Source organism: Lytechinus variegatus, chromosome 19 (assembly GCF_018143015.1).
Source record: "Lytechinus variegatus isolate NC3 chromosome 19, Lvar_3.0, whole genome shotgun sequence".
Taxonomy (NCBI): Eukaryota; Metazoa; Echinodermata; class Echinoidea; order Temnopleuroida; family Toxopneustidae; genus Lytechinus; species Lytechinus variegatus.
This window is the reverse complement of record NC_054758.1, coordinates 15232758-15376936: the sequence shown is the minus strand read 5'-3', so window position 1 is coordinate 15376936 and position 144179 is coordinate 15232758. Positions and strand designations below refer to the sequence as shown.

Genomic DNA, 144179 nt, shown 5'->3' with positions numbered 1-144179 from the left:
AGTGACGAATTGAATAATATTTGCACGATCCCGATCTTGATTTAGAACTTTGAACAAGAAGATTTTCATTCCAGATATTAGAACAAAATAATGCTACGAGTCTTGACTAAAAAATCAGGTCGAAGACCAACGGTAGGGTGTGAAATGGCTTTTAGACACTTCGGCCTCAGAAAGATTTCGTTAATTGAATACAAAAGGAATAAGATCAAAGGAATAAATCTTATGAAAATCAATAAAACGACATTTTCTCGACGTTAGAGAGAGGAAAAGTAATCTCTGAGGAATCTCCATAATTATTACGCTTGCTCTCTTCGCTCAAAATGGGGGAGTTTGACTGTCCTTGATCAAAACTTAAAATCACCTCACATAATTACAAGGTTTGGCTCTATTTCACCACTGCTCCCACCCCTCAAATCTGCAATGATATTCAACCCTTTTGGGGATCATACCAGCCCCCATCCTACCATTCTGCGATCACCCCCCCCCCTCAACAAAAAAGGGCTCATAAATTGACACAGAATCTACAATACCACACACTGGCAGCGATGTCGAAATATTTTGAGGTTCGTCGGGGGGGGGGGGGGCGGGGGACAATCCTCTCCAAGAAGCTGCTGTTGTATAAAACATATAAAGGGGGAAGGGGCACGTATCCCCCAGATCCTCCCTCATAGTTCCACATTACTATACATGATGATAACGAATCTTGTAACAATACACGGCAACAATCAGTGACATTTCCGGATGAACTTTTTATTTTATTCCCAGGTCCTGAGAGAGAGTTGATGGATGACTTCCGTTTTGGCACGCACCATTTTATTTTTGACAGCTTTTGCAAGAAAATGACGGCTTGTTTAGCTAGTGGCGTAGCTCAGGTACATGTCATCCACTTCCGGCCCGCCCCACCCCCCCCCCCGAAAAAGGGAAAAGGATGGGAAGGGAGAATATAAAAAAAATGAGACGATAAGATAAGAGATATTTCGTTTTCTTCTTATATAATACTCCAGACACAATCATAATTCACCTAGATACTTTATAGGAGGGGCACTTACGGAAATGACATATTTTTACAAAATAAATGACTGCCTTTCTATTTATTTCTTTTATCTTGTTCATTATTAAAAAAAAAACTATTTTTTTGTAATTAGAGTTTTGAAATTCTGCAATACCGTGCGCATGTTACCGTTTGTTTTAGATCTTTAAAAGAATTTTTAAGGGATGGAGATATAGCAAATTCATTTAAAATCAGATGAAACAAAATAATAAGACATAGGTTGGTATTGGTACAATGCATTATATCATCTTAAAATATATATATTTTTTTTCAATTCAATTCTTTTATTTCATTTCCATTCAAAATATAATACAAAGTAATATAAAACAATACAAATCAAATACAATTTTACAGAAGGGCATTCTTACTTCGTAAAAAAACAACAGTATAATTATATAGAGCATAAATGGAAATGGAAATGAAAATGAGGGGGGTCCACTAAAAAGCAAAGCTTGTAAAATTGTGGATCCCCTTGGAAAAAAAAAATTATAGTCGACTTACTATATGCGTACATGCATGTATTACAGGAAAGAAAAAAAGAAATCATATTGACGGAAACATAATTACTGAACAAATGCAAAGCTTCAAAAAGTAAAATATAAAGTGATCGGAATCCCATCCCAATTTTTTAATCCCCCATACCAACATGCGTGGCACTAATGTTCCAAGTAAATTATTTGAATTATGCTAAAGTCACATTTATCGTAGAAGGTTACACTTCGTAATTCCGAAGGTTCTTTATTCCGAAGGTTCGTAATTCCAAAGGTTCTTTATATTCCGAAGGTTCGTAATTCCGTCACACGTAAATTGCCTATACCTCGATGTTCATTAATCCGAAAATGTAAAAGGGTTCGTTAATCCGAACATTTGTGACGTTATTCCGAAGGCTCGATAATCCCAAAATGAAATAAGGTTCGATGTTCCGAATGTTCTTTAATGCGAAAACGAAATAAGGTTCGTTGTTCCGAAGGTTCGTTAGTCCGAAAACAAAATAAGGTTCGTTAATCATTTCGTTTTCGGACTAACGAACCTTACCAACCTCATTTCGTTTTCGGACTTACGAACCTTCGGGATTACGAACCTTCGGGATTACGAACCTCATTTCGTTTTCGGACTAACGAACCTGCAGAATTACGAACCTTTGGAAATACGAACCTTCGGAATAACGAACCTTTGGAATATCCGACCCTTCGGAATAACGAAGCTCCGAATGTATGCGATCGGAAAAGACAATATGACATAAAAGCACACATCAAACTTCATTATTTAAAAAAAGAAAATCCATCGCACACTGTATGCGATTTGTTGCGATCCGAATGTAAAAAAAAGAAATGTAATAACATTATTTTGATATGAACATTCCAACCAATAAAATATTTGCGATCAGGATTCAAAATTGTGGAAGAAATACACACTAAAATCGAAATTCAGTCTATATAGTTTGGGTCTCGCTGTAGGATTAATAGAAAATTAAATTCCCAATCGTAGGGACGTCATTATCGCCTTCGAATTGAACATTTACTCCGACCACTGACAGGTCTTGCCGTAAAAGCAAATTTATGATTTCATTACAATGATTATGCCGAACTTCAAATAAAATTATTTCACTTCTTGGAACTTTCATACTAAATGGAAAGTTAAACTTTTTTTAAGAAATTGCGTGGCATCGCGTCGCATATAGTGCGCAGGGCTTAAGACCTTTTTAATGTTAACCGGTGTAGAAATTGAGTGAGAATCATCTTCACACACGTGACCTACACGTGACGGTCTTAACAACGGGGAAAGCATCTTCGAGAAAATCCATCAATTTCACAACCTCAGATCCTCTTCCCAGACAAAGAGACAATTAGCATAACTCTTCTCGCCCTCATGACTCAAACGTCTGTACCTTGGAGCACCTCGATGTCACCCTCTTCCCTTTATTTGCATTTCTGACGACGAAATTGTTCAAGCCCCTCGTAATTCCCTATTTTAGCCCGACCCCCCCCCCCCTCGAAAAGCCTTGATATCTTGTCCAATTCATCATTCGGGCAATCTTGCACTCCCTGAGCATGCTTATAGAGGAAAAGGTGCAAAAATATACACCTCCAGGAACGGTACTATATCCTCAACGCCGGGTGAAAATTGCATGTATAAGGTGCCAAGTTGCACCAAAGAGGGGGGGGGGGGGGTGCTAGTGTACTGTTGCACTGGAAGGGTGCAAAATTAAACTTAATTCCAAGTGTGTATGGAAGAGAAGAAGGGGGAGAAATAAGAGGAGGGGGGAGGAGGAAGAGTAGTAGAAGGAAAATTGGAAAGAGGAAAGGAAAGATGAAAAAGAAAGACTTGCTCCTGAATGAATGAGAAAACAAACATCGGTTATCATCGTTATAAAATGTTATATGGTTTACGTGGTATACATGCCTTTACACGTATTCCATGAAAACTAACTATGATTCGCTGATATGGGTAAAACCCGCTAAAATAGTGAACACTCTTACTTTCTGTTTTGAGAAACTGCTGAGAATTCATAATGCCAAGGTATAATCTGACCAATTATATAGGAAACATTTTACGTCTAAATTACATGACGTAAGTTACGGTGATAGGCGACAGAAATTACTCTCGGTTTTTTTTAATTGGTGATTGGTGGGGATTTATTTACCTGATTGCTAAAAAGGCATGAATGCTTGTAAGCAAGCAACCAGAGGACCGACGGCTTAAGGTCCTCTCCGAAGGACCTCTGGTAATGAGGATTAATGCCTTACCAAAGGGCACTAGCGCACCAAGAGGGAATCGAACCCTGATCACCGGAATACGGATCCCCCGCTCTACCGACTGAGCTATCGCGCCTCCACAATTCTATCTTTCATTATTATTAATAAAGAGAGAGGATGAGAGGGGATTCGAAGTCTCAACCTCACGATCATGAGTCCACTGCTCTAACCACTGCACCACTTGACCCTCTTGAGATTATAAAGGTCCAACGATGTAAATTTGCAGACAGCAATTTGAATAGCCGTCGCCCTCCTTCAACATCGGTCTGCACGTCACATTTTCGATGAAAAGATGGAGTGGGCTTCGTGGTTGAACTCGAGGTCGAGCTCATGACTTGGAAATCACGAAACGGGATATGATTTTAGATTGTGGATGCCAGCTCAAGGCTTTTATCTCCCAGACAGTTGTATTGATTCGAGGGTTTGCCTTACCAACCGTGACACACTTCTTGACGTGACCGATGTTGTACAGTCACATTTATTACACGGGATGCAAATCGATCGCTGGTATGCCAATTGACCTAACGTAATAGCTTTGCTCGGTCAGGAGTCGGTTTTGTTGGTGTAACTAGGGCTTGAATACCGAAGTAGTCTGATTAACTAGAGAGTTCTCTTGGGGACAGAAAGTATGAATTGAACACTATTGAATATTATCAAATAAGGGGGATTTATTTATTTTACAGACACTGTTTATCATTAATTTGACTTGGAAAAAAAATCTTAGCTGCAAGGTTCTAATATTGTCACCAGTGTCTGTAAAAAGATTGTAAAAATGAAGCCCTTAAGAAATAATGCTATTTGTCAAGTAAAAGTAAAGTGAACGGAATAGGACGGTATGGATGGATATGATGTGATCTTAAGTGAACACAGCTCCTGTTGTTTACATCATAATGAAATGTTCATGATTGTGTCCAAATCAATTTGTCGTAAACGGTTCTGAATGGCAATACAAATAAATATCATTTTCGTAAAATGCAATAACAGCATTTGCCGATTAAACGCACGTCTGTAATTTCCACGCTCTTGAAGTGCTTAGGTTTTTAAAACGAAGTACCTTCATGGGATGCAATCCCGACCGGGATGAAAATGGATGGAGGGGAGCAGGTATCCATAGCAACGCCGTTCCGAGCATCACTCTTGATTATGGATGACAACAGGGAGAGCCCTAAACACCGGCCTACTTCAATTTATGGTTTGCTTGCATATGCCATGTCACATCGCTGAAAGTTTAACCAAGGAGATGTCACCTCGATATCTCCTTGGTTTAACGATAGACTGACAATTCGTTCATCTACTGCCAACTCGTCCACACACCGTATTTTCGTTTAGTCTAATGCCATTCCGTCCATCAACATTTCGTCTAACAGTCATTTTGGTCCAATAACCATAATTTTGGTCCAATCATCATTTTGTGGAATCACCAGTTCGTCTATGACCATTTTGTCTCATAACCAGTTGGTCAAATATCCATTATATTTTCACTCTATTCTCCAATTGAAACTTAGTTCAATTAAACCAAATGGTATATGGACTAAATGGATATTGGACGAACTGGTTATTAGACGAAATGGTGAGTGGACGAAATGGCAATTTGACCATGTAGATAGTGGACGAAATGATGGTAGACCAATATGATAGCAGACGAGTTGGCAGTTGGACGAATTGGCGTTAGACTAACTGAAAATAAACTGCTGAAACTGATCAACTCCATGCAGGGAGCGTTTTATCGATATTTTCATCCGACAAGTTGTCAGATCTGACATCTTTCCATGATTTTGATTGAGAGGCACTGTTCCTATGGTAACTGTCGGATAAAATGGGACTTGTCGGATAATCCGACAAGTCCTTTCATGATACGCCCCCCTCCTGATCACCAAATCTTCAGCTATATGATTACACCTAAACCGAATTCCCCCGAATGAATTCGGCCGATTCTTTCCGAATACGGCCTGATTCGGATGGTTTCGGTGGGTTCGATTGTTCCCGAATCCCTCCCGAATTTTCTCGAATTCGCAGAGGGAGAACAGAATACTCCCGAAACCACCCATTACGTGTAATCGGATGAATTCGCAGCTGATTCGGTTCCGGTGTAACCCTATAGCTTTACGTTACATGTATTACCAATGACGTAAGGATCGGTCGGTTAGGAGTCGCTCCCATTGGTGTGACTGTCGCGATGAGCTGCGCACGAAGGGCGGGAAATTGGCAAGCTCGCTATGTAATGTCTATTACGTTCTTGAAGGTTGCGATCCATCAAACATAGATTGGAATATAATGATTTCCCAGTGACTACATGATGCAACATAATTTAGGCGGGGGCTGGGTTTTGGATTGGATGGTGTACCTTCATTAAAAAAAGTCGAGTGAGGCGAATGAGTCGAAAACAACATTTTAGTCATAAAGAACCAAATTTGGCAACTGGGATTTGGCATAGATTTGACATGTAAAACCAGCGGGCGTTTCATGAAAGGACTTGTCGGACGTTTTATCCGACAAGTCCCATTTTATCCGACAGTTACCATAGGAACAGTGCCTCTCAGCCAATCAAAATCATGGAAAGATGTCAGATCTGACAACTTGTCGGATGAAACGCTCCCCCAGCAGGACACCGTTAAAGTTACCATTATTTGCCATCCAATTGGTAACAACGCTGATCAACAGCCAATCAAAATCAAGGATTTCATGCAAGTTACCATTGCATGGCAAAGTTACCATAATGTTAACCTTTATGCAACGGACCAACGGGGCTCTGATTGGTAAAATATTCAAGGAAACATGTGCTGAAATATGATGCTGTCGGAAATACAATAAATGATTTTCCCCCTGGCTTTTGTCTGAAAGATTAATTAGCTGCACATCCAACTAGTAATGATATCGTTACTGTAAAGGTCAAGTTACTCTTACATATTGATTCTTAACATGAAAATCAAACAAGCACATGCACACGCTGACCAAAATCATAGAAAATTGTAGCGAAATGATCCGAGAGTTACGGATTTAAACGTATTTTCACAAAACGGTAAATGGGTAAAAACTTAATAACGAATGCACAAGCTCCCATGTCCCGCCAACCCCCCCCCCTCTCTCTCTTTCTCCCCCTCTCCCACCCCTCACCCTCTCTCAATTGGACACAAAATGCATATAAATAATAATAATGCCCCTTGTGACTTTGGGGCCTGCAAATAACTATGCACTCATTATTTGAGCACATTTCGCCGTGAGCAAAATCCAGCGAATGTATGGAGGAAATTATCCAAAAATATCCTTTAGGCATTTAAAAACATTTTATACAGGACAGACGCAGGTGTCGCCATTTTCCCCCTTATTTCCAGACAATATAAAATGATACCAGCGACGCTGCCGGAAAATTACTCTACATTGTAGTCGCTGCAAGGAATGATTTAAAAACCGCAATAATTTTAATAAAGGGGCCGTTCACATCTGAATCTTTTAGCCAGCGTATTCCGACATACGTATAGACTTTGGCAAATCCAATTTCTCGATTTAAAGATTTATCTTTAGTTAACAATTTAAATGGTTTTTCATACCTAACTTGGTTCCAAAAGAAACTTATCAAACTTAATAAGTTTGGCTTTCTTTGAAAGAAAGACCAGTGGACTGAGATTGGATTAAACCAAATGGTCATTATTTTGCTTGACTGCTATTGAGTCCATTCCTGCATTATGCTTCTTTGACCTCAATAAGTGCGTTTAAAATGTTAATTTTAACTTGCTGTAACTTCTTACTAATACTGAGGCAATCAATTAAACATCCCGATGGTCATATCGTAAACTTCAATATTCCCATTTTCATTGGTCTTTCTGTTTGCAATTTTCTGACTTTGGATTTCGGAACAATTGATTTTAGGGGCTACAACCTCTTTTTGATTAAACCAATCTCTTAATTACTGACACGTGCTTAGTAACGATTACTGAAGCTAGCCTGTGTCAAAATTTTGTTCATTTGGATCGAGTGGAATTTGTACAGTGCGCTTGTGAAGTTTGATAAGTGTCTTTAAGAACCATGCAGTTTGTAGTGGATTTGAATTCTTGATAATTTGTGTTGTAATACCTCGTCCCCCGACTGTCGTGCGATCCGCTAACGCCACGATTTCCCCTTCGTAGCTGATCGCGATTTTTTGTTTTTAAATACATACTTCCCATTGTCATGATATGCGCTACTATTGAAACGGTGATCTTACTCGTGGAGTAATCGTAATGACCGCATCAGATAGTTCGTATCAGATCATTCGGGGCAATCGTATTGATCTGAAAAAAAAGTTTTGAATGGTTCAAACACTTTCGCGATCAGATTCGCGAAAGGACAATCATGGCGTTCGTAAACGAATCGCACGACAGTGGGGAGTATTATAACCATTCAACCTTTTTCTTGTACGATCAATACTTATGCCACGATGATCTGATACGACCACTATGATTACTCCAAGAGTGAGACCACCGTTTCAATCATGGCATGAATTGTGACAGAGTGAACTAGATATTAAAAAAGGAAAATTTCTTGATTATCTAGAATTTGTTGCTTGGTAAGAAACAAAAAATGGGATTTAAGGGGAAAATGGCTGGTAATACGTACAGTATACATCGGAATGGGATAGCTAAAATGTCGAGGTGTGACAAGGCCTTAGGGTGAAACAAAAATTAAAAAAAAAATGAAATAGGGAATGTGCTTCTTTTGATGTCATGGATGTGGAGGTTTGAAAGAAAATCCCCTCGAAACATAATTATGGTAAACTGGGGCTTTGAGTACAGGTCGTCGACTTTTGGAATCGCGTGAGTCGTTGATATAATGACGCTTAATAGCACATACTTCTGACTTACATGATAATAATTTATATTTCTATAAAAATACTAGAATGTGTATGGAATGATTTATAATCTATTTAAGCGAATAACAACAACGGGTGAATGAATAATGACCGATTAAAATATGGTTTCAAATAGATTACATTTCACGCGATCTTCATTCTTTTGTAGTGTGCACACCATCCTACAAATATTATGAACTGGTTTGCTTACCCCCCCCCCCCCCTCTTCTCCCCAGGGCCCTGGGAACGAATTCTTGATGGGGCGCTGGTTAAGTTTGAAACTGATAAGGAGGTTTTCACTACAAAAATGAAGGTGATTTCGGTTAAATTTCTGGTATTTAACATACCTACCTGATTTCCAGGGGGATGCTGCCAGGGGGATGAATTACACACGCACCCCCTCGCTTCCCAGGGCCATGCCCCACCCCCCCCCCCCGACAAACACGGAGTGGTGGACCAGGGGGGGGGGCGTATTAAAAAGAGTTGCGATTGATCCGATCAATCACAACTATGGATGGCCAGCAAATAATTATATTGTACGTTTCTTCAAAATATTTTCTAGATATGATATTCATACATTCACTGTTTTCTTGACAAATTATTCAGTATGCTTCTCTTTGGACAAAGGACATTGTGCAAACTTCCTGTAGAAAAAAAATGACACTGATGGATTTCCATAGAGTTACGATTGATTGGATCAATCGTAAGTCTTTGTAGGACGGACCCTTGAATATGTACATTACATTATAGTTTGAAACCAAAAGGTTTTATTTCAAATCCCTGTAATTAAGAGTGCGAATTTAAGTCGACTCCCCACACCTATTTGAAAAGGCATGGACTCAGTGGCGTAGGTTCACCAGGTGTGTGTGGGGGGGGGGGTTGAGGGTAGCATTTTGTCGATTTTGTTGTCTTACAAGTTGTCAGATGTGAAAACTTGCCAGGCTTGATTTTGATTGGGTGGGAAGCGCATCTACTACAGTTACCGTCGGATAAAACTTCCGACAAGTCCGCTTCTCACCACAGAGGTTAAATTTGCGCCCCTTCCAAAGCCCGACGCACCCATCGAACACTTTGGACATCAGCATCTTCAATGATTATTCATAACAGTAAATTGCCAATATTTGTCTTCCCTATTTCAACTTTCTTCCATTTCCTCCTGTTTGTATCCCTAATATTTGTTCGTTGTTGCCTGTGCCCCCCGATACCAATCCGCATTGAAGCAGTAAGGAAGGAATGGTATGTGGACATTTTGAAAGGAACAGAAGTTGGATACCAAAGTTCTTTAGGAGGACAAAGTTTCATGTACTTTGCTCTATACCTCGCATTCTAACTCCTCATTCCTCATTCCATCATGTCAATGAAGACTTCCAACAATGCTAGATGAGGGATTTACCGAACCTTGCGGGCAATTTCAATTCTAGATGAGCTCTGAGCACCTAACCCCAGCATACTTGTTCTGTTTGGTACATGGATCGACCGGAGGCGGTGCATGGGGGAACCCCCCCCCCCCAACTCTTCAAAGAAACACATGAAATATCTGAGTTTGAGTCAACATACATCAATGAATTTCAGTAGAGGTGCTGTAGCTCAGTGGGTAAGTCTCCGGATTTTGAACCACCAGGTCCGGGATTCGAATCCACTGTAGAACTCCGTCATTTGGCAAGGCTTTTATCTAACATTTGCCACTCTCGACCAAGGTGTAGTACATGGGTACCCGCGGTAGAAAGGAATATCTTGAACGTGATGAATGCTGGGGCGCAGGATAAGGGCTGCTTTGGTAAAACCAGGGGGCCGTTTCATAGAACTGTTCGTAAGTTAACAGCGACTTTAAGAACTGGTGAACCTTTCTTACGCGCTTAACAATCGCCAATGAATACATACCATTTACCACAAGAAAGGATCACCAGTCGTTCTTAAAGTCGCTCTCAACTTACGAACATTTTTATGAAACACCCACCCGGGTAATAGCAAAGTATGCAGTGCTTAGAAATATCATATTAGGCGCTCTACAACATCAATGTTGCATATTATCGATAAATATTCGGCCCTCCCCCGCCCCCTTCAAAATTCCCAAATCTTACAGATACGCCCCTGATTGTCCGCTCTCTCGCTGCACGCTGCCCTATCCCCACATAATTCATTATATTCTTCATTTGCCTCCGGTCTCAGTACATTGAACTAGGATATGTTTCTTCGTGGCTTTTCTCTTTGCTTGTCTGAAAGATTATTTTACAAATTCCACCTCTGCGGGATATTTGTCTTGTATTGTGGGGGTGTAGAATGCGATGTGGGTGTCTGAAGTGCGTTGACTCGATTCCGCAACGGTACGAAGGAGTCAAAAGGGCTTTCTTGAATACCGTTTCGATTCTGCTCTTCAAATACCTGATATGATCTATGGATGTCATAAAAGGCCCCAAACAGATAGTAAAAAAAAAGTACAATTGAAAATTACTTTAAAGGGTATACGAGCCAGCTGCCTATATAAGCAGTACCCCACCTCAAATCCTGAACTAATCACACCTGACCTGGTTCATTACCCACAATGCAACATTGCCAGCAGTACAGTCTTGTAATGATGGACCAACTTGAATGAAAAAACACGGATTAAATAAACAATACATTCATTTCGCAATAACAATGTTAAGAAATAACAAAACAGCAACCTCTCAACTCAAAATAAAGGCAAACAAATATTTGCTAGTTCTTTCTCAAAAGGTATGAGACTAGCCGTTTTTAGCACATACTAGACAACACACGACGTTGGCAACTTCGCTCTTCTTTATGAAAATACTTGCGTATGTCAACATAGGGGGGGGGGCAACACGGAGCAACATAGGGGGGGGGGCAACACGGAGCAAGAGGACCCGAGCACGGGACGTCATTTTTTTGTCAACGAAATGATATGGGTATAGCCCGTTTGTATTAAAATTAGACTTGGCACTCTCTTTTAATAGTTCAAATCCTTTAAATTCCACATGATTTTGTACTCCTTTTCTTTATAGTGCCCCCCTCTCTTATTTCTTTTAAATTTATTGAAGGGGAACAATAATGATGGTCATATTCGACAGAAATGAGCACTGGTAATTATGGGTCTTTTACATTCGTCAATAGGTTTGTGGTTTATTTTGAACAAGACACCTACAAAACATATTTCTTATTTCACTCGTTCGATGATCTCATTCGTAATGAATCAACAAACATAAAAAAAATAATACAACATGATTAGATGATTAATATTCCTATGAACAAAGTATAGGCCTTTCATGTAAAATAGTCTGAGTTTCCACTCGTTTCCTGCGCTCGCTCGTATGTGGTTCGTGATATCGAAAGCATTGGAGACACGTTATTTTTGTCTGAGTTTGACAAGTTAGGTGACCAAATGCACATGATACTTCGAATTCAGTAGGAATCATAATTATGTTTCATATTTGGACAACGAAAATCATACAACAAACAAGAGTGTTTATATTTCTTCTCTCGCTCGCTCAGTTCGCTTGTGATGTTGAAATCGGGGTAGTTTGGGGGGGGGGGAGAAACGACTTGCCCAAATTAGGTGTTTAAATATTAAAGTTCTCAAATATCGCCTGTAGATATACCGTGCATGCTGATCGATTTTTTTCAACCTTTCGGTTCATATACAGCCCCCCTTCCCTTATTTATTCTTTTTTTTTTACACTGCGCCCGAATTCAATCAAATTTTCATGTGTTTCAACCATGCAACAATCCATACGTTGTATCGCGCCGACGAGCTACACAGCCAATGATTTAATGAACTCAATGAACTACATATTACTCGTCTGCTTCTGTATAATGTTATCAAATCAGAGACAATCAATCATCTATTATCATTCTGTAGAAGCAATTAAACGCCTGAAATGTTTCATCCGCATGCAGGAATCGGATATAAACTGATAAATGCAATCAGAGCTAAATACATAACCTACAGGAAATCATTGTCTGGTTATGCCTGTCATGCAGGCCTATTATTTGTGAGTTAACACAATATTGGTAGGCCTACTGCATCTGTCTGTCACTGCAACCATACTCACATTCCTTTAAAACAAATATAATTTTCTACCATACAAAGATTATGTACCTCTTTGATTTTTTATCTGCCCGGAGAATACTCTATTTCATTCTATTTCATCACCTATGCTCAATGGCATATGATTTATTGAAGCTAAATCAATACATTACGTTTTTATCCAATCCCACGTCTGTTTCTTGCCACTTAAATGCTTGGCAGGCATAACATTATAAACCGATCTCATTTGGTCGATTTGCTAACATTGAATTTATGAATTATGATAACCCGAGTTGGGAAAGGACATTCCGCCAGCCTTTCGGACATAAGTCATGAGCAACCACATGTTTGGCAGATTTCGAAAGTAATCTTTTATCTATAGTGACGTAGCTTCCACATTCAAAATAAGTATTGTACCCCTTTCTCTGGGGAAAGTTAGGCAAAGGTGATTCCCTTAAAAAAACAAAATAACTATTTTATTTGTACATTTTCAGAGAATTTTGTACAAAAGGGAAGAAACAAGACTTCAGAGATTAATATGCTGCTTTCTGTAATTGCGACCCCCCCCCCCCGGTGCAAAATTGAATAGGATGGAATATGCTACCCCCCCCCCCCAAAAAAAAAAGGTGAAAAAAAACATTATTTAGCCTACTTGGCATTCTCCTGTGTTTATAAAGTGAGAAAGGAGAGAGGAGAGTGCAAGAAAGAGAGATAAGGAGAGAGAGAGAGAGAGAAAAAGAGAGAGAGGTGGTTTGAAAGGAAGGAGGGACTCGGGGGAGAGAGAAAGGGGGAGAGGCGGCTACAGAACCCCTCCCCATACTCTACTTTTAGTGGTAAACTGCCGATTCGTCTATTGCCAACTCGTCCACTCATCACATGGTTTACCTTAATGTAATGCCATTCCATCCATCAACATTTCGTCTAACTTCCATTTGGTCCAATAATCACTTCGTCGACGACATTTTGTCTTATAATAACCATTAAGTCCCATTTTTTTCATGCTTTTCGCCCAATTAACACTACGTAAAATTAGACCAATGGTATATGGACTAAATGGCGATTGGACCAATAGGTTATTATATAGCCGAAATGGTGATTGGACGAAATTAGACCATGTGGATAGTGGACGAACTGATGGTAGACCAAATGATAATAGACGAGTTGGATATTGGACGAATCGGCATTGGACCAATCGGAAATAAACCCTTTTAGTAACAATGTATAAAAACCTCCATATTCGGTTATATTTAGGCATGCATGTTCAGCCCCCTTCCCCATTTTCAAAATCTTTCCACGGCCCCTCGTAAAGAGGGGTGGGGTGGCTGGAGATTGTCTTACGCGAACAAACACGAGGCCCCTCGATTATCAGTTCAATTGGCCAGGGCCTGAATAAATGAATGCGATTACCGAATCAATTATCATTAGGTTACTTGAGTGCTAACCACAATCTGGGCATAGTCAGCTTTGAACATCTAATAAATCTTGTAGTATAATAAATAAATAAATCAATCAATGAAAATAAATAAACAAATAAATAATTGAAGAACTAACAAAATAAATAAGTAAATAAATAAATAAATAGAATTATCAAATGAATGAATGAATGGATTGATGGTGCATAAACGATTGAATATATATACAAATGCATAAATAAATAAATACAGAAACAAATAAAGCAAAAAATTGAATTTTTATTTACCGTTCGAATCGACATTCCGATGGAGCTGCGTTGCCACGAAGTATTCCAGCTTTCTGACGAATTTCCCAAGGTTGTGCCATCCCTCGACGAAGTCCTTGAAATTCGGGGGCGGGTCGACCTTCTCGTAGAAATTGAGCACGACCGCGTAATTGTTATTTCCCGACATGATATCGTTTTGAAATTATTGTCTGAGCTGAGTGGTTTGAATGAGATTTAATAGAAAGAGGTGGACGACGTTCGCGGAGACGAAAAGGTTGTCCGAAGGCCGAGTGGGTTCGAAAGGTTTGACGTCGAATGTCTTGACTCCGGCTGAGAAATCGAAATCGAAGGAGTGTGTTCAATTTGTCATGCAACATTGATCACTCCGCATCAGAAATGCCTCAAGACCCCCTGCGACGGAAAAGTGTTTCCTGACAAGCTGAAACGGGAATGTCGTCTGCTCCGCCAGCGGTTCCGCGCGAAATGACACGCTGATGAAAAATCGAGAAATTAACATTTCGGGAACATTATTTCGTGCGCCGCGGGGCTGTCTGCTGCATGCGCTCGTTCGGCAAACTTCGCCCGAGATTCCGAGTGGAGATGACAGATCGAATTTGAATTGTATTGCCTCTCCCCTTTTAACCATAGCTCCATGTTTTAACCAAGCAGGAACATCGGGCATGGTATCTGCCCATAGTACTATGATGATGATGATGATGATAATAATAATACTAATAATAACAATAATAATAATAATAATAATAATAATAATAATAACTATGATGATAAGAATAATAATAGTAATAATTATTATTATAATAACAATGATAATAATAATAATAATTTAATGCTTAATAGATAAATATATAAATATAATAAATATAACAAAATATAAAAAATAAAAATATGAATAAATAAACAGGTAAATAAAATACAAATTACATAAAAATAAACATTGAACTGATCCATACACTGTTAACATAACGATCAAATTGAACGCAAAAGACATTACTTTAAATAAAATAAAATACCTAAGTCATTAACAAAAGGAAAACTACAAATGGGGATAAGCAGACGCAAGAAAAATTAAACATACTGATTTCACGACTTTATTTCATAATACATGTACATCAGTCTTTCGCTTCGGTCTCGTGCTAACATTGAAGTACATATAGACTTTGGTTTTGCTTGGGGAGAGAATAGATAAAATGCTCGGGAACCAAAAACTGAGCAAGAAAGCGTAGTTACGAATATTTTTCACGAATATGGTTGTTTCCGTTTTGTCTTTTTCCATTTTCGAGTTGAAAAATCTACCGGTAACTATAGATTGATTTCGGAGTGTGGAAATTTGCAATTAAAAGTGTGTTTTTCACAAATTTTGGTTTTAGGTCTTCATGACTTTGAACCCCCCACCCCCGAAAATTATATCATGCGTGTGACCTCGTATATATTTACAACAATAAGTAAGTTAATGAAATAAAAACAGAACTTTTGAGGTCACAGATGCATGTTTCCAATTACTTATTCATGATTACTTACACTGCACTGCATGAGTATTGTGTAATGGCATTAACAGGGTTGTTTAAATTGCGTAATGCGATAATTGAGGAAGCACCGTTGACAAGTAGGTATTCCGTTCAAGGCGTACTTTGCCATTACGTAACAAAAGTTTCAGCGAACCCCCCCCCAAAAAAAAAATCATCTAGTGAACAAACTAATGCCATTAAGACGTCTCTTCGGGAGGAAAGAAATAAAATGATCTCTAAATGCAAGACTTCCAAGGTCGCAGAAGTATATGTAACATGTCATGAGTTAATTATAGGCTGCAGAGCACGAGTTGTATATTATTATCATTGAAAACTGTGACAATTGCGTAATGTGATCACTGTGAGGAAGTCTGGTCTTCCGCTGAACCCATGTGAGACGTACATTGGCATTACGCAACTAGGCAATTATCAAGCGCCGCCGAAATATATTTCAACCATGTATTTTGTATTAGGATTATAGGGAAAGAGGAGAAGGGGTGGGGGCTGTTTGACAATGAGGTTAGCAGGGGACGACTGCCCCTGTTATTTTTAAGAAGGAATAAAACAGAAGCGGGAGAGGAAAATGGGAATTAAAGAGGGAGAAAAATGAAGAAGAGGAGATAATGAAAAGGAGATGTATGCGCCATTTTTTTATACCCCTAAATTCAATTGAGAAGATATCACGGCATCTTTAGATCATCTTACCCCCCCCAAAAAAAAAAATTAATAATGATAAATAAACAAAATCAAATCCACCGTCGTAAACCACCACCACCATTCTTTATATCTTCATCACAAACATCATTACCGCCTCCACCATCATTCATCATCAACACAACCACCACTACCCCCACCATCACCATCATCACCATTATCATCACCTTGATCAACATCAATACCACAATCATCACAAAGTTCCAACATTATCACCATCTCCATCATCAACATCCTCATCTACTTCCCCATCAACACCACAACATTCATCATTTTATTATCATTACAACCAACGCCATTATCACCACTATCATCAAAATCATCACGATATCATCATCTTCATCATCATCAACACCATCATCATCATCATCATCATCATCAACATCATCATCACCATCATCATCACCATCATCATCATCATCATCATCATCATCATCACCATCATCATCACCATAATCTTCATCATTTGCTATTTACTATCAATATTTAATGATATTGAAAATATCGCTGCACCAAAAGTCACATTTCAAAGCACATTCTATTTCCAATAATCAGTAAACTACTGAAATATTATTCTCTGAGCTAACAAACACATGTACATGAATTTCAAATAAGAACATCAATAGTTTTCAATATTTTATCCAAACAATCGATAATCTTTTTTATTCAACATATTATTTTAGTTCGCTGTGACCCCTTAATTTTTTTTACAATTCTTTTTTTTTTTTGGGGGGGGATGGGATTTCTTATGAGACAGGAATACCTTATCAAACCGTATTCCAAGCCTATGAATTGAACAAAACGTTGTAAGATCAAAAATAACCTAATTTATAACCATGTACGGCTGACTTGTGTTTAATCCTTTCAATTGTGTTTAAATGCAATTCCCTGTAAAACAGGCCTCTTCATTATACCAAAAAGAGAGGATAAAGCTGGCTTCTATATGGGTAGCTCGAGCCCTCTTTGAAGAGCTCTAAAAAGATGAAATAACAAACTTTCAAAACAAAACGAATGAATGGTATTCCATATCAAAACATGGGCAATACAAATGAATACAAAAATGTAAGGATATGTATTGCATAGCAACTTTAAAAAATAAGTCCCTGAAGGTTTTCAAATAATAATACTCATCAGAGAGGCTTTATTAGGCAAGTAGCATGTACCTTTGGATAATTTTGACTTTTTCAAAGGTAAAAAGTTTGGGTATACTTATTAAAATGTCCGGGCAATATGATTTGTATGATTTGTTATGTGATTTGTTATGTAAGACAGTAATGTATGTTAGCATCCACTTCAAAGACACTATTTAGAACATTTAAAATCTATTGAAAAGGTCTGTCGAATCACAATGGACAGATTAGAGGTCATTGTCAACAGTTGCTAGACCGAGAGAGCGTGTCGTCTTAAAATTCAAACTGGACAAAAAATTGCTAATACGTCATTTATCCAGGACCCCAAGCTGGTTTTATTCACAGATTTTCAACAGAGGCTGCTTTGTAATGAAAGGTTTTTAACAAAACATTCTAATTTATAGAAGGTATCTGTGAGGTGGTTGCTAAAATGCCCTAAGGATGTAAAAACCATGTTATGAGAAAAACGGTCTTCATTTCAAATCCATGACTGGTAAAAAATACTTAACTTATGACTTATCATCACTTGTTAGGATAAATGAAAGCCTGGGGTGGTATGCCAGAAAACTGTCATAAATTTTGTAATTTCTGCCCAAGAGGTGACATCGCTTTGATTGCCACAAATCCGTATTCTGAAGATTGTCTTTTCTCTGTCATATCTCTCTAAGTTCCCGCCCACCTTTTCACAGACAAGCAAATTAAAATCACTGGTAGTTTCGAGTGGGTGCCCTTCTAAACGATAAGACCACGGAAATGTGGGTTGCATCATCAATACATTAAATTTAAACCAACTTCGACGAAAAAAAATGACACCCCCCCCCTCTGAATACATAGTCTGTCATACAGTGATGCTAAAAAATAAGTGAACCCACCAGAAAATGAACATATTTTAAGTGTTAAGTTCCACCATGTTTTAGATTCTTAATTGTGAATTCAGGTGATAAAATATGACATTCAATAAAGTTTTTTTTCTCTGGGCTCGCCGAACATTGCACTGTTGTCTGCATTTAACAGTCGACATGAAAGGAGTGCATTTTCTGGTGGGGTTCACGATCTTTTAGCACCGCTGTATCTCTGAGATAGGATAAAATATTGAGAAAAGTTCAGATTACCAACCTTTATCATGCTTGCAATTGCTGATTGGTCAACACCACTTCATTTACTTTCAATCTCATCCCACATAGTCTAACATACAAAACTTGGTCTACTAACCATTTGGTCTAATTGCCACTTAGCCCACTCACCATTTTAATTTCAAGTTACATGTAGGCTACAAACAGTTGGTCTGATATCACTTGGTCTTATACCCTTTTCATAAACCTATCCCCCAATTAGCCGCCTAAGAGTAATGCGGATAATTCAATAAAAATTGCGTTCACAAACTCCGAAAATAAGCCGCATTATTTTTACGAGCGCCCGTCCTGAAAAAGGCGGATAATCGTCATGACAATTGGACACGCCCCCTCTGATGTGGTTGTGTTGACCGCACCATGGCAATTATCCGCATTATTTGGAAATGCGTTCATAAACTCAAAATCTTGTCCCGATGCTGCTATTATGCGGATAATAGCAGCATCAAAATAATGCGGATAACTCTTGTCCTCCTCCAATTTTACGACCAAATTATGCTGCTATTAGCCGCATAATTGGGTTTATGAAAGGGGTATAACATCACTTAGTCTACATGGTAGAACTGTTAGTGAACCTAATTTTCCTTTGACAAAGTAAAACAATAGTATGCATATGAAATGGAAATTATAATACACCAATTGGAAATAAGACTAAATGAGGAAAAGACTAAGTGGTTATCAGATTTATTGTAGACTTTTTTTTTAGTGTAGACAAAGTGAAAATTAGACAAAACTGGTTTAGCCCATGCAGTATAAGACTATCTACTGAGTAGACCACCAACTTATAGACTTATTTATCAAGTAACAAGATTTCACTTCTCTAAACCACTCCTTGAATCGTTACACTGGCTTCCCATACGACATCATATAGTTTTTAAGTTACTTTTGTTAGTTTTTAAGTCTCTCAATAAGCAGGCACCTTTATATCTGCGTGATTGTTTGACCCTATACACCCCTCGCAGGAATGTACGAGCCTCCAGTGACCCATTCCGTCTCACATATAAAATCACTAAGAAACTGGCTGGAGATAGGACTTTTACCATAACCGCTTCAAAATATTGGAATCGCTTACCTTTTACTCTTAGACAATCACCATCTGTTGCTTCATTCAAAAAGGGACTTAAAACCTTTCTCTTTTCCAATCCAGATTTTTAGGATTGTAAGTTTTCATTTGTATAGTTGTAACAATCTCTTTTTTCTTCTTGTAAGCGCTTTGGGCCATTCTGGGAAAAGCGCAGTATATAAATAATAATAAAAAGACTGTGCACAGCCAATTTTTCAATTAGGATCTACTTACAAAGGGAGTATCAACACCAATATTATACATAAATCAGAACACATTGTCCAATTTGTACCTATGACTTGAGACTTGGCCATCCACTAAATGTTAAAACCTGACTGAACAATGGAACACAATATGAAATTTCATTGTAGTAGCCTCTGGATCGTTCAGACGTTAGGATTCAGACCATTCATCCAAGGAGTTTTAAGAGATGGAGAATTTGGAGAACCATCCAACACTTTCCCTTTAAAGCCACTTTGATGCCACAAGGATAAAAGATGTTAAAACATGCTCTTCACTGGATTTTTTTTTTGCAGATTGTAGACAAAAGATTCCAACCTAACTACAGACATACGGGTCACTCAGGCGGGGTCAGATATAATAGGAAATATGCTTTTGTAATGATAATTACTTTTCGCTGCCACTGGTTGGATACTCTGAGCAAACATATGGCTAATTTTTACGAGGGAAAGCAAAAATGAATGTTGCAATATTTATTGAAATATGGCCGCATGTGGGCCCAACTGTGACAGATAACATTGCAAATATACATGTTCCCTGAAACAAATCTTAATTTTTTGTAATGTGGAAGTGTGGAGAAATTTGTAAAGTGTTGATTCAAAATTGTCAAATTCTGAGGGGTTTTCACATTTAGAAACTGTAATCATACAATAATATGCCCAATTTCAGGGCATCATAAGGCTTTGGGATAGTCATGTGTTTAATATCCACACTTTGTGATCAAATGAAATAAGAAATATTCACACTTACCTACTTTCAACACAAATTACTTTTCAGTTTTCCCATGAAAGTGGCGGCATTACAAGTTGTCACCAAAGGCTACAACGCACCTGTGTATTTTTTAAAAACTTCTTTAGAAATTGAAAGCTACATGAATTAATTTGTGTTTCATTGTCATCCCATCTTTTTAACCTCCATGGTTCATCAATTAGAAAATTATTGTGGCGATATTTGTTGTTCAACACCCTTGCTCTCGTTCGGTTGCTGGCACGCTGTACCTGCTTTTTCTGAGGACAGTTTGATCATGACATTTTCCAAGCCCCTACTCAAAAAGTGGTATTTTCAAGAGCAGAGTTAGGAGTAGATAATGCATGTATCTGCTGGGGTACATCTTTCCCCCATTCAGTCACATATATGCAGAAAATAAATTTCATGGAATGTACAGAAGAATAGATAATTAGATTTTACTACAGTATTTGAATGAAGAAAAGTCTTTCAAGCTTCTCTCTTGCAGATCGATCTCTGAAGAGCAGAGGGGGTGACAGCAATTGTTGTATTTGCCTTGCTTGGGGCATAGCTTTCTGTATTTATGTAATCACATTGTTGTGCCAGACATGCAAAACATTAGGTTAAACTCACAGAATATACCTTAATATTTCAATAAATATGTTTTATAAGAAAATACAAGGGATTAAGATGACAGTCTATACCCCCTCATGTCAACTGAGTTTTCCAAGCTTACCCCGCGTGGACCGATCTCAACAGAGCAAAGGGGGTGACAATTATTGCATCTGCCCTCTTAAGGGCATAGAATTTTTTACATTCCCTTTCAGTCTCCTGCAAGCAGAAGATCAGGGGCCCGTTGCAAAAAGAGTTGCAATCAATATCAAGCGCATCTCACAAAATCATGCGCAACTTGATTTTCAACCAATCAACAGTGCGCATTTGGGACTTGCATTTGATGTTTTGACTTGTGTTTAAATGCAACTCTTTCTGCAACGGACCACTGATCCTCTTTCACGGAATGTGGAAAAGAATAGACCTTACTATATCAATAAATAAGAATACTTTCATCAGAAATAGCAGAGATTGTGATGACTGTCTATCCTCCGTCATGGTCACCTGCGTTTTCCAAGCTTCTCTTGTGGGGACCGATCACGTAAGAGCAGAAGGGGTGACAACAATTAATGGATCTACTTTCTTGGGGGCATAGCATTTTTTTGCAGAATCTTTTACAGAATGTACCACAAGGTGGATCATTAGATCTTACTACAGTACATGCACTTGGATGAATAAAAGTCTTTGTCTTTCACCCCTCAATCTATCATGTTTTCCAAGTTTCTCTCACATGGACAGAGGGGGTGTTAGGTTATTCTGTCTGCCTTCTTACGGCATAGCCTCCTTAACATCCCCTCTCAGTCTTGTGCATGCAGATGAATGGATCATTCAAATGGAATGTACAGAAATACAGATCTTACTTTAAGGAATAATAGTCTTTCAACAAAAAGAAACTGCAATGACTGTCAATCACCCCTCATGTCACCTGCGTTTCCCAAGCTTCTCCCGTGCAGACCGATCCCTGAAGAGCAGAGGGGGTGAGAGCGGTTGTTGTATCTGTCTCCTCGATGAGGTAGCGTTGGTCCTCTTTCCCCTCCCTCTCTGGCCCCTCCCCAAGGGGGTGGTGTGCTCCTGGGGGGTGTGGATCGGCATCCATGGTATAGGGTTGCAGTAGCCGGGAACGGCATAGCTCGTCTTGTCTTGGTAACCTATGTATAATAATAATAAAAATAGGCATTTATATAGCGCCATCTATCTAGAAATATTCTATTCTGAGGCACGTTGTTATTATTACCCCAGCTATAGCTTAAGCTGCCTTTCAGTGCTCGTGCATTTCAAGGAATTAATAATGCCAGGTACCCATTCACCTCACCTGGGTTGAGTGAAGCACAATGTGGATAAATTTCTTGCTGAAGAAAATTACCCCATGGATGGGATTCGAACCCACAACCCTCTGTTTTAAAGTCAGAAGACTAATCCACTGGGCCACTATGCTATTGTATACAATGTATACAAAAAAAAAACAAATACATGTAAAAAGAAAACATAACAAGTGGAATGCCTCTGGCCGTCTCACCTGCATCACGCGGTTCAATATAGCAGCAGTGCTGACTTTGAATACTACTCTAACTCGCACAAGATGTTCAGTGATACATGGTTACTCTTATGTCCACTTTTTATGAACTAGACCAATAAACTTATAGAGATATGATGGTTATTCAACAAAAAACCCCAACATGGCCAAAGTTCATTGACCTTACATGACCTTTGACCTTGATCATGTGACCTGAAACTCGAACAGGATGTTCAGTGATACTTGATTACTCTTATGTACAAGTTTCATGAATCAGATCCATAAACTTTCAAAGTTATGATGGTAATTCAACAGATACACCCAATTCGGCCAAAGTTCATTGACCTTTGACCTTGGTCATGTGACCTGAAACGCGCACAGGATGTTCAGTGATACTTGATTACTCTAATGTCCAAGTTTAATGAACTAGACCAATAAACCTTCAAAGTTATGATGGTAATTCAACAGATAACCCCGATTCGGCCAAAGTTCATTGACCCTAAATGACCTTTGACCTTAATCATGAGACCTGAAACTTGCACAAAATTTTCAGTGATGCTTGATTACTATTATGTCCAAGTTTCATGAATCAGATCCATAAACTTTTAAAGTTATGATGGGAATTCATCAGATATCCCCAATTCGGCCAAAGTTCATTGACCCTAAATGACCTTTGACCTTAGTCATGTGACGTGAAACTCATGCAGGATGTTCAGTGATACTTGATTAACCTTATGTCTAAGTTTCATGAACTAGGTCCATATATTTTCTAAGTTATGATGACATTTCAAAAACTTAACCTCAGGTTAAGATTTCGATGTTGATTCCTCCAACATGGTCAAAGTTCATTGACCCTAAATGACCTTTGACCTTGGTCATGTGACATGAAACTCTAATAGGATGTTCAGTAATACTTGATTAACCATATGGCCAAGTTTTATTAACTAGGTCCATATACTTTCTAAGTTATGACGTCATTTCAAAAACTTAACCTCAGGTTAAGATTTGATGTTGACGCCGCCGCTGTCGGAAAAGCGGCGCCTACATGTATTAGTCTGGTCAGTTAGCGAAATTATGTGGACACGGTGGACAAAAGCGTGATTTTTTCTCCAGACCTTTGTTTATGTATAAGAATTAAGAATGGGGTATGCTCCAAAAAATCTGGCTGCAGGAACAGTGAAAAAATGGGTGAAAATGTCAGAATTTATGAGTTCAGATTTGTCTGATATATAGACTAGCGCTAGTGCAAAATTCAATAGCAGTGCATTATTTTGCATTGGATTAGTTCTTGAATTCAGACCCTTTTTGAACAGATCTTCTGTTTGTCCTTGCATCTCAATGCACCAAATATCTGAATGAAGATGCTAACCAAGCCGAAGGGTGACGGTGGAGGGGGTTGAATGTTGGTGTGTATGTACATATTTTGGTCTTGGGGTAAAGGTGTGCAAGACACATTTTTTGCATGTGTTAGAAATTGTGTTGCCATGGTAACAGTGTATTATTGCAAAAATAAGGTAAAAATCTTGCAGTTAGAACCACTTCCTCTGTTTTTAACCGATTCTCATGAAATTTGGCACACACATTGGCCTTGAGGTGAAGATGTCTAAGACACACTTTTGTGTGTCTTTCAGAAATCTTGTTGCCATGGTAACAACATATTATATGGTGAAAATTGGGAAAAAAAATTACAATTCAAACTGCTTCATCAGTTTTCAATCAATTCTCATGAAATTTGGCACACACATTGGTATTGAAGTAAAGATGTACTAGGCACTTTTTGTGTGTGTTTCAGAAACTGTGGTCATGGTAACAAAATATCATATGGCAAAATTTAGGTAAAAAACTTGTTATTTGAACTACTTCATCAGTTTTGAACCAATTCTCGTGAAATTTGGCTCACACATTGGCCTTTGGGGTAAATATGTGCAAGAACCCTTTTTTTGCATTTGTCAGAGAGTGCATTACCAGGGTAGCCACATATGATAGCCAGAAATGTAGGAAAACTTATTGTGGATCAAACTTCTTCCCCTGTTTTTAGTCAGTGCTCATAAAAATTGGAAGAAATATTCATCTTAGGGTAAAGATTCATATTAAATTCTAAATGTCTTCTCTGCATTAAAATATGGGGGTATTAATCACCTTCATTAATATTTCTGGGTTTGGGGGAAGGGGCAGGATTAGTCCTTTAAATCTGACATCAAAGAAGGTTAAAGGCAGTGGCCATTAGAAACATAAAAATGATAAACACTCTTAAAAAATGCATCCCTTATGGGCATATAGGCTGGAGGTACACTGGGTGAATATGAAACCTTCCGCTGAAGCAGAGGAGTTCCAACACTGGCAAGCAAAACAAAATGTGTACCCCTTCTACTTTCAACAGCTGATTTTCCAAACCTTAGTTCCACCTCCCCAAGATGTGCACCTCTCCCCATACCACTTTTAGTTCTACTTCCCCATGCTCAAACCAGTCTACACTTGTCCCTTAGGGGTCAATGCATTTTTAAAGCTAGACATTACTCTTTTTTTGAGGGGGGTCTTTAGAAAATGACCTCATAAAAATTACAGTTAAAGGATTATGACTAAGAACTTAACCCCCCTGAAAAAATAGGGGGCTGATATACTTTTTTAGCAGAAAATCCCCCCCCCCCTTCAAAGGTAAGAAGAGTCCTTTGCACTTCAGACCATTCATTTGAAGTTTAATGCATTATGATTTGATAAAAAAAATGTTTACAGTACCCAATTAACCATTGTTTATTTATATTCTCCTACTCAGTCTTTTATTCATATTCATATTCCGTTCCTACTCTTTCTTTTTAACTTTCACATCACTCTTGATTTTGAGCTTCACCATGCCATCTCCTTCTGTTTCCTGTCTCTCTCTAAGTATATTTTTTCTGACATATTTTAAAGTGTACCTTTAATCATGCAACTAATTATAGAAATATAAATATATACAAAAATCTCTGCACTTGTTTTAGAAATTCACTTGCAAATCCATGACCATGACTCAGTAACATACCATATCAAAAATATACCTATGTGCACAATAGATTTTAGCCTTATATTTTCTTTCATTTATTTTTTTTCAGTATATTTCTGTGACAGCCCCTGCTTCATGCTTCAAATAAAACATTGATTAATTGGACACCGGAAACATTTTTTTTTCAAAGCAGAATGTTTGAGGCTTTAAATTAATATGCTGAAGTGTAAAGGATTCCCCCTTCTTTTTTTTTTTTGGGGGGGGGTTAAGTTCCTAGTCGTTATAATTTCCTTTTACTCTTTATGTGGCAATTTTCTAAAGCCCCCCCCCCCAAATAAAAAAATGTAAGGGGTGTTTTTTTTAAGAGTGTTTAAGTTCCTCATGGTCATGGCCTTTAACCTTCTATATTTTTTATGTTGTCAGTTTTTAAGGACCTTCTCCGCCCCCCAAAAAGCCTATAAATATCATTGAAGGTGATTAATACCCTGCGCTATTATATGACGTTATAAAGGGGAATCAAACCCAAATAAACACTTGTTTTAGAGGAAAATGAAAAATCAGACAAGTTTATAGGTCAAAGTTTGAACAATATCGGACAAACCATAACAAAGTTGTGAACATATTAAAGTTATAAACATTGGTAATCACTATACCCATGAAGACTTCAAATTGACCGCATATGTGATGTCATAGTGATGTAAGAAGGCAAGGACCACTCTTCCATGTACTGGAATAATTAATTAGCTAAAATTTCTTTTTTTTCAAAAGTTTTACTTCAAATTATATCTTTCATGACGACATAAAACATACTACCGGGTTTATATTACGGCCCCAATGGAATAGGGATTTAGGAGAAAACCAAAAATCCTGATAACTAAGTACTAGTCTTATGGGAAAGTTGTCCTTGCGGCCTCACCCCTTGTCATAATTTACTTACCCAGTTGCCAATTTGAATTCTACATACTAGTAGCCTTAGGGATCTTAATTTTAAAGCAGCCATAACTTTATTTTGCTTGTCCGATTTCTTTAAAACTTTCACCATTCTTATTTTTCTCCTTTTCCATGCACACAACATTATGACCAAGGCTTGATTCCCTTTTAATACTGAATATGAATCTTTACCCAAAATGAATATTTGTGTCAACTTTTATGAGCACAGGCTGAAAACTGAGAAGTAGACTGATCCACAATGAGTTTTCCCCCTATTTCTGGCTAAATGTGGTTACCAAGGCAATGCAGTCTCTGACAAAAGGTTCTTGCACATTTTTACCTCAAGGCCAATGTGTGAGCCATAATTATTTCATGAGAATTGGTTCAAAACAACAACAAAAAAAACTGATGAAGTAGTTCAAATTGCAAGGTTTTTACCTAAATTTTGCCATATAATATGTTGTTCCCATGGCAACACAATTTTGGAAACACACACAAAAAGTGCCTTGTACATCTTTACTTCAATACCAATGTGTGTGCCAAATTTCATGAAAATTGATTGAAAACTGATGAAACAGTTTGAATTGTAAGGTTTTTTCCCCAATTTTCACCAGATAATATGTTGTTACCATGGCAACAAGATTTCTGAAAGACACACAAATATAAGTCTTGGACATCTTCACCTCAAGATCAATGTGTGTGCCAAATGGCCAAATTTCATGAGAATCGGATGAAACAGAGGAAGTAGTTCCAACTGCAAGATTTTTACCTTATTTTTGCAATGATACACTGTTACCATGGCAACACAATTTCCAACACATGCAAAAAATGTGTCTTGCACATCTTTCCCCCAAGACCAAAATATGTACATACACACCAACATTCAACCCCCTCCACCATCACCCTTCGGCTTGGTTAGCATCTTCATTCAGATATTTGGTGCATTGAGATGCGAGGACAAACAGAAGATCTGTTCAAAAAGGGTTTGAATTCAAGAACTAATCCAATGCAAAATAATGCACTGCTATTGAATTTTGCACTAGCGCTAGTCTATATATCAGACAAATCTGAACTCATAAATTCTGATATTTTCACCCATTTTTTCACTGTTCCTGCAGCCAGATTTTTTGGAGCATACCCCATTCTTAATTCTTATACATAAACAAAGGTCTGGAGAAAAAATCATGCTTTTGTCCACCGTGTCCACAAGTAGGGCATTTTTGACGCTAACAGACCAGACTATATAGTCTCACTTTGCTTCGCAGGTGAGACAAAAACTGACAACTACAGTAAATAACTACAAGGCAGTATCACAAAATATGTATGCCTGACCCTATGACCAATCTGAAATAATTTGTTCCGTTCTCAGGTCTATATACATTAAATATAAAAAAATAAAAAGATCAGTGCCAATTGCATTATTTAATTTTTGGCATTATGAAATACATCATCTTGTTCTGTTAAATAAAGGTCAAATTTACTTCAGCTTGTTTTGTAAACAAATTTTTGGCATTACTCCTATGTGTTTAAGATCGCTTTTTCGATCTGTAATCAAATCATAAGTCAGATAAAAATGGAACCATTGGGATTCGAACCTGCCGTTTACTGCTTTCCGCGCAGCGACAATTGAAGCCTCTTTAGCTTTATTTTTAGATCTACGCTTTTTAAAAACTCAAGCTTTTAGCTCATCAAGATGCCGATCATGGAAAATGTGAATGAAATTTGTTTGGCCCCCCTTCCCCCTAATGACAAAAACAGTATCTGCCCCTGAGAGGCCCTACATAGCCCATACAAATGGTATTATGGGGCCTATTTCTCTGCACAGGAAACTGGGCAAATTCAGCATAGGAATTACATGAGGTCGACGGGCGATTTTGTCCTCATGACAGCCAAGCCCAAATCACCTCTAAAAGTTCCCCTACAATACATGCACGCTTTGGGGCGTCCATTCTTTCTAAAGTCGCCCCCAAGATGCGTCACAAACAATATTCAAGATTAAAGAAAATCATCATTCTATCTAGATGTACGGCAGAATAATGATCTTGGCTTTGACTGCATGACTGCTTGTTGCCTCTAAATAATAGCCCTTAAAATGAGAGAAATAGCCCCAAAATTCTGCGATCGGCATAAAGAGGGGAAAAAAAGGTAGCCCCTAAAAAATAAAAATAATTTCCTTCCCTGCCCGCAATACTTTGCTGGATAATGGCACACATACATTTTCACAGTAGGCCGATTCCATATGTGTCATACAGGATATTTCGGCAACAGTTTCTTGTCTCTTAGCTGAATGCTTGAGCAATAAATTTTTTTTTGTCAATGATAAAGTAAAAGTGGGTAGTCATGTGAAAAACTGATAACCAATTGAAAATATTTGATAATGGGTTTATTTACACAAAATAAAGGTGAAACTGTTGTGTGTTGTACGGGACCCAGAATGTCCCGTGCGACTACACAACATTTTCACCTCTAATTCACCAACGACGACATATTTTTGTTGGTTGTAATTTTTTTTACATTACTATCCAGTCGTACTTTATTATTACTGCAAAACAAACTTAAGTTCCTCATTTCTTTTGACAGCATGTTGAAAAATGTTGTGAAAATGGCTGATTTTTCGAGCATGGAATCGCCCCATACTTTAATACACATGTGTACGTGCATATGGGCTCCTCATGATTAGGATCGATGCTATGGGAATTTAAAGGTCAAGTCCACCTCAGAAAAATGTTGATTTGAATCAATAGAGAAAAAATCAGACAAACACAATGCTGAAAATTTCATCAATGTAAAATAAGAAAGTTATGACATTTCAAAGTTTCGCTTATTTTCAACAAAATAGTTATATGAACGAGCCAGTTACATGTACATCCAAATGAGAGAGTCAATGATGTCACTCACTATTTCTTTTGTTTTTTATTGTTTGAATTATACAATTTTTCAATTTTTACGAATTTGACGATTAGGACCTCCTTGCCTGAAGCACAATATGTTAAAATAATGGAATTCCACGTGTTCAGGGAGGAATGAAACTTCATTTCACATGACAATGATGAGAAAATAAAAATATTTCATATTTCATATAATAAAATACAAAAGAAATAGTGAGTGAGTGATGTCATCAACTCTCATTTGGATGTAACTGGCTCGTTCATATAACTATTTTGTTGAAAATAAGCGAAACTTTAAAATGCCATAACTTTCTTATTTTACATCCGATTTTGATGAAATTTTCAGTGTTATACTTGTTGAATTTTTATTTTATTTTAATACAAATAGCGAATAGGCATGAGTGCGATGGTGCGAGATTTCGCATGAGGTGAAAGAAAGATGCTCTATTCAACGAGGCGTTGGCCGAGTTGAATAGAGCGTTTCTTTCACCGAATGCGAAATCTCGCACCATTGCATGAATAAGAATATTCGCTATTTGTGTTGTACAACGCCTCGGAATCCAGCGATAATATGGAAAAAAAAAAGAGTTTTTCCCTCCAGTAATCTACGAAAAGGGAGCAAAAATATTGAAAGCGAAAAGCAAAATCCCACAAGCGCACATGATCTTGGACAGCAGTGCGCATTTAGCCAACGGGCTGTACGCGCATTGTCATCTTATTCAATGAAATCGCATTGTGACGTCACCTCCTAAAGCCGTGCAATGGTACATTTTGGATGGTACGTCTTGTGTGCAACGGTATGAATGTGTGACATTCAGCCTCCCATTTGATCGCGTACAACAAGCTAAGTAGGCGTTGTACAATACCTTTGATGCAGCCTCGTGGGTAGGCAAAGGGGCTAGCTAGGGGGAGTGGCCTCGTCTTGGCTTCCTCTTTCCACTTCAAGTACGCATCCTCCGCCTCTTCTTTCCTCTTCCTCTCCGCTTCTTCCTTCGCTTGACGTTCTTCCTTCTCCTTCTTCACCCTCATCTCCTTTTCTGCTTTCTTCTGGCTACTCCACGCTGCATAGTTCTCCTTGCAAGTAAAGGGAAGATAATGAGGTTACACGGGCCTAATTACAACTGGCAGGCAAAAGATATTCATTCGAGCCAGCCCATTCTCGATTTTTACATTTGATATTGCTGATTGACAAAAATAAATGAATATGATTGACAATCTAGCGCTGATTATAGGGAGGGTACCTCGTGAACTTCCCTTTTCCAAGTTGGAAAGATATATCACCACTTAGGAACGATTTTTTACTGGCGGAAGAATTAGGGCCATTTTACTCTCTTAAGTGATGAATTTGATCCTGTCAGATGTAGTCTTCATAAATGCTGATTCCTTTTAAAATGAGCCGGTCGAGGTACCCTTTTCTGGTCAGATATTGAATGTCAGACGTATATCCTGTCCACTGGTATTAAACATTAAACTCTTGAATTTTCTCCTTATTTTTAATGATATTTTTAAATGCCACTTTAACACACGAGTCTATGGGAAATGAATGAGGCCTGTGATACCATGAGATACAAGATAATAAAATTAGCTGTAAAATAGAGTTGCAGTGTATTGTGGGTAATAAAGCAAGTGTCAGACTTGCCACACAACTCCATGCAGGATCTGAAGCCAAAGCATACACACATTGTGCTGCACTCAACCCCGGTGAGGTGAACACTCTAGCACCGATATGGCGGCTCAGCTACATCCGGGTTAATAATATGATACCAAATGATTAGAGCAGTAACTCTATGATAAAATTATGGGAAGTCCAAAATCTAACATTGTTTATATTGTACATTTCTTATGTTTACTATTTTGTTTCCTTTTTGCTTTTACAATGATGAAAAATACTTCAAAATACTTCAGTTATCATTCCCAGACAAATTTGGTGTCATATGAGTTAATAAATTGGATGTGAACTGTTTATAGGGATACATGCCCCAATTGGCTCTCCATAGTTAAACCGCAACTTTAAACCAAGGTCTAATTTAAACCTGACTTCAGAATACTGGCCTATGAGTATAGTAGCTGCGCTATATAAATGGTCCATATAATTATTCTCATTATCATCATATATATACAAATGGTACCTTTGCTTTCTCTTGTAGTCTTCTTTTCTCTTCTGCCTCGAGTTGTCTCTTCGTCTCTTCCAGCCTCTGGTTTGCTCTTTTGGATTCCTGTTCTTTCGCCGTCCGCTCCTCGATCCACATATTGACCTTGACCCTGATGACCTTTGCTTTCTCCGCCTTTATCTTTTTCTCTTCAGCCAGTTTTAGCTGCTTCTCCCTCTCTAGCCTAGCCTACAGAGAAAAAGATGAAATTAAGGAGAAAAAGAGAAAGAGAGACATGTAATTCACAAATGAACTGCAATATAGAAGACTTGTTGAAACAACTATTCCGACAATCTGCTCGGTGACTTTCACCTTGATGAACTTTGCTTTCTCAGAATTCTTCATCTCTTAAACTGATTTACCTACTATTCTCTCTACCTTGGCCTACATGTATGGATAAGAGAGAAAGAATGAAATTGGAGAAAATCAGATAGAGTCATATCATTTCAGAATAAACTACTATATTATCAATCAAGATTTAATGAATTTCTGGGAGCGTTTCATAAACATTTTTGTACAAGTTGTCAGGGGCCTGTTGCAGAAGTTTTGAGTTGCGTTTGATCGCAACTCTTTCTGCAACGGGCCAAGATCTGACAATTTTCCTTAATTCTGATTGGCTGAGAAGCACTGTAACTATGGAAACTGTCGGATAAAATGGGGCTTGTCGGGTAAAACGTCTGACATGTCCTTTTGAGAAACGCTCACCAGTCTCTTAACCCCCCTCTCCTCAATCCATATGTATACTTTGACCTCAACAGTCTTTGGTTTCAAACCTTTCCTCTTCTGGATGTAAGCATGTGGTGTGTGTTTGCATGTGTGTAGAATATTCATTTGCAGTAAAAAAAACACAGAAATTATAAACAAGTAATTTGTGAATGGAACTGTCGTTCAAATTCCATTTTCATTCCCCCATTTGTTTCTATCATTCAAAGCTCTTAAAAACTTTAATCAAAGTAAAAAATGGCAAAACAACAGAAATTTTTACATTTTGTAACTCAAGCCCCTCATGTTCTTTTACCGAGGCTTTAATAGGATATACAAAAAAAGCTTTGGCCATTTTTAATTTAATGATGCATTCCGAGCGCATGGAAGAATGTAATGATTAACCTGTAGAACTAAAAGAGAGATCTACGTATAAATGAAAAGTGTAGTGCTGAAATGGTGGTTTCATTCGCAAAATTGAAAGGAAAACAGTGTGATCATGCCTAGTGTTGAGAACACTGAAGTTGACCAATCTTTCAGGATGGATGCGTAGGAGTGACATTAAAAATGAGGGCAGAATTTGCACACAAGTATGTGTACATGTACACCTGTGCACATAGGGCGTACAACCCAATAGCGCGCGTTCACAAAATCCATGTGCATGCAGAAGATGTACCGCTAGTACTGCGGCGGATGATGGTATCAATTCGCCCATTGCTAACCACTTGCTGAGAAACAAAGCATGTGTACTGTTCATCTTGGCTCAAGATGCTCAGCCGAGCAAGGAGTTTCACTCACTTGCGCATGCTCGAAAGAAGCCTTGTGTTATTTCAATTGCTTTGCTTCAATTTACGGATGGTACTATGCCTAAATTGTTACTTTGACAGCCGATCACAGCTTGCCATTTTATAGCATCCATTGTCTCTTTGGGTTCTATTAAATATTGTCTTGTTCTAGCGTTCTAGTCATTCATGCGATTCTGCTCCTATGGTTGCATGTCGAAAAGCTTCACTATGTCCGTTTTCAAGGCTATTTTACATGCACAGTTGTATTATGAGTCATAATGAAACACACAATATCCCTTTATCATCGCCATCACTCACCTTTTCTTTAAGTCTTTTCCTTTCCTCCTTGGTTTTCTCGATCAGCCATTTCTCCCAGGGGCTCAACTGCGGTCCTCTGCCCGATGTTGACTGCGACGTCGAACGAGAGTCACTACTCCTGGGCAATGAGTAGCTGGACGATTTGCTGTAGGTGTCTGTCTGGGACTTTGAGCGAGATGTTGATGGGGACCTCGATCGTGACCTTGAAGTTGATGGCTTTGATTGCCTACTTGAGGAATGTGAGCTGCAAGAACAAGAAAGACATTCAAAAATGTCACACCATTCACTAATAAATTCATGGGGAGCAGTCAAATGCCCCCCCCCCATGGCATTGGCCCTATGTACATGTCCCTACTTGTTCTGGGCCCCGTCTTACAAAGAGTTGCGATTGATCCGATCAATCGCAACTATGGACGGCCAGCAACATCAGCAAGTATTATGGATGTTTGTTCAAAATATTTTCTAGCTATGATGTATATTCATGCATTCAATGTTTTCTTTAAAAATTCACTGTGCTTAAGTTAACTGTGCTTCACTTGTTTACAAAGGACATTGTGCAAATTTCCTGTAGAAAAATAATATAACACTGATGATTTTCCATAGTTACGAGTTATGATTGATTGGATCAATCGTAACTCTCTGTAAGACGGGCCCCTGATGTACCTTTTTCTCCTCTCCCCATCTCTCCATCTTGCTGACTATTATGCATCCTTTTTTATTAAATGGTTAATGGCATGTACTCTACGGTAGTTAAACATTGCACGCATTGTAAACTTTATATGCTGTAGGTATACACAATTCTAAGTGGGGTGTCTGTAATTATCAAATATGAATAATAAGCATTTTTTACATTGTTTACACAAGTTTGATAACTAATCATATCCTTATATGGCCTGTGGCATATTAATTTTATGCCTTTGTTTGCAATTTCCCTTTTGAAAAAGGTTATATTCTTGAAAACAATTCTTATCTGGTGATCTTCTTGATAGTTCTATTCACAAGTACATTCGGTTTTGAAATTAGTTTTGTTACTTATTGTGAAGGAGAGAATGTTCCTTTGTGTTCAGGGAATAGTTTCCTTGGTATCGCATTGCAATTTGTTCCATATTTAAAAACAATTGCTTTGCAAAAAGTCTTTATATAGCAGATTTTTTACATACTGTTCATAACATACATAGCTACTTATTAAAAGTTTTTCTTTTATGACCCAAAATCCTAGTCCACCCGTCCATCCATATTTTATTGTTAAAAAAAGACATGAAATTAAATACTCTGAAAATTAGTATTGCCCAATTGATTGTGGGCCCAGCAGCCACTGTGCAACGCCAGATCGACGAGGCTCTATCCCTTTAATCGTTGAACGCCAAACAGGGTAACAGCAACTTCCATCTTTTAACCTTTTTTGGTCTGACGCGGCCGGGGTTTGAACCCCCTAGCTCCCGGTTGTGAGACAGGTGCTCTACCAACTGAGCCAAAGCAGGTATTAGTAAAATCATTCAAATTATTCCCTGTTGCTTAAATCAAACAATCTAGGAATAAAAATTTTGTTTTGTTAAATTCAGTTGATATCTAAAAACTATTTTCCTTGAATATACTTGAATCTTGATTTTTTTTTTTAAATCATTATACTTTGCTGTTTTTATTTTTTTATTTTATTTTATATTTTCAATATTTTTTTATTCATTTTTTTGTTTAAACCAACACATAACCGTGACAAATGTCATATACAACAATTTATTTCAGACTCTCAAAATTCAATAAATTGACCTACCATATCTGTCTTTAATTGGATAAATGACTAATTCCTGATTTGACCCAATCTGCATTTTTTCTTAAAGTATTAATTTGATAACCTTGTTTTTCTTTTGTTTCTCCATTCATATTACGATGAAGGTTGATTTATATAGAAGTATTGTAAATACAACTACATGTTTGAATTTATTGCTATTTTGTGTTATTCCATGTAGTCACCAGACACCAGCAAATGTGGGGAACTTCTCGACAGAATTTTCAATTGTTTTAGGTGATCCCCAGGCATTGGCTGGTGCTCAATTTTACATTTCTTTTGTAATGTTTCTATTGCTGTCATGTTTTCTTGCCTGGAAATGAAATAAATAAATAAGTTACCTTGACTTGGTGGGTAAAGATGAATAAGAATCAGATGCCCTGTCATCATCATCCTCCTCAGACTGGTTCCTCAACTCATCTTCTGGCAGGTCCTTGATGCTGCTGTGGGATAGGATGGAGAGAAGGGAACGCGTTGATTCACCGGTCTCGTCTAAAGACAGGGATGGGGATGCACTCCCGACCCGGTGATCTCCCCGACCAGCTGAACTTTGACCCCTGGCGACCTTGGGGGTCGAGTGAGGCCTCTGATGGATGTTGTCCCCCATGGTAGTTTTCATCTGCCAAACTGAATAGATTTCAAGAAACAAAAAAATTACATGGCATTGATATGTGTTCAACATGTAGATCTAATAGATCACATGTGACCTGCCACCCAAAACCACCCATAAGTCGCCAGGTAAGGTTCTCTGTAAATAGCCAAAATAGTGATTTACATGTACTAGTAGTCTCCAAAATCCCAAATTAAAAAAATAGCCTATCTGAAAGAGCAATTCTCCTTCATACTGTGAAAATATGAAGTTGAATAAAACAAAAGATACAAGAGTTTCTTGGACACTACTTTTTCGGACTGCATGGCAGTTTAATTATGCACAGTATGCATTCTCATCCCGGGGGGGCCACTTCCATTCACAAGTGGATACCATGCGCGACCATGGGGTCTCGAAAAGCACCCTAAACACGTAATTTCCATATTCTGAAAATGCACCACTTAACAAGTATTGGCGTGTGAAACCCTACCCTTAACAAGAATTGGAAACAAAACGATATACTCTTGGCAAATATTCCCTGAAATGAACCCCTAAACAAGTACAGGAATCAGTGTTGTAGTCAAGGCTCAAACCTCCAAGGCCAAGGCTTTAATACCCAAGGCCAAGGCTTCAATAACCAAGGCTGAGGCCAAGGCATGGAAACCCAAGGCCAAGGCCAAGGCCTGAAAACCTCAAGGCCAAGGCCAAGGCATTTCAATTGTACAATATATGGAAAAAAAATTAGACAATGCTTAGGCGGCATACATGACACACAGGACCAAATGTATAAAAGGTGTGAGCGAGCAAAATTTTTTACCCTTGTACATTTAAAACAAAAACAATTTCATGATAGATCATGTAGATTTAGACATAAAATTAAAATAAACATATAGTTACATATGTACAATTCATTATTGTTCTAGGCGATTCACATTGCAATAATTATTATTACCAAGGTGATCTGATCCTGGCATGCCCATTCTCAACATGTCTTTCTCCTCTACCTGGGACAGGGGAGGCAGAATGTATTTTTTTTTGGGGGGGGAGGTCAAAGCAAAAAATGCACTTACAGTATAAGTCAAAATGAGAATTTTGGTGCAGTTCAGCAAAGCTTTTTTAAGTGATTTATAATTGATAAGACAGATATTTTGATTTAGGCTTTAATTTCCCGCTATAGAAAGCGTAGCGAGCAAGTGGTTTTGAAAAAAAAAATCAATTTTGAAGTTGTAAAACTCAATTTTGGGTCAATTATGGTGCCAATCACTGTTAAAAGGGCATCCTTGCGAGATGTTGTAATAAGAAATGAAATTTAAATATTTTGAGCTGTTTTTGTAATCATGAAAAGGTGTGCATCTTACTAAACAAATTAACGCGAGCACAAAACACAAGCAGAAATTTTTACTGACCAGAAAAGGAAGCTGTTCTGGACTGCATTTAGTGACTCATAAATAGGATACATAACTCACCAATCAAATAATGCAAGCGCAAAGCGCGAGCTCAAAAATTTGTATTATTCCGATCTAAAAACTAGACATTCTAAGCATTTTTTTGTGTAAATTGAATGCGAACCTTACTTAACAATAATTTATGCAAGCACAATCCAAAATTTGTTGATTTTGAAACCTAAAATTTTGCTCTGTATGCCATGCTTGGCCCCTCAAAATTTTTGGCTCATCATGCCATTGATGCCATAGCCCATTTGGAAATGACGAAATTGAAGTTTGTGTTCAAGTTTACCGAATCTTTTCAGAATATCATTAAGACTTAAAACATTCTTGTTGGTCAAAGAAAATAATACAAGGAAAACCTAATGGAATAGAAATCAACCTTGTTATCATTCTTTAGAGTAAGCTATTTTTAAAGTATGAAAATTGTTGTCAAAATTGCAGTCAGAACTGTCAGAATTATTCCTGTCATAAAATCACTATAATCAGTGGCGTACCCTGGGTCACGGCATTGGGGGGCACCAGCAAAAACTTGGAATTGCCTAGTGAGCGCGCAAAGCGCGCCCAGTTGCCAGGTATACTGACCTAATAGAGATATTTTTATAAGGACAGTGCCAATAAACGGACATGTATCTCACTAGTCAAATAATGCGAGCGCGAAGCGCGAGCTTAAAATTTTTGAAATTCAAACCTAAAAAGGGACATTACATACAATCAATCTTTTGTAATCATGATACGTACCTGTCTCGTTAAATAATGCGAGCGCGAAGCGCGAACTGAAATTTTTGTAAATATTGACCCCAAACAGGAAGATTTTAAGGACTATATTTTAGGAATCTTTCATCTATTAAGATTATACACATCTCACCATAGTCATCTAATGGGAGTGCCAATAAGCGCTTGCTGATTTTGTTAGAATTACATCTAAACATGCACATAAAGCACTTGTAATCATGATTAACAATTAACATACCCATCTCACTAATCAAATCTTGCGAGCGTGAAGCGCGAGCTGAAAATTTAGGAAATTCAGACCTAAAGAGGGGCATTTTAAGGCTTGTTTGTAGGAATTCAAGAAGGACTTACATAGTTCACTAACCAAATGATGCGAGCGCAAAGCGCGAGCTGAAAATTTTTGATATTCAGATCAGAAAACAGAAAAAGGAACATTTTAAGGACTGATTCTAGGAATTGATGGAGAGCAGACATCTTTCACCAATCCACTACTGCGAACGTAAGCACGGACAGGAAATGTTTTATATTAAGACCTTAAAATGGGACAATCACTTAAAGTATTCATGAAAAAGAAGCATACTATTGTACATGTAAAAGAATAACTCAAAGTGCGAGGAAATATATTTGGTAGTTTGGTGTATATTGACTTGAAAACGGGAGGTTTTAGTATAACAGGATTATATATCTCGGTAAACAGACAATGGGAGCACCAGGAACAATGAAGACATATGCCCTGAGCAAATTATGTTTCATTTATATGAAAAAAAATGTTTCTTATGTAATGTAACATAACATAATTATAACATTATAATGAACATTGTCTTCTTTCCCACTACGTTTCTCTTCCTTTCTCCCTCTTTTCCTCCTTTTTTTTAGTCAGCTGATGGGGGGGGGGGCACGTGCCCCCATGCCCCCTGTAGTTAAGCCACTGACTATAATCCTAATCATAATTATTATCATTATTATTGATATTGTCATTATCCTTATTAGTCATGATTACGTCATATTACCAATAAATAATATTAATTTTCATCACTTCTCTTTGTTACATAATTATGTGATGATAATTGCAATTGATGGCACTGCTAAGTACACTTACTGCTTCTGCTGACTGGTAGTATTTAGTGTCATTAGATGTACAGAACAATTGAAACATTTATAATTACTTGTATAAAACAAATGAAAGTACAAAATACAAAATGCCTTGAAAAAGCCTTGAAAATGCCTTGAAAATGCCTTGAAATTTCAAGGCTCAAAATCCTCAAGGCCAAGGCCAAGGCCCTCTCAAGGCCAAGGCCTGAATGTTCAAGGCCAAGGCTTTGAAAAAATAGGCCTTAAGGCGCCTTAAGGCCAAGGCCGAGCATCAAGGCACTACAACACTGACAGGAATGTTTTATTGTTACGGGTCCTTCGGTCGTCGGCTTTACCTTATTTGGTTTAGTACGACCCCATCTTCTACACCTCGCGCAAATCGGACTCTAAACACGAAGTGTTGGGGCAAAAAAGACATCCTTTATAAAACATTTGAATTTTCTTTTATCATCCCCGCAAATTCGACCCTAAACACGTAATTTTCCTAGCGAAATAGATACCCTTTTTTCATTATTTTTGTGTTTTTGACACCCTTATCACGTTACGTACGTAACGTGCCCTATCGTGAAAAAGACATCCTTTTTACGTGTTTTTTTGGTCGCGCATGGTATCCACTCGTCAATGTAAGTGGCCCCTCCGGGATTCTCATGCTTAAGTGAACCTCAAACCTTGTTTTCTCCTTATTTTTGAAGCTCTTGCTGAATTTCCTCTGCGTTTAATCAAGTACTTGTCAAGGCTATTGTTGGTCAATTTCAACATATTATTAGATCTTACATGTAGGCCTATATCATTTTAAAGCTTAGGAAATGAATTTTCAATCTAAATAAAAATCTCAATATTCATATTTAGTAAACTTATTGTTGGTTTGGGGGTGGAGGTCACATGTACCGTACTGTAGGTTGGCCTGGGACTTAAGTGTATTTTTGTCCTTGGGTACACATGGCAATTTTTGGGCAGGTACCCAAAAATCATGGTGCATGAAATATGACTGGGGGAAAAACCCCATAGGTGACGTCATCCAGCCACTGCGACGCATGCCAATTTATGAATGAAAATATAGTAAGCATGTGCAATGCAAGCCTCTCATGCATGCCCTACGCATTATTTCTTGCGTTATATCTGACAAATAAAATAAATAAACTTGATTTTTCACATGCAGCCTCTCATATTTTCCTTTTTAGTCTCATACAATCAGACACGTTGATTTTCGTTTACTCCATTCAAACCCCTATTTTTACATTAACAAACAACATTTAAAGCATATTTATTTGCAAAATTATCACTTTAGATGAGTATTCTATAAAAAATCAGAATATTGAAATACTATAATGCAAAAATTAATTAACAACAAATTATTTGATCTCCCTATTGGTATAATAGAAATGAATGATTTTATGAAGAGTTGTCATTTCGAAATTAAACCTCTATAAAAGGTTCAGGTAACGATGAAGACCAGGGTGACCAGACGTCCCATATTTCCCGGGATCGTCCCGTATTTTGCTCCTTTGTCTTGGCGTCCTGACAAACCTTCCCGGAACGCCGATTTGTCCCGTATTTCAGAATGTTGAACAAAATATAGTCAATACATTTAAAAGTGACAAATTTTCATCAAACAACCAAAATAATTATGACGAAGCAGATACTATAAAATCGAGAACTGTAAACTTTTTTGAAGTTCTGCGGTAATTTTCTGAACTTAATGCATTGCAAAAAAAACTGGCCTTCTGCCTGTGTGTGACAGGCTACTACATAGCAAGGCATGTAGGATCGGTGCAGATTCTCAATGGCGCAAACAATCTCACATGATGAACAGTTTTTCCACCAAAATATTCACAAAATCGGCGAGAAATATTCATAATCATATTATGGATTATCAGATTACTGATTTGGAGATGTAATCAGAACAAGTTTATTGAGTTTTCATAACTATATAAATCTAGTAGTTGTTTCAACTTCCGTTTTTAGTCTTGTGACCTGTGCGAACTTATATAATGGGATGGGAGAGATGCCTGTGTATGATGCCGCAATGTTTCCTCTGATTAATAAGTTTGACAATGATTAATTCTTTCCTCCCTCTCTTTCATTATTTTATCTTTTCTTCTACATAATTCCCTTATTTCTTTCCCTCCCTTCCCCCCTTTTGTGTTTTTCTTCGTTCTTTCTTTGTTCTTTTAAAGAATGAAGGAAACATTTTTCTTTCCTTCATTCTTTCTTTCCTCCTTTTATCTTACTTTTTCCTTTCCCTCCTTTATTTTTTTTCTTTCACACATTAAGTTTCCTTTCTTTATTCATTTCAAAGAATGACGGAAATCTTTTTTCTATCTTTTATTACTTTTTCATCCTTTTATTCTAACTTTCTTTTAATTTTTTATTTTTTCCCCTGTTCACTTTCCCCTTTATTTTTTTCTTTCTTCTCTTTTCTTTCTTTTCTTCATTCTTTCATCTCTTCCAATTCTTTATATATTTTTTTCATTTTCCCCTTTATTTTATTCTCAATTCATCTCTTTTCTTTCGTCTATTCTTTCTCTCTTTCATTCTTTCGTTCACCCTCCCTTCCAATTCTTTATATTTTTCGCAAGTCTAACATTGTAGCCTTCTTTGTTGATCTACTTTTGTTGCGACCATCCACTCTTGCAGCGTGCTTTGTTGATTGTCCCGTATTTCTTTTTGTGAAATCTGGTCACCCTGCCCTGATGAAGACTAAATTTTTTATGATGCTATCGATATATCATTATTAAACAATGTCGCAGACAAAAATCAATCTTCCTATCTCGGAGGAATGGTCCTAGGAGTCGGCTACTAGGACGTTTCTACGTATCGCTCATCTCGTCGTGCAACGTCGAGCTCCGGCCTGCGAAGCGGGCAGGAGCTCCCTGGCCTGGCCCTGGGTTACCGAGATCGAGAATCGTCAACCGGCCGGCCGGTGCATCACTGTAGCCTAAACGAGTAACTAAAGAGTTTTATAGATCTAGAGCAGTAGTAAACAGTCAAGCAATACACATTCCATGATTCTCATGGCCATTCTCCTCATCATCATCTTCCATTCAATTACAAAAATTGAAAATACATGTCTTACCATAGCGTTCAGGAAATTTAAAAGAGTCTTTGACTGTGAGGATCTTTTCTTTTGAATTCGCGGGCGCCGATCGCGACTGGATTCGTTACAAACATGTTTAGAGCCGACACGGCTGCCCAACCACGAATCGACCCAATCCAACTGACAAATCGACCGGCTAGACAGACAGAAAGAAAGAAAGACAGAAAGGCAGAAAGAAAGAAAGGCAGAAAGGCAGAAAGAAAGAAAGAAAGAAAGAAAGAAAGAAAGAAAGAAAGGAAGGATGGATTTCAAGGAAGGAAGGAATGAAGAAAGAAAGAAATAAAAAAAGTAAAGAAAAAGAAAGAAAGGAAGGGAGGAAAGCACACGTACACCATAGAGTTAAATACGTACTAAACTCTATGACGTACACTTACCTATATCATACGACTATGTCAAAAGAAATATGTAGGCCTATCTACGTTACTGCACACACAGAGCGAGCGCGAAGCGCGAGCTTATTTTTTTATATTCAGACGTTAAAAAGGAACATTATTTTAAGTACATTTTTGTAATCATGATAAAAAGGCCCTACCTGTTTCACTAAACAAACAATGCGAGTGCGAAGCGTGAGCTAAAATTTTGTATATATAGTGACCCCCAAACAGGAACATTTTAAGGATTTTTTTTAAAGGAATTCATAAAGAGCACACATATCTCACTTTAGTCATCAAATGCGAGCGCCAAGCGTGTGCTGATTTTTTTATAGTATTACACTTACACCCAAACGCATGTAGCGCTTTTGTAGTCATTGTAATCATAAGCACGATACGTATCTCACAGGCTCACTAATCAAAATGTGAGCGCAAAGTACGAGCCAGTTTTTATTTTTTTTTATTTATTTTTTTTGGGGGGCATCCAGATTTAGAGAGGGGCAAGAAACTTGCAATCAATAAATGGCAAGCCTATTTTCAGTCCCTAAATCAGTCATATCTCTTGCAATTAATTGTGAATTCATTACTAATTGCTAATCTGCTCCTTGAAACAAGGAGTGTAATCTGATTTGACACAGCTAAAATGGATCTATTGATTTTGAAATTGCAACAGAATATTTGCGATTGATTGCAAATATTTTCTTAGTTGCAACACCCTTTTAGGCTTGTTTAAAGAAATTCATTCAGACCAAACGTATTTCACTAACCAAATCAAAGCGAGCGCTAAGCGCGTTCTGAAAATTTTGCTATATATGTTCAGACCAGACAAATGACATTTAAAAGTTTTTTTTTTAAAGTTCATGAAGTGCAGATAATACCAATCCACTGATGCGAACGTAAGCACGGATTGGAAATGTTTTATATTCAGACCTTAAAAGGGAATAGTCACTTTAAATAGCCATGAAAAAGGAGGATATGTCACAACAAATAATAATAATATTAACAGCATGAAGAGCGAGGAAATAACTATATTTGGTGTGTATTGACTTAAAACGAAATGTTTTAGTACCAATGATGTTCCCGTTGAACAGGATTATTTATGTCAATAAACAGACAATGCAAGCAACAGAAATAGTGAACACTTACGCCCTAAGCAAATTATTTTTCATAGTTATTTTCTACAATGTTTCAAACTCATCAATCTCTTCTGGTTTCAAGAAAGATTACTCTACTCTCAAATTTCCACTTTCTCGCCTATCCATTTCTTTTCTTCTTCTATCCACTGTTTCTATAACACACCACATTGTGTACCACATCAGCGATTATTTTTTGAACTTGTGAAAAAGAGATTTATGTAATAAAATATGATATATATAATCTAACATAAGATAATATACAATAACATTTATTTCTTTATTTATTTGGACAATATATACTACCTTATGATTTGTTTTCTCTACTGTATGGGTATAGAGTTACTATTTGCATGCAGGAGAATGACAATATTATTTCATTCAGTATAAATCGTGTTTATTATAGGCTATTGTTTTGTGTTTTGCATATTGCATCAAAAGAGAGAATAGGTATTCGCCTGCATTATAGGTGATCAAGGAAATTTATAGTCAGTAAAATAAAAAAATGTACTTTTCAAGTCGAGCGCAATGTAATACGACAACAAATTCAAATTTTCTAAACTATGATATATTTCAGTGTCGATAACGTAAAATCATTTGGAGTTCAACACCCAACCATTTAAAAAAAAATCCCCCACTGAAATTCTCGGATTTCAATTCACATTACAAAATTCCTGTGTAGATTCTTAATTAAAATTGAGAATTATATAAGTCCTGGTATATAACTAAGAATTATACAACACCTTATTATTTTACTGAGTTAAAACAAAAACTTGATATCTTTTTAGAAAATATGGAAATATACCTAGTCAATTTGTAAATAAAGTGTTGCAAAACAGTATTAAAACATGCTTATGAAACCATTACGGGTAACTCATTTTAAGGGCCTGTGCTCTTTCGAAGACGGTGAATAGGGCGGAATATCACTTTACTTGAGAACGCCAAAACAAACAATATTAATGCTTTGAAGTCCGTTGCGTAATTAAAAAAAAATCACTTAGGATTATGCCTCAAGTCGTTGTTGCGGCTGGGTTATATTCATTCATAGACTCTTCTACGATTGAATATTGTATTGTTTTAATCAACAAGATACAGTTATATGCGAAAATCACTATGTTTGCACAATTGCACACGTGCAACCACGTGCAATCTTACACACACACACACACAACCTATAGGCACGCACCATAGAGATGTATACTAATATATCTCTATGGCACGCACATACACTCCGATTACGCAACAACAAGCATGTGTGATATGAGATGTGCGTTTGTGGGATGAGGGCAGGGTATGTGTGTGTGGGGGGTGCATGTGGCTGAGATCTCCACTTATCCTCGCGATTGATTACCAAGCAATTACTATAAATAAATCGAAATGTCAGCCTCATTTTTTTTCCAAAGAGCTGTTTTCGTCATCAAGAGCGAGCCGCGCCAAATCTTTCTCTGTATATTCGAGCTTGTAATTTACAATATCATTGATATTATTATTTTTCGGAGAAGTCTCTCTTTGAAAATCAATTTATCTGAGATGTTTCTTACAACGCTCATATTTAGCTAGGTGATAGACTGATCTTTACTACAGATTTTTATATCAAAGGCCTCGTATACTTCCGATTTGTGATAGCAAAAGATAAACGATTAAAATTGATAATTACTATCCAGCTCGACGACGACGACGGTTGATAATGGTTTATTGCTAGATAATTCTGGAACTTTTACCCTTCTTTCGTTCACATGGTTCTTCCAACATAAGCAACATGGTGACGCCTGTGTATTCAAGATAATCCTAGCACGACAAGCCATTTTTCTTTACCTGGGGTTTAAAATAAACCCTGAAAGAACTCGGTGATATAAGCGGCTTCGCAGATGGGAGTTGAACTCGTGTCTCTATGATTTAAATACCGATTAGGTCAAAACCTGCACATCACGAAGCTTCCGACCACACTAACAAAAGAACACCGAATTTATTTTGTTTGTTCCTTCAGTCTGCTAGCACTAAAAAACTTTTTAAAGATCATGGCTGGAACTCGCAACATCTCAAATTCATCATTTTTAATCATGAAGGCGTCGCCATGGTCATCTTCTCCGTCATCATCATCACCGTCGTCATCTATGACAACGCTTGTTTCTGTCGATATAGTTTTAGATATCATCACCTGTTTAGTGACTTTTACCACAATGCTGTGTATATTGATGAACAAGAAACTGCGAAAATCGACAAACATTATACCATTCAACATCGTTCTTTGCGACTTTGTTGTAGTGTTTACACAAAGCATCTATCTAACGGTAAGTGAAATACGTATGAACACGATGAATATAATATTTATGTGTAGTATCATATTCATGGTATTTCGTCAACACTTTCCTGGCCATGAAATCAGTCTTGAAAATGGCAGGACGCACTGCTATCTCAATCGGTCATTGGGCTTGTTCGAAAGATTGATAAAAGCTTGTCAATTCTATTATTTATTGTTTGTGGTATGTAGACAAGAATTGGAAGTTGATCACCACACGCTTTCTGGTTTCCGCGGGTGATAAACAGTAAAATAGTTTAGTGTTTACCAAGTCATGGGACGGAATCTTCAAAGTATTGACAAGTAGACTTGTAAAAATGTATGTCGACCATGCCGAGATAGTTGACTTTAGAACACTGTAAAAAGTTGTATGAAGACATGGCGAGAAACGATGACTTGCCAAGTTGACCTATCCCGCTATTACAACTTCATAAAAATCAAATTGGCAAAATAAAATCGCTAGGAAGATTATTACTCTTTCTTTTTGGGAAGATATATATCTCACCACGTCGACGTTTATTTATTTATGAGTCGGCAAGGTAAGATGAATTATATCGCCATGTCGACATAACAAGTGAAGTAATCGACAAGGCGAGATAATGCATTTCGCCGTTTCGATGAGTAACTGTCTTTATAAAAGTCGACTTCGGAAGATAATGTATCTCTCATGTCGACATTTTTTTATAAGTTGACTCGGCAAGGTAACTAATATCTCCTCATATCGACATGCCCAATGAATCAAAATGGCACGAAGAAATCTCGTCACCTCAAGTAGATGATGTCAACTTAGAGCTTCCGTTCACACAGGCAAATTTTATAATGAATAAATTTGGATCAATAATTGTTATCATGATAATTTTCCATTTGGGTTTTTTTCTTTCGTCTGTCTCCGTACAGCCAGTGACCAGTCCCGCCGCTTCCGTCGTAGTGCACACTGCGGACTTCGCATCTGTACTGAGCATTCTACTTGCAGCCGTACACCAGTTCACTACCATCCGGTTGGACCCGTTCGGCGCCCGCGGCCTCGTCACTACACCCCGCATTATCGCCGCTTGCATCATCAGCTGGGCCTTGTTCATACCCGCGGGGATTTTCTTCCTAAGACTTCAAAATTTCGCGGTTTTCTACGCTGCCTTAGCCTCCACCGAGATGGCCCTCCTTCTGATCACCGGCCTCTTCTATGCTTTCGTCTATTTCACAATCTCAAGTGGTCCTGCTAGTATGGGCTTCTCGGTACAGAGAAAACTCGAGAATAGAAGAGTATTTCTCACTATTTCTCTGATTTACGTTTCGAATTTATTTTTCAGAATCTTATATAGACTTTTATATGCCCTGGCAGGGTTGTTGCCATCGATTGATTATTTTCTTATTGCGAACATCATCTTCGACGTAGGAATGATGTCGAACTCTTTAGTATATTGGTGGCGCCTGAAGGAGTTTAGATCTGTAGTATTTAAGTGTAGGAAAAACAAAGTAACTGATGTGCATGTTTGAAGCATATGTAGACTTATTGAGCCTTGAAAAGAAAGGTTAGTTTGCCTAGTCATCTGACACATGTGGAGCGTTGTGGCCCAGTGGATTAGTCTTCTGACTTTGAAACAGAGGGTCGTGGGTTCGAATCCATGCAGCCGTTGCGTAATTTCCTTCAGCAAGAAATTTATCCACATTGTGCTGCACTCAACCCAGGTGAGGTGAATGGGTACCCGGTAGGATTACTTCCTTGAATGCATGAGCGCTGAAAGGCAGCTCGAGCTAAAGCCGGGCTAATAGCAATAATAACATCGCGCCTCGGACATGTCGGAATAGGATATTTCTAGACAGATGGCGCTGTATAAATGCCTATTATTATTGTTGTTGTTGTTATTATTATCATTCATATAGCAATGTCTTTAAAATTGATTTCATTTTCCTTAGCATGAAAACAAGAACAATTTCCAAAGTTATAAGTCCATGATCAAAAAGTTTTGATATATCCCTGCTGAAATGAACAGTGTGTGTCTCACAACGTTCAAATGCTAAAATTTATCAGTGTCGATAATTTCAAAATGTGGACAGGATGAAAGTGTTCACAGTATGTTCGCATAGTGTACAATATGCATAGAATGTGATCCACGCTCAAAATGTTCATATTCATCAATGTGATACTGGGGAAACCTCGACAGGAGTGTTCACAAAGTGTTCACGTACTAAAATGTGAAAATGTGACCCACGCTGTTTATATTTTTGACATAAACATATTCGTGTCACCTTAAAGTGACATATATTTCACCTCCGATGACGCAATGCACAATTATCACAGATGAATGAAAAGTGAATAAAAGAGGACCAGTTATAAAACCTTGTGGTACTCTACATTTCAGGGGCTGGTGATGAGATATTTGACATTGAAGGTTGTCACACTAGCTGTCGTAGCAAATTATCGACCCAAAATTTTCCTATTTTTCTTTAACTGATGTGAGTAAAGGTATTCCATGTTCCAGGTTATAAGTGCTTAAGTTCTAATTCTAAAATAAGCCAAATACGCCGTTTTTTTTTTTTTTTTTTTTTTTTTTTTTTTTTTTTTAAAACAAGTGCACACCTAGTTACCAATTATGCATATAGCATTTCCATTTATTTGAAAGCAGGATAAAAGAGCATTGTCGATTAAATGCCTTGCTCAAGGGCATAGGTGCCGCGGCCGGGATCGAACTCTGGACTTTCCATGTATAGCCAGGCGCCTTAGACCACTCGGCCACGGCACCTCCACTTACGCCGTTTTTAATCGATAACACGAGCAATTGCACAACTGTGCCATGCTGAAGATGTGCAGTATTTTTGAAACTTTATTAAACATGAAAACGAGATTTCTTTGCGGTAATCAGTATTGTAATAACCCTATTTATGTTGGAGACATCGAAAGTTTAAATGCGTTCATTTAGTTTGTAAGAACACTTGAGATTACAGAAGCTATACATAATAAACAGCAATTTACAAAAATACCCCTTTGTCAACGAAAGAAATATTTCTTAGTATATTATCAATTACAGAGAAACAATCATTGCCTTTCCATAGGCTTGGTGATGACAATTTCTTCGAGTTACATCGACCTACTAACGATGCCTCTCTTACCTCTACTAATTTATAAGACAATCTTATCAGAGATAGCATGAACTCTTCATCTGTAAACTTAGAGTTTGATTTTGATTTCGATGACCCAGCCCAACGAGGAATTACTAATTACATAACCGTCAGTCAGTTTTCCAGTGTCTTGAAATAATTTAAATCAAATACATTTTCCTTCACCTAAATATCAGAAGTTTGAATCGACATTTTGATGAACTTCTTTCACTTATAGATATGCCCATGTCAAACCCACTTTCTCTAATCGGCCTTACGGAAACTTGGTTAAATCACGATTTAAACCACCCATTTCATATAAAGGATTATGATTTCATTAATGAAAATAGAAAAAATAAAGTAGGTGGTGGTGTTGCTCTTTACGTTCGCAAATCACTTAATTATACTATTTTGAATGAAATTTCGGTTTGCAACAACATTATTGAATCACTCTTCATTGAAATTTTGATTCCTGGAAATAAGAATATCATCGCCGGTGTTATTTATAGATCCCCTTGCTCTAGTACTCAAGAATTTTTACAATATTTTTCAGATTTATTAAGAGATATAAATTTTGACAGTAAAGATTTTTTTCTGATGGGAGATTTTAATATAGACTTATTGAACCATGAACTGAACAATGTTTCTCAAGAATTTCTTGAGTTGATTTTATCGGCCTTTTGTCTGCCACTCGTTTCCAAACCAACGCGCGTTTCAAATACATCTGCTACTTTAATCGATAATATATTTTCAAATGTAATTCCACATCCTGATTCTTATATAATAATTTCGGACATCACTAATCACTACCCTATTGCAATGCACTATCCTCTGAAACAACCTATAAATACCAACAGTTCTTCACTATTCAGACGTAAAGTTAACGCCGAAAATTTGGCACGTCTTGGTATTAATTTGGAAAATTATGATTGGTCGAATGTTTTCATAAATGAAAACTTAAAATAATTCATATGAAGCATTTTCCCAAATATTAAGCAATCAGCTGGACATAGTTATGCCAAAACAAAAAATTAAAACAAATTATAAAAAACACCAAAACTTCCTTGGATTTCAAAATCTATTCCACGTTCAATTAATCGAAAAAATAATTATCTTTATAAATACAAATTAAAGGGTACTGAGAAAGCAAATTTAAGGTATACGTCCTATAAAAACACATTAGTCAATATCATTCGTTTAGAAAAAAGAAAATATTTTGTAAATCGTTTGGAAATGTTCAAACATGATACCCAAAACACATGGAAAATTATCAAACAGGCAATACTAAAGAAGTTTCTGAAATAAATAGAATCAGGAATGATAATGAAATTGTTGAAGATCCAAAATATATAGCGAATATTTTCAATAATTACTTTTCCTCGATCGGTAACGATCTGGCTAAAAATATTCCCCCTTCTGAAAGGTGTTTTACTGACTTTTTAGGTCCTGCTAATCCAAGTTCTATTTTCCTTTTTCCTACGAATAGACAAGAAGTCACAAACATTGTTTCCAACTTAAAAAGTAAAAAAGTTCCGGCTTTGATGGAATCAGTAACGTTATTTTAAAGGCCATTATTCCTTACAGTGTAGATCCATTGGTCCATATCTTTCATTTATCACTGCTGCATGGTGAATTTCCTAATTCCATGAAACTTGCTAAAATCATACCATTATTTAAGAAGGGTGACACACTTGAAGTAGGTAACTATCGGCCAATCTCGTTACTGTCTTCTTTTTCCAAAATTTTAGAAAAAATAGTGTTCACTCGAATGATAACTTTCTTAAAGAAAAATAATATCTTTTCAAACTTCCAATTTGGTTTTAGGGAGAAACATATTGTTCATGCCTTGACTTTTGGGGAAAAGGTTGCCCATTCAACTGACTCTTCTTCTCACACAATTGGTATATTCCTGGACTTCTCTAAGGCCTTCGATACGATAAATCATGACATTTTACTTTATAAACTCAATCATATCGGTGTCCGTGGAAAGGCCTTGGAGTGATTCAGGAGCTACCTCTCTAACAGAAAACAATTTGTTTATTTAAATGACCAAGAATCTGATTTTAGAAATATTACTTGTGGAGTTCCACAAGGGAGTCTTTTAGGCCCTTTGTTGTTTATTCTTTATATAAATGATTTTCATAAATCGTCCAATATACTGTCATTCATATTATTTGCAGATGATACTAACTTGTTTTTTTCACACAGAGATCCAAATGTTCTTGTTGATGTCGTCAATGCAGAGTTGCGAAATGTTGAATGGATAAGAACCAATACACTGTCATTAAATCTTAAAATTGAAGACGAATTACATATTATTTAGTAACTCCTTAGCTTCATTACCGACTCAAATTATGTTTGATAATACCCCTCTTGAGCAGGTTTCTGATACAAAATTTTTAGGTGTTTTGGTTGATAGCAAGCTCTCCTGGAAGTTACATATTGACATATTTATTGGCTACGTATAAAACCTAGCTCTCCCTGTTGTACTTAGTTTGCCCTTTTTATTATTATCACTATTATCATGAATGCTATTATTGTGAATATCAATATCATCAACATTATTATTATCTCTATTATTAATGTCATTGTTATTATTGTTGGTATCCGAAGAACTCGTCACCACTTCTCAACATGGCATACACTTTGATTCGTTTTCTTTGCGCGTTTGCTTCATACTCTACATTTTTAAATTTTCTTATTTTCTTATTTTAGTCCACATGCGGTAAGTTCTTCTCATCGTCTCTCATTGTTATTCTTCGTACATTACTCATTTCATGCATCATATTATTGTTTTTCACACTTTTCTTCTCTCTTTTGGCCACTATCATTTTAATTAATATGTAATTTAATATTAATGAATAATTTGTTTTGAGGGGTCCACGATTTACAAGCATAGCTTCACAGTGGACCTCTTCATTTCCAGCATGTTATTTTCAGCCACAAATATTCCATAATCCATATTAAGTTTCAAATGTATAATTTAGATGATATATATACATGTTTATATTGTGTTACATGTTTCTTTATTACATTTCGATTGTTATAACTGTATTTATGATGGATTTGGTCTATTGTTTTGTTAGAAATGAGAAAAAATAAAACTGAAACTGAATTAGAGAGTGTGAGGGATGGAGGATGCATCAAATAGAATTAAAATATAGGCCCTGTTTGTGTTGTCCATTGTTTGCGATGTACACTTTTGGCAAATCTGTCGAAATTTTATATCAAGTTTGCATGGTTGATCATGATTTTTAGCTCAATTACGAATTAATTATCCACAGACGTGTATAAGACAATCGATTTATTGAAATAAGTGCTTTAATTTTTTACACATAAATCTAACATACCTTATTACACAGAAGGCATTTCGACCGCGGATACTTAATTCAAACTATTATCTTCTTTCATTTCGGCTCGAGCTATATTGATACTCCCCAAAATGGGGTCCATGTTCGCTTAAATGTAATGTGTAAACAACGATCTTTTTAAAGGCAAAGATAACGCAGACTTTGGAGTATCTAACCAAATATGTATAAAATATCTATAAAATTTTGAATAAAAATGTTGATACAATGATATTTTCCGAGTGAGTATATTTCAAATGCAAGAATTATATCATTATTTATTTTAACAATTAAGTGACATCGTTTGCTCTTGTATTCTTACTTTAATCAATTCACATGCGGAGTGATAATTGCTAGCTCGTTTATATATAACTGCTTCAACCCGGCAATTTCGAATTACCGTCATTTGACCTGGCCCCTCATTAAAAAATATACGACAAATCTAACGCACGAAAAGGGGGATAAAGTAATGTAACTCTATAGACTTTGGATCACTGGCGGATCCAGGGGGGGGGGGGCAAGCACAGCCGGCCGATGCCCCCCTCCCCCCCTCGCCCCATCTAAGAGGCACAATTTTTAAATGTAAAAATGCCGTTAAAAACAACAAAAGTGTGCCCTCTCCTCCCTTTTGAAAGTGAAAACCATGTCTTTCTTTTTCTTTTTTTTTGTCAATTCAATTTTTGGTTAAAACCTTTTTCGTTTCTTTTTTGCTTGTCAACTTTTTTTCGTGGACGAAATCTCCTTAATTTTTGGTTGAACTCGTTTTTTTTTTGCTTGACAATTTTTTTGCGTGGACGAAACACCCTTAATTTTTTTTTCGAAAAACCTTTTCTTCTTTTTTTTTTGCTTTTCCAATTTTTTCGAGGACGAAATCCCCTTAATTTTCGGTTAAAACCTTTTTTTCCTCGGGAAAATATGCCCCCTTCGAAAAATCCTGGATCCGCCCCTGCTTAGGTATACTGCTCATAAGCAATATACTTTAACCAGGGTTGTGAATTTGTTGATCTCTTGCCTATAATAACTGATTAACGATCGATATACACAATGTAAATCCAACATTTCGAATCTAACGTAATGATCTGTAAGCAAGTTCAATCTAGGGGTCGATTTTAGTGGCTGATAATAATAATAATAGGTATATTTACCCAGGGAAGCCGCTTCAGTTCCGAAAACTGTTCTTCCAGCGGGCCCTGCTATTATTATTACCCCGGCTTTAGCTGGGCTGCCTAGGCGCTCAAAGCATTCAAGGAATTTCTTCCTACTGGGTACCCATTCATCTCACCTGGGTTGAGTGCAGCACAGTGTGGATAAATTTCTTGCTGAAGGAAATTACGCCATGGGATTCAAACTCTGTTTCAAAGTCCGAAGACTAATCCACTGGGCCACAACGCTCCAACATCCAAGGCTCCAACGCTGATCTATGGGTTTAACCCTCGTCTCCTTGGGGACAGACGCCAACACCCCTTCTGATCGCTGACGACGCAAGCAGAACAGTGACCATGGTGGCGGATCTACGGGAATGGGGTTTAGGAGGCAGCGCGACGCAGCTCATCATATTTATAGCCAAAATATTATTGTTTAATCAGGGATATGCAACAATGGTTTAATGATGATTTTATGTATATGTTTAATTCTTAGATGTCACCTTACAAGTTCAGGGACCTGATTCTTAAAGAGTTTCAACTGTTGAAACTTTGCCATTATAGCAACTACCATGGCAACCTTTTGATTGACTGCCGAGCCGTGTTGCCATGGTAGTTCCATAATGGCAAAGTTACAACAATTATAAGTCCTCTATGAAACGGGCCCAAGGCAACCTGGGGTCCGTTGCAGAAAGAGTTGCGTTTAAACGCAAGTCAAAAAATCAATCGCAAGTCCCAAATGCGCGCTGTTGATTGGTTGAAAATCAAGTTGCGCATGATTTTTAGAGTTGCGATCGACTGCAACTCTTTCTGCAACGGCCCCTGGACATGTACTTGTTTCTTCCCTCTCTGTAATCCTGTATTCACTTTATCTTTTTGAAATGCTAAATAATGTTAACGATAATAATAATGACAATAATAATAATAATAATAACAATGATAATGATGATAATATTAGTCTTCGCAAACATTTTCTACAACGCAACCAATCCACTGAAAATGCAAGTCACAATGGACAGCTGATAGTTTTTTGTCGAAAGTTGGTAGACCGAGGGCCCGTCTTACAAAGAGTTGCGATTGATCGGATCAATCGCAACTATGGAAAGCCAGCAAAGTCAACATATAAATGCATGTTTGTTCAAAAATAATTCTAGATAATAGAACCGGTGTGTTGGCTCAGTTGGTAGAGCGTCCGCCTAACCACCGGGAGGTCGGGGGTTCAAACCCCGATCGCGTCAGACCAAAAGACGTTAAAAGATGGGACGCTGCTACCCTGCGTGGCGTTCAACGATTAAAGGGATAGAGCCTCGTCGATCTGGCGCTGCACAATAGCTGCCGGGCCCATGATCAATTGGGCATAACAAATTTTCGGGGTATTTCATTTCATGTCTATTTCGAACAATAAAATATGGATTTTTTGTAAATCTTTTTTTTAAATGTATATCCATAAATTAATTGATTTCTTGACAATTTGGTGTGTTCTTTTTTGTTTACAAAGGGCATTTTTCTTATTTCATGTAGAAAGAATTATGACACTGATGGATTTCCATAGAGTTATGATTGTTTAGATCAATCGTAACTCTTTGTAAGACGGGGCCCGGGACAGCAGATCGTACGAAGATTCGAACTGGACCAAAAATCACAAATGTCGTTTGTCTAGAGCCCAGGGGTTTTTTTTATTAACAATTTGTCGACAAAGGCTGTTGTGTAACATGAAGGGCTTTTTAATAAAAATATAGACTATCGGCCAACTTGCGAACTTACGGACGTTCTACCAACATGACCAACGGTCGACGAACGCTGGTTTCGTATGCCCTTACGAAATGGTCTACAATCGTTCTTACGGCGTTCGTAGCACATCTTAGTAGTTACTGTGACCGAGGCTTTTAAAGTTGCAATATAAATTACGAAGCTCATGAATGGTTGTATTAGAAATAGGACACAGAACAAGTTTTCAAATGCTTTTCAAGTCATTTTCGGACATTTTTCATACACTAAATGCCCCACTTCCATTCACGAGTGGATACCATGCGCGACCATGGGGTCTCGAAAAGCACCCTAAACACGTAATTTCCATATTCTGAAAATGCACCCCTTAACAAGTATTGGCGTGTGAAACCCTACCCTTTACAAGTATAGGAAACAAATCGATACTCTTGGCAAATATTCCTGAAATGAACCCCTAAACAAGTACAGGAATGTTTTATTGTTACGGGTCCTTCGGTCGTCGGATTTACCTTATTTGGTTTAGTACGACCCCCCCCCCCCTTCTACACATCGCGCAAATCGGACTCTAAACACGAAGTGTTGGGGCAAAAAGGACTTCCTTTATAAAACATTTTAATTTAGTATAATCATCCCCGCAAATTCGACCCTAAACACGTAATTTTCCGAGCGAAATAGATACCCTTTTTTCATAGTTTTCGTGTTTTTGACACCCTTATCACGTTACGTACGTAACGTGCCCAATCATGAAAAAGACACCCTTTTTACGTGTTTTTTTGGTCGCGCATGGTATCCACTCGTCAATGTAAGTGGACTAAATGTAGACCAAGATCTACATGTATAAAGCAGATCGGTGTTGGCATGATTAGATCCAGCATAATATAGATATGATTAATCCTCGATTGAAGATCGGTCAGATATTATTCATAAATTTTGTAAATATAAAAAAGAAATTGCAAATTATTTGATCACAATATTCAGTATTTCTAATGTATTGAATAGCTTGTCTTGTAGGATATGAATGAATGCCTGTCTGTGTTTTGGTAAAGGGTGAAAATACGGCAGAGGGTAATTTTTTTTTGGTGATAATTTTTAACCTGATTGCTAAGAAAGCATGAATGCTTGTAAGCAAGCAAACAGAGGACCGACGGCTTAAGGTCCTCTCCGAAGGACCTGGTACTGAGGATTAATGCCTTACCAAAGGGCACTAGCGCACCAAATGGGAATCGAACCCGGGTCACCGGAATACGAATCCCTGCTCTACCGACTGAGCTATTTTTTGATAGCTGGAACATAAAATTTCAAAAGTTTACGAGGTACAGATCATGTACTTGTAGTATTATATTTTTATACAACTTATTTCAGAGCAGTTACAGTGATCTAGGTCTTTATTCAAATCGGTGCAAATTTTTATACGACGGGTCAATGATCCTAAAATGTAAACAACGATCTTTCTTATTTGCATGTCATAGAAGAGATTGAAGAGCATCTAAGCAAATGATTAAAATCTCGTTCATAATTCATATCAAATAAAATTATGTTGATATGATAAAGTTAACGTATGAAATATTTTATATATCATTATTTATGCATTTATTGTGTCCATAAAGTGATGTTTGTTCTACTTTCATCAGTCATGCTATACCTGCTAGTAGCGTACTGAGCCAAAAATTTGGAGGCTGCTGTTACGATATCAGTATGGATATCTAAGCACTTCATACACCTCCCGCAACATGGATACCATGCCTGTAGATTGACCTGCCTGGCCTGTATAATGTGATCCAATACAAAGGACTCTGGTGGAGACTTTCTGTTTCTGTTTGTGGTAACTCCCGTAGGAACTCGGCAGGACAGCATTTTGCTGGTAAACTTTGGTAGTGAACGTATGGTACAGTTTTATCATACAGGCCAGGCAGATCAAACTACAGGCGTGGTATCTATGTTGTGGGAGGTGTATGAAGTGCTTAGATGTCAATACTGATATCGTAACAGTTGCCATGGACAGTGTGATGGGCAAAAATTCATAAACTTTCGCGAATGGCCGTTTTGGCTCTCTTAACAGGAAAAGACAATTTTGTCGATTATGAATATGTTGATTGTATATTGAGAAAAACATCACATTTCGATTTTTTTCCTTTTGTTGTTTGTTTTCCTTGGTAGTGGACTCCCCCCCCCCCCTCTTTCTGGGGCCCCGATGCCCTGTTCCCCCTATTTATAACTCAGTGACTGTCACCAGACAAAATAACTATCAAAGAGCTTTATGAAACACAAACCTTGTGCCTCAACCAAGTTTTATGGCTTAATATAATATTTTATGAATTTTATGAATTGCACTGCCCGTTCACACTTTGATGATAAAGGCAATGAAGCCTCAAGCATGTTTAGGGACTATTGCGAGGATTCTCTCCAGTGTTCAAAACCCAATCAAACGTAGCCACTGCCCGACATAGCATTGACAGCTACGATGATTCAAGCAAACGAAGAAATACCCTTTGACGATATTCTCATCGAGTACGGTGAATTTGGGCGTTACCAAAAATGGATCTACAGTCTTTTGTGTCTTTTCATATTGATAACACCAGCGCAGTCTCTCATTATGGGATTCCTGTCCGATGATGTAGACCACTGGTGCAAGGTAAGTATAGCTCACACAAGTTCATTGCTATATAGCGTCGATGGTTATTAGTGAGGGGTCTTTGAATTTTTTGAAAGAGTCCGAAAAGTCATGCACGAAACGAGAATCATTGATATCATTACCATCAATACCAATGCCAGTATTGCAATCGTCTCCGCAAAAGTCGGTATCAATAATGCATATATCATTTTCTTTTATTTAATGCATGATAGAATGCAATGCTCAAAGATGGTGTCGGGAATCGAACCCGGAATTTCACGGTGAAGTCAGGCGCATTTAACCACTCGTCCAAAGCACCTCACCTTAACATCACAAAGACTTGTCGACACTAACTAACCTAATGCTTACATGAATACACTTGTTTTCCCCGTTCCAAAGCTCTGGAATATAACTCAACACTGCACATAGTTTGAACGTTAGTGGACAAAACATTTTCTAAAGCATATCTCGCTCTAGCCTTCACCAAGGGTATGTTTCCTTTTATTTATAACTATTCAGTGGTTTGTTCAGCGAAGAAGCCCTGCCCACCTCCCCCCCGCCCCCCAAAAAAAACCTTTTTAGATCGTGTATTTAACCACAGATTGCCTGTTTATTCTGTCATAATTTCATGAACCAGAAAAGCTCATAGTCCCCGATTTTCGTTTGATGTAGGTCGAAATTGCTTGCCTAAGTTGGGCTTGATATTTTCTACAACTTATACAGATAGCTTTCATCCATATGAATCCATGAATATCCTATCCTATTGATCTGTAGATTGCCGAATGGGACTCTGTGGACTGTGGACATTTCGGGTTCAATACTTCACGGCAATGTGATCTTGGGAAAAGAGATGTCGGCATTCCTTGGAACTATTCAGACAACGCTCAAACGGTGAAGGTTTACTCGTCTTGTATCCGTTACAACACCCATGGCGTCGAGTTCAGCCCAGACCTTGATCTTGGTGGATATCCAGTGATGCCTTGTGATGCAGGTTGGAAGTACGGTGAAGTAGAAGGAGGAGGAACAACTCTGATTAAAGATGTAAGTAGGAAGAAAATAGTAGTTTAGTAGAGTTTAGCGGCGGTCATAGTAAAAAAAATGTGTTAGAATTGACACAAGTTAGTGTGCTGTATACAGGAATCAAGCAAATGGCTTGTAATAACACAGAAGGTGTTGAACTAACCCTAAATATATACTAACACTAGGGTAAAAGGCAGTTGTGGTCGTCTATGTACACCACCACAGCATTGTTTTGCTGTGTATATAGGCCTACTTCAAAAATAAGGAGAGAGGCGGGGAGACGGGACTGACGAGAAACCATTAGCCACCTGAATTCCAATCCGTCTGTGTAAGATGTCTCTTTGTCTCTCTGTTCCATCAAAAGTACGATGCAGTGTGTGGGCAATACTACTTCGTGGCACTGACACAGACTCTGTACTTCGTCGGCACAGGTTTCGGGTCGATTTTCACTGGTGTTCTCTCTGACAGGTAAGAACTATACTACTCTTATTCTTTAACAGTTTCATTTACTCGAGTGTTCTTGCGAGTCAAGTGAGGTATAAAACCTCCTTTAGCAATTGACTGAAAGTCAGTGTCAAGTTTGACATCGTTAAGTCGTTAAAATACTGACGAATAAAGGTCCCAATAAAGGTACAAAGAACAATGTACTATTAGCATGATTAGAGGACATTGAGGATGTTCTGAAGCTCTCTTTAACACCCCCAGATATAAAACACTGGGAACGATCGCATATTTTCACGCGCAACGGTAGTTCAACGCTAGCGCGTGTATAAGACGTTCATGACTTCCAGCCGACTAAATGCGACTGATTAGTCGTTCCAACTCTAGCATCAAGGTGCCGTGGCCGAGTGGTCTAAGGCGCCTGGCTATACATGGAAAGTCCGGGGTTCAATCCCCGGCCGTGGCACCTATGACCATGAGCAAGGCATTTAATCTGCAATGCTCTTTTATCCTGCTTTCAAATAAATGGAAATGCTATATGCATTATTGCTAACTAGGTGTGCACTTGTTTAAAAAAAAAAAAAAAAAAAAAAAAATCAAGCAGTACAACATCGAGCAACACTCACACGACAAACGCAAGACTAGTCGTACGATCCGATGAGAATGAATCGATTGCATTTGGTCGCGTTTGGATTTAAATCATGTTCAAAAGTCAGATGCGACAATTCGCGACCACTTCGTATGATCATCTTTTAATTTGGGAAACGGGAAGAGACAGGACGCAAAATTGTGTGGTGTTTAAATATAATATAGAAAGAACACAGAAGCGCTATTTGAAAGATTTGCATAGCTTGCGGAAGAAACTGTTTTGGAAGTGTGAATTGAGATGGATGGGCAATATGTTGAGGAGGGAAGATGATGAGCCTGTGAAAAGAGCATAAGATCTGAAAGTGGATGGCTCAGGAACCCAAAGACTACTTTGGAAGATAATGATGAAGAAGGAAAACATTTCGGGTTGGTCTGAAGGAAGGAGAATGTTCAAGACAGAAAGAAGTGGAAGGATAGAGAGTCATCAAGGAGCGTGAGTCGTTATCTCTTAGAGGGGACATTCTGAATGAGATAAACTGATACCGATGACTTCTGTTTGATCTTCTCAGATTTGGCCGGCGAACAGTTGCTTTCCTCTGCCTCGCTTCAACTGTCGTGTCCGGGGTGGGGCTGGCATTCTCTCCGAACATCATCATGTTCCTAGTCTTACGATGTATTGTTGGGGTGACAAATTCTGGGATAGTTTATTGCACGTTTGTACTTGGTAAGAAATTATGCATGTCTATGATCAACCTCCTGTTGCACACTAGTTTGCACGGCGACATCATACATTATTTGCATTTGTTTACATGCAATGATTCATTTACCGAACTATAATCGATAATGAAAACCTCCTTTAATCAGAAGGATTGCCGAATAACTTCGGAAGGATATTTCTTTGGCCCGTATTCTAGACACCGGTTTTACTTAAGCTATGGTATGATTCTGTCGATGAAATTTGATTTGATTCGATTTAACAATATAAAAACAATACGTTTGTACTGGGTAAGAAATTCTATATTTGTCAATGATCAGCCTCCTTGAGTCACACAATTTTGCACAGCTCGTTCACTAATTATTTGTGAAATTACCTCTCATTACATGAAATAAATCATCTATCGAACTATTGTAACAATATTGATTTATTCATAATGATGGACATTATTTTCTTTTAAGGATGACCAACTTACTACATAAGAATATCTCAATTCGATTTTTTTTTTCAAATTCTTTGACCCGTATTTTGGTCTTAAGTTTTATTCAAACCAGGGTCTAATTCAGTCTCTACAATATGGGAGTCAAAAAAGTGTTTTATCTGCACTGCTCCTTGTGTTTACTTGGGTCTTTTCCATGTTTTAATGGATAAGAAAAACTAATCTATTTATCATTTCAAGGTTCATTTTAATGAAAACAAATTTGAATGAAAACAAATCGATCAACTAGTTCTAGATAGTAATGTAACTATTTGCTTCCAGTAAACAAAAGGTTAAGCCCAGAGTTGAGAATTCAGGCCTATAACGTTATTAATTTCTTCTTTTTCACGTCAGCCAATGAAATAGTCGGACCATCTAAACGCAACTGGGCGGGAAACGTCATATGGCTTTTCTATTCGTTAGGATACATGGCTTTGGCATTGCTAGCGTACCTGATCAGAAATTGGCGCTATCTTCAACTGACCGTGTCTGTTATTCCAGTCCTTCTTCTGATAACGGGGTTGTAAGTACATTTTATAGTAGCTTCTTACCTAAAAGAAAATACCATTGTATGTTGCCTACCTCAGCTCCAAGTTTGTATTCAGAGTACATTCTGTACACGAAATTGAACGAAAGATGGTTGTGTTTTATGGTACTAGTTTGCAATTGTCTGTTTTAATTCGTGAAAGGGGATTGAAATTATAAGACAAAAGTAGGTGTCGTTTTAGCGACACGTGTACTTAATTTTCAAAGAATAGGGCTGTGTACTAATTTAGGTAACCTTTATGCGAATTTGAGGGGGGGGGGAATGGCTGGAAACGTTTTCTAAAAGGGGTAAAAAATCTTGATTGCGAAATGATCATGCTCACTCCTCTTTTTTTTGGGGGGGGGGTAGATGGCACCGATATTTCAATATTAAATAACAGTTGTCAAAAGGTTAATTATCCTGAGTAACAATCCACCGTAATGTCCTCTGAAATATCCACTTTTGCAATATAACCCACCGATCAGTGAAATAAAAAAGTTAGAAGTCAACGGCTTTTCCTTTCCTCCTGCAAAGTACAATTCCAGAATCTCCAAGATGGTTGCTCATGAGAGGACGGAAAAAAGAGGCGGAAAGTATCATAAAAAGACTGGCAAGATGGAACAAAGTGGACATTAAAGAGTCGTTCAATATGGACAAAGTGGGTGCAAAATCGGTAAGGCAATACTCCGCGTTTCATGAATGCAATTCTTCTCAAATGACATCAGCTTGCTCCATCGGATAGTTGGGATGTCGCCGAACCGGGCGTATCATGGAAACAGTCCTGGTGGGTGTTTCACAAAGCTGTTTGTATAGTTACGCACAACTTTACGCACGACTGGAACATGTTCTCATGCCATGAATCAATTATATAGGGGTATCACATAGCACAAAGGATCACCAGTCGTGCGTAAAGTCATTCGTAACTTACGAACAGCTTTATGAAACGGGACCAGGGTTTTTGTTTTTAAGGAGCACGATCATCGGATTCGGCTGCGCTGCTGTTTGAAAATCTTGGCAGGTTGCATGGATTTGCCCGCTTCTGCTGCGTGAAGTGACGTCAGTAGATGTTTGGGGCAACGCAGATGTAGCAAAAACCCCGTGTAGCAGCGTATGTCATAAATGTGTGGACTGTGCATGTACATGCGCAACTGAATGGTGATTGACAGGTGAATTCAAATTACGTCGATCATCTCCCTAAATCGGAAGAGTTTTCAAATTTACTAAAGGGAAACTCTCTGCAACACATCGATTCCTTTCAAAATGCAATTAGAATCACAATGGAGAGCTGAGAGGACTTTGTCGAAAGTTGGTGGATTGGGACAGCAGATCATCCGAAGGTTTGCCCCGGACGAACAATAAAATTTATGATGTTGTTGTCCAGATTAAAGGGGAAGTTCACCCTGAAGAAAACTTTGTTGTAAAAATAGCAGAAAAATAGTCAAAAATATTGGTGAAAGTTTGAGGAAAATCCGTTAAAGAGTAAGAAAGTTATTAGAGTTCAAAATTTTGGATTTGTGACGTCATAAACGAGCAGCTGCCCCATGTGTTATGTAATATAAAATGTATGAATTTCAAATTTTGTATGGTTCCTGATGACTTAATTTTGTTTTCTTTTCATGATCGGGTGTGAAATGATTTGTCTAATGATATACAAAAGTTCCAGTGAAAACCATTTTCAATTTTCTGAGAAAATGACATTTCATTGATTTTTTACCATTCGCTATGTAGGAATACTGCTCGACTATGACGTCACAAATCAAATAATTGAAATTCTAATAACTTTTAAATTATTTGATGAATTTTTCTCAAACCTTCGGCAATATTTTTTATTATTTTTTCTGTTATTTTTACAATAAACTTTTTGTCAGGGTGAACTTCCCCTTTAAGGAGATTCTGATTCAGTTCCGGTCCACCAACTTTCGTCAAATGCCTCTCAGCTCTCCAATGTGTTTTGAATTGCATTTTCAAGGAATTGGTGTAGAGAGTTTCCCCGTAGTAAATGCATAGAGTCCGATGGCGGCGAGTACAGGACCGTCCGACAGCGTCTTGAATCCGAGGATCGTGCATCTTTATTTCTCGAAAGTTCATATCTTCCAGATGGGATCTATTCCCAATAAATCTACTTAATCATACTGTTCAATGTTTCAAGGAATTTTGTAAAATTTCGAAATAAATATTTAATGGACATGAACAAATATTTGGAAATTACTTGGTCAAATATTCTTAAGACACGAATTACTTAATAGCCGTAAACGTACGGCATGCTTAGCTTGCTGCTTACTTACGTACCTGGGCCCCGTTGCACAAAAGCTTACCATCATGGTACTTTGCCATCCCATGGCATCATTCACGGAATCCTTGATTCTGATTGGCTGTTGAGCTTTCATTATAATGGTAGTTACCACTGGATGGAAACCACAATAATAACTTTCATGCAACGGGACATAATATTAGGGCCCGTTGCAGAAAGAGTTGCAATCGATCGCAACTCTAAAAATCTTGCGCAACTTGATTTTCAACAGCGCGCATTTGGGACTTGCGATTGATTTTTTTACTTGCGTTTAAACGCAACTCTTTCTGCAACGGACCCCTGCAATCGTATTTTTACTCCTTATTACATTGGACATGCTGGGATATCTCTTTTCTGTGAACATTTAAATGGATGAAATCAAAAGGCACAAACACAAACTCTGACCGCGCGTAATTGGCGTAGAAACCATGGTATTGGAGTTGTCTTAAGATGTGATTGACATCTGGCCAGTATTCTGACCTTGGGTTTGATTTAAACTCTGCGGAGTTACTCTGGTCTTATGTGGTTGCATGACATTTACTCCGGCGACAATTGATCCGCTCTAAATTCAACACACTAATCGAATGACCAACTTCAACCTTGGGGTTTAACGCTAAATCCTACCTTAACCTATACCTTCATCTTCGACGACAATTATCAACTTATTTGAATGAGAAATCATTCAGAGCTTTCTGAGAATGACTGGTGTAGTTAGCTTCATCATTAAAATGCATGGCGAGATAAAGTGGTAAAAAACCCAAACATATAATGTATACAAGATGGTTGACACTTTCGGCTTCCCACAACTCATGCATGGTCCAAGTTAAACTGCACTTCAGAATGCTTAACTCTGAGTTTACATATGACACTGTATGAGTGAAGTAAACTTGTAATGAACCTCGCAATGTTCGGGTTATCGGATATCATTTTCAGTTTGGTTTAATTCATGTTTTTTTCGTAGGACGAAGGAGGCGGTCTGAAGCAAGATCTCATTGAGCTTTTCCGTCATCCCAAATTACGATGCTATACGATCAATCTGGTGTGGCAAATGTAAGCTTTTAAAACCCCTTAAATGTTTCTGGTTCGAGTGTTGTTTTATTGGATTTTTAGATATTGATAATACTGTCATAGTCCTACTTGACTCCTTACATAATGTCGTACCATCACTGACACTCGGAGCTGCGCAGGCGCAGGATGCGGAAAAAAGTTGCTTTGGAATCATAAAACAAAAGTATCAGGCGTATGGACTAATGACGCGCTTAATTACGGTGCGAGTGCATGAAACATTCATATAAAATAAAATAAAAAGTACAGGGCGTCGCCAGAGGAATTTACACTTTGCTCATTTTTTTTTTTTGGGGGGGGGTGGGATAAGCAAATTCCTAATACAGTACTTCAGACGGGCAGTCAAATTTCTCTCCCATATACTTTGAAAAGTGAAAAAATATTGTAGAGTGGCCGCCCTTTCCCCAATTTTTTTCATGTTTGCCCTCTACTTGCCCCCCTCCCCCTATTTTAATAATCTTCCCCATCTTCTGTTTCACCTATAGGACTGCAGTCTCAATGGTATACTATGGAATCTCTCTCGGGACGGACTCCTTAGGGGTGAATAACTACGTGGCGTTTGCCGTCTCCGGTGCGGTCGAGATCCCTGCCGGATTTTTCGCGGTTTTTGCCATAGAATACTGGTCAAGGGGGCCGACGTACATGACGTTGCAGCTATTGTGTGGCGCTGTGCTCCTCGCTTCGGGATTCCTACGTAAGAAAGAATCTTCGTTCTTCATTAGATGTTGGCAAATTGGATGCAATTCGTGAAGGGGGTTAAAGTGACAAAGCTGGCATAAATTACAGTCTTGTTACACTCCGTAATTCCGAAGGTTAGTAATTCCGAAACACGTAAATTGCCTATACCTCGATGTTCGTTAATTCGAAAACGTAAAAGGGTTCGTTAATCCGACCATTTGTGGCGTTATTCCGAAGGTTCGTTATCCGGCGATTCGATAATCCGAAAAAGAAATAAGGTTCGATGTTCTGAAGGTTCGTTAGTCAGAAAACGAAATTAGGTTCGTTAATCATTTCGTTTTCAGACTAACTAACCTTCGGAATTACGAACCTCATTTCGTTTTCGGATTAACGAACCTTCAGAATTACGAACCTCACTTCGTTTTCGGACTAACGAACTTTCGGAATTACGAAACTCATTTCGTTTTCGGACTAACGAACCTCCGGAAATACGAACCTTTGGACTAACGAACCTTCGGAATAACAAAGCTTCGGAATTACGAATGTATATGCGCACAGTCTTAGGGTGCCTTGTCAAAAGTCGGAGCCATATATCTTTCCAAGAATATTGCAAGCAGCCTTTCATTACACAAGCCATTACAGTCACCATGGACAAAACAATGGGACAATTACAACACATTTGGGATTGCAGGAATGAGAAGACGGATAGCATCCTTGTAACAGGAATCCTGCTGGAACACATGTCACCGATTTTTGACGAGTTGCCTTAAATAACACAAGAACAGTCGATATACCATGACCATTGTATCTTAAGACGACTTACCTAATCTGTCCTGTATTAAATCATACAGCCCAGGGCATTGGAAAAACTGTGCTTGCTATGGTGGGGAAGTTTGCCATCGCAGCCGCATTCAACATCATCGATCTACGTGGCTGTGAAATATTGCCAACTGTTGTCAGGTAAATAGACCAGGAAACCATTTCAGTCAGAAGGCCGAGATGTCTGGAAAACATTACTTTGAAGTTATGCCCTGTCATATCAAAGACCCCCCTTCCCTCCCCTCCGCGGTCTGTACCCTAACAGCCTAATGTCATAAATAGGGGAAATAGCATGAAGTTAATGATGCATATTTGAGAACTTTGTATCAATGATTACGTGAAACAGATTGGGAAAACTACTAATTCATGTCAATTCCAACGTGGGAGTGTGATTAGTCTAGTCCCTTTGCACTTAAGTCCCATTTGGCACTTAATTACTTGCCCAACTGAAGAATATTTATCACATTCCGTGCTGCGGCCAAGTATTGTAGTAGGCCCTTTCTTGGTCGCAGACCCTCTACTAGCCTATCTAGGCGGAGGCTGCAGTTATTGTATTTCCTGTTATGCTGAACGCAAGAGATACGGCTGATCTGGCGAAGACTACGCATTTGTGGATTCGCATCCACAATGTGTAGTCTTTACTAGATCAGACGTATCGCTAGCGTTCAGCTTTACAGCAAATACAATAACTGCAGCCTGTGCCTAGATTATAGGTTAACCCTCTACCGGCCCGTCAGACAACCACAACTGACTTTGGCGAAATCACAGTTTGACAAGTATGTGGGAAAATAAAACCATCTATCCCCTTACTTCCATAAAGGAATTCTGGTCTGGGGTTCATCTGGGCCTGTTCTAGCTTTGCCAACATCCTGGTCCCGCAGTTCCTGGTCTTTCGGAGATGGTGGACCCCTTTACCGGAAGTGATCTTTGGTTCCGTCGCGCTATCAGCCGGAGCCATCTCTTATCTTCTCCCCGAGACAAAGGGCAAGAAGATCCCAGAGACACTGGACGACGGGGAGAACATCGGGTGGTGATCCCAATCCATGCCGTCCAAAAAAATAAAGAATCCGGGATTTCTCAATTATTTTTTTTTCTGAATAAGCAATCAACTGGGAACCATTGCATATGACATTTTCCATAAAAAACTAAATTATGCCATTGAAAATTACGCAGTAATAGACTCTGGCAAAAAAAGGCCAGAGTTTTTCTATGCCAAAACATTTATGCACCGGGTGGGTGTTTATATAAAGCTGTTCGTAAGATAAGAACGACTTTAAGAACGAGTGGTGATCCTTTCTTACGCGCAAAACCATCGCTAATGAATATAAAAATAATAGTACATTTCTTAAATACGCATAACACCTACAGGTCTCTATGCGCGACTGACTAAATCAAACATTCTGAAAGAGGTGGATTTTTAATTGAACTTTGAATTTCTCAAGCTGGGTAATATTTCTTAATGTCGATGGAAGAGAATTCCATTGTGCTGGTGCAGCTTTCTGGAAAGCCCGATCCCCATATGATTTGGTCTTGATAGTAATTTCAGAGAGAAGATTTTGTGAGCCAGAACGGAGATTACGCTTGGGTTTATGAATCTGGACAAGTTCTTGAAGATAAGCAGGGGCAATACCATGAATACATTTGAATGTTAAAATGAGAAGATTATATTTGATCCTGGATCGAATGGGTAGCCAATGAAGGTCAGATAACATAAGGGAGATATTTTCAAATTTGTTCCTTTTCGAGTTATAAGTCTTGCAGCAGAATTTTGGATATGTTGTAATTTATCGAGAAGCGATTCCTGTATTCCAAAGAGTAAACTTTTATTATTATCTAAGTGACTTAAGATGAAGGCATGTACTAACTTTTCTGTTGTTTTCCTATCAAGATATTTTCTAATTTTTCGAATTTTGTGTATCTCAATTGTAGCAGCTCTACAAATATTGTTAACATGGGACTTCATTCCTAATTCATTCTCGACAATTACCCTAGATCCCGTGCCTTGGAGACTGGCTGAATGATAGAACCAGCAACATTTAGAGTTGAGACATTATCTGAGTTTCTGTGACGAGATGTTATGTGCAAGAATTCAGTTTTCTCAGAATTCAACTTCAAACTATTCGTAATTGACCATTTCATAATTCCATCTAAACACGACTCTATCCTAGGGATAATTGAACTACGGTCCTTATCTGAGAACATCATATATAACTGGGTATCATCTGCATATACAATTCTGTTCATAACTTGCTCCTCAATAATGGATTCTAGAGCAGCAGTATACATTATATAACACAGCGGTCCCATTACAGAACCCTGAGGTACACCATCTTACAACGAAACTGGTGCAGATGACACACAATCAATTACTACAACTCTGAGAACGATTTCTAATATAGGAGTTGAACTAATTCAATGCTAGACCTGAAAAACCATATCTGGAGGACAGACAAGATAGCAAAACATCATGATTACTACAGTCAAAAGCAGAAGAGTATTCAAGCCACACAAGAATCGCTTCCTTGCCCTTATCAGCCGTTAGCAGGAGGTCGTTGTAGATACGAAGCATTGCCGTTTCAACACTATGGTCCTTCCTATAAGCTGATTTGCGTTTTGCCATATAGATCATTGGATGAGAGATAAGCATGAACCTGCTTAGCACATGCCCGCTCAATTATCTTACCAATGAACTTCAGTTTAGGTATCGGCCTGTAGTTTTTCAGCACCTCAGGATCTAGTCCAGGTTTTTTTCAAAAGAGGATTGACATTTGCCTGTTTAAGCAAATCCGGAAAGTGACCATTTTTGAATGACAGGTTGATGATTCGAGCAATCACAGGAGACACATTTCTTGACAAGCCATGTCGGTAGAGGGTCCAGCTCACAGGAGGTAGGTGGGGAATCTATAATCAATTTCTTCACTGCTTCAACGGTGACACAGTCAAACTCTATCATACAAGGATGCTCTCCTGGTGGCACATCAGTGGCTGGTTTTGGTGAACTTACAGGTGCTGACGCAAAAGAAGACGTGTTCCGGATCTCACCAACTCACACTTGATGTTGTCAATTTTGTCAGAGAAGAACTGTGAGAAATGTTCTGCAAGTTGGCGCCTGTTCATACCGTCGTTTGATGGAAGGGTTTTGCTTGAAGATGGTGAGGAGAATCCGCAAACTTTCTGGAACAGTTGATGTGCACTACAGCCTTCAAAAGTGTGCAATATTCTTTCTTTGCCTGTTCAAGCATGTTCTTATAAATAATACTTTCTGAAGATTTGTCGATAGACCTCAAGTTTAGATGAATTCCACAAGCGTTCCCATCTACGCAGATCCTGTTTGGCTTTACGGAGGGAATTATTATACCACGGTGCATGGGGATGGGCTCGAACTTCTCGTATCGTCTCAGGTGCATGGACATCCATAAGATCTGCTAGAAAATTTTCATACTGATCGATGAGAACATTGAGATCAGAAGATGGAGTGACGCAGAATGTTGACGAACGAATATCAGATCGAAAAGCATCAATGTCCATGTCTCGAAATTTGCGAAATTTGACCTTCACCTTGTGTTGCTCTGGTTTACTCAAGTTCAACCAACATTCAACTACGGCATGGTCTGAGGGCAAAGGATTTGATGTCTTAACCTCATTGACAAAGTTATCCAGAGCTCGTGTCAAGATAAGATCCAACGTGTGTCCGGCCTCGTGCGTAGGACCTGCCACCAATTGACTGAAGCTTGCCGAGGAAATGATATCATTAAATACCACAGCATTTTGATTGGAAGCATCGTCCACATGAAAGTTAAAGTCTCCGCACAGCATGAAAAAACCGGGATGTAAAGCAATGTCTTCCAGGAGAAGTAAAAATTCATTGTAGAATAGAGGAACAGTCAAGCGCTTATCTGAAGTCATTTGTGGCCTGTAGACTATTACAAAACGAACAGGTAAGCAGTTACCATGGTTACTGGAACTAATAATCAAGTCCATGTATTCAAATGACTCAAATACTTTGGTTTCGTACAATCGAACATCAAATAACTTCCGAAGGCAGATGCATATTCCCCCTCCACTCCTGTTCAGTCGTGTCACATGGTGCAGCTGATAGTCTTGAAGTGTACTTTGTAAATCCGCTAAAATGTGATGACTTCGATAATCCGCTGTCAGCCAGGTCTCTGTAATAGCAAAGATGTCAATGCTTCTCTCAATTATTAGATCACAGAGCACATGAGTTTTCTCATTAAGCGAACTGGCATTCCATAAGGCAAAAGTACACTTATCATTGTCTAGTGAAGATCCAAACGATGATGACAATGAAGGCTCAGGTCCAAGGTCTGATATCAGTGACGTTGAAGGCAAAGACGACTCCGATGAAAGGGAAGAAGGATCCAGCTCAATAGAGAGGCTTTCAGAAGTGGTATAAACCGTTGAGCTATTACCAGCAAGGTTTTGGTCCCCAAGCTTTTTAAAATTCTGATCAACTGCTCTCGGAATGACAAAATGGCGCCTCCGATTCCTTCCACCCCTGTGGCCACGTCTAGTTTTAGCTTTTCTATGGATCTTAAGATCTCTGATTCTTTCCCTCACACATGGTTCCAGATGGTACACAACATGATGGCGCAGGCTGCAAAGCTGTTCACTCGTGTATACTCTTTGAACAGGCAAGGTGGGATCTAGACTGAATGGCGTAGATGAATTTTCAACGCCAGTTGGTCCTGGGTTCATGTGAACATCTCCATACTGTGCAAGTTGAAGTTGAAGTTGGAATGTACATACAGAATTGCTGTATGTATAATTATAATCAACAAAATCATCAAAAGTATTGTCCAGTTAGTTTCCCCTTAAACGGAACGTCCAGGCTGAAAACATTTCTATTTTAATATATAGAGTAAAATTCACAGAGCAAAATGCTGAAAATTTTATCAAAATCAGATAAGTTTCATCAATGTAGCTGTTGTCGCGATGAGAACTGGTAACAGATGGACAGACAAACGGTGCACAAACAGAGGGAAAACATGATGCTTCCAGCAACTTAATTCACTGTGGTAATAACAAGAATAGTGAATATCGTATGGCCAAGAAAAATGATAAACTTACAAGCCATTTTCGGAAATGGATATTTAAGTTGTAATATATTCTATCATCAATTTTTGTATCTGAAGAAAATCTTAAAATGCCTTCTGAGGAGGGAATTTTGTTAATCTTTAATAATAGGTGAATCACCTGATTTTTATCCCTCGATCTGTTATCACTTTCTTGCCTTTACTATACTATAGGGGATGACTGATTTTACTGTGTTTATCGATTAGGCCTATTAACTGTTGATAAACTGTACTTTTTCAAATGTAAACTAATAATGTGTATGCTGCCTTTTTTCTTCTCTTATTTTTTTTTAATCTGTTATATTTTAAATTACTTTTATTAATTATATGTGATTTGTTATACGAAATTATGAAAACCCAATAAAACTTTTTAAAAAATCACTGTGGCAAAATATCCAATCACTGTTATTGCAGTAACATTTACGGTAAGACAGACAGGCATACCAACGTTCCTGATGAAAGCACTGCTTTTTAACGGATAGGATATCTCCATTTTCTCAGAAATTTATTTTATAATGGTTATGATATTTTGCATAGGGCCTATATATAGTACTCTGAATGCTTTTATTTCATCTAAAAATAAACAAAGGTCTATTTTACACCGGGATTTTACATGCTACCCCATCCTACATCGGCTACTCATATAATAATGCGATGTCATAGCAACAACGGTTACGGAATATGTTATTCTTCTTCTATGGCAGTGAGAGGGCAAATTTCCTTACAAGCAATTCGGCAAAGGCAATTTGCAAATGTTCTGCAGATAGCTTCGGTGCGGACTGTTACTTCTCGCGCCCAGCTGATAATGTACACAAACGTAGACTCTTCACTAGTCGCTTTTTAGCTAGTTTTGCGGAAATTGCCTTCGCCAGGGTGTAAAACGGAAACGCGCAACCGGCGCCGGGGAGTCGAGTGGACGGCGGGGAAAAAAGGCCGCCGAACGGAAAGTGGAAGCGGTGTTACTGAACCCTCTTGGGACCGATGTTTATTTCATTGCTCGGGATTTATTGCACCAGCCAAGCCAGCAGACCAGACATTGAAGCGGTGCTACGGAAACATAAAAAAGACCCCAAAATAATAATAAGATTGATAATGATAATAATGATAACAAAATAAGATTTTTTTCAAAAATTCAATATTTGAGTACGTCCCGGTCATTTGCGGACATTTTAATGTCCTGTAATTTAATCGTGATTTACAATTTCCACGTGTGTATTTTTTTTTATATTTGTTGCAGTTGGAAGTAGTATACACGTAAATATTGAAACGCAATCATACACATTTAAACACTGATAAGAAAAAAGACAGCGCACGGTAACCGAGATAAGATGTGTTCCGTTGGAATACTTATTTCAGATCAGTTGGGGCGGTCCAGGTCTTCTTTCAATCGCGGCGCAAGCTATTTTTTTATGATACGCTGGGTCAATGATCGTAAAAGAGTAAAAAAAACGATTAATCTTATTTGCATTTCATATAGGAGAGACTTTAGAACATCGAAGCAAATAAATTACACCATACTGTACTTGAAATGTTGATGTAATATCATTTTCCTGTATGAAATATTTTACAAATCATTTATTTGTTGTGCCCATAAAGTGATGCTCTTTGCGCCACTGTCACCATAGGCATGCATGCTATTAGCGTAATGCGCCAAAATTTTTTAGTGAGGCAAGGCATGGTGTATTGGGCAAAGTTTACAAAATGTCGAGAGTAGCAAAATGTTGACCCTCTCAACCCCGGAAGCTAATTTTGTTGATATCACCATGATGACAATGTTAAAGGTATTGTTTAACTTTGTGAGCAGCCGATTTAAAAAAATTCTCAAACCAAGATGAAACATGTGTACAAGTGCATGTGTGAGAACTAATAAACCCTGAAAACAACCATTACTGAGAATAAAAAGCTCAAACTACAAGACAAGCCCCGATTTAGTAAATAGGCGTGTTATAGACACCTAAATAGTACACCTAAGTGTATGGGATGAAATTAAGATGGTGTTTCCGGTCACTTTATATTTCAATTTTTGAAGCACTAAATAATCATTTTCGAACGCAATTTTTTTCTGGGCTTCATTTTTGGAACATATCACAGACACAGGTGACAAGGGTAACCTAGCTCAGATTTTTTTAAAAGTCAAACCAATGTTAACCAATCACTTTAAGAAAGAAACATTATATTTCGACGCTATTCCCTTTTCCATTTCATTTCCTTTGATCCTGTTTCTTGTTTGTTTAACTTCAGGGGCGGATCCAGGATTTTCCAAAGGAGAAGGGGCAAATTCTGTACCCGATTTTTTTTTGAAATAATAAAAAAAGGCCTTCAATTTCTATAGAGGGGACACACCTTTATTTTAATGGCATTTTTACATTACAAATTTTAGATTTTGCTTCTCAAGGGGGGGGGGGCAAGCATGGGGGACGTGATGGATCCGCGCCTGTTTACCTTGGTGATGGAATTGTGTTTTCCCCTTTCTAGGGCCGGAATTTCCCCGATGTACATGTCAGTGACTGTCACCAGACAAATATAACTATTAAACAGTTTTATGAAACACACACCTTGTTCTTTAAACAAGTTTTATGGCTTGATGCAATATTTCATGATTTGTATTACACTACCTGTTCACATCATAAACATGGTGAATCCCCAAGGGTCAAGGTAATAATATATCTGTAAAGCACTTAGACACGTCGTTCTGATGTAATAAGCGCTATATAAAAGCGGATAATTATTATTACTAAGACTGTGTAGGAGTAATCGCGAGGATTTCCTCCAGTGTTCAAAGATAAATCAACATGGAGAATGCCGACAAAGCTTTGAGAACTAAGATGATTCAAGCAAACGAGGAAATACCCTTTGACGATATTCTCATCGAGTATGGTGAATTTGGGCGTTACCAAAAATGGATCTACAGTCTTTTGTGTCTTTTCATATTGGTAACACCGGCGCAGGCTCTCATTATGGGATTCCTATCCGAGGATGTAGACCACTGGTGCAAGGTAAGTATAGCTCACACAAGTTCATGTCTATGAAAGATAGACGTCCATGGTTTCCTGGAAAAAGTGAGGGTGTCTGAAATTATTGAAGGGAGTTAACAAGATATCGTGGCGAAACGAGAATATTAATGGATAATATCAAGACCGTCCGCCATTATCATGATTATCAACGCTAGTATTGCAATCGTGATTATAGCTACTTATCTATACAGAGGCATATAATAACTTCCCAACACTCTTAGAAAAAAAATATTCTAGGGTTCTATTGACCCGTATTTGAAGCCTTTAAAGTGTCTTACTTATAGCAAATAGGTGTATTTACATAAACGGTGACAATAAGCCAAGCATTGACTATTTTTAAAGAATGTTGTTTTCTTCGTACACAGAAGAAATGCACATAGCTAAAAGGAAGGGAAAGTTGAATATCCATGAAAGAAAATGGAAATGTATTATGCCACTATTTACTTCGAATCAATGCTAAAAAAAAAGTGGCGATTTTTTTCTTCTTTTTTTGTAGGTCTATACTTCATTTTTTCTATACTTACATGTACCTTTTAAACAATAACTGTACATAACAAACCTATACTTACTTTGTTATATGCATTACTATGTGTAAACACAAAAAGTATGAATAGTCGATTTGACAGTCTCATAGGCTCAATACACCAACCTAGAAATGTTCTTTCCGATGAAGTTTTTTTCTTGATTCGTGTTCCTAAGGGGTCCTAGAACAAATTCAGCTTGGTTGCCAAAAGATGCCGTTTGGGCAATTTTGCTAATTTGCATAAATCCAAAATGGCCGCCAGATGCCATCTTGAAAACCTAACTTTTGAACCCCTGTCCACAAAATGATGAGTAATGACTCGTTTTAGGGGTTTAGAGATGTGTAGAACTGATTTCTGTAATAATTTTTGCAATATAAGGTCATCTTCAGGTCAAATCCAAGATGGCCGCCATATGCAATCTTGAAAAATTGACTTTTGTTCCCCTTGCCCAAGAATGACGAGTAATACCTCTACTTAGGGGTTTTGGGGTGTGCAGAATCCATTTCTGCTTTCTATTTTGCAATATAATGTCATCTTCAGGTCAAATCCAAGATGGCCGCCATATGACACCATCTTGAAATATCAATTTTTGAACTCTTTGCCCCAGAATCATGCATAATAACTCTATTCATGAGTCATTAGGTATGTTGATTCAATTCATGTAGTTATTTTGCACAAAGGATAATCTTCAGATAAAATCCAAGATGGCCGCCAACCGCCATCTTGAAAAATTACTGTCTGAGGCTTATGGTCTGGTCGGCTCCGAGCGGGTAAAATCTTTATATCAGTTTCTGCCGTCACCTCCATAAAGTCAGCTTCTCCCGCTTTTCAGCTCATTACTATAAACAACCATAATTTGGGGGCAAACAGGTTCCTAATTTTAAAAGAGGAAGGTATGGAATTCGTGTCATATTAAATAAAAAAGTACAATATTTTTTTTATCAAATTGTATTAAACTTCATGTCATTTCCCTGTATACATTGATCTCCTGTCCTGCGCCCTCAGTTTGAAATTTTGAATGACACTTAAGTTTCTTTATATTCAAAATGAAGCGCTTCAGGATAAGTCAAAAAAATTAATTATCCTTTATTATATAGATAGATAGTTTCAAGAAGTTTCAACTTTATGCGCACCATTTTCTTTGTAGTGAAGTTCAATAATCTTAGAAAATCAATTAAATTAGAGACGATTGGGTATTAGAGATATCTACATTTGATGAAACGTCCGCCCTTTGAAATTTAGAGTTTCATTGCTCTGCGCAGGGAGGAATATCTTCCTCTACCAATCTTCTCCTCTGTTTTGCGAGTTAAAAATATGCACTGATGCTGAATTGTTTTTAATCAAATCTGATCTTTCCAAAGAAAGTTTCAATATATCTTTGAGAATACCCTTTTCTCGGGACCCTTTTTATGGCAAGAAAAATTGATAAAACACTTTAGCTTCCGCGCTTCGCGCGGAGTTATTATCATTTTAATTTCCTCCATTGTATACCTCTTTTGTGCCTTCACAATCACTTTTGAAAACAAGGTTCAAAATCGCATTATAGTCAACCGAATTGGAGGTACTAGAGACAAGAGAAACGGCTCCTTTTCATTTTAATTTATGAAACACTAAAAGCTTCGCGCTTCGCGCGGGAGGGGGAAGCTCCCCCTCCCTGCACCCACCCCCTAGGGAGCGCGCTTCGCGCGCTCTGTAAGTGTTGGCACGCTTCGCGTGCATTTACCGCCCCCTCCAAAATGAAATCCTGGCTACGCGGTTGCTGTCGATATATAGAGAGCCGAATGGGAGTCTATAGATTGCGGCCGTTTCGGGTTCAATACTTCACGGCAATGCGATCTCGGGAAAAGAGCTGTCGGCATCCCTTGGAACTATACAGACAACGATCAAACGGAGAAGGTTTACTCATCTTGTACCCGTTACAACACCCATGGCGTCGAGTTCAGCCCAGACCTTGATCTTGATGGATATCCCGTGATGCCTTGCGACTCAGGCTGGAAGTATGGTGAAGTAGAATCGGGAGGAACAACTCTGATTAAAGATGTAAGTGGTAATAACGTATAAATAACGCAATGTTTGGCGGTGGTCATACTAAAGGACCGCGAGCGAGCAAGGAGCGTGATCCCACATACTATCATGACTATACAAGACGAGTATGAACCTAGTCAGTTGCAATAGGTGTGCCAGGGAAGTTGACATGTGTGAGCTGCGGGCCCAAAACTTTTCTTCAAATTTAATTCTTTTATTGAGACATCCATGGCCGTCAGCGCAGGAGATTATCTTTTGTGTTTAGGGGGGGGGGGGGGGGGCGCAACAATAGAAAGTTCCCCTAGGAACAAAAGATAATCCTTTGCGCTGACACCCACGGTGACATCGCATATTGTATTCCTCATAATTATTTTGGAATACCAGCATGTATAGTTGCAGAAAGCTAGGTTTTTGTTTTATTTTGTCTTATCAAATATTTTGTCAAATCTCAAATTTGAAGCAGTATTTGGAGTGTGTCTTCAAGTTCTAAATAACCGTCAGTGTGGTCCCACATATAGCAGTCTGTGTATGGGATTGCTTACAGTACTTGTGCATGCAGACTGAAGCTCTATAGGTATTATAAATCTATTTTAACCTTGAACTGAGCTGGATTTGGATACGAAATATATTCTTCATTGCTGATGGTGATGTATTTTATATGACTATGCATTCTTACTAATGTTAATCCTGACTTTCCGAACAGGTCTTCTATTATTTCATGCATTTGCGATTACAGTGTCAGCATGGATCAGCATTTTGTATCGTACACCTGACTCTCTGCAAAAAAAGGCATTGACGGTCCAACCATGCATGTTTTGTTTCCATACCATAGACCAAGGGTTTTCCAAAACAAGATCTCCACGCTGACCTTCCGTTCAACATCGTTCGGTCATCTTGTTCTCCTGATCCTCAGTGGTCAATTGGAAATGAATCCAGGCCCTTGAGTGCAGAAATATCCATGTGCGATGTGTAGTAATGATGTTCAACAAAATGACCATGCAATATTATGTGATAACATCAATCACTTGTGTCGTATTTAGTGCGTAGGTATCTCTTTGCAGTCATATCAACACCTCGCAAATACATCAAGAGCTTTGCCAGAACTGTATAACATGTGCTTCTACCAATGTCGCAGTAAGCACATCGCTGGATACATCTGATCTCTCAAATGAAAATGTCTTCTCTCCATTGCATGATCTTCACACAAGCATGTCCTTCAAGGATCATGTCTCAAATAAATCACGATGTGTGAGATATCAGCTTCGCGACCTCAGCTCTGTCCTTAAGTTCCAGAACCGAGACGCAACTGAACAACTATAGCTCACCATCTCTTTTCGTCTTGATTTCTGCAAATCCCTCTTTCTAATACTTTCCCAACAACAGATATCAGAACTTCAATGCCTTCAGAATTCTGCAGCTAGACTGGTGACCCTCACCATGGAAGCATGTCACATAACCCCTGTTCTGCAGTCCGTTCGCTGGTTACCAATCGATAAACGCATCATCTTCAAGCCATGTTGCTGACTTACCACACAGCCCACCAGCTCATCACCAATCTATCTGCAAAACTCAATACAGGCCTACAAACCCTCTCGTGTACTACAATCATCATACTCTTCTCTACTCAAAGTTCCTAGATCCAAGCATTCTTTGGGTGACCATAGCTTTTCCTATGCAGTCCCTTCTCTATGGAACAGTCTTTCTCTTCCTCTCCGCCAGGCTTCACCTGCCTCTTCTTTAAAATGATTAATTTAAACACATCTATTCACCTTGTAATATAATTCTTCACTTGTATTAACTGTATTATCTTTATCAAATGTGATTTATTCATTTAAGTCAGTCAAATTGATAACACTGAATTGGCCTATATCATAATCAAAGATATTTATGTTATATTAATCAATCATTATTATTATTTTCTTATCATTTGATTGAACAAGAAATGTTTCTGTAAATCAAACTAAGTCATGTCTGTCTAAAATTTCCACAACTTTTTTAGCTCTGTATCATTAAGCTTGAAGGTTTGTACTTAAACATAAAATGTAAGAAATTTGTATTTATGTCCTTATCATTTTTTTGTACGTAGCGTCATGCCTGACGAGTGTGTGCATTTTTAAAGAATCCACCATTATTGTTAGAGTAGTAGTTGCAGTACAGCTGCTGGGAAACCTACCGAAGATTCAGGAATCATGTGGCTGAGCTTGTCCACATGGCTCGTTCTGACCAGGTACACAACAGTGTTGGAACCGTCTTGTTGAAAAATCCCAAACATCAAAAGCTGCCGCTCTGAATTCATTTGAATACTATCTCTATGTACAACTACCAAAATCATTGCTACAGTTAAAGAAAAGACAGAGGCCCTAAATGACCACTTTCGGTCGGCGTTCACTCTGGGAGGTTTCTAAACAATGTTATTCAAAGAAAACTCTAGATTCCCATTAATTGCACACTTACATTTCCATAGAATTGGTGAGGAAAAACAGGTCAGTTGAATCACTCCAAGGAATGTAGCCCAGATAAAATCCCATCAAGACTCCTGAAACTTCTATCTCAAGATCTACAACGGTGGTGTTACCTCACTGTAATGTAGTCAAGCGCCTGTTGCCCCAGTACACAAGTCAAGTGACAAGAGTGAACCTTCACGGTATCGCCCTATTTCACTCTCAAGTATATGCTGTTAAGTCCTGGGGCATGTTGTCCTTTCTCATGTCTCAAGAAACTGTGCATCTGATAAAATCGATCCTCACAATTGCACAGGCACACATGCACAGCTTCTATTCCGAAAAGGACTCTCCCTGGTCACCCGATCCACGTCAGCAATTAATGACTGGATTTCCGTCATCCAGAAGCGAGGACAAGTTGATGCTGTCTTCTTGGATTTCCAGACGGCTTTGAGAGGGTACCTCACCAACTGTACATTAAAACCTCGTGTATAACGGCATCACAGATGATACGTACGCCCAAGTCATGGATCTGCTCAAGTGGATCATGACTTTCCTTACTGTCAGACTACAAGCTGTGGTAGTTGATGGAAGTCACAGAGACAAATTGGCACTTATAGAGTGCAGCAAAGCTCTGTGTTTGGCCCGACTCTCTTTCTATCATCCATTAACGACATCTAAGATATCAAATAAAGTCATGTACGAGGTTTGCTGATGACTGTGTTATTTATGGAGAGATTTCCAAAAGTACAGACCTTCACATTCGTCACCAGTATCTCCAGGAACTATCCAATCGGTATTTAATCTGGTTGGTGAATTTAGTATGAAGAAGTGTGCAGTTTTATCAATAACCCGAAAATGTGTGCGTATTTTCTATTACCACTCTCTCTGTTATGATCTTATACCATGAGTAAGTAAATACAAATACCGAGTTGTGACAATTACTGCTGATTTACGTTGGAATAAAGATTGCCAATAAGCATTGCCAGAACATCAGACACAAATCAGGTCACACTTTAAGACTTATCCGAAGGACCCTGTCACCACCAAACAGGTGAAAGCCAGAGCCTACACTTCAGCGGTCCGTCCAGAACTGGAATATGCATCAGAGGCATGGAGCCTGCATACAGCTACAATTGTAAGCTCAACTGAAAAAGTGCAAAGATCAGCTGCTCGCTTTGTACATGGTGACCACATGACCTCAACAAAATCATAAGCCCTAGTTTGTACACTCGGATTGGATAGTCTCTATACACGCCGTCTCCTTGCCCGGAGTACCCTCTTCCATCTAGATGCTGCAACTTTTCCTCCTACCGTTGGTCCATTGTCAATGGAATTTGCCTACCAGGAACTGTTGTAATAGGAACAAACCCAACTGTCTTTAGGAAGGCCACTCATCCGTCCAATGCAGCCTCCTGCTGGGTCTCATATGTCATAAACCAAAAGGCATTTTTGTTTTACCTGGGCACACATACCTTTTTCTGTATGTAAGTGATATTTCAAATTACTTCACCGTGACACCATGAAACATAGAATGATTTCATCCCGGGATAGCTTTGAAGCTGCTGAAAGGGATTATTCTTCATGGTGTACCACTCATTGGTGTTGAACTATTATATTTTTTACCCCCGATTAAAATGGCCGTTGTGGTCCTCATCTATGTACACCACACCACTGTTTCTGCTGTGTGTATATTGTAGAGAGGGGGGAGGAAGTGGAACTGTCTAGAGACCATTACCAATCTGAATTCCTATTATTCTGTGTAAGATGTCTCTTTGTCTCTCTGTTTTGTCAAAAGTTCGACGCAGTATGTGGCCAGTACTACTTCGTGTCTCTGGCACAGACTCTGTACTTCGTCGGTACCGGTTTCGGATCGATTTTCATTGGAGTTCTCTCTGACCGGTAAGAGCTATATAATTCTTCTTACTCTTTAATACTTCCATCTACTCAACTGAGTCCCTTGGTGGCTCTAAACTCAGTCAAAGGATCACAACGGTCTATTCCAGTTGGGACGCTGATATAGGGAAGCTATCTTTGGTCAAGTTAATTTAAATGAACTGTCTCTAAATCTCCTAAACCAATGGCAATTTCCTCAACTGATTGATGCCTCTTTCAGCCTGTCGTGCGACCAAAGGCAAGTGTTCCCAGATCAATTATGAAAAGGGCTTTACCTTTTAAATACTATATGTTCTGCAGTTATGCGAGGGAAACAGAGAAAGCCACACTACGGAAAATATATGGTGTAAAATATCTGGTAGAAGGCACGTAAGTGAGCTCTTACTCATGGTTGAGCTTACGGACGAAACTGTTGTGGAAGTGGTAATCTGGTAATGGGAAGTGGTTGAGATGGACGGGCAACGTGATGAGGATGGAAGGTGATGAACCTTAGAAAGTGCATCTGGAAGTGGGTGGCACAAGAGGACAGGGAAAACCTGAGACTTTCTTGGAAGATATGGTAAAAAGCAGTGACAGGTTGGTTTGAACGAGGGGATGCTCAAAACAGAAGGGAGTGGCGGGAGAGATTGTCACCCTGGTGCGATAAGCGTTTTCATTTCTTGAGAAGGAAAATTCCTGTAATAAGATAATCATCACGATGAGTCTTCCGTTTGATTTTGTTCTCAGATTTGGCCGGCGCACAGTTGCTTTCCTGTGCCTCGTTTCAACTATCTTGTCCGGAGTGGGGCTGGCATTCTCTCCGAACATAATCATGTTCCTAGTCCTGCGATGTGTTGTTGGAGTGACAAATTCCGGTATATTGTATTCAACAGTTGTACATGGTAAGGTATTTAACAATTTTATATCCTCGGCCTTCCCGCTTGGCATCATTTAGCAGAGCTATCTCACAAGTTATTTGTCTTTCGTTACATGAAATGATACCTCCGCCGATTTTTTTTTATAACTATTTACTTATTCATGTCCGATAAAGAACACAATGATGACTTTGTTTTTGATTGACGAATCCCTACATACGGTGTTTCCAAGAAAAATGCAGTCTTCATGCAGTATATCCCGTATCTCAAATCCCAGCTTTTACTTTAACTACGGTCTAATATAATTCTGTGCTAAAGAAATTGTAATAAGTTATGAGTCAAAACTTTCTTTTTTGTGTGTGTTCATTTACTTTAATGCTTCCCAGGTTTAATGGTGAAGAAAAATGTTAAATTTATAATTTCTTTGATTTTGAATGTCACATTATGGCCTCCCATTGTTAGCCCCAAACTTTTAACCAGAGTATATAATACAGGCCTACATGACTGTATAACGTCAAACTTTCGTCTTTTTAAAACAGCCAATGAAATAGTTGGACCATCCAAACGAAACTGGGCGGGAAACGTCGTATGGTGTTTCTTTGCGATAGGAATCATGGGCCTAGCATTGCTGGCTTACCTTATCAGAAATTGGCGCTATCTTCAACTGACCGTGTCTGTTATTCCAGTCCTGCTTCTGATCACGTGGTTGTAAGTAAATTTCATAGCAACTCATATTAATATACATTGTACAACGCCTACTTAGCTTGTTGTACGCGAGCAAATGGGAGGCTCAATGTCACACATTCGTACCGTTGCACACAAGACGTACCATCAAAAATGTACCGTCCAAAATGTACCATTGCACGGCTTTAGGAGGTGACGTCACAATGCGATTTCATTGAATAAGGTGACAATGCGCGTACAGCCCGCTGGCTAAATGCGCAATGCTGTCCAAGATCATGTGCGCTTGTGGGCCCGGCTTGTGGGATTTTGCTTTTCGCTTTCGATATTTTTGCTCCCTTTCCATAGATTACTGCAGGGAAAAACTATTTTTTTCATATTTTCGCTAGACATTTCCGAGGCGTTGTACAACACAAATAGCGAATATTCTTATTCGTGCAATGGTGCGAGATTTCGCATTCGATGAAAGAAAGAAACACTCTATTCAACTCGGCTAACGCCTCGTTGAATAGAGCAACTTTTTCTTCACCTCATGCGAAATCTCGCACCATCGCACTCATGCCTATTCGCTATTTGTATAACATTGCTAGGTTTACCACTGATCGAAGATGGTATGATGGGGTGTCCAAACTTCGCGCACTTTTCAAAAATATTCATCAGGCTTAATTTTGTCCACAAATTATTCATAATTTATACAAAACCAATTCAAGAAATAGTTACCACATTGACGGCAAGATTGTAAACTATAAAATCATGGACGAAAATGTAAAGTAGGTCACGGGGTTTCGCCGGTATCGCGATCTCAAAATTCTATTCCGATCGGCGAATGCGGGCTGTGCTGGAAAACCGTTCAGAAAAAGTGTGACCTAACTTCGCGCACCAAAGCTTTTGTGGAGATTCAAACAAAGACTCAAGCTCAAAAAAAGAAATATTTATATCAGATTGATGGCAAAATGCTATGGAATCGGTTAGTACCACATTTAACTCACATTTTTTATGATTTCTGCTTGTAAAATGGTGATATCGTGATGCTTGTTGCTTTCTTCAAAACGGGCGCTACTGGTGACAAATTTGCCGATCTTTTGCCAATATTTTCATGACTACTGGACTAATCCTAAAGAAACTTTCAGCGAAGGGTAATTTTAGGTCGCTTTTCACATTGATGATGTCAGATTTTAAGGATATTGGCTAGTTTTGGAGATAATGACCGTCCGCGAAGTTTGGACACGCGCGAAGTTTGGACTCACTGCCATACTTTAAGAGCAAATTCTGTTCACGAAATTGAATAAAAGGTGGTTGTTTTATGGTACAACATTTTACTTTTATGTTTTTAATTCGTAAAAGAAAACTTAAAATGTTATTGCTAAAGTAGGAGTTCTTTCAGCGAAACGTGTACTTTAATCAGTTTATTGCAAAACTATGGCGACATCTACCTTTTTGCGTATTAGTTGGTAAAACGTGTGAAAACGTACATGGAAAGCGATTAAATTTCAGGATCGCACTATTTTGGGGAAAAGTGTTGGCACCGAGATATTAATGTCAGTGACAGTTTCTTAAAATGAATAACAATTATACTTTGCCACAGTACACCTTACTGTCTTCAGTTCAAATGCCCACATTTGAAAATTGACCCACTGACCACTGTAACTCAGCAATTACTGTACAAAATCTGTTTGAAATACAAAAGTTAGAAGTCAAGGGGTTAAGACCAATTGTTTTCATCTGCCTCGCTTTAACTGGTGAATTTACGCAAGTCGAATAGCAAAACTATAGGCCATACAAATCTATTCGACTGAGGCGAAATTCGTTTTAACAGACACAAATAACGCGTTTTGTATATTCTATTGTCATGATTGTGGAAAAGGAATATTTCGAGTGAGGCGATTAAAAGTCGACTTATAACCGTATTTTCCCAGTCCCGGGCGCGTATCCAGCATCAGGTGGTTGTTTCATGAAAGTTGTCGGTGCTGACAATTTTAGTGAAATCCTTGGTTTTGATTGGCTGAAAGGCATTGGCCTCTGATACTGTCATTGGTAACTTTCGAAGAAAGACAACTTGTCAATGCTGACAACTTTCATGAAACGGTCCCCAGATCCTATACAAAATATTTCATGGGCCGAATTGTTTGGGAACAATATTTATTATGCTTGCGCATAGGCCCATGCTGGGTAAACACGTGAGTCTCACACTTCTTTAATGAGTTTTACTTTCCTCCCGCGAAGGACAATACCAGAATCTCCCAGATGGTTGCTCATGAGAGGACGCAAAAAAGAGGCGGAAGATATCATAAAAAGACTGGCAAGATGGAACAAAGTGGAGATTAAAGAGTCGTTCAATATGGACAAGGTGGCTGCAAAATCGGTAAGGCAATACTCGACGTTTCATGCCTGCAATCCTTCTCAAATTACTTCGGCATTCCACTGTTTTCTGTTCAGTTCTTGTAAGGTCAGGTACTCGTTTCATTAAGAACTTGCAACTGTTGTAACTTTGCCATAATGGCAGCTACCATTGCAACATGACTCAGCAGCCAATCAGAATCAAGGTTACCATGGTAGTTGCCATAATTTCAAAGTTACAACAGCATGAACAGTTGAAAGTCCTTTACGGAACGGGCCCCTGAAATTCTAATCTTGGAATCATAAGATAACATGTAGATGTCTCAAGATAATTTTAAGCAGGATTAAGGAATACACGTTAATTGAATTTTCTGACAAGTGTATAGACTGCATGCAATGGCTTCAGCCTCCAACGAAGTAGCTTCAATGCATAAAGATCTATAGGCCAGAGCGGTGCAGGTAACTCCTTGGCTGGCCGATTTGGCTAGCAGTGCAGGTTCAGTCTATCAACTGATTTCCTCTATCCATTCATAACTTTCTGGGAATGATAGCTGAAATAGTCTTCATCATTAAAACATGACGAATACACACACACACATATATATGGGTGTGTGTGTGCGTGTATAAATTATGTGTGTGAGGGTGTATACAACGCGAACAAAATCATCACATTTAGCGGCTTCAAATAATTTTAGCAAAGAGTTAGATCATGGTCTAAATAAAGCGCACTTCAGAATATACTCTGGCCTGTATTCTGAAGTCAGGTTTAACTTAGACCTTCATGAACATGGTCTAACTCTGCTAAAATTGTTGGCAGCCAAACGTGTCAACATTTGTATTAAGTTGTTTGTTTCTTTTATTTACTGTGCTCTTTCTTGATTCTTCATTGGTGAAGACACAATCATCTATTCATACTTCCTAGGCAATTATGAATGATTTGAGAATCAAATGAACTTAAGTATGATATCTCTACTATTAGTGGTAACAATTGGCTATCCATACTCAAACCACAACTTTAACCCTGAGTTTAAGTTAAACCCGACTTCAGAATACGGGACTCTGAGTTTACATGTATGTGACGGACGGTTTATTATTAGGCCCTATCTTTTTTTTTGTAGGATGAAGGAGGCGGTCTGAAGCGAGATCTCGTTGAGTTGTTCCGCCATCCCAAATTACGATGCTATACGGTCAATATGATGTGGCAATTGTAAGCATGTCAAACCCTTGAAATATTTCTTGTTCCAGTGTTTTACTGTATTTGTTGCACAATGTACGAGGTCATACGTGATGTCATCAAGTGACTCACACTCGAAGCTGCGCATGCGCAATGTGCAGGAGGATCAACACATTTGTGTGGGGATGGAGTAGATTAGTAGTTTTCTGGTATTACTTCTGAATGGCAGTCAAATTACTATTGAATTACCGAGGGTGATGGGTGCCATTGTCCTCACCCCTCACAACATGAATTTTCAAAGATGAAAATTTAGTGTATTGATTATATTGCTCATCATTTCCGTTGAAAACATACCTCAATAAATTTATATCTGTAAAGGAAATTGGTCTTACCATGTAGGCGATTCGACTTATTTTCAATCAATTCTATTCTAAATTTATATCAATATAGAATATGTGTAAAGTGAAAAGTATCAACTTACCTGTTGTGATGTTGCCATGTGTGCTTTTCGTATGATGGTGAATTTCTCAATCTTTTTTACGAAATGGTCTATATGTTTTCATACACCAAAAGAAAAAAAAAAATATCCAGAATGTGTGCCTGTACATGTTTTGGATTGTTTTGGTTTTAGCCTGTTTGCCGAAGTAAGTTTAATACTTCCAATCGATTACTAGCACTTATAAATTTACCAACGAAATTTACATCAATATAGTGATAAAAAAGTACCAAGTTATTTTTGTAATGTTGCCATGTATGGGTTTCGACTTATGGTGAATTTCTCAACCATTTTGTATTGAATGGACAACATTTTTTTCATTCATTAAAGTACATAATGATTCAAAATATGTAATGGCTGAAGAAATACTTACAATCGATTGCTGAAATTCACTCTTGAGAAAATAACTTTCATGATTAATGGCTTACTATTTGATTTCCAGCAATCGATTGCTGCCAAGTTCACCATTATGTACACTCTTTGCATTCTGGACGGCTTGATGCCTGATTTATTTTTTGCCTTTTGTGATATTGCAATCTTTTAAATTAATACATAACAAAATTTAACATTACAACACAGGTAAAGTCAGTCGAACTTGTGCAACCGATTACAGGTAGTTACATGTACTTTGCTTTGTTTATAATAATGGATACTAAATTTAAGAAAAAAAAAAATCAATGTTAAAGTGTCAGTGACCTTACTCATGATATTTTTGTGTACGTAATCGTTGAATGATCTATGTAGCTATACTTGTTAGGTACTGTATATAGCTAATTATTGTAATGTTGTAGGAAAAAAACAATTTGTCTAATTTATTTTCAATATACGAAAGAACCTTTAAATACTTTTTGCTGTCAATATTCTTGCATGTACATGCTCAGTGGTATTTATTTTAAATCACTTTAGTATATAACTGTCTCTGTATCCATTTTTCTCAAAGGCATTGTACTAGCCTTGCCTCGCACCACATGTTTGCTTAATTTCGTTAATTGTAATCCAACAAGAAATACTCTTTAATACCTGTACTGAATTTAATCGATCTGTTACCCGCAATTTTACACTGCATGTATTCCGATTTTTACTATTCTTTTTAATTTATGTTTGGTTCTTTGACTAAGGTTTATCGATAGATTTTTATAGAATTATTTAGACAGGTTTCATTTCTTTATTCACTTTTGTGATTACAACAATTCTGGTTCTACTTTCTGTTAACGTTAAGGTGGCCAGATGCTCGCAGGTTAGGACTTCATTGACCTCCCGTATGATTTGCTATCATCATCATCATCATCATCATCACCACCATCATCATCATCATCATCATCACCACCACCATCATCATCATCATCATCATACTGTTCCGGCACAGAAAATTTACATACAAATCAGTTATCATATCTTCGATCTTAAAATCTTGGTAATATCGTTTTTTCTTCACGAGTAATGACATAGACATTTTTTCTATTTTCAATACAAACAATGCATCATGTAATAAATATTACTCAACTGAAGATTTTACTTCTAAATTTAGAGACACAGAACACAAATTCAGTTTGCTTCACGTTAATGCCAGAAGTTTGAACAAAAACTTTGAATCATTGGAATCATTACTCTTTACTCTAAATAATTTCAAATTCTCCATTATCGGTGTCACGGAAACATGGCTTCATAATAATTCACCTAACATATTCAACTTGCAAAACTATAATCTTATAAGGCGAGATCGTGAAGATCAAAGAGGAGGTGGTGTAGCATTTTACATCAATGAACATTTGCAGTTTAAAATAAGAAAAGAAATATCATTAAAACAAAGTGAAACTCTATTCTTAGAAATCATGAAGCCGAAAGGCAAAAATATAATTATTGGATTAGTTTACAGACCCCCTCATGGCAATACAAATTTATTTTGCGAAGAGCTTGAAATATGCCTTCATACCATAACAAAAGAAGATAAACAAATATATCTAATGGGTGATTTTAACATTGACCTGTTATCCCAAAATAATGACAACGATTTATTCCTACATACTATGCATTCATTTGGTTATTATCCCCACATAGATCAACCGACCAGAATTGATAGCCATTCATCAACACTTATCGACAACATATTTTCAAACATACTAAACAGAGATACTTCCAGCGGACTAATAATATCTGATATAGCTGATCATTTACCGGTTTTCTTATTATGTGATAATGATATTTCAAAAGAAAATTCACCTAAATCTACAATGTATAGTAAAGAATCCCCAATAAATATTGAATCGTTTAAAAGTGATCTTGCGATTGAGGAATGGTTAGATGTATTTAATGAGTCAAATTCAGATATTGCTTACACAAATTTTAACCAAAAATTGCAGAAATATTACGATAAAAATTTTCCTCTATCACCTATCAAAAAAAGAAAAGCAAAAATGCCATGGATTACTAAAGCTATTCTACGATCCATACATACCAGAAATAAACTATACAAGACATTTTTAAAGAACCCTTCTATTCAAAACAAAAATAAATATAAAACTTATAGAAATAGACTAACCAATATAATTCGGGCTTCTCGCAAATTGTTTTATTCCGAGAAACTTAACAAAGTTAAATCAAACATGAAAGCCACATGGGAGATCATCAATGATTTGATTGGCAAGAAACCCAAAGTATTACCGAAAGACAATTTCACAGTTCATGCTGCTGCAATAAATTCAGATGATGTAGCTGATACCTTTAATTCCTTTTTCGTTAACATAGGACCCTCTTTGGCAAACAACCTTGCCAGACCAAACCAAAGTTTTGCAAAATTTCTTCCCACACCCATCAATTCTTCCCTATTCTTTAACCCCACAAATGTTCAGGAAATAATTGAAATAACAAAAAATCTCAAATCCAGCAAATCAAAGGGATATGATAGAATTAGTACTTTCCTCCTTAAGCAGATCATACATTATATTGTCACTCCATTGTGTCATATTTTTAATCTGTCGATCAGCACCGGTAAATGTCCAGATCCCCTTAAAATTGCAAAGGTAAATCCTGTTTTAAAAAAAGACAATCCACATGAAATAACAAATTATAGGCCTATTTCTATTCTCCCCAGCATATCCAAAATATTAGAGAAGATTATTTACAAAAGACTTTATAAGTTCCTAGATACTTTTCAGTTTCTAAATTCAAACCAATATGGATTCAGGAAAGGGCATTCAACTGATCAGGCTTTAATACAAATATACGATAAAATTACAAATGCAATGACAAATAAAGAACACATAATAGGAGTATTCATGGACCTAAGCAAAGCATTCGACACTCTTGACCACCAGATTTTACTTAAAAAACTTGAAAATTATGGAATCCGGGGAATCACACTATCATGGTTTGAGAGTTATTTGACTGATAGAAAACAATATGTCACTCACAATAATATTTCTTCTAATTTTCAGACAATAAAATGCGGAGTTCCACAAGGATCGATCCTTGGCCCCCTACTTTTCCTTATATATATTAATGATTTGACTACTGTAACGCCTTTATTATCATTTGTATTATTTGCCGATGACACAAACATTTTTTGTTCACACACTAGCTTAGAAACTTTAGTAGATACATTTAATCGTGAATTACCTAAACTATCTTTATGGTTTAAATGTAATAGGCTATCACTTAATATAGACAAAACAAACTTTATGTATTTTAAGCATACAAGTTCACATATTACTGAGTTTCCATACGACATAAGCATAGATAATATTCCACTCAAAAGGAAAAAAGAAACAAAGTTTTTAGGTGTCACAATAGATGAAAATTTAAATTGGAATGAACATATACGTTGTATAACTACTAACATCTCCAGAAACGTAGGTGTACTTTACAAAATGAAAAACATAATTCCTCATACTACACTCGTTTTACTCTACAATTCATTGATATTGCCGTATATATCGTACTGCAATATAGTTTGGGCAACGTGTGCAAAAACTAAAATTAATACAATATATTTATTACAGAAAAAAGCAATTCGAATTTGTACTAATTCGCAATATTTATCACACACAAATCCATTATTCCATAAACTAAAGACTCTAACTATTTTTGACATAAATTCATTTCAAAGCTTACTGCTTATGTTCAAATACCTAAATAACATGCTCCCACCTTCATTTCACAATTTTTATACTATGAACACATCTATCCATTCATACCCTACGCGGAACTCTTCTAATTTCCATTTAATCAACCCCAAATTGCTTATTGCGCAGAGATCCATAAGACACCATGGTCCTGATTTGTGGAACTCTCTACCAGAATCTATAAAAAGATCCACGTCCCTTTACTCATTTAAAGCAAACGTTAAATCCATGTTGATATCAGAATATTTGAAGTAAAATTTCTGTGTCGTTGTGTCATTAAAGCATCATCACCATCATCATCCTCTCCATCACCTTCATCTTCACCATTTCACCGTCATCTTCATCCTTATCATCTCCATCTTCAATGCTCAAATTAGATTACTGCTGTTTTTCATAAAATGTACTGTGTATCGATTCTGCTGTATTAATGTATTATATTAATCAATGAGTTTTAACCTGGGGTTGTCATTTTTTCAAGCAATCTGCTTATGATGACAATCCTTCTCCTGCAAATTGTAAATGTTAACTAATTTGGTATGAGATCAATTTTGTTTGTAATGATAATTTTAGTACATTTAGTTATGATTCATGCCAAAAAAATTATCAATATACTATGTTTGTTATGTTATGGAAAATGTATTCTATACGAATGATGTAATTGCAGAAGTAAACAATAAAATCAAATCAAAATTGTTTAGTGTCCGCTCTTGCCACAGCATTTCCATTTGCCCTCCACTTGCCCGCTCTGACCGCCCAAATTCTAAAAATCCAGGGGCCTGTCCTACAAAGAGTTACGATTAATCCGATCAATCGGAACTATGGAAGGCCAGCAACGTCAACATCTAGTATGCATGTTCGTTAAAAATATTTGAACTATTATGTATATTTTTGCGATCTTTGTTTTCTTGGAAATTCACTGTGCTTCTCTATTTTACAAAGAACATTGTATATAGTAAAGATTGTGACACTATTTCCAGAGTTCAGATTGTCTGGAACAATCGGAACTCTTTATAAGGGGCCTAGGGGTTTTTCACAAAGTGATTAACCACCAATGCGCACTTCAACACGTTATCCGATTGATGAACAGCACTTAGCTGAAATTTAATTGCGAGACAATCTTAAATCTTTGTGAAACACCTCCCTGGTATTACTTTTGCGCGCCAATTTATCCTCGCAAACGTCTGATGCTTTCTGTTTCACTTTAGATTTGCAGTGTCTAGCGTGTACTATGGAATCTCTCTCGGGACGGGCTCCTTAGAGGTGAATAACTACGTGGCGTTTGCCGTCTCCGGTGCGGTCGACATCCCTGCCGCATTTTTCGGGATTTTCGCCATAGAATACTGGTCAAGGAGGCCAACGTACATGTTTCTGGTGCTCCTGTGTGGTGCCGTTCTCCTTGCGTCAGGATTCCTAAGTAAGAAGTTTTGATCTTTAGTTTTAAATTGGACAGGGGTGGAAAGGGGGGGGGGGGGGTGGCTAGGTGGGCTTCCAGAACCGTCTACAAAAACGTAAAAATACCATCTGAATGTGATTTTTATGCATGGTCAGCCTGACAGCCCCCAACCCACACTTTTGGGTCAGCCACCATCCCGGGGGGCCACTTACATTGGCGAGTGGATACCATGCGCGACCAAAAAAACACGTAAAAAGGATGTCTTTTTCACGATAGGGCACGTTACGTACGTAACGTGATAAGGGTGTCAAAAACACAATAATAATGAAAAAAGGGTATCTATTTCACTAGGAAAATTACGTGTTTAGGGTCTAATTTGAGGAGATGATAAAACAAAATTAAAATGTTTTATAAAGGATATCCTTTTTGCCCCAGCACTACGTGTTTAGAGTCCGATTTGCGCGAGGTGTAAAAGGTGGGGTCGTACTAAACCAAATAAGGTAAAGCCGACGACCGAAGAACCCGTAACAATAAAACATTCCTGTACTTGTTTAGGGGTTCATTTCAGGGAAGTTTGCCAAGAGTATCGTTTTGTTTCCAATACTTGTTAAGGGTAGGGTTTCACATGCCAATACTTGTTAAGGGGTGTATTTTCAGAATATGGAAATTACGTGTTTAGGGTGCTTTTCGATACCTCCTGGTCGCGCATGGTATCCACTTGTGAATGGAAGTGGCCCCCCCCGGGGCCACCACCCACTTCTAAAACTGTTCCGCGGCCAATGTTGGATGATATTCGTGAAGCGGTTAAACTGACAAGGCTAGACTGAATTAAACTGTCAAATACCGCTATCAATTCAGTAACTCACTGGTCCAGATCAGGCCTAGGCTAGGTAGGAAAATGTTGAGTTCATGCATTGCACTGGCTAAAATAGCCCGCGCCATGCCCGGGCTATTTTGGTGCTGTTCTTACTTAAACACGAGACCAACGCCATCGTAAAAGTAACGTAAGTTGTAGAGCGGATTTACTGTAGTTACTGAACATTTGTTTTGCGGACTGTTTTAGTGCGGGCCTGGTACGGACCAAAACTCATGAGTTTCTGAAAACGGTCTTAGGCACTTTGTCAAAATTCGGAGCCATGTCTTTCCCAGAATATTGCAAGCAGCTTTTCATTATACAAGTGATCACAATCACCAAAGACAAAAGAATGGGACAATTACGATACATTCGGGATTGCATGAATACTCAAATGAAAATGAATCCTGCTAGAACACGTGGCACCAAATTTTGACTAGTTGCCCCTAAATAAAACAAAAACAATCGACATAAAACCAAGGCCATTGCATCTTAAGACGGCTTCTCTAATCTTTCATTTATTGAATCATACAGCACCGGGAGTTTTTAAAACTGTGCTTGCTATGGTGGGGAAGTTTGCCATCGCAGCTGCATTCAACATCATCGATCTACGTGGCTGTGAAATATTGCCAACTGTTGTCAGGTAAATACACCTGGTGGGTGTTTCATAAAGCTGTTCGTAAGATACGAATGACTTTACGCGCGACTGGTGATCCTTTCTTGTGCTGTGTGATATCCCTATGTAATTTATTTAGGACCGAAGAACATGTTCCAGTCGTGCGTAAAGTTGTGCGTAACTTTACGAACAGCTTTATGAAACACCCACCTGTAATCATTTCAGTCAGAATGACGATACGGCTAGAAAAGATGTTTAAATGTTGGCTAATACCTGCAGATTACTTTGAAGGTTATTTTCTCGTATATCAGAAAAATGGATCGAGATTGTCAATGATGCAACGGCACTGCGTAAGAAAGTTAGTCACAAAGGTAAGAACGATGGTTGTGTACGAATCTTACTGCTCGTACGAAATTTGGGATTCATGGATGGCGCATACATTTTTGCGATGTTCTTACAAATTTCGTGTGAACGCCGATCATTTCGAACAAACGACGTAAGACTTTGAAAAAGGACATGATTTTTGGATTTGCCTTACTATTCGTACGTTTTTAGAGTTGATTCGTCGGCTTCCCGTAAGAAGGGACTTAATGTAATTTTTACAATTATTTTTTTTATCAAATATTGAAAGAGTATAATCGTAGGCTATTAAATAAGGCAAACATTATTTTAAAATTTCAAGAAAAACTTAGAATGTCAGAAAATTTAGGAGGGCATAACAAAAGAAAATAATCATACAAATTACACTAAGTTCCTTCTCGCGGGAAGCCGACGAATTGATGATAAGTCAAGCAAGCTTACATAACACTTTTAAACAAAAATATTTGAGTACCAATATATTCTTGAAAAGACAGGAAATTTCTTGTGAAAGTTGCTATGGAGCATATTCAGAAATGGCTTATCAATTAAATTGAAACTTTTTATTCAAACAAATAGAAAGAAGGCTTTTACCCAAATCTTTATTTCTCTATTAAAATGTATGCAATATGTCATAGTTCGTCCATGAGTTTCAGTCCAAAATATTTTTCGAGCTGTTTCTTCCGGAGGTAATTAGTGAACGCAAGTTCTTCTTTTGTTATCAACTGACAATCCCGGTCGTTTCTTGCCGAGTCTTTCACTTTATAACTCTTGATATCTACACCATCCGGGTGCCACACAGCATTGAGAATTTCTGTCTGGACACATCGGTCGGCCATTCTCTTATTCAACTCCTCGAGTTTGGCTACTTCCTCCCGCATGCGGTCTTCTCCAAATTTTTTCACCTTCCTCCAGAACGTCTCGTTAAAGAAACGATATAACTTGGTGTTCCCGTCATTCCACTTTCGTATTCTCTCTGCCGTTTCGTCAGATAGTTTATTGATGAAAGAGGTGGCACGGCCATTCACCACGAAGTAGGAGACGTCTTCAATATCCCAGCACATGAGTTCTTTAAGCAGGATCAGTGACTCGGAGAAGTACTCCATGATCATGACGAGCTCGAATTCGGAGGCCGTCCTGTGGATCATTTCCTCGATGACCTTGGGATCGGCCTTTTCGATATCATCAAGACCAAGCTCAAAGAGCATACTGTCTTTGGCGTAGCATCCGGTGCCCTCGTATCCATAACTGTTGGATCGGCCATACTGTTGCGGGTTCTCCAGGAAGGTTTCTAAGGGAACGCCGAAACGCTCGTCGTAACGGAAGTAGGTGTACAAGGATTCGAAGAGGGTGGTCGGGTCCCGGATAATAGTCACATATGTAGAGTCAGCCGGCAACAAAGAATCAAATCCTGTAGGAAGCAAGCAAAATGTGCAGAAGGGTAATAACTAATTAGGAGAGCGCTTCATCGACAGTTTTCGTCCCACAAGTTGTCCGATCGGACAGCTTTCCTTGATGGTGATGGGCTAAGAAAAATTATTCCTATGGTAACTGTCGTAAACAATATATTCCGGCAAAAGAAAAACAACATCCGACGAGACTTTATGAAACGCTCCCCTCAATAATTTATTTTTTAATGAGACATATCGTGTACAAAAAGTACGAAAATATGAAATAATTGTGATTTCATGTAACATAAGGAAACGGCAAGTGGTGTCATAACGTCATCAACCCAACTTTTGCCTATTTATGGCGGCATGCATATAACTGTTTTGCTAATAATGCTAATCTAACCTTTAAAAATAAATAAACAACTTCGTTATTTGTTATGAGATTTTGATATATTAAGCGTTTCGCCCTTCGGATTTTACTCGAGATACAATTATTTTCAGCCCTGAGTAACCATTGCAGTTAACCAGATGGGCTATAACTTGTTTTTTACTTAATGCGAAGCATGTTATGATGCTTATTGAATTTTTTTCAGGGCTTCTTCGTGAAATACTATTGCAGCACCACACTGTAAAGGCTGCGGTGTTGAAACTGACACCAATTGGTGTTAATAGAGAACCACACCTTGAGGTGTTAAAATTACACCCTAGAGATTAAACATAACACCAAAGTGTAAATGTAGCAACAAAAGGTGTTGTTATAACACCTATAAGTGTAAAACTAACACCACCACGTTAACACCGGTGTAAAATAACTGGTGTGGTCCTCCATCTCCATCCTCATCTCCATCTTCATACTAAAATATTGCATGAATTCACGTTTCGTATTTGAAAATATATGCCCATTCTGCTTTATAAATTCATTAATTAATTCAATTAGTATAAGTTTGGGATTGTCATTGTTTCAAGCAATCTGCTTATGATGATAATCCTCCTGCAAATTGTGAATATCATATAGTTAATCATTTCTGTCTGGGATTATCTTTTTAGTACTCTTTATTTATGATTCATGCCAAATATGCTAACATATTATGTTTATTATGTTATGAAAAATGTATTATACGAATGTTATGGATGCAGAAGAAAACAATAAATCAAATCAAAATCTATGTACACCGGTTAACACCACAGTTTTCTGCCGTGTAGCAGCATGAAGGGCTCCAAAGCTCAGAACTTTTGCAAACTTCTACAAAATTACCCAATACCTTTACGTATATCAATATCAACAGAATATATTTTTGTATCATTATACACATGTCGTGTTATATGCCTTGTCCGGATGATACGATTCTTAATCAAAAGCTTTTTTTTGTTGGGGGGGGGGGTCTTCAATCTTTCTGATTATTTGTTTTCTTTCTCTGATATCCGTTCTCCATATCTTTCCTCATTTCTATTCAATAATACTATACTACCTACTCAATTTTCCTCACATGGATTAGGAAAAAAATCGTTAAAATAATGGCCTAACAGAAAAATAAATACCTCTAAATGTCCGTTCTCCATATCTTACCTCTTCCCCTTTTCTTTTCACTATTACTATATTACCTACTCAATTTTCCTCTCATTTATCAGAAGAAAAAAATCTTCGTTAAAATAATGGTATGTAACAGGTCAAAATGAACTGTTTATTGAAAATTCATATATTTTCATTACTCTTAATAATTCGTCTGTAAGTAATAGATGCCTTTAGAGGAAGTGCACAAGAAGTAGTAAAAAAATAGAAATGTTAAACAATCTTCATGCTTTTTAGGAAGTATGATTCACACTCTTTCTGGGTAAGAGTGATGCTGAATGGTCTTTGGGTCAAAACATCACATTCCAGAGCTATGAGCTTGTATTATGGTCAAGGCTTATGGAGAGTGATGACTGCATAAAAGGGAGAGAGGAGTTTGCTCCAATTCACTCCTGCACTGCACCCCATTCATGGGGCAGGCAGAGAGGCTTCTTCATTTTCGGGTCAGAATTATAGGTATTTGACATGACATTCGTGTAGCGGGTGAGGTGTTTCAGAGAGGAAATAATATGGTCCTCTAGGCCAGATTGCCAGGGTTTTTTTTTTAATTTCTTTATCTTTTGTTCCTGTACTTGGAAATTGTGGAATTTTGTATATAACGACTCATCGATATTAAACGAACCGAAACACAAGGAATGGTGTCGTGTGTCATCTTTCTGCATCAGTTTCCGCGTGTTACAAAGTGGCGTTGTCAGCAGGATCGATGTTCGTCGTTGGATACAACCAAGTTCAAACCCTGACAATCTGAGGAGCTCATCCGTCTGTTTGGACATCTTGTATGTGTAAATATGAACGTAGCGTTAAGTTTAGGATGTATTTGTGTGTGTGCGAAGTGTGAATGTTGTAGCCAAAATGTAGTTTGGTTTAAAATAATGTGGGGCTTCAAGTGTATTTGATAGGGATTAGTAGTGGAAAGGTATTTTATGAGATACCCTGTAAGAGTTTTCAGATGAAATGGCTTTGGTCAAGGGAATACTGAGTACTGTTCAAGGTTCATTTTGTGTTGTCATGGTAATGCTGTGTTTTGGAACAGTCCATGCCCCCTTTCTTATGTAATTTTGGCTGGTTGGATGGGAACCACACATTGGGGTGTAGGAGGCCAGAGACACCAGTATTTTATATGTTGATAGGAGGAAGAACAGTATGTGCAGAGTAAGCTCTGGGTTTGGCATACATGCAACTAATGAATAGTTGAGGCGTTTCTTTGTCTGATACTTGAAGTTTGTTAACTCTTTAATTTTTGTTTTGGGTCTTGATTAATATTTGGTTTAATTAAGCTACGGCGTGAATTAATGTTAATTGCTTGATCCAGAATGTGTATTTGATAGTTTTATAGGGCTACTTTGGAAAAAGTAGGGGAGCCCACATGTTGATGAAAGTGTTTTACTTTTATGTGTCTGTGTGTTATAATGGTTATCATATTGTAATATGCTGATCTTTCTGATTTGTAACTGGGATTTGGCTAGGAGTACTGCTAGGTTTAGTCAGGATAAAGTATCAATGTTAATTTCGAGAACCTCAATCTGAGACCGGGATTGCATTAGAGGGATACTGGAGTGACTATTGGGGCAGTAAGGTTTTTCTCTTTACCTTTGTTTTTCTGTTAACCTTCGAGGCCGGAAAGGATGCAGTGGTAGTTGAGAAAATTAGTCATAAGTTATGAGATATTTCGGTATGTTATATTGGTGAACCATTGTTCCATTGGAAATTGCTAAGATTTGGGAAAACATTTAGTAATTGTTATTTGTTTATTGTCTTGTAATTCTTTAACAGTTTGAATCAGCTTGAAGTATAAGTAGGTATATTTTGGGAGGTTTAAGGATGACATTGTAGTGATTGATTTACTGGCTATAATTATATAATGGTCTGTTATTCGTTGAGATACATGGATTGTGAAGGTTTATGTCGATAACTAAACAATTGGTTGGTATAAACTCTGGAGCTGTTAGGATCAGTTAGGAAGCACTTGGAATGTTAATGCTAGGAACCTCAATATGAGACTAGTATTACATAATAAGGAGTGTACTTGAAAACTGAAACAGTTGAGTTTTTGCACTAGATATGTTTTCTGTGTTTATTTTCGTCACGGGACCAGGAAGTTCGTATTAGTGGTGCGGGTTCGCCAATACCGTGTTATTGCCGAGATTTTTATATTCTGTATCGGGTGATTACTGGCTTTATGTATTTGGTGTCATGATCAATTGTAAATGGGTTTGTTCTGTAACTGGGAACAAGAATCTCTGGGTAGAGTTATCTAAAGTAGGACTTTAATTTTTGTAATAATTTTGGTATAGTGAGTGCCGGGACGTCACTCAATTAAGTAGGGGAGTATGTAACAGGTCAAAATGAACTGTTTATTGAAAATTCATATATTTTCATTACTCTTAATAATTCGTCTGTAAGTAATAGATGCCTTTAGAGGAAGTGCACAAGAAGTAGTAAAAAAATAGAAATGTTAAACAATCTTCATGCTTTTTAGGAAGTATGATTCACACTCTTTCTGGGTAAGAGTGATGCTGAATGGTCTTTGGGTCAAAACATCACATTCCAGAGCTATGAGCTTGTATTATGGTCAAGGCTTATGGGGAGTGATGACTGCATAAAAGGGAGAGAGGAGTTTGCTCCAATTCACTCCTGCACTGCACCCCATTCATGGGGCAGGCAGAGAGGCTTCTTCATTTTCGGGTCAGAATTATAGGTATTTGACATGACATTCGTGTAGCGGGTGAGGTGTTTCAGAGAGGAAATAATATGGTCCTCTAGGCCAGATTGCCAGGGGTTTTTTTTAATTTCTTTATCTTTTGTTCCTGTACTTGGAAATTGTGGAATTTTGTATATAACGACTCATCGATATTAAACGAACCGAAACACAAGGAATGGTGTCGTGTGTCATCTTTCTGCATCAGTTTCCGTGTGTTACAGGTATAACAGAAAAATCAATCCCTTTAAATTCGCAAAGGTGATCACACACTATTCCGTCAATAAGCACGAGAAGAGAGAGGAAAGGATCGATACAAGTTAAAGATTCGTGGATACATGTTGTACTACAGAAAAATACAATACAGTCCTATATATGGTTACGAGACCATTTTTATAAGAAATATGTACATAAATCTAAAGGGCCGAAAGGGCATGTTGCTATACCCTCGACCAACCAGATATGCTTGTTATCATTAGTGACTTGCTACCCAAAACCAACAATAAGTCGACCAAAATGAATATTGATATTTTTATTGACCTTGAAAATTAATTTCCTAAGCTTTAAATTATATGTTAACATTGACCAAAAATAACTATTACAAGTACTTGATTGAGTGCAGAGGAAATTCAGCAAGAGCGTAGAAAACAAGGTTTGAAGTTTGCATGGGGTCTACTCAAGCATGAGATGTGCATACTGTGTAATCTCAGTGAAACTTCCAAGCAGTCCGAGAAAAATAGTGTCCAATAAACTCTTGTTTCTTTTCCTATATTCAATTTCATGACTTTGAATTTTCGCAGTATGATGAAGAAGAATTGTGTATCAAATGAGCCATTTTTTCTTATTTTGGGCTATTGGAGACTAAATTACTATTTTCGCTATTTACAGAGAACCTTACCTGGCGACTTTTTGGTGGTTTTGGGGTGGTAGGTCAATATGCTGAATTCTCTTCTCTGGTTATGATATCCACCAGAACACGTCCGCACATGGATTGTTTTAATAGGAAGGGGTGAAAGTGGAGCGTTGTGGCCCAGCGGATTAGTCTTCTGACTTTGAAACAGAGGGTCGTGGGTTCAAATCCCAGCCATGCCGTAATTTCCTTCAGCAAGAAACTCATCCACATTGTGCTGCACTCAACCCAGGTAAGGTGAATGGGTACCCGGTAAGAAGAAATTCCATGAATGCTTGAGCGCCTAGGCAGCTCAGCTAAAGCCAGGGTAATAATAATAGCAGGGCCCGATGGTAGAACAGTTTCCGAACCTGAAGTGAACTACATTATTATATATTATTTAAGTGGAGGGCAAAAAAAAAGGTTTTGGGGCAAGGGGGCATTACTCTATAATACTTTTTTATTTTCTCCTTTTTTGGGCCCCACCACCAAAATTGCTGCCACTTATGCTCCTTGCATGTGAACAATGATCTTACCTTCTTTGCTATATCGCGTGTGGTGGCAGAGAATGTTGTAGTCGTGACCAGGAAAAGACTTCACCAAGTCCCTGCTTAATCTCAGATGTGTCTGGCTGAACACGTTCGAGCGCCACGGAAGTACAAAATTCAGATTGTGTCTGTCGCCGTATCGCATCAGGATGTTCTGCATGGTGCTGCTGCCGCACTTGTGCATCTTGAAGAACCCGATGTTGTTCTTCCGCGTGCATTCCCGTCGAGAAGGTCTTGATTCCTGTAGGTGTTTCACAAAGTGTTAAGTGGAATATTTACACCCCATGTTTACACCCCCAAAAATGAACGTGTTTTTTGCTTTTAATTTTTATTTCAGGATATCAAATGGCCTTCATTAGTTACAGTGACCGCTTTTTCCTTGTCAAATATTGGGGACAATATACTCTCAATGTGCACCCAAATATGAATCCCGTATCGGCGGAAGACTAGGAAGAATGTCCCGTTTTCGTCCTCGCGCTTTTACACTGTAAAATTGAAGTGCTAATTTAGCACTTACAGTGCTTGTATAGCTACTGCACCTTGAGTGCTGATTTTCTAGTGTAAATTTAAACAAGAAAATTAGCACTCGTAGTGCAGTCATTATTCAAGCACTGAAAGTGCTAAATTAGCACTTCATTTTTTACAGTGTATAGTGCTCTCTTTTTTTCTCGTGCACTGCAAAAACTCCGGTGTTGATTGAACACCAGGCCGGAATCTGTGTCCACACCAGAGAAGTTTTAAAACAATCCCAGTTTGGAATAAAAACCTATGCTGTTTTAATACTAATTGGTGTTGTATAAACACCTATCTGGTGTTAGACCAAAATGAAACTGGTGTTGTTTAACACTTCTCTGGTGTGGAAATAAATACAAATTTGAACTAGACAAATCAGCACTCCGATCTGCAGTCACTATACACGCTCTTTAAGAGCTAAATTAGCACTTCATTTTTTAGAGTGTAGATTCCGTGCTGGTGTTAAATCAACATCTGAGTTTTTGCAATGTGATATTTGTCGGACCTAGTCTAGTGAACGGAAAATTATGTTATATTTGCCAACTGTACGATTTCCATTATTTTGCTCATTTTCTTTCTCCTATTTTATTCATCTTTCGTTCTCTCTCTTTATTATTTTTTTCTTCATTTTCTTCTATTCTCCTCCTTTTTGGTTTTTCTTTCTTATTCTCCCAATTTTCTCCCTTTTTAAAAAAATACGACAATACCAGCATGTTAACAGTGGTAAGTAATTGATATCAGTAACCAGTAGAACATTCTAATGGGGTGTTGCAAGAAACTTGCGATCAATTGCAAGTCTATTTTTGGTCCCTAATTAAATCATATGCCTTGCAATTAATTGCAAATTCGCGATTGATTGCTAATCGGCTCCTTAAAACAAGAAGTTCAATTTGATTTCCTAGAGCTAACGTTGATCTATCAGTTGTAAAATTGCAACATTATTATAAATGAAAAAGAAAATGATTCTTACTTTAGAATGTTCTCGACCAGATTCCTCAGTCTTATAGTTTCTGCAAAATCAATGATATCATTAATACAAACTATAACTTTCTAAATCCTTCCAAAGCCTTAAGCATAATTTTTTTTAAATAAAATTTTATACAGACACTTGAATTGTCATTTGATAGGATCCTTTTTGAAATCCTAGTCCAGGATAGGCCTCATTGAAAAGTGACCAAACCTTGTTTTTTCATATATACAATATTTGTTTATATTTTCTTGTCAATTCGAGGGTGCTGATTACGAATCTGAATGATGCCACTCGTGTAACCTTGAGCATTTTCTGCAAATTGACAAAATTGAATGTGGCCGCCAAAATATGCAAATAACCCATGAAAACCACAAAATTGCCCGCACATTGGTTATAAAATGGATGCATTTGTGTTGCAGGAGTGAAATACTCTCTGAAAAAACGATTTTTGACAAAAAAACAGGCTGTCATAGATCCTGTATTGATATAATTGGGGGAAATCTAAATTTCTTAAGTGAGCACTAAATGCAAGTAATTGTGATTTTTAGTGAAATAATGGATGAAAACATGATTGCTAACGAAATGTATCATTTGTTATGTCATGTATGTAATAAATGAAGCATTTTAATACTCAAAAGGTCACTAAATGCCCTGACAGTATTATGTACAATGTTAATGGGGACAAAATCACAAGAGTAAGTACTAAAATGCACATTACTAGTATTAAGATAAGCGAGTGGAACACTGGCTAAAATAGTACTTTTTAACGAAATATAAATGCAATTTATGTGATAAATGCTGTATATTAAAATGGCCGCCATAATTAAGCCCATTATACATTATGTACAATGCGACTGTAGAAATCTATTTTCACAAGAGTAAGAACTAAGAGCTATAAAATGCATGTAATTGTGATCACCGAATAAAATAATGTCTGAAAACATGTTTTCTAGCAAAACATATCACTTATTTTGTCATGCATGAGATTAATGTTGTATTGTAAAACTCAAAATGGCCCCTATAGGCCCTAACAGTATTATCTACAATGTAAATGGGGACATATAATTTTGTAAGAATTTGGAGTTACTTGACTGTGAAATCCATAATGATAAAACATTATTTGAAAACATGATTTTTATGAAATATAGCATTTCTTCTGCCATGTAAGTGATAAATACTGTATTCTGACATTCAAAATAGCTGGTACAAGCTATGACTAAATTATGTTACATGCGTACATAGGGAATCTTCTTTTGACAAGAGTGAGAATCATAAAATGCATGTAACTGTGATGTCTGAGTAAATATTGTCTTAACATGATTTCTAAGTACATACATCGCATATTGGTCATGGAGGTAATAAATGCTGTACTTTGAAATTCAAAATGGCTGCTATATGCCCTAAAAGTATTATGTACATTGTAATTTGGGACATATAATTTTGACAGAATTTGGCTTTGCTTGACTATAAGCATTGCATATAATTGTGATGTAAAGAGTAGATATTCTCTAAAACCATGGTTCCTAAAGAGGTATATTATACGGTGCATTTAAGGTGATAAATGCTGCATTCTGAAATGGAAAATGGCCTCGATCCATGGGTCCTTATTGTATTATACAATTTGAATGAGGACAGATAATTTTCACAAAAGGGTATATGGCGGCCATTTTGAAATATAACCTTTATCCCCTAAATTGTAGATGATATGATATAAGAAAAAACAGAATTGATAAAAGAGGTGGAGGTGTTTGCATTTATGCCAAAAAATCATTAAATATTATTGATAGATGTGACCTGCTTACCGACACTACTATTGTAATGATTCTCATTGAAATTAAATGTAAATCTACAAATATTTTTACCTGCAGAATTGATAAAGGAGGTGTTTGCATTTATGCCAAAAAAAAATCATTAAATATTGATAGATGTGACCTGCTTACCGACACTACTATTGTAATGGTTCTCATTGAAATTAATTGTAAATCTACAAATATTTTTACCTGCTTGCGTGTATCGTTCGCCTTATACAGGCACCAATTTCCTGAATAATCTTTCCAATGTTTTAGAAAAAAATATAATTGATGATAAAGAGCTGATAATTCGAGGCGACTTTAATGTTGATTATCTTAGTCAATGGAAATAGCACAATAGTACATTCTATTGAATGTGTGTCCCCACTACTGCAACTTATTAAAAGGCCAACTCGTGTTAACTACTGCACATTCGTCCACTTGTATTGACCTAATTCTTTCCACTATACCAAATTCCCATTCTTACTAGTGATGTATGTGAAATATTACTCAGTGATCATTTCATGATTTTTACCAGTGTTGACTATGATTTCAAACGGTCTGGTCATAAGATGATAAGCTTCCGAGCATGTAATGGATTTAATTTGGATGACTTTTTAAGCGACATATCCAAATGTAATCGTCTTATGAATGATTTTACTCTCGAAACTAAACACATTTGATGATATTTGGCTTTCTTGGATCAATGCCCTTTTAGGCATTTGCAATAAACATGCTCCTTTCGAATGTTCACGAGTTAAGAACAGATACAGTCCTAGGTTATTCATAAACAAAAGGAACTTTTTAAAACGCAAAGCTAAATGTAACCATTCTTTTGAAGAATATCGTAAGCATGGTAAGCAACGTAATCTTGTGACCAGTATTCGAAAGGCTGTAAGGTTGAGTATTTCAGTGAGGTATCTTATGGGTTAAGTAATAACCCTAAAAAACTGTGGACTAAATTAAGTCAAGCCACTGGTAATTCCAAGTTCTTGAGTGACATTAATAATGATATATCTCCTTATGATTTAATTATTTCTTTTTATTAACGTTGGTCAAAATATTAATAAAAGCATTTCCCATATAAAAAAGTGTTGGAAAAATCCACGTGAATTGAAGTTTTGTGAAATTTCAGAGAATGATGTTTTAAATTGTTTGAAAGATTTACCAAGTACACGTAGAAGCAACATTGATGTGTTAGGAATTGACTGTAAATTGTTCAATGTTGCTGCTCCATTACATAACGAAGAGTTTAACCAATATCTTTTAAAGGACAAGTCCACCCCAACAAAAACTTGATTTGAATAAAGAGAAAAAATTCAACAAGCATAACACTGAAAATTTCATCAAATCGGATGTAAAATAAGAAAGTTATGGCATTTCAAAGTTTCGCTTATTTTCAACAAAATAGTTATATGAACGAGCCAGTTACATCCAAATGAGAGAGTTGATGACATCGCTCACTCGCTATTTCTTTTGTATTTTATTATATGAATTATATGAAAATAAGCGAAACTTTGAAATGTCATAACTTTCTTATTTTACATCCGATTTAGATGAAATTTTCAGCATTGTGCTTGTCTGATTTTTCTCTATTGATTTAAATCATCATCATTCTGAGGTGGACTTGACCTTTAATTTCTCACTGAAAAATGGGTTTATATTTGATGACTGAAAATACGCAAGTTAATCTACAAAGGAAAGGGAAACAGGGATTTTCCTTCCCATCGTCATTTTTCAAGCAATCTGCTCATGATGACTGACAATCCTTCTCCTGCAAATTGTGAATATCATATATTTAATCATTTTTGTCTGGAATTATCTTTTTAGTACTCTTTATTTATGATTCATGCCAAAATGCTAACATGTTTATTATGTTATGAAAAATGTATTATACGAATGTTATGGATGCAGAAGAAAACAATAAATCAAACTATAGGCCAGTTTCTGTTGTCTCACATTAGACAAAATAATGGAAAACTGGCACTCAAACAATTCATGTCATACCTAATGGATCATGATTTTATCACAGTGGAACAGTCGGCATTCTTAAAAAATCACTCAACCATTACACAGAGTTAAAATACTATACTAACACTCTCCATGCATGTACCATATAGTTTATGTGAACCCTGAACATGGAAACCAATCATGATGTGTAACGGTCTAATATCCAGTCTTTATTCAATGAAAATTGGACAATTTGGGAAGAGTTCCCTTTGCGACAGCCACCCAAAATTGAAAATGAAAATATGAAGGAGGTTCAAAATAATATCTAGCCCTAATAAAGAACATGTTTCACATGATGGGACAGTGGAAATGAATACAAAAATATGGTATTATTCCTTGACCTTTTTTTTCATTTTCCTTGTAAATCGTTGAATTTTCAAAATTCGTTGAAAATTTCCTTCTGACGTCAACAATTCCCAAACAAGGAAAGTTCCATGAATGTGGAAATACTGGTATGCATAATGCTGGAAATATTCTTACCTTTCAAACTGCCGGATGCCCGCATGCTCACGAAAGAGGAGAAATACCCCCACCATAGCACCAGTCATCAAAATCAGTAAAACATGCTTGAGAAAGATATGCGACATGTTCAGCTGCAAGAACTATTACCTACTTCCCCACCCCGGTCCCCAACCAACCAACTCGTGGAGATAAACAAACCGTCCACTATTTGGAGATTCATGGAGTCCAAAGAAAGCCGATATGGTCCATACGCGTAATCATATTGGTTGAGGTGATTTGAACAGTATCAGAACGAACTTCATCATTTTTTTACAGAAAAAAGGGGGATAATAGGAGTAGGCTATTGTGTATTTCCTAAGCAGACAAGGGTGATATGGTATCAGGCGACAAAGGCATACACGCGTTGGGTAGTCCACAAGGTAGTCATCGAGTTTGCAATGCACCAGTGTGTATCAAAATGAATAATAGAATAGCTTCCGTTTGGAACAATTATGACGAAACCACCACAGCAATCGGCATATTAATATCACGGATGTAATGGCGGACGCCCGTGCCTTTCTCATCACGTTTATGCTAGTTTTGGTAACGATATCAAAATGATGAACAGCTGCTTTCAAAGGCGGTATTGGACCAACTAGACGGCGCATAATTTACAAAAAGCCTTTGCTAGCGAATGCAAGGCAGATAAACGTAACACCGAACAAGCACACTAATAATATTTACGAAATCGGAATAATAAAAAAGAGGGTTTTTTTACATTTTGATTATGTCGGTTATTTCTCACAAAGAGCAATGTTCGCAACACAGTGAAATGCAAATAAAAGAGTCGATGGTCTCAGACACTCAGTGTTTCTTCTACTTTAATATTTCCTGAATTCAATTTTAGCAGATTTTAAAGGAAACTGATCATTCTGTCATAAAATGTTAATATAAAGGCAATTCCCCATTTTGAGGGAGGAATCCAGATTTATTCTGAATGAGAAAATAATTCATGTAAAAATATATATAGTTTGTGTCATGGTGTCATTGTTTTCCTCATTTACTTACCGACTAGTGTTATGCATATACTGTTTTGTGATGATTTTAACACTGTTTGAAATGCAGACAAAACTTTCTCATTTTACATCCGCTTGTGATGAACTTGCTAGGCGGACTTGATATCTTTCATAATCAGGGCCGTCGCTAGAGGGGGGGGGGGGGGGGTGGGGGTGATTGTCACCTTTTGCATGATTTTTTTTTACTAGTGAAGACACTTATTTTGTCCTGATCTTACTCCTTTGCAGAGGCGTCGATTATGGGGGGGGCAGGGGGGGCGATCGCCCCACCAATGAAAATATTGGGGGGCAAACATATCGTTTTGCCCCCCCCCCCCCAATAATTCCGCATGTGCTAAAAATAAAATCAGATTGTAATGTTACACAGAAATCAGCAAGCGAGATTAAAATACACAACTCGTTCTTCGTCTAAAATCTTGCTCAAAATGTTCACTTTTAAGATTGGAATATCAAAAAATTTCAGCTCGCGCTTCGCGCTCGCATCATTTCTGTAACAAAAACCTATACTCTCCATGATTAAATAGGTGAATATGGTCCCGTTTTCAGTTCTAAACTCAAAAGAACTCCCACTTTGACTTGCAATAATCTTTTGTTGGATATATATATCTTGTTCTTTATTAAAAACGTCCATTAAACTCAATTTTTTTTTCAGATCGAAATATCAAAATTTTCAGCTCGCGCTTCGCGCTCGCATTAATCTGCTGGTGAGATATGTATATATATATATATATGTGTGTGTGTGTGTGTGTGTGTGTGTATACATATATATATATATGTACACATAAATATAGGCATATGTGTGAGTTTGTTTTGTGTGATCGAGCGCTTTTGGAAAATTGATTCATGATTTTGCCCCCCCAATCTGAAAAATGGATCGACGCCCCTGCTCCTTTGTTGCATATAATGTTTAACCAGCTGCTTACATTCCTCAGGTGCTGTAGTGTAGGGAGCTTGCACACAAAAAAACTGCTGCTGCATTGTTAGGAGCTTGCACAAAATGAGGTCTCTGCTTTGTTAGGTAACAGTAATTTTATCCCCCCCCCCAAAAAAAAAAAGGAATGCAATTATATTGTTTTCTGTTGCTTGGCGATAGGGACAGGTTAGTTAGTCTGGGCAAACCCTTCACTCGAAATAAGGGTCTGAATGCGCAGCCTACTCATGCCTTGTGAACAGCAAGTTTTGTATGTGCTAGTCTTTACTTGGAGGCACACTTGTTGATCAAAGTTCCAATGAGGGTCTGTGCCTGCAGACTAGGGACAGGTAGTGAGATTATTGGTTAGAAATTGAGGTGTGTGTTCGATCGAGTGAGCATTTTGAGCAAAATACCCCCGAGCAGATCACATTTTAACCTTGTTGGCATGGTTGGGGAAGGTTGTGTTTTCACTTCTTCCTGTGTTGCTGAGGTGCCTCGAGTGTTGAGACCGGTGTGAAGGGGGTCTAGAGATTCAACACAGCATTTACAAGCTGGCTAATCCTAAAATCTTTCACATGGCTGCCACACACCCCATGATCAGCAACAAGGACCGGAATTACCAAGATATCTGTAGGTCTCACAGGCCTAATTCATTCCCCATAGACTCATGTGTTAAATTGGCACTTTAAAAAATTCATTAAAAATAAGGATGAAATTCGGGGGTCGAATGTTTACTACCAGTGGATAGGATTTATATCTGGCAATCCATATCTGACCAGAAAAGGGTCCCTCGACCGGCTCATTTTAAAAATAAATTGGCGTGTTTGAAGACACCGTCGGGGGAGCAGATTCATCAACTGAAACAGCAAAATAGCCCTTATCCTTCCGCCAGTCAAAATATAGTCCAAAATTGGTGATATTTCTTCCCCAATTAGGGAAAAGGAAGTTCAGTAATTACCAAAAATAGAATCAGTGTTAGATGGACAATCATATGCATACACTTTGTCAATCAGCCATATCAAAATAAAAAAATAGCAATGGGTTGGCTCGAATGAATATCTATGGCCTACCACTAGTAATTAGGCCCGTGAGACCCTAAGTTTTGTATCTGGTTCTTTTTGTCGTCTCGCCCACCAGAGGTGAAGGCGAGACTTGGGGTCCAAATGTCGTCCGTCTGTCCCGGGCTCCCGGCGTCCGTCACAAACTTTGTGACACATAACTCCACCAAACTTGGATGGTAGATGGACTTGGGAGACCTGCATGTTATGCTGCTGTTGAGGTCGCATGGTAAGGTCAAAGGTCATTTTCAGGTCAATGTTAAAGTTTACAGTGCCGGCCGCGGGAAACGTCACGCCCGAGCACGCAAACAGCCTAGGGGGCTTTCGCGTCTAACCGAGGGTATTCAAGGGGAGCAGTCTAGGGCGTTTAGACGGGCCCGCGGTTTCCCGCGTGCTATATAATATTGGCCGTGCCCGCACTTACCCTCGAAAATCCGAGGGTACGTACATTGCACTATGTTTACATGTACATGTACTTCGATTATCTTGTGATAGACCATTATGCAGTTATGTTTTTAAACTAGCGTGATCGGGATCTATTGTAGGTTGAATTTTTGATTTAAGACGTTATTTGTTTTCTTTTCTTTTATTCTTTAATTTCTGTTTCCCTTTTAATTCTTTTCCCTTATTATTTCTTTCCCTTCTTTCCTTCCCTGTTTCCTTTCCGTTTTTCTTCTGTCTTTGTTTCTTTCAAATAATGAAGGAATTATTTTTCTTTCTTTTCACCTCGGCTGGAACGTCGAAGCTATTATCGCAATGAATCTAAACTTTTCGACATATAGATACATGCATATACTCTCGGACGAAGGCCTTCTCCGAGTCTTGACATTTTTTCAGTGCTCATTTATCATTTCTTTTCGCTGGAATAGTCACAATGATCGTTGATTACGATACAACGTTACGACGTGTTTATGACATCGGTCATGCGCGAGGTCGACTCATGATATTTCACCGCCTCCTTTTTGTGCCACGATCTTTCTTTGATTTCTTTAAAGGGGGTTGTCGATTACGATCCGACGTTGGTGTGTTCTTTCGACATCACATCATGCACGGAAGGCAAGAGCCCCACTTATTGTCATTTTATCTCATTTCGGTATTGATATTTAAAAACTTTATCATAATAAGCGGGGTATATAGGGGGCCGGGGGGAGCAAAAAAAAAACCTCTCATATTGGGGAAAATTGTTCTTTCTCACATCATAAAAAGTAGACGCGCAAAAAGCGAACCCCAGCAAAACTGGTTGTGCTCATCGATTTTTTTTTATTTGGTTCTTTTGTTATTGTGCAGTCTGGGAGAGTCTTGCTCCCCGTCCACGCCGACCCCTCTCCTTTGATCACATCCGCTTCCCAATTTATGACAGGATGTTCTTAGAAATGGGGGGGGGGGGTATTAATTATCTGATGCGTCAACAACAATGAATAAGGATATTCTTTTCAATTCGGTTCAAGTCGGGTCTTTAAAACCCCCACCCTGTAAAAAGTATAAATTTACCCCAATGTTGCAGATTTAACAAGTTTGTCTTTTTGCTAAAACATCTGATTACATTATCTGCTCTCGATTGTAGTGTTAGTTACATCGGTAGATATTCGGATTGGGAAGATAATAATAATTAACATAATCAAAGTAAAGATTACTTGTCCAACGCATTTATTACGCGCAATTTTATAAAAAGTTATAGATGGGTTTAAAACGAATATTAATATCCTTGATACACTTATATGATGATCGTCGAAGTAAAGATTAACCTATCATGTTTACGAACTGCAGTTTTATATTGATAGATTAGTTGGATATCATTTATGGTCTAGACATTGTTTCAATTATTTCATTTCAGTAAAACAATATTTTCCTTCGAATATATTTTGTTATATGAATTGGAAATGATAAAACGAAATCACAAAACCAAACCACAGCTTGGTACAATACATAATTCAGTGTTATATGGAAGATAAAAATAATAATACATGAGATTTGTAAATCGCACTTTCCATCTTGATTAGATGCTCAATGTGCTCCAGAGCAGAACAACAAAACTATTTGCATATATGTAACTATGAAAAACTTTCCTAACGCATTTAGCTTAAATGCTTAAACCCAAGCAAAAGTATGTTTTTGAAAGCTACTATGACGTGTTGTATGGAATGGGTACTTAGCGAGTTAATTATCACTTGCCGACAAAGCAAGAATGGAGCTATACAAACCCTTCTTTTCTTTTATTAAGAATTTTAGCGGGTGCTCACGTAAACGCTAACTATCAAACCTAACTTCTTTTCGGGGAACAAAGGAGTTAGTCGAGCCAAGTTGAAGAATAAAAGCCCGTCCGGGTTCACCTCTATACAATATAGTCGAAAATCCCTTTAATCATCACGCTCGATATCCCCCGCTATATTTTCTCTTTCTCTCCCTTTCCCCTCCTTTTTACCCCCCCCCCCCCATTTATTCACTCTTTTCCTTCTTGCTCCCCTTCATATTTTTCTCTTTTTCCCTCCTTCTGCTGTCCCTGTATATATTTTTTCCCTTCCTTCTTTTTTCCCTTTCCTTTATCCCTTCTGTTCCCTTTTCCCCTTCCTTTTCTGTGCCCCCTTTCACTCCTTGATTTGTTTCTCCCCTTTATTTTCTATTGCTTTCCCTTCCCCTTCTTTTGTAATACCCCCTCCGTTATATTGCGAAACAACAGTTTCTTGTATTCTATAGAAATGTATAAGTAGCTTAATTTAACATAGCATTATATGTTGGGAAGAGAGAATGAGTAGTTTTATAACTAAACGATAAATGAAAATTAATTTGATGATGAGAGGTGCATATGAAAATGATGTCCACAGATAAACATCGGGAAAAGATGAGAGCTAGTGGTTGAGATAGATAAAGGTAAATCAGGAAGGGGATAAAAAATGATGAAAATTAGAGAGGGGTTCCAGTATTTTGATAAGAATAGTCGTATCCTTTTCTTTCCTTTTCCTTGTTTCTTTTCTTAGTCCCTTTCCCTCTCTCTTTCTCGCCTTCAGTAACTTTTATCCCCGCTATTTCATCTTTCTCAATTTTCCCTTCCTTTTTAATTACTCACCCCTTATTCCTTCTTTTTATCCTTCTTTCTTTTATTTGCCTTCCACCTTCCCTCTTTTCTTTCTATCTCACCTTCGCTTTTTTTCATCACCTCTGTTTTCTTTCTCTCTAGGTTCTTCTTCTTTTAATTTCCCCCTTCTCCATTTTACCTTTTCTCTCTTTCTCTTCTTCACCCCCCCCCCCCTCTACTCTCTTTCTCCCCTTTCCCCTTCTCTCAGTCCGGGCTCCCAGTTTTCTATTTCTTTTATCAGCCTCTTATTACCTTTTGCTTCCGATTTGAAAGATAGTTTTCGAAAAGTTTTAGTGTTACAGTGCCGGCCGCGGGAAACGTCACAGTGCCCCGGGGATAGACGCGGGCGGTTCCCTAGGGCAATAATTTTCTAGGGGAGTGGACGCGGGCGTCTTCCCGCGTCCGCTCCCCTCAAATGCCCGCTACGGGCTACCGCGTCCGCCCTAGGGGGCACTGTGACGTTTCCCGCGGCCGGCACTGTACATGCAAGACTCTCTTATGACACCTAACTCCGCAGCCGTAAGTCGCTTTTCAACCAAACCTGGATGGTAGATGGACTTGGGGTACCTACATGCAATGCTGTAGTCGGAGGTCACATGGTAAGGTCAAAGGTCATTTTCAGGTGAATGTTAAAGTTTACATGCAAGACTCTCTTATGACACATAACTCCGCAAAATGTCTTCTTATACCTCTGGTAATGTTTGATACGCGTGGTGCATGCTTTTATTATATTTGCTTGAATTTCAACCAAAATTAATTTTGCACCCGTTTGACTTGTAAGCCTTTATAGTGTTATTGCATACCTTTACTGTTGATACACTTGTTCACTGCTACCATCCTGCCTGTGGAGAATCTACAGGTAGGACTATGGTATGCCAATGCTGTATTGAGCACACACTTTAAAAAATAATTAAAATATCCCTTTTGTGATCAAAATTACAAGTTTCCATACAGTTGCAATTTATTTTTCAGTAGTAACTTGGGAATAATTTTTGTATTCACCAGAGCGCTCAAAAACTTGAATTTGGGGTATATTTTTGTGTACGCCCTCTATCGGTGGAAAGTAATATGGCAAGAATTTTTTCATTTTTCAACCTCTATTTTTAATTAAGAAAAAATAATTCAAAGAATCAAATTTACATAAGAGCCAAGTTATATGATGAATAGCTGTATTGGAAACTAACAGTGTAAGAAAATTAAGCATTTATCCCATATAAAAAGAGAAAATAAGCCAAAATTGCCACACATGGAGATGTAACTGAGAACAAGGCTGTATATCATAACCTTGTTAATTGAATGAGTGTGTTGATATACATAGGGGTGAGTGGAGTATCATATCATTTATTTATACTACATGTATAAGATTTCTTCAGTTCACCTCTGATCATTATAAACATGATTGCTCCAATGTACATATTTATTTTCCAATTTATTGACTCTTTTCTGTGAACAATTTTTTAAAGATTATCCACATAATATTGTAGATTACAAATTCCAAGGTTATATATAGGCTATACCTGTATATTCAGGGGCCGCTTCAGCCCCCCCCCCTCCCTACTTTTTTTTCCAAAACCGTGTACAAAAACGCAATAATGACCATACGATTGTGATTTTTTAGCATGGTCAGCCCCCCCCCCACTTTGAGAATGATTTGGCCGAAAACAAGAGCCCAGGAAATGATGGTATTCCAGTGGAATTTTATTTAGGTTTTTGGAATGAGTTAGAAGATATTTTTATGGAATCGATATTATACAGTTTTGAAATAGGAGAATTGTCAACATCACAAAGGCAAGCTATCCTTATTCTGATTACGAAAGAAGGCAAAGATAAGAGAACTTAAGAATTGGCGTCCAATTTCTTTATTGAATGTAGATGTAAAAATAATAACTAAGGTTTTTGCCAAACGCCTGTATAAGTTTATATATAAATTCATAAGTGCTTGTCAGACGGATTTTATCAAAGGAAGATTTATAGGTGAATCCATGAGAGTTATTATGGATATTATGTTTTATACAAAAATGCATAACGTACCAGGACTTTTTTTGTATTTTTAGATTATGTAAAAGCATTCGACTCATTAGAATGGGGCTTTATGATGAAAGTATTGGACAAATTCGGTTTTGGACCCAAATTCCAAAGCTACATCCAGACTTTTTACAACAACATAAGAAGTTGTGTTAGTAGCAATGGACATAGGACATACATCTGGATATTTTGATTTGAGCCGGGGAGTAAGGCAAGGGGACCCAATCTCCCCATATCTTTTTATTCTGGGTGTGGAAATACTTTCATGTGCTATACGTCAGAATGAAAAAAATTAAAGGTATAGATATAGATGGATATGTAATCAATATTGTACAATATGCAGATGACACTACGTTGGTTTTAGCAGACTTAGAATCGGCTAAAGAAGCCCTTTGTGTAATTGAAGATTTTGCGTCCTTTTCAGGTCTTAGAAATAATAAAAGCAAAACAAATGCTATGTGGTTGGGATCAAAAAGAACTTGTAAAGATAAGCCTATGGATATTAATGTGCCGTCTGAACTGTTCCGAGTGTTGTTGGGAATATTATTGATTCTATGATATCATTAAATTTCGAAAGATGTTTAGCTGATGTAAAAGTTCTGCTTAATATATGGCGTAAAAGGAATTTGAGTTTGATAGGAAAAGTACAAATAGCTATAACTTTTGCTATATCAAAATTTGTTTATTGTGGGTCAGTTTTACCAATACCAGGCCATATATTGAAACAATTAGAGCAAGCTATTAAAGATTTTATATGGAATGAAAAAAATAGATATATTAAAAAGTGCACTCTAATAATAGATTCATATTCGCAAGGAGGTTTAAACGTGATTGATATCCCTTCCTTCTTCAATGCTTTAAAGATAAGATGGATATCAAGGTTTTTACGGAAGACAACTGTCTTTGGTCTATTATATTTAGATATTTTTTGAAGGAATTTGGAGGTGAATTTTTATTTTATTGTAATATGTCAAAAAGGAGTTGTAAAATGATGGGCAATTGCCCTGGTTTCTATCAAGAGGTATTGAGTTCTTTTTTTTTTAATTTTCGGTCATTAGATTCAAAGCATAAAGATGTAAGGGAAACAATTATTTGGAACAATGAAAGTGTTATAGTAGGAGGTAAACCTTTGTTTGTTAAAGAACTTTTTACAGCTGGTTTATGGTACATCTCAGACTTATATGACACTGAAGGTAAACTTATATATAGATTTCAATATATGGAGGAAAAGAGGATTGGAAAAGAAAGTTTATATGAAATGGTGTTCAATTGCTTCAGCCATTCCAAAAAAATTGAAGTTAAGATGCCTTCATTCAAGGAGAGTTAATAGATTTAAAACTTATATGTAATTTCAAAGGCAAAGATAGACTTAGGAAGTTGACAGAACAGATTATCAATTTAATTTTGAAAAGCATACTTTTTGAGGATCCAACATCAGAAATTTACTGGAGCAATAAATATAATATAGAAAAAGATAGATGAAAAATTATCTATAAAATGCCTTTTGTGTTTCTAACGGATACTAAGAATAGAACTTTTCAATATAAAATAAACACAAGAACACTCCTCTTAAATAAAAGATTATATAACATGAAAATTGTAGAATCTGAATTATGCACCTTTTGTAAACTAGAGGCGGAAACAACAGAGCATCTTTTTACAGAATGTCAGCATGCATGTATACCTTTTGGGAAGAGTTCTTGAAATGGTGGTATACAAAATTTAATATTAATTTACAACTAAATGATGAAGATATTTTGTTTGGTATATCTGATGGAAGACCACATAAATTACTTATGAATCAATGCTTAGTTGTAGCTAAACAAATGATGTATACATGCAGACATTTGAATATTTTACCGTCCTTTGATTTGTTCTTTGTAAAGCTTAAACGAATATACAAAATAGAAAAACAAATTGGCATTCAGAATAAACAATTATCAAAGTTTGAAAAGAAATGGAAAACTCTACAGCCCTCTTTCATGTAATAGTTTGGGCAGCTTGATGGAAAACGAAATCAAATGTGTCGTAATCAGGGGCGGATCCAGCTTTTTATAAAGGGGGGGTTGGGTGGTATGCGAGGGAGCGTAGCGACCGAGTCCAAGCGGGCGGAGCGAGCGAAGGGGGGGGGGAGAGGGGTGTCCTCCCTCCCACAGTAGGGACAATTTTTGAAAATCTGTGTGTGAAAATGGCGTTTTCTTGCATCTAAAATACCACTATTTTTGGTGTAGAGCTCGTTGCCAAATTAACCCCAATGAAAATTTGTAAAATTAAGTTGCATTTTCCTGCCATGTAAGGCCAGTTAACAACACAGATACAAAGAATTGGGGACCTTGGAATAAGCACTGTTAGCCTAATACTTTTTTTATGAACAGCTTGTCACTGATACTCACTGGCCCGTGTCCTCAAAAAAACTGATGGGGGGGGGGGGGGCAAGGGACTCTGTGACATTTGTTCGCCAACCCCCCCCCCCCTCCCCCAAAAAAGAAATAATAATAATAATAAATGAAATAAATACATAGAAATAGAATAAAATAAAATTACAAGTTTTAAAAAAAGATAAGATTTCAAAAAATGGTACCCGGATTTTTTTTTTTTTTTTGGGGGGGTTGCCAACCCCCCCTCCCTCTAGATCCGCTTCTGGTCATAACCATTCAAGCCTGAAATGTTTTCTTTTGTTTTTCTTTTTTTCATTTTGCTTTATTTTGTATTTTATTTCATTTTGTATATGATATGTAAAATGTATAATGATTATGTTTGTTATATGTATATGAAGTTATGAATAATAAAAAAAATCATTGAAAGAGAAAAAAAATCCTTGTTTACCTTGAACTAAAAATGATATACTTAATTAAGAATATAATACAGTTTATTAAAGTTACTCTTGTAGTGTTTCCAGATATCCGCATGAAAATTGTTTTCCAACTGTCACTGCCAAGTTCATTTAGTTGAAATATTCTACTCATCTCTTCCCATAATCGCTTAAATTCAGGACAATAAAAAAATAAATGTTGGTAAGACTCAACTTCTTTTTTTACAAAAGGAACACAAATTATCTGTCTCAAAACCAAATTAAAAAAGTTCCCTTTTCGTGTACACAGCCCCTTGTAATTGTTTGTATTGAAATTCTCTGTGTTTATTGCATAGCATTGCACATTTCAGTCTCAGAAATACTTCTTTCAGTTCCCCCATTCCCAAATCATATTCGGATTGCCCATCTGTAACATGAAATACATAATCAATTTGAAAATTTTCAATGAAGTGGTCATATATTCGTCTAGATTTTATATCACATAGTTTCTGAACATGCCCACATATCATCAATTGAATTTCAAAGTTGTCTGTATTCATTTCCATAAAATCACCTTGTATCCACTTTTCTGTTATTACTGAAAATATGAGCAAATTTTCAGATGAAAATTTCAGATAATACCAGTATGAAACTGGTCTTAATTGACCTCCAACTATTATATCCGAGACCTTAACTATACTTTTATGAAATAATTCAATATCTAAAGTCTTATTATTGAGGCATATACGCTTGTTATTAAAAATACTGGGATTACTTTTCCCTCCAAAGTGTCTACACTTATCCAATTCGTGCCAGGCCTTCAGCATATCTATGTAAAATAATGGTATACCTTTCAAATTCATTCTACTCGTATCATAATCACACAGAAATATGATTCGAGCTAAAAATATATTCGAAGGTTGCTTTCCAACCAGAACTTTTCCCTCCGTCCAGCAAACGTTTAATCCACATTATTCGTTGGGTCTTAACAAATACCTCAAAATTTGGAGCTCTCAGTCATCCAACAGAATAGTCTTGATATAGAACCTTACGTGTTATTCTATCTTTTACTCCCCAAATAAAATTAAAAGAATTTTTTCTATTCACTTAAAAACGTCTTTTGGGACTGTCATCAGGAAAGAAACATAATTTAATTTTGAAAATGCATACATTTTCAATAGTTTTATTTTACCATACATCGTAAGATCTCTTTGCTTCCACCAACCAATAAGTCATTTAATTTTACTCAAAATTTCCTTATAGTTCAAGTCATCTTTGACTTTACAATCCCGTGCGAAATATACCCCTAAGATTTTAATATGTTGTAACCAATGTCCAAGAAGTGGTAAACCAGATCTATATCTTTCTTCTCCCAACCACAAAAAGTTTGTTTTATCCATATTAATCTTCAATCCACTTAAATTTTCAAATTCTGAGAATATTTTCTTTACTCTATGGATCGAATTCATATCTTTTAAAAACAATGTAATGTCATCTGCATATACAGAACTTGTTTTATTTCCCGTTTCCCAAATCCCATCCCTTTAATATTAACATCTCTCCTAATATAACAAGCTAATAATTCAATCGCTATGATAAATAAATATGGAGAGAGTGAATCCCCCTACCTTATCCTCTATTAACTTCAAAATATCCCGTGGAATGCCCCCCCCCCCCGTTCAACACGCAATTATTAAAGAGTTTTGACCCAAGAACACAGATTTTTCCCAAACCCGAAATGTTTTAAAGTTTTGGATAAAAGTTTATGAGGGATACAATTGAATGCCTTTTCAAAATCCAATGCAATTAAAAAACCTAAGGGTTGATACAAAGACTGAAAAAACATATCATCGATTAACCGAACTGCTTCCCCAATATTACGATCTTTGACATAACCCACTTGATCACAATGAATAATATCTCCCAAGACCTCTTTCGCCCTTGTCGCTAACACTTTTGATAAAATTTTATAATCTACATTCAAAAGAGTTATCGGCCTGTAGTTTTTCATGTGCAAAGGATTTTTACCTTCTTTTTCAATTAGAGTAATTACCCCCTGTCTCTGCGAGTTTGACAGCATTTTAACTTCAAAACTCTCATTGAAAGCTTCAACTATGATTTTCCCTAAAAGTGGCCAAAATGTAAAGGATTATTGATAACTCTGGCTTCTGTGTAATAGCGCCACCTCTCGCTAACATTTTGCCATCGGACAGATTTGTTTATCTTTTGTTGTCCCTCACACTCTGGCGCTCTTTTCTTCCCTTGTATAATTAGTGGGAACGACCGACGATTTTTGGCCAATCGCTGAATCTGTTTGAGACTGGAAGATGGGATATCAAAACAGGTGCACGTGCATGCCGAAAACTCGATCAGCTGGCTGCAACAATGTGTGTTGTGCTCTATTGATACAGTGTTGATATTAATTTTGTGGAATTGAATCGGGAAGTTCCCCTCCAGTTCGTAACGATTCTGAAGGATTTTTTAAAAGGAATTTTCGACAGGTAAACTTCATACAGGCTTCACGTAAAGCATGTCCAAGATATTCTAGCTGTAAGTACGAGTTCTGATGTTGATAATGTGCCAAACAATGTATGTTTAATCGCTAGAGGGTATTCATTTGTCTCGCAATCTACTATGGTCAACAAGGAAATTCGTGATCACTCTCGCAAAAAGTGTTCACTGGCTTTCTAGGAAATTCGTGATCACTCTCGTAGAAAGTATGTGTAGATTGCTCAGATGATCTTTAGAAGGTTTGCACGGTGGTTGCGTAGAGACCATGTGGTTAGTCTTGAAATTGAAAACGACTGTGTTGTTGGATGGGATTGCCGAGTACACTGTCAAGGAAGGGAATTAGATGAGAGTAAGAAGTATATTTCGTGATGTAAGATGAAGTCCTCGAAATGACTGAAAATCCATAAAAAATGACAACTTGGAGCAGAAGAAAAGATTGGTTACTGAGTCGAGTCACTGGCAGTGATATTACATGACGAGTAGGTGGTGGGTGCGATGAGGAGTCCGTGAATTCATCCGTGATGCTTGTTCGAAGACAGTAGGACCTATACTATAACCAGGGGCTGCAGAATGCTTTTCAAAGTGGGGGACTGACCATGCAAAAAGTCACAATCATATGGTCATTTTTACGTTTTTGTACATGGTTTTGGAAAAAATTGGGGGGCTGGAGTGGGGGCACCCCCCTCGCTTCCAAGGCCCCTGGTAACCAAGGGGTCTTTCTAGGATAGGTGGTGGTGGTGGTGGGTGGGGGGGGGGTGTTCTTTTGTTCTTAATTAAATTATCTCTGTTACATAATAATTGGTAAAACATTTACCCAGAGCTCACTCTTTCATATTCTATTTTCCCTTTTCTTTCCCTTTTTTCGCTTTAAAAATCATGGGGGGGGTGGGCCCCTGCCCCTCATATAGTGCCACCCCTGCAGACTACCCAGTTCCATAATGCCAGAGGTTAGTGCTATGACAGCTGCCAAGTAGTACTGATTTTCTGTATTTAGTACTGAAAATAGAGAATACTGGTAGTTTCATGCAAAATACTGATTTCTTAAGTTTCAGTTTATTTGTTGTCCTATGGTATTCCTGTGAAAATACTAATTTTCTCACCAAAAGACTGATTTTTCAGCCTTGAAAATACTGAAATGTTCTTTTTCAGGTTGGCAGCTGAACCTTAGAGATGAGTGTCCAACAAGTAGGCCGATGTATGTTGTTACCATTGGCTTCTTTTATTTTGTAGGGACCTTTGTCGTCAAAAAGCAGCATCCTCATAGCTGTCCATCTATGAAAGACGAGAGAGGAGAGTATATGAACGTTGAAAAATGATGTCCAGATCAGCTAAGGTTGGACAGAAGAAGGTAGGAGGAGGAAAAGGAAAGATGACACCGTTGCCAAAGCTACCCGATAAACAGAGGCCGGTGAGAGAGCAGAAAAAGGTAAAGCAATTTCTTGATTGCTTAGTAGATTGAAGTTGAATCAATTCGATATGGTGAGAATTAATGCCCCCTCCAAAAAAATCCCTTGATGCCCCTGTAGAAAACAAAGCAGGGGATTGTGAGAAAATAAATGTTCTTGAAATGATAAGCAAAGTTTACAGGTCAAAGAGAATATGAGTAGAGATATATTATTTTCATTTTCATTTATTTGTTTCTGCAACACTTTTTCTTAAACACATTAACAAAGAAAATACAATAATAATATACATATAACTGACAAGCAAAACATAGGAAAGAAAACAATTGCATTTTCTATTAAAACATATCGATTATTAGAAGGTTGCAGGGGTTGCCATATATAGAGAGAGAGATGGGGGGGGGGGGGCTGCAGTTAGATAGATAAAGAGAGATTAAGATATAATGTGAGGGAAGAAAAATAGATTTAATTTTCATCAATATTCAGATATTTTAACAACCGCATTATTAACAAAGAAAATATAAAAAATCATATGTCGATAATGGAAGAAATTAACAAGAGAGATAGAGAGAGACGGGGGGGGGGGGGGGGGGGGGGGGGGGGGGGGGGAGAAAGGGAAGAGTTTTAATAGAAATGGGATAAAAATAATTGTGAAGAAATTATGTGAATATGAATGTGAAAACATAAATATGTGTAGGCCTGCATTACAGTATTTACGTTTTTAAATTAAATACTATACATTACTTGCAGAATGGCATGTTTATGAGGTATTGTGTTATGCTATTCAACCATTCAAACATTTGCCTTAGCAGAAGAAATAGCTTTCTTTTGAATCTGTTAATCCTATGTACACAGATATGTTTCTGCATTTCTATGCTTGGAGCGCAATAGCTATCATATCGCACCATGCCTACACAAAGCTTTGTCCGAGTGGTACTCGCCAGAACTTCCGACTCAAACGATGCGATGCGTCGTAAAAATATTGATTACCGTGTAATTAATGTGTGCACGGATGAAGGCGCCGGGCACGTTTAATGACCCAGCCGCTTTCCCCAAAACACTCAATTACCATGCAAATTTTGCACCTCAGATGCGCTTTTGCATGCGTGAGGGGGGATCAAATTTCACCCTGCCCCCTTCATTTCTGATACCGCGATATGCCTCTTAATACAAATTGGGGGATTATAGGGGGGTAATTGTATACCCCTGTGGGCCCAGGGGTGTTCATTAATACCGGTTTCTGACCCTTTCTGATGAAATTTGCAATTTTTGTGAGGGTGTGCAGAGATGAGAGAGAAGTGGAGGTAAAATATGAAAATTTGCATTAAGTTATTAGAAATATACATTGCTCACGTTTATTTAACAGGCTTTGATACATGTATTTGAAGTGTTTTTTGTTATGAAATGAAAATAAGTTAGGGAGTGATTTATGAGAAATTTGCTCGGAATGTTAGGGATGAATGAGTGATATAACATTTTTTTTATTTCATTTCATTTCCAGGAGCACAATTGCACAGTACACTCATTACAATAGTAAATTTCAGTGCATTGAAAATAATCATCGCACAATATTATAAATAAAACATTCTATGTTGATTATATTAAATGTACTGAAATAATGATAGTACTTCATGTTTTTGCATTGGAGTATTGATTTTTCTTTTAAATATCCTCTTTACTACATTAAAAAAAAGTATATATTGTAAGCCTACACAGGGATTTTGAATTTTGATAATCATTTGGGAAAAAAACTTCAGAAAAGATCATTGAAATAACAAATATGTATGTAAGATGGATACTAAACTAACTTTAGGGCCTATCATTTCAGTTTTGAAATCCACACTCATTTCTCTTAAAAAATAAAGTATTCGTTCATCATTTCCACTAATAGAACATGGAGATGTTTATTAATGAAAGTTATATTTTTTAGTACATTTCATTTGTACTTTGCACTAGCATGAATAAAAAATACATTTTAATCTGAACTCGTCAAAATTTATTATGATATATCCAGAAATTATTTATCATTTTTGTATGATTTTATAATGAATATGAGTTTATCATGTATTACATTCACCTGTATATTGTTTAAGTCAAAATATAGTAGATATATATTAATTTAACAAGCAAAAGATGAAAATAAAGGATATCTTGCTTGATTTTTTTAATCACAATACTCTAATTAATGTAGATTTAAAAGCCAAATTGACTTATAAATGATTTATTTGATTAAAGTCTAAGAGGAACCAATATGCATGTACATATAATTGATATGGGTACCTTGAACTTTATAATATGGTCATATACCGTATGTACAGTGCATTACTCATCTAATGCATTGCACAATACATGCATTGCAATTTATCAAACAGTGTATATTGTACTATCACTGCCCCTTATTTGAACAGATGGGGGCAGGGGGGACTACACCTTTTATCATCCGACTGAGCAGAGATTGTGTAGGATGTTTAGTGCAAAAAGGGCATTAGTTTATAAATGCACTTTTATAGAGAGTTGAGACCTTATGGCTGTGTTCCTTGATTTTATTGAAGCTTTTTTTTTTGAAAATGGAATGATCATCAGTCTTTCGATACTTAGATGGGTGGGGGTGGCTTTTACAGAGGTTAAAAAATAGGATGTCCACCCAAACAATAATATTTTATTTTTTCCCTCAGTTCAAGGTTTGATTTCTCCCAAATCTGGGGAATTGCCATGCTTGTAACCTTTTGTAATTTGATTAATAGTCTCACTAAATGTAGTCATATCTACAAAAATAATAATTCAATATTATATAATTCATACAATAAAGTACAAAAACTATATTTAGTGACCCTATTCATTTCCTCATTTACTTTTATCACTGTTTTGTGCATACAATTTTTTTATTATGTCATTACTTTCATTTTGTTTATTAAAACACAATTTTGAAATGTCATAACTTTTAGTTTACATCCGATTTTGGTAAAATCTAAAGTGTTAATAGTATATGCCTGAATGATTTTTTTCTTAGTAAAATCAACCCTTTTGTGTGGGTAGACTTCCCTTTTGAGATATCTTATTTTAAAAACAAGTGAAAAATATCAGATGGGGCAAAAAATTTCACGCCAATCCCGGAAGCGTTACAAACCGAGAAACTAATTTCCAGGCATGATTTCCTCTCCCCACTCGAAGAAGATTGGTACAAGTGTTGAATTTTAATGACCACTCGATCCCTAACGACATTCCAACCTCCTCTCGGGTGGCATGCATGCAACATTCATGTTCCGTTGCCATGGCAACTGCTTCTTAATGGGCTGCTGCATCAATTAGCCGGGGATCACAGCCCGAGGAGGAGGATGAGAGCTTGAATGTTAAATGGCTATTCAGAATGAAAAGTTTTATTTACATGCATGGTAGGAATTTCCAGAATGTGCCTCTTGGGATTTGGATAACATTAATGAGTATACCGTACGTGACACCGTTCTCATTACGCTTTCTAAAACCAGTTTACTGGAAAACCTGTTCAGGAAACCAGTTTGGGAGATGGCTTTGCTAGCGTTCCCATTTGATCACACGAAAGTGGTTTTCAAAATCACTTCACGGGAAGCAATCTTGTTGCTACGGAAGTGCTCTCGGTGGGGTAACACCTTTTGCATGAAATTCCAAACCGCAGCGTATGTATTCCACACATGTCATGTGGAGTAGTGTGCTCAAAATGTGCGAAGATCGCTTCCCGAAGAACGGTTGTGTCCTTACGCTAAAACCAGTTTAACGAGGCAAAGCGATCTTGCAAAAATACATCGCAAGGTAATTTTCTAAAGTGGTTTGGAAGATCGCTTCCAAGATTTATTATTTCTTTTTATTCTTTTTATTTGAATTATACACTATTTAATTTTCTTGCAGATTTGACAATAAGGAGAATGTTTATCAACTCAAAGTAGGTTACAGCAGTGGCAATTCCACATGCTCAAGAAGAAACCAAATTTTGTTTCTCATTATTATGGAGAAAAATTGAAACGTTACATATTTCACAGAATAAAATACAATATAAATAGTGAGTGGGTGACATCATTGGTTCCGTAATTAATTTGCATACCAACAAAAATATGCATGCATATGAGTGCTTTGTGAAATCTGGCAAAATCTTGAAAATTCATACATTTTCTTATGCTTCAGATTTTGATGAAATTTTCAGTGTTAAAGTTGTTTTTCTTTTTTTATATTTAAATCCACTTTTGGTAGATCTGAGCTTGACCTTTAAACTTTGATGTCTTGACGAAAATAATAACAATGGTACATGTAGGCATTTAGATTGCACCATCTAGAACCATCTAAACCGGTGTGTTGGCTCAGTTGGTAGAGCGTCCGTCTCACAACCGGAAGGTCGGGGGTTCAAACCCCGGCCGCGTCAGACCAAAAGACGTTAAAAGATGGGAGCTGCTGCTACCCTGTTTGGCGTTCAACAATTAAAGGGATAGAGCCTCGTCGATCTGGCGCTGCACGGTGGCTGCCGGGCCCACGATCAATTGGGCAAAGCAAATTTTCGGAGTATTTCATTTCATGTCTATTTCGTACAATAAATTATGGATTTTCATGGATGGATTTCATTTTTTCATCTATCTAGAAATATTCTATTCCGAGGCACATTGCTATTTTCATTATCACCCTAGCTTTAGCTCAAGCTGCCTTCCAGCACTCATTTCAAGGAATTAATCCTGCTGGGTACCCATTCACTTCACCTGGGTGGAGTGCAGCACAATATGGGTAAATTTCTTTCTGAAGGAAAACACACCATGACTGGGAATCGAACCCACATCCCTCTGACTGAGAGATCTATGAGAATTGTAACCACAAGACCATGATACCCCATGTATGATTTTAACAAGCCAGTTCGTAGTTCCTTTCTGCACATGATCAAAAGATTCTACGCATGATCAGAAGAAGGTCATTTGTACTAAAGTGACATGTTGCTTTAAAATCTAATGAGATAAGCACCAACTTTGATGTCTTGATAATTCATATATTCTTTTGAATTGTCGTTTTCATTTACATCCACAAAAAACAACAATGCTGCACGAACGACTGGTATTTCACAGTTTGTCAAATACATTGTGCAACATGCTAAGATATGCATTCAAAGTAGGAGTGCAACAAATACCTTCATTAAGTGTTAATTTGTGTGCTATTCTAGTCGCCTGGTCTATTCAATATCTTCATCCTGCTATGTAAGGCAAGCTTACGTAATATCGTGCTTTGAAATCTGCCTATCATGATGAAAGAAATGAAAAGTCATTTGACCAAAATTGTCCATGAAGTCCATGAAGTAACTACGAAATGGTCTACTGAGAAAGATTGTTTCTTGAAGGATAACATCTTTTATCAATAATCATATTTTATCTTGTCGAAAACAGTGCAACAATCATCTTAGAAATTCTCTCCCTGTAACATGAATCCTTGGATTGATCCACTTCTATTTTTTGCACCCGTCAGGCCCCCCTCTTGCAAGTCAATATCTTACGAAGATCGGTCTTGGCGTAACCCCTCGATATATCCGTAGGGCAATCATAATAAATAAAATTGATCCCTTTCGACTTGCTGGCTGGCTAAGCCAGAATAAACCAGTGCAAGCTAGGTTTGGGTACAATGAGTCGAATTAGCATATTTTGTTGTGTAGGCCTAAAAAAGGTGTGATTGTACACGTATGAAGTGCTGCTTGTATGTTCTTTTTTTTTTAATATGCCTTGCATTAAGGATTAATGAATATTAAACAGCTGTAAGAACTAGATATTCATGAATTCAGCTAACTTTGGCTATGAAAGTGGAATCTCTTGGTCCCGTGGAAAGCAGATCGATTTAAAAGAAATTTGACTTAGAATTTAAGTGTACATGTATATCTCATGGTTTGCATTATCCGTCTAAACATTACTTTGACTAAGGGAAATATTTGACTTATGAAAGGTGGACTTTTAAATGCACATGTACGGGTAGACCTATTTCACTACAAAATGTGACGCAGTTCTTTGCAAATGGAATAAAAAGTATTATCAGAATGAAAACAAAAATATTGATTAAATGCTATCCAGTTTACTTTAAGGTTGAAAAATTTGAGTGTTCAATGAGTTTCATATCCTTTTACAAGGCCCCCTGATTTTCCCTGAAAGTGATTGGTTAACATTGGTTTGACTTTAAAAAAAATCTGAGCTAGAAGGTCACACTTGTCACCTGTGTCTGTGATATGTTACAAAAATGAAGCCCAGAAAAAATTGCGTTCGAAAATGATTATTTAGTGCTTCAAAAATTGAAATATAAAGTGACCAGAAACACCATCTTAATTTCATCCCATACACTTTTAGGTGTCTATAAGACGCCTGTTTACAAAATCGGGGTTTGCCTTGTAGTTTTCGCTTTTCATTCTCAATAATGGTTGTTTTCAGGGTTTATTAGTTCTAATACATGAACTTGTACACATGTTTCATCTTGGTTTGAGAATTTTTTAAATCGGCTGCTCACAAAGTTAAACAATCCCTTTAATACTTGTTACGCTCACTTTACTCCATAACCATGCTTCCCCCAAGGTCTCATGATATTTGACAACACAATGATGAAAATTCCTCTTGTGTATATTTCATGGAATTATAATTTTTCATTTTTTGGTCAACACTCAACAGTCTTTAAATTTCACCCTCTTGCATTGTGTAGGCCTGTCTTAAAGTACAATGCATTTTTTTAGGTGAAACAATGCAGATCTTTTCGTCTTTCTAAACTTTGCATGTCTTGCATTTTAAGTTCTTGTGTAGAAGTATTTAAATTTGAAATGTGTTTTTAGGTGAAATTCATACACTATGTTTAGAATATTTTGTGGACTATTATGTAAATACAGATCAGGTGAGTCTTTGAAATTAATTTTAAACTTCATTTTTTGAATATGAACGGGCTGTTATGAATTTCCCCCTTTCAATTTGTAGACATGCAGTTGTGCTCAAAAGTTAGTGAACCCCTCCATACAACGCACTCCTTCATGCTGAGTGTTGAATGTTTGATTTCCTCAATCTCATTGAATAACTGTATATTGTTTATTTGTTTGCATTCATTTCTGCTTTCAAAAACACAATACAAAAATATTCACAATTGCAATATACAAAATAATTCACAATATAAACAATGTGGTCATATTACATAATAAATACAAATTATAATGATGTGAGTATAAATTAATCTTTTACAAATGTAAACATATGTATGTATAGTGTAATAAATGAACGCAGGAGACCGCCATCGTGAGCGGTTAGGCTTGAATTGTAATTTGTAAATTAAATTGTATTAAAATTGTTCTCTTAAATAAAAAATGTAATGCTTAAATTATAATCAAATTGTAATTTGATCTGATTCGTAATTAAAACATAAATACAAAAAAAGAGTGTTGTAGACAACAACACTACAATCTTCGGCGAGCCCAGAGAAACAGACTTTATTGAATGTAATTATTTTTATCACCTGACTTCATAATCTATAACATGGCAGAACTTAAACACTTTAAATATTCATTTTCTTCAGGGGTTCACAAACGTTTGAGCACCGCTATTAGCACATCAATGTTTAGTCACAAAAAATGTGAACGGACCTTTGTGAATTTCCCCTTTCAAGGTAGTTCCAGTGCGAAACCCAAATTGCATTCTGAGCCAAAGTCTGCTTTTCCCATCATGTCGCCATCGATTTTCAGAGTAAATTTCAGGCTAATTACGAGCTGACGATATTGGCAATTTGAATGCAGACCGTCTTCCAGATGTGCGATTTGGATGTTTTTCTATAAAGGAAGACGTGTACGTTCACAATGCATCATCAAAACACAAGCCGTAAACAGCATTGAATTCTATACACTAGTAAGGCATCTGAATTAAAGAATGAACTTATGTGGTTTTGAGTGTGAGAGTAATAGAAGTATCATGTAACCCTATCTATATTCGTAAAATCACACACTGCTAAGGCATCCTATTTAAAGATTGAACTTTTGTGGGTATGAATGTAAGTTTGAAGTATTAATTGTAGTTTCTGGTCATTTTTCTTGATTCTGCAAGTTGATCGTGTGTTTCAGCCCAAAGACTGGAGATTCTGAATTCTTTGTGAGGAAGGTAGAAAAAAGGTGGATTTCGAGTCTTGAATGACTTTTGAATAATTCATGGCATATTAAGAATGGATGGATAGTTCTGAGAGGGGATATTTTCATTGTTGAATAATGTAGATTCAGTTTATTATTATTGTTATCAATATTATTACTATTATAATTATTCTTATTATCATTGATCATTATCATAAATCATCAGCATTATTACTATTGATATTTTTTTATCATTATTTTGATTATAATGATTATGACTATAATGATTATTGTTTTTATTATTAATAAATAATTCTTTTCTGCATTATTACTGTTGATATTTTTATCATTATTTTTATCATTATTTTGATTATTATGATTATGACTATAATGATTGTTTTTTATTATTAATAAATAATTCTTAGATATCACCATCATCACCATTATTATCATTACTAATATTTGTTTATGAATAATACTGCCCCAATACCAATTGCCTACAAAGATCTTGTTGAGCCTTTATATACACTGCATAAAAACAAAATTAAGAATCCCTTCCAAAAGGTCAGTGTTGTTACAAATTCGAATATTTCTTTTTTCAGTTGGGCATCCAAGTGCAAAATGAATAAGTTCTTCCCAGTGATGAATTATGCAGATCACACTAAAAGTGATTCACGTTTTCTTTCAAGCCGTTCACTTCAGCCCCACCATAATGATTTCTGCGTGTGCCTCATCCACGCCGACGACGTACGTTAGCCCATTCAAGAATTATGATGAATTTGTCTCAATTACGTGCTACATGTCCCATCCCCCCACCACAATCAAGCGGCATATTTCAAAATTTATTTTTTGATGGGTGACTCACTGATGAACTTGGTTGCGAGACAATGCCTAGATCTCAAGTACCAATTGCAGGGGTCAAACTGATGGGGAAGGAGATAAAGAGGATTTTATTCAGGGGGGAAGGGAAGAGATGATATAAAAAAAGGAATACAGATGATAATTGTATGGAAAAGGATAGGATAGTATCACTTACACAATCAGAAAGTTTTCTTCAAAGTAACCTCTGAATGTCTTTCCTTTCTTCCTTTCTGATGTTTTTTTTATAATTTATTACTCCTTTCCTTCCTGATATTTTTCTCCTTTATTTTGCCTTCAGACTCCCCTTACCCTCTTATTTGTTTATTTAAAGATTTATTTATTTACTTATTCATCTATTTAATTATTCATTCATTCATCCACCCATCCATCCATCCATTTATCCATCCATCTATCCATCCATCCATCCATCCATCCGTGCATCCATCCATCCATCCATTCATCCTTACATCTTTACATTCATTCATTCATTCATTTATATTCATTAATTTATTTAATTATTTATTTTTTATTTTTTATTCATTTGTTTATTCATTTATTTTTTCTATTTAGTTATTTGTTTATTTCTAATGCTTATTTGTATTTATTTATTATTATTTTTTTTTTGGGGGGGACAACACAACCTCATATATATGCTATTTAAATTTTTTTTTATTTAATTCATTTATTAGCCTTCTCGCTTTTCCATCATTCCATGCTCCATCATTTCTTTCTCCCCAGCTCCTTCCCCTTCTCATAGTCTCCTTTCTCTCCTCCACTTCCTCCTACTTCATTTCTTCCCTCTTTCTCCTTTCCTTCATCCTCTTCTCCCTCCTCCCCTTCATTTTCTCCATGTTATCTCCTCTTGATCCTTTGTCTTCATTATCTTCTTTCCACTTCAGCTGCTGATAACCACAATAACATCTTCAATGTCATGCAAATCATTATCACAATAATCTCTATTATTACATCATATTGGATTTTTTCCACCTACATGTAGATAAAGAGAAAAGGCCTGTGCCATCACATCGGGCTTGTCTCATCGGGTTGGGCAATTGGGTAACCCAACCATACAAGAAAAGGACCCCCTAAATTCCCGCAAGGTCGGGTCCACTTTACCCACCATTCCAGAAAAGGGGGGCACCCTAAATTCCTGTGTACTCCATGTTCAGTGAAAAATGCGGGGGGGGGGGGGGGGCACTGTCATTGATGAGTGGATACCATGCGTGACCAAAGGGTCTTGAAAAGCAACCTAAACACGTATTTTCCTTATTCTGAAAATGAACCCCTAAACAAGTATAGTGATATTTGATTGTTTGTCACTGGTCCGTCGGTCATCGGTTTTACCTTTACACACCATTATTTTGGTTTAGTAAGACCCCACCTTCCACACTTTGCCCAAATCGGACTCTAAACACGTAGTGTTGGGGAAAAAAGGACAACCGTATATTTTACCCTAAACACGTTTATTTTTCTGTTCGAAATAGATACCCTTTTTTCAATATTTTTGTGTTTATGACACCCTTATCACGTTACGTACGTGACGTGCCCTATCTTTAAAAAGACATCCTTTTCACATGCATTTTTTGGTCGCGCATGGTATCAACTCGTCAATGTAAGTGGCCCCCCCCCCGGGGAAAATGATAGCAAAATTATCAAATGGTTGGGTAAACTGGACCCTACGTTTTGGGAATTTTATTTAGGGGGTCATTTTCACGAATAGTAGGGAATATGCGATTGACGACCCAACATGATAACCCGATTTGATGGCACAAGTGGAGAGAAAGGTGTGTATGAGAATGAGATGCAGGGAGAACAGAAATAAAAAAGAAGAAATTAAGGGAAAGAGTTAATGAAACTTATGTTAATGCTTAATCATATTTCAAGAATTTTAAGTAGAATTTTAAGTAGATTTTTCTTAAGGACATTCCACTTTCTTTTTTGTTGAACTTCCAGAGAAGCAATGACTGTTGCCCACTCTTTTCTTTGAACTTTCTTCAACATGGAAGTTCAACCTACTCTGATTGCCCCCATATGGTTTCTGGAGGCAATGTTTATATTACCCAGTATACCTTCGACCCTTGACCCGTCCATCATAAAGAGGTCATACCCCAGTATCTAGCGAGAGACAGTGTTCATATTTTTACCTATCCTCTTTGTACTTTGGCCATGTTTTATCTGGGTCAATGGCCAAAATATTAAACAAATATTGTTTTGCCTTGAAAAGAATGCTTTATGGTTATTCCCAGAGCATGGCAAAAGCATGTTGGATGAAATTTTTGATGAAAAATCAGTAATTAATCAACGAATTCAATTATCGTAATTATAGCAAATAAATTCTTTGTAAATATGGATTACAAATTGCAACTTGATGGATCACTTTTAACTATGTATAGCAAGACACTTTATTTTTCTGCTGCAAGAAGTAGAGTAGCAATTGATTATGACATTTGTCATTGTTTTTGTAAACTTAGAATGGCTCGCAATTAATTGATAATTGCAACCCCAAAGAATAAAGAAACTGATGAGGTTGATGATAGCAATAAATAATTGACTATGCTGGTGAACATCTTATGCCGTATTGGCAGTCAATAGTAATATTTATACCTGCAATTTGACCAATCGGAAACATTTTCTATTCAAATGTGGTATATTTTAAATACTAACACCTGTTCAATTGCAATATATGGCTAGTGAGAATGGGGTCCTTGAGGCAACTACAGTGTACATACTTACACCAGAGTCATACGGACTAAATTCGCTGTATATTTTGGGAATCTTCCCAAAATATGAACCACATGGCCCTCGAAGTGGAATTGAAAGTGAGATAAATCCCGGGGAATGGGTTTAAATAAACAAGATCTTGCCTTGATCAAGTAGACAGTAGTTAGCCTTTAGACCTTTCGGTTTGAACTTTGACACGCAGCAATTTTGGTTGAAAAATCAAGTCATCTGTTCCTCTTTTGGGGTTAATACCTTGGAAGCTGTTAGTCTGCAGGCACAGACCCTGATTGAAACTTTGATGACAAGTGTGTCTCCACGCAAAGACTAGCACATACAAAACTGCGAGAGGGACTTCAGTACACAAGGCATGAGTAGGCTGCAATTCAGACCCTTTACTCGAGTGAAGGGTTTGCCCAGCAGACTAGGAAGCTATGGCCACATGTGGACTTCCAGAAAGGTGAGTTGGGAGCCAAATAGTCTGCAGACACATACCCTGATTGATTTTTTTTATCATATTAAAAGTTGGTTTAGAGACAAGACTAGCAGAACGACAACTGACCTTTGCATAAGTCCCGTCTGTTATTTTAGGCTGCATATTCAGCCTATTTTCCTTAACAAAGGGGATTTCAGGGTAAATATAGGTTAGTATGGTAGTGAATTGCCAAGTCGTCCACTCCCACATGGTCTACCTTCATTTAGTCTAATGCCATTCCATCCATCAACATTTTGTCTATCAACATCACTGCCCTTTTTAACTTTCTGCTTCATCTTCAACTGAATTGCTGTCTAACAGAAAAAGAATGGCCTCGGTTTCCAATCCTATAGAAACTGAAAAATCCAGTAAAATGCTATGAATAAGAGGCCGTTCTCATTACGCTTTCTAAAACTAGTTTACTGGAAACTGATTCAGGAAACCACTTTGGAAGATCGCTTTGCTAGCGTTCTCACTTGATCGCACGAAAGTGGTTTTCAAAATCACTTCACGTAAAGCGCTCTTGTTGCTATGGAAACGCTCTCGGTGGGGTGAGACATTTCGCGCCAAATTCGAAACCGCAGCATAGGCATTCTACACCTTGTGTGGAGTAGCGCACTCAAAATGTGCGAAGATCGCTTCCCGAAGATCGGTTGTGTCCTCACGCTAAAACCAGTTCAACGAGGCAAAACGATCTTGAAAACTACATTGCGAGGTGGTTTTCCAAACTGGTTTGGAAGATTGCTTCCAAGACCGCTTTGACCGTTCTCACTACGCGTTAAACTAGTTTCCACTAAACTAGTTTCCATTAAACTAGTTTTGGAACGTAGTGAGAACAGCCTCTAAGTTACCTAAACAGGCAATGACATTTTATGAACTACTTATGATGCCAATGAACTTTTAATTGAAAGTATATATATATATATAATTTTGTACAAACTTGGCAGCCATCGGCTCTTGTGGTTGGGCATTCCATATCATGAACACAGACAACCTCTATTTATTTCTGAGGAAATTAGAGATAAGGAAGCCAGAATAAAGTTTACTCTGTTTAAAGGTATTTGAGGTAATGGCCCTTTTCAGTTGAACTTGTCACATTAATCTCAAAATGGACACGAGTGTAATTCACACAAGGCATGTTTTGTACAAGATCTGTTTGAGGAATTTTGTTGGCCTGTGTGTTGGCAAAATAGGAGGAAAATTGGCATTTATGTCAGACCTGAATATGGTTCCCTTTTTGGCATGCAACTCTGAAAGATTTTGATATCATATATACATGTATGGGTCGTATGGTAAATCATGGTGTACACCAAAGTATGATTTTCTCACCTTTTTAGCAATCTACATGTCACCTCAAAGTTTCTGAGTCAGGCCATTTTATTTTGATTTTTCATATATTCACCCTCATATGTAAAAATGATTAGGGCCTAATAGAAATTTTTAATGAATGGAAGTTAGCCAGTTATCAGAGTATTCATTCTAATGTAAACTCGCTAATATTGTTCCATTTATGGTAGCTGGCCCCTGTATTTTGATTATGAAAAGGCATACAAAACAAATTACCAAATTACAAATGAGACATATAGATTTATATGTCTCATTTGTAATTTGGTAAGTTGTTTGTATGCTTTTTAAATTTTGATAGTAAAACTTGTATTTTGATTTAACAATATTTAGCAGAAATGCCTGCAAAAAGTACAAAAGAATACATAGGCCGTGTTTATGCTTCCACTTTTCAGGCCAGAATCAGCGTTTCCAAACGTAATTAGTCCAAAACACGGTTGCGTCAATGCTTACTTTCATTTAAACGATGTTTCAAAACGCGGATCGTAAACTCACAAAAAGGTGCGTTTGTAAACGTCGTTTGACCAGAATGAAGCTTTCTGGGGAATGATAAACAGAACTACGATCGTAAACGTGTTTAAATGACGTCATTTGGTACATGCTTCCGGTGAGATGAAAATCCGCGGGCAAATACAGTCGTATTGCTCCATGTAATCTCCACATAATAACAATCGGAAAAAAAAGGCACGCCCAATTCGACCTCGCTTTACGATGCGAAGCCAGCTGGAGATCATGATTTGCTCTGAAAAGTTAAGCATAAAAAGCACTCCCAGAACCATGTTTACGATCGGCGTTTTGAATCGACGTTTGAAATCGCTGATTCTGTCCTCGCAATGGAAGCATAAACACACCCCATAGTTAGCGATGATCTTTTCCCTTTCCCCCAGTAGAATTTTCATTTTTTTATCGATGTGAATGGGAAATTTGTCCAATGAATTCACAGAATTGAATTGATTTACCTCCATGACCTGAATGAAGACCCACATAAACATTTCAAGAGCTCTTAATCGGTAGGAGTGGTCCTGGACAATAGGGCCATTTTATTCCTCTTGAACTACTCAGGGACTTCCAATGAACTTCTGGTAGAAGGGCATGTCTTTTTCTCTTGGGTCATCGTAAAGGGGTACACGAGGATGAAACTTTTAAAGAGATCAAAATTAGAGAATGGCAAAGTTACAACATTTTAAAGTTTTGCTTTATTTGCTATTACAGTTCCGTGCATGTTTTGAATCAGACCAATCTTATTGAAACGTTTGATCCCTTTTTAGATATTTGAAGAAAAGATCAAACTTGAAAAGGGAATAAAAAAAGTAACAACATTTCAAAGTTTTGAATCAGGCCAATCTAATGGAAATGATCTCATCCATATTTTTTCTATATTTTATTTTTCGAAATAGACATGAAATGAAATACTCAAAATTTGCTTTGCCCAATTGATTGTGGGCCTGGCAGCCGCTGTGCACTGCCAGATCGACGAGGCTCTATCCCTTTAGTCGTTGAACGCCAAACAGGGTAGCAGCAACTCCCATCTTTTTACGTCTTGGTCTGAAAAAATAAAATAAAATATTTTTATTTTCTCGTCATTGTCATGTGAAATGAAATTTCATTCCTCCCTAAACACATGGAATTCCATTATTTTAACATTTTGTGCTTCAGGCAAGGAGGTCCTAATCGTCAAATTCGTAAAAATTGAAATATTGTATAATTCAAACAATAAAAAACCAAAGAAATAGTGAGTGAGTGACATCATCAACTCTCTCATTTGGATGTAACTGGCTCGTTCATATAACTATTTTGTTGAAAATAAGCGAAACTTTGAAATGTCATAACTTTCTTATTTTACATCTGATTTTGATGAAATTTTCAGCATTGTGCTTGTCTGATTTTTCTCCATTGATTTAAATCAACATTTTTCTGAGGTGGACTTGATCTTTAACTGGAGTGAAGGGTTTGCACAGCAGACTAGCATGTACTGCAGTGTTCTTTATCTCTCATGCCTGGATCCACTCTGTCTAATGTGATGAATGACAACATGTAGATTACATTCATTTCTGAGAAGGGTTAGGTATGATACATCTCCCTTGAGAGCTGAGAGTGTATATTTCATGAATGGATTAATTCATGAGGTCACTACACAAGGTCATTGACTCTGGCATGGGGAATTCCCCTGATAGTGACTAGACTGGAATGTGGTATTCCATCTCCCCTTGAAGTTGCATAGGTGTGTGGTAGAGAATATTGGTCATAATGATCTTATCCAGAGTAGATCATGATTATGATGATGATGATTATGGTTGTGGTGGTGATGATGACGGTGATGATAAGGTGCTGATGGTGGTGGTGGTGGTGATGGTAGTGGTGATGATTATTATTATGATGATGATGGTGATGATGACGATGGTGGTGATGATAGTGCATGGTGATGATGATGATGATGCCGTTGATGATAATGGAGATGATAGGGGTGATAATAATGATGATGATTATGATGATAATGATGATTATTATGATGATGATTATTATGATGATTATTAATATTATGATGATAATGATGATGATTATTATAAGGATGCTGACAATGATGATAATGATGATTCACGATTTCCCTGCACAAGGTCATTGACTCAGGCCAGGGGAATTCCCTGGTGGTGACTATCGGAATATGGTAACACACCTCCCCTTGCTGTTTGAGATATAGATCGTAATGACTTTATTCATATGTCTTTGCATGTGTTTGGGATGATTACCATGTGATTGCTCTGCACCTGTAGCTATTGAAGTGCATTTATTATTATCACCAAATATCAACCTGAAGTTTACATGAAACAGTACATCATGCAAGAAAAATATTATGTATTTGGAGCTAGCACAATATTAAACAAAATGCTAATGGGGACATGCCCAAGTAATGAATGCTATTATGATTATCATAGTTTGAATTATTAATGTTTAAAGAATTGTCTGAGAATTTTTGAGAGATGACAGACATACACTTTTCGGAATGATGAAAATATGAACTATCAAATTCTTTCCATTCTTTTTAGGAAAAATGTGAGTGCGAAAAGGTCCACTGCAGAAAGGTGAAATATGAGTGCAGAAAGGTCCACTGCAGGTCATGAAATGCCCCAACATTGAAACTCTGAAATATTGCGGTCAACCATTTTGTGTGTAGTCCAATACATGCTTTTCTGTGTGAGGTGACTCCTAGCAGAATTTAATCACTTAAGTATGCTTTGTATCTAAATGCAAAATTATTTCTAAAGTGGACTCTGAAGTTCAACAATTCATAGTTTATTTATGACAAAATATCTACCATGCTGCCGATACTACACAATCTACTGCAACACGCGTTAGTCTGAAGAAGCCTGCAGAAATGAGTAAAGCAAAAGCTCACAAGTTAAAAACTAAATTTATTGTGAAAAGTTGAAGAAAAAAAAACGCCACTTGAGTTCTACCAATCAAATGAATCTATTTTATGGATGTCTATTCTTCTGCATTATATTGAAGTCCTGATTAAACCTAGAATTCTGAAAACAAATTAAATCTTAAGATGGACCAGTATAACATGTGGCACAAACTACGTAGCCAGGTCGCTTCTTATCTCGAGCAGACAACAACTTCTTCTTATGCATGTATTCTGAAGGGTGCTTGTGGCTGACCTCTTCTGTATTGCATCCCGTCTCCTCTGCATCCTTTAGCGCCTTTCTGGCCCCGAGCGGTAGACATTGTCATTTGCAAGCTGCTGCCTCCGCAGCCTGATCCGCATCGGTCTTGAGTTTTTTTTTCATGGTGAAGATGCTCAGATTGATGACAAGTTACAAGAATGCTTCCTTCATTGGCTCAGTTTGGAGGAACTTGCTCTGAGTGTGACATGTGACCTTGGGCTGTGGAGTGTGTATGATATACTTCATGTTTACTGGCCTTCACAAGTTCACACATGGGGGGGGGGCTTAGGGGCCATGGACCCCCCCCCCCCGAAAAAAAAAATCTAAACTAGAACTTTAATTTCGTCATGAGGACGAATTAGGTGATCTGTTTCTGATTTTCATGATCACAAATACAATCATCATGTTTATTGAGATCAATACGATGATCATGTCGAAAACTAAATTTTTATTATGAAAAGAACATGTTGAATACTCTTGAAAAGAGGGAAATGAGAAGTTTTGTTAAATAGGTGTAGGTGATACACATAGTACATGTACATGTTATATTAATAGGCGTTTTAAACTATTTTATTGTGCATTATTTTAACTTATATACCTTGTAATGATCATAAAGGACCATTTGTGAAATGTTGAAAAGAAACAAAAAAGAAAGAAAAAATCTCATGTTCACCCCTGGGCGCAAGTCTGAAGCTTTATCAACTGAGCTACACTATTTCCCATAGACTGTCGATTGACAGATCACCCATTAAAAAAAATAATAGTAAAAAATCCAAGACCAATGAGAAATGAGAAACAGAATAAAGGGGAAAGAGAAGGATAAATATGACATTATTTTCTAAATATGTTGTCAAAATCTATCACAAAATTTGACCTTTTAGTCACAAGAAGATCAACATTTTCAATTGCTCACTTCGCTCACATGCATATTTTAACACTTTTTGCCCCATATGCCATGCCTCACCCCTCAAAAATGTTAGCTCTTTATGTTACTCTTCATGCCTATAATTATAGCTGGTGTTGGACATAACTGCTCTACAGTATGAACAAATTATCTGAGGGCAAGACCTGAGATCGTCTTGGCCTGCCAGTTTTCTCAATAGTTAAACAAATAGTGCCCCCTCACTACCAAAACAAGCTATGTTTAAAAATAAAAGATGAATAAAATGAAATAGATGAAACAATAATAGATAAGAATGAAAAAAATTAATGAATCAATTAATTGATAAATAAATGAATAAATAAAGAAGTGAATAAATCAATAAATGAATAATTAATTAAATAAATAATTCAAGTAATTAAAAAAAGATGAAAATTGCCTTAAAAGTCAGAATTGAGAGGGAAAAAATGAATAGGTGGAAGAAATCTCCTGCTAATTGTGTCCTCTTGACAAATATAAATCTTTTGCAAATAATATTGAGATTATTCTGTTATGGAAGGTTTGTAAGATCAGAATTAGAGGAATTATTTGAAAACCCAAGCTGGTGAGTCTTCTCTCCTTATTATCATGGAATTCTAAACTATCCTCTTCAGACACTACATAAATGTATAGAGTGTTGGCTGCCTAGGGAAATGAAGAAAAACAGGTTAAAAGAAAGGGAGATAGGAGTCATTCAATTCATTTAAATTAAATTCCTTTAGGGGGAGAGTTGGTTACGACTATTAGGAGAGACTTGGTATTAAAGGTATATGCATATTTAATACATGGTCATGTTTTCTGGGGTGCGTTCATTTTGAATCATTTTACCTAAGAAATATGTTTTTTTCTTCAAAATAAAGGTGGTTCAAGTAGTATTCTCTTTCGATGGGTAACATGAATGAATATCTTTCAAAAAAGAGATAAGCTATGACTGGGCCTCTATGAATCAATGTTCAGCCGTTCAGCGGCATGATAATTTGCAAAATGTGAGGGGGGCATGGGTAATTTCAAAATAGTCGCGAATGAGTGAAGCAGTGAACAAAAAAAAAAGTTTTTTGTTTTTGTAATTGAAAATCTAATTTTTTAAATTCAGGTTTAATTTAGATCATTGTCTAACTCTGATCTAAAATTATGGGAAGCCAAAAGTGTCAAAATGTTAATTAAGTTGTATGTTTATTATGTTTACTGTGCTCTTTCCTGATGCATTGATGGTGAAGACAATTGTCTTTTTATACTTCCTAGACAATTATGAATTATTTGAGAGCCAAATGAGCTGAATTTGATAGCTCTACTTTTAGTGATTTAATTGGCTATCCATACTTAAACCACAAGTTTAAACCTGAGTTTAAGTTAAATCGAACTTCAGAATACGGGCCTTTTTGTCTCACCTGCGAAGCAAAGTGAGACTATAGGCGCCGCTTTTCCGGCGGCGGCGGCGGCGGCGGCGGCGGCGTCAACATCAAATCTTAACCTGAGGTTAAGTTTTTGAAATGACATCATAACTTAGAAAGTATATGGACCTAGTTCATGAAACTTGGCCATAAGGTTAATCAAGTATTACTGAACATCCTATTAGAGTTTCATGTCACATGACCAAGGTCAAAGGTCATTTAGGGTCAATGAACTTAGACCATGTTGGAGGAATCAACATCGAAATCTTAACCTGTGGTTAAGTTTTTGAAATGTCATCATAACTTAGAAAATATATGGACCTAGTTCATGAAACTTGGACATAAGGTTAATCAAGTATCACTGAACATCCTGCATGAGTTTCACTTCACATGACCAAGGTCAAAGGTCATTTAGGGTCAATGAACTTTGGCCGAATTGGAGATATCTGTTGAATTCCCATCATAACTTTGAAAATTTATGGATCTGATTCATGAAACTTGGACATAATAGTAATCAAGCATCACTGAAAATTTTGTGCAAGTTTCAGGTCTCATGATTAAGGTCAAAGGTCATTAGGGTCAATGAACTTTGGCCGAATCGGGGTATCTGTTGAATTACCATCATAACTTTGGAAGTTTATTGGGCTAGTTCATTAAACTTGGACATTAGAGTAATCAAGTATCACTGAACATCCTGTGCACATTTCAGGTCACATGACCAAGGTCAAAGGTCAATGAACTTTGGCCGAATTGGGTGTATCTGTTGATTTACCATCATAACTTTGAAAGTTTATGGATCTGATTCATGAAACTTGTACATAAGAGTAATCAAGTATCACTGAATATCCTGTTTGAGTTTCACGTCACATGATCATGGTCAAAGGTCATGTAAGGTCAATGAACTTTGGCCATGTTGGGGTTTTTTGGTGAATAACCATCATATCTCTGTAAGTTTATTGGTCTAGTTCATAAAAAGTGGACATAAGAGTAACCATGTATCACTGAACATCTTGTGCGAGTTAGAGTAGTATTCAAAGTCAGCACTGCTGCTATATTGAACTGCGTGATGCAGGTGAGACGGCCAGAGGCATTCCACTTGTTGTTTAATTATATTAACACACATCTAAACATGATTAAAATTGTATCCGTTTTCCCTATCCCTTTTAAAATTTTGATGATAGAAATAAGGGGGTCAAGTGCCAGCCCCCTACACTAGCCCCCCCCCCCTCCTTTACGACAGGCAGTCAATATGTGTACCTTCTACTTTGTATTGAATTACAGCCATCAGAAGCTATGTCACCTTAATTGAATCAATTACAGAAACATTAAGGTTAATTTGTTATGGAATGTATCCCGCAACCAGATGCGCATACCAATCCAATGATATTAGGTGTAGGTGGCTTGAAACAAATCCACCGCTGTCACAATATTTTTGTATTATTGTATAGGCCTATACATGAAGTAAATCAACATAAAACACAACATTTGTTACGTATATGTTCATTCAGTACTGTGAGGTAAGCAGGTATATGTAGATTCTTCATTTCTGTTACTGTTTATAGTAACTTGAGTAGGAACTCAGCAGGACAGCATTTTGCGGGTAAACACCAAGCTGGTATATAACCAAGGGTGCGTTTATTCGACACTTTTTTACCCTAGAATCATGATTCGAATCATGATTCAAATCACGATTCTGCAGAATCACGATTGCGTTTAGTCGAAATTGAATATAATCATGATTAGAATCACAAACATGAAACACGAAAAAAGGGGCGTTTGGAAAAACGTTTCTGTAGAATCACGAACGAAAAAGGTCGTATGAACGATATCGTGATTTGAATCATGATTCTATGACGTCATTGTGTCGTGCTTCTTCCGGGTTCGACTCAAAGGCGCGCGCTGTGTTTCGTGCAGGTTAATTTTCGTGTAGTGCTCAGTATTGCCAGCATTTAGGAATTATCATTCTGTGTATTGTACCCCGGGGTTGTACTGTAGCGTCATTTGTATATTTCATTGTTTTCATCCATCATTTCTTCAAGTTCCCAAGGCACACATTGGACTGACGACCGAACTCAGGGCTCTGCTTGTGCTTTGGGCTCAGCCTGAAGCACAAGCATCCCTTACCGGGATTCACAGAAATAAGACGATCCCTTTCAGCGGCGCTTGCGAGGGAGGGATTTCAACGGAGATGTGGCACCGCCTGTCGAGACAAAATTAACAGAATTCGTGCCCAGTACAGGACCATCATAGACAAGAAAAATCGATCGGGAGGTGGGAGGGAGGATGATGACCCCTTCTGGTTCCCGATCAAAAACAATACGAGGTACAATACACGGAATTCTGGAAGTAAAAGAT

General features: G+C 37.3%; 5 protein-coding genes across 5 annotated transcripts in view; 2 read left to right on the top strand and 3 right to left on the bottom strand.

The window, feature by feature from the left end:
• LOC121406115 overlaps positions 1–14880 on the bottom strand; it is a 21605-nt gene extending 6725 nt beyond the window's left edge. Inside the window, exon 1 of the mRNA XM_041597134.1 lies at positions 14356–14880. Within this exon, the coding sequence (XP_041453068.1) occupies positions 14356–14521 (166 nt within the window). The 5' untranslated portion in view covers positions 14522–14880. The remainder of the gene's footprint in view (positions 1–14355) is intronic.
• Positions 14881–21793: 6913 nt separating this feature from the next.
• Positions 21794–42569, bottom strand: LOC121405938 (coiled-coil domain-containing protein 34-like). The gene is made up of 6 exons (XM_041596929.1): positions 42465–42569; positions 35869–36154; positions 33742–33985; positions 31916–32125; positions 30653–30860; positions 21794–22623 (listed from the first exon to the last, which is right to left on the bottom strand). The coding sequence occupies exons 2-6, from the start codon at positions 36144–36146 to the stop codon at positions 22397–22399; spliced, it is 1167 nt and encodes a 388-aa protein (XP_041452863.1). The 5' UTR covers positions 36147–36154; positions 42465–42569; the 3' UTR covers positions 21794–22396.
• A 15462-nt stretch (positions 42570–58031) lies between these two features.
• Positions 58032–67876, top strand: LOC121406307 (organic cation transporter protein-like). Its single transcript, XM_041597320.1, has 6 exons — positions 58032–58233; positions 58987–59274; positions 65232–65320; positions 65821–66029; positions 66865–66973; positions 67653–67876. Exons 1-6 carry the CDS (start codon positions 58063–58065, stop codon positions 67864–67866), a joined length of 1080 nt encoding a protein of 359 aa, XP_041453254.1. The 5' UTR covers positions 58032–58062; the 3' UTR covers positions 67867–67876.
• Positions 67877–74717: 6841 nt separating this feature from the next.
• Positions 74718–94453, top strand: LOC121406306 (organic cation transporter-like protein). The gene is made up of 9 exons (XM_041597319.1): positions 74718–74921; positions 77237–77503; positions 81728–81831; positions 82552–82706; positions 83219–83387; positions 85584–85722; positions 86816–86904; positions 92694–92902; positions 94269–94453. Exons 1-9 carry the CDS (start codon positions 74718–74720, stop codon positions 94379–94381), a joined length of 1449 nt encoding a protein of 482 aa, XP_041453253.1. The 3' UTR covers positions 94382–94453.
• Positions 94454–95290: 837 nt separating this feature from the next.
• Positions 95291–108177, bottom strand: LOC121405941 (galactosylceramide sulfotransferase-like). The gene is made up of 4 exons (XM_041596932.1): positions 107567–108177; positions 103287–103326; positions 101792–102044; positions 95291–96118 (listed from the first exon to the last, which is right to left on the bottom strand). Exons 1-4 carry the CDS (start codon positions 107671–107673, stop codon positions 95340–95342), a joined length of 1179 nt encoding a protein of 392 aa, XP_041452866.1. The 5' UTR covers positions 107674–108177; the 3' UTR covers positions 95291–95339.
• Between the last annotated feature and the right edge of the window lie 36002 nt (positions 108178–144179).

Bases quoted from the DNA above. Each gene is read 5' to 3' on its own strand.
- LOC121405938 (XM_041596929.1), bottom strand. From the start codon at position 36,146: ATGAAAACTACCATGGGGGACAACATCCATCAGAGGCCTCACTCGACC. The intron at 33,986-35,868 runs GTAACTTATTTA...TTGTTCTTGCAG, and splicing joins TCTTTACCCACCAAGTCAAG to CTCACATTCCTCAAGTAGGC. The intron at 32,126-33,741 runs GTGAGTGATGGC...TTTTCTCTGTAG, and splicing joins GGAAAAGACTTAAAGAAAAG to GCTAGGCTAGAGAGGGAGAA.
- LOC121406307 (XM_041597320.1), top strand. From the start codon at position 58,063: ATGATTCAAGCAAACGAAGAAATACCCTTTGACGATATTCTCATCGAG. The intron at 58,234-58,986 runs GTAAGTATAGCT...ATTGATCTGTAG, and splicing joins ATGTAGACCACTGGTGCAAG to ATTGCCGAATGGGACTCTGT. The intron at 59,275-65,231 runs GTTTAGTAGAGT...TTTTTTTCGTAG, and splicing joins TAAGTAGGAAGAAAATAGTA to GACGAAGGAGGCGGTCTGAA.
- LOC121406306 (XM_041597319.1), top strand. From the start codon at position 74,718: ATGGAGAATGCCGACAAAGCTTTGAGAACTAAGATGATTCAAGCAAAC. The intron at 74,922-77,236 runs GTAAGTATAGCT...GTCGATATATAG, and splicing joins ATGTAGACCACTGGTGCAAG to AGAGCCGAATGGGAGTCTAT. The intron at 83,388-85,583 runs GTAAGTAAATTT...CCTCCCGCGAAG, and splicing joins CTGCTTCTGATCACGTGGTT to GACAATACCAGAATCTCCCA.
- LOC121405941 (XM_041596932.1), bottom strand. From the start codon at position 107,673: ATGTCGCATATCTTTCTCAAGCATGTTTTACTGATTTTGATGACTGGT. The intron at 102,045-103,286 runs GTAAGAATCATT...AAACACCTACAG, and splicing joins CTGGTCGAGAACATTCTAAA to GAATCAAGACCTTCTCGACG. The intron at 96,119-101,791 runs GTAAGATCATTG...TGCTTCCTACAG, and splicing joins CACGCGATATAGCAAAGAAG to GATTTGATTCTTTGTTGCCG.